A 144,179-nucleotide genomic window follows, 5' to 3' on the forward strand; every position below is an offset into this window, starting at 1 on the left:
ACATACAGTGCATGAAACACGAATCAATTTATGCTAGGTGGCCACTAAAAAGCACGAATGCTATCTAACCGAGTCAGGGCAGGAGCGCAGCAGGAAGATCTGAGCGGCGGCGAGGGGCTCCGTCCGTAGGGAACACACGCATAAACGAGGGTAGTAGAAAAGCACACTTACGCATACAATACTTTCACTATCACTCAAAATTCATTTCAATATGATGTGCAGTAATTACTTATATTCACACTCTCATTCCTTCACAAAAAATGTTTCACATCGTATTTTACCTATAAATGTTTTATTTGGTAGAACCGTCTGCTCGAGTGAACCTAAAATAATTTTGCGATTTAGTTATAGCTCTACTTTCGGTGAGTCCTATCCTACTTTAATACTCTAGTCTAGGGATGAAAATAACCACTCGCCTGGGACCAGTGGTTCATGTGTACGGGCGAGTATTTAACGCAGGGTGTCTACTGACCTGGAAAACTTGGAATTTGTTTTTGTACCTGGAATTTAACAACAAATCTGGATTTTTCTTAATTTTACATTTTTCACTGTATATAATAGAAAAGTCCTAATAAAAAAAAAATAGCAACCAGGGGGATATCTGGTCGGAGTTCTGTCACTGCTTCCCCTTGCTTGTGACACTTTTTTTTTTTTTTTTTTTTTTGTACGCTTCCCGTGGCAGAGTTTCCATATACATCTTGAAAGTATGTAGGTGGAATTTTTATCCATATTTTGGGGCAGTTCGAAAACTCTTTTTGCTACATTAACAAATCTAGAAATCAGGGAAATACTGGAAGCTTCTCCTTTAGGAAATTTTACGAAAAAGTAATGGACAAGTCAGGGAAAATGGAACTGGGAATCAAGGAAAATTTTCAGAAAGTGAAACATGCTTTTAGGTTTTGTCTATTTATTAAGAAAAGCCGATAACTGAAACACGAGAGGGATATTATTAAGAGCTATGAATCACACGTTAGTTAAAGGTGAGAACTCTGGTTGCTATTTTTCAGTTACTGCACGTTTTTCTCAACTGGCCTTGTGGAGGGGACATTAACAGTAACAACTTTTCTTTGCTTTAAAAAAAAAAAAAAAAAAAAAAAAAAACCTGGAAAATAATATAAATTGACCTGGAGAAAGTCTCGAATTTAAAAACAAACATCTAGTAGACACCCTCTAATATCATACCGAAGGTAAGTAAATGATTCCTATTGTGGGGTGTGTGCTAGTAGCTCTCTCCATGGACTATTAAAATGTTGTTGCTTATTTGCATCCCTGCTCTAGTCCCTTATATACAGCCAAGGAAATACCTACCTGCCTTGCTTATTACGTAACAGTCTCCTATTATAATTCAGCTGGAATTGCTCCTCAGAGGAAAATGCTAGCAGTTACGATTAAAATAAATTGTAGGTTTCGTGTCATAGTGAGAATGCCTATGTGTTGCGAGTTCGAATCCAGTTCAACCTTGACCATAATACATCTCTTGTCTGCTTTGGCCTAATAACTTCACCAATAATAATAATAATGTGCTTTCAACTAATGAATCCAAGTTGTATTACAAACTTCAACTTTGTAGAAAGGCTTCAAAACAATTTACCGATTTGATAAATATACATTTGATGTAGCTTGTATTTATTTATAGAATCTTCATATCGTACACGAATGGATCAGTCAAGTAATTTTGTTACTTCCGCTGTCAACAAAACTGCAAGAATTTGGCCTATGATATATTGTCTTTACTTTCATGCAGATAGATTTCTTTCCCTTCCTTACTTTTGACCCTGTTATCTTTCGAAGACCGCTCTTTTGGATTTTTTCTTTTAACTGATTTAGATATTCTCCCCTTTTGTCATATTGTATAAAGATCAGCGCAAAACTATGCCATTATATCGTTTGCAGTAAATTTCTCTTGAACGTACCGAAAACAAATTAATCTGAATGAAATGGCGGAAATACGTCATACTTGACTCATCCATTAGTCCTTTCTGAGTAATTGTCAAAACAGAACTTTAATTCTGATGCCACGGTTGTAGAGAACATCTCTAAGTTTTTTTTGGATATCGATGAATATATGAGTATATTTAGTTAAATCCTTCAACAATACCTGGAACATACACACTTGATCTAGAAATCAATTAGATAATACAGCGCGTTCAGTGCACAAGCGAATCAAATCCATTTTGAAAGTATCTCTTCTTCAGAGTCCCCATCGAAACTCCTTATAGAGCTTAAAAGATTCATAGCTTTGTCTCCTTTTGTGTTAACTTTGGTAATTGAACTTGTTTCCCTTGTGCTCTAATCGCCCCGCACTCATGCCTTTGGCGCACTAGGTTCCAGGTTCGATTCGCGGTGAAGAACTTTCGAAGGTTCTATCGCATTACTGTTGTTTATATTCCACCTTAAACTATAGGTTCACGTCTCATATAATCTTGGTAGTGAAAGGGATGCTAAACTCTAATGTAATCAGCAAATAAATAAAGACATTAATAATTGCCACTACTTTTTCCTATAATTACACACAGAGATCATAGTTGAAAAACACAAATACGTAATTTCACACTTATGGTAGCAAACGAAACAAATGATCAGCAACAGAAATAATTAGGCTTGAATTTTATTTAGACATTATTAATTAAGAGCTCTTTAGCACATTATCTCACGTTACCCGCGCGAGAAATGTTGCATTTAACCAACAATAGAAACATATGCTACCATAATTGTGCATAAGCTAAAGATTACCCTAAACCAAGACAAGGAAAGAAAATAAAACAATAAAATACAGTAATAATAATTTTATAAGGTCCATTAAGAAAGTACATGGAAATTGCGTACTGATTGCTACTGATAAAATGTGTGTTAATTCCTGTACCTCATTTCTCCTATTTAGAACTTAAACTATTCAAAATGCAGGCTCATGGACAGTGACGAAAGAAAGTTTTTTTTTTTTTTGTGTGTGTGTGTTTGGTCTTTTAAGTCATACGAGAGAGACTACATTTCCAATCCTGTTCACGTGAATTAACTCCATTGACAGACATGCTCCTTTCCCATGAAGTCTGCAAACAGACTGCTCTCCTCAGATATACGTCGGAGTTCTCGCCAAAAGATCGGTTCTTGAAATGGCTGTAAGCCACTGCTTGCATCTGTAATACAAATTAACATAATGAACCCAATAATAATAATAATAATAATAATAATAATAATAATAATAATAATAATAATAATAATAATAATAATAATAAATGAACATACAGTACATTTTACTATCACTACGTATTACGAAGTTTGAAATATTCTACTTACGAAAATAAGCTTTAAACTTATTATGTGTAGTAAAAATTAGCTTTCCTTCGGAATTAAAACACTACAATACCCTATATAGAAAAAAAAAAATATTTTGAGACCATTAACTCCAAATAAAGCAATGCAGTACATTTTCAAGAAAGTATCTTATACTTCTGAACGTCAAAAACTGAGAATTTATAGGCGAGATAGTACCGTAATATTTCTGCACAAATACAAGTGGCTGAAATTTAAATTGTTACTCAAAACTTACAGTAGTTCCCAGAAAGTACTTTGTGACAACTACTACCAAACAAAAGAAATTGAGGTGAATTTCTCTAGTAGTAGTTTGAAGAAATGCCCGTGACAGAAAATTTCCCTTTTTCCTGGAATCACCCATATATATATATATAGGGGTAAAAGTGCAGGGAAACGTTGTCCCCCACCTCGAAAAAATATGTACGGCTTCCCCCCAGTACCTGAAAAAAATTACAATGGACAAAAGAAAGGCAGAAAGCAGGGGGAACGGCGTGACGTCACGCCGCTACCTACCGTCCCCCCACCTTTTCAGATCCACTTTCACCCTATATCTATCTATCTATCTATATAGGTGGCCAGTAAAAGCCATAATGCTACTAACCTAGTTAGGGCTTAATCGTAGCAAGGAGCCTGCTCGAGGGCGTGTCTATAGGGAGCAGACGCGTAAGAGATGGTGAGTATTTGCGTACGCGATGGTAGTGAAATCGTGGGTTTTCGCAGTGATGTGATTACCTGTAGCACTTGTAATGATTTTTGAGAAGAGAACAATAGAAAGAAATGCAGAGGTCTTATTAAAAGCTAGCAGTGAATTGGGTTCGGAAGTAAACGCAGAGAGAGAGAAAAAAAACAAATAAATAAATACATGGAAGTGCTTCGGGACCATAACACGGCAAATCGTGGATGTGTTTATACTTTTGATAAAGTGGATAGTTTCAGATATCTGGGATCAATATTAACAGACGAAAAACATATTCATGAGCAAATTAAGTGTCGACTAAAAGCAGGAAATTCGTGTTATTATTCAGTTCAAAATTTCTTGTCGCGAATTATGTCGAGGAATTTGAAGCTTAAAATACATAAAACGATAATCATGCCTGCTGTTCTGTATGGCTGCGAAACACGGTCGCTAACTCTGAGGGAACAACATAGATTGAAAGTATTTGAGAACAAGATCACGAGGCGAATATTCGGACCCAAGAGGAACGGGAATGGGGAATGGCGGAATCTTCAAAACGAGGAACAAGGGTGGAAAAAAAAATATTTTTTTTTTAAAATCATTTTTGCTGATTTTTTTTTATTTAAATCGATTTCTTTGACTTAAATCAAATCTTTTTCCTCGTAAATTACAAGTCGCGAACTGAAGAAAAAGCATTAGGAAGTAGTATTCAATGCTAATTATGCCATTTAAATGAAAGTATTAAGGTTGAATTTTGAATTAATCCCCGATTGTTAACCTCTGTTAATTCCAAGCAATGTTTCTTAACCCTTTTAAATTATGTTTTTTTTTTTTTTTTTAAAAAAAGGGAAATTATGGACTTTCAGTCAAGCAGCTACATCATCATCCCTATTTATCCTAGGATCATGGTTCATACCTCATTCTCTTCAGAATAGAACGGCCTCAGAAACGGTAAAATTCACATTTCTCTATCATGTCTCTGAAGCGGGAAATTTTGAGAGAATGGGATTTTTCTGATTTTTTTTTTCAAATTTTTATCCCCTCTGGACTCCCTTGTGTTAACGCACATATCGCAAAATCAACTGGGAAATACTAAGGGGTGTACTAAATGTGTGTATAAAATTTCAAGCTATCTTGAATACTAAGGGCGGGGAAAATATTTAACAATGAGCTGAGAACATCCCCACAATGCCCCAGATAACCCGCATGTAATATAAAAATTCCCTCAGACATCTCTATTTATTCTAGGGTGATTTGTACATTATTCTATTCAGAATAAAAAAGATTTTCTATCATACCATTCAAATGTCTCCATCGTGTATCTGGGGCAGAAAAATCACGAAAAAAGGAATTTTATATTAAAAATATCCCTTTTTTACCCCTCTGGACCAACCCCCTGTTTTAAGGTAGAGATCTGAAACACTGAAAAATACTAAGGGGTGCATTGAATAAATGTGCAAATCTCCTACGTGCAAAAGTAAGCCCGCGAAAAATAATATCCCCCAAATCCCCCAATTCCCGTATAACACAGGATCTCAGGTAACAGTTTCCTGTAACATCCCTATTTATCCTAGGATCATGGTTCGTACGTCACTCTCTTCAGAAGAGAACAGCCTTTCAAATGATACCATTCATATATCTCCATCTGAATCGCGGAAAAAGCTATTTTGTTAAAAATATCTTTTTTTTTTTTTTTTTACATTTTCCCCTCTGGACCCCCCCCCCCCCCGGTTTTCACGCAGAGATCTGAAAAATAATAAGGGGTGCAGTGAACGAGTGTGCAAAATTTCAGTCTTTCGAATGCAAAATGTAAGCCTACCAAAAAATAATAATAATAGGCATAACAAAAAATATATTTTTAAATTTATGATGTCATCACACACTATGCTTTCAAAGTCTTAACTGGAAGACCAATCGGAAAACGACCATTAGGAAGACCTAGGCGCAGATGGGAGGACAATATTAAGATGGATCTCGCAGAAATAAGAATACAAAGTAGAAACTGGATCCAGTTGGCCAAGGACAGAAGTCAATGGAGAGCTTTTGTGAACGCGGCAATGAACCTCCGGGTTCCATAGGTAATGGTGTTAGTTAATCTAAGTAAACATGCAGACTAAGAAAAGTTCTATCAAATTATTGTTTTGACATTTCTTTCTTTAAGTGATTTCCCAAGACTTTCTACAGTCTTATTACCCTGACGCATGACCGACATTTGGGTATACATTGATCAAATGCGTGCAACCTAATGTGCCCTGGGAATGAACACGTGCTATTCTATTATATATGCAATTACAAAATTATTATTACATGAAGTTCGCTACTAGTGTCCTAGAAATTGTTTCTTAGACCAAGAGTTGCATTTATTGGTGCCGATTTATTTTATTAGGACTCCCCCAAATGATATAAATATGCTTTCGGACGTATGCTATAAAAACGACTGTGCGAAAACACAAACCAACCTGTGCTATGTGCCCATTTAAGGACGAAAATGCTGTCTATCTATTCAGAGTAGCAACAAGGAGGTTTGCGCGGAAGCGCGTAGGTAACGAGCAGGCGTATCTGCGAAGGAGGGTATACACATAAATGAAGATATCGAAAAACATTTCATATCGCAATCACTCACTTTAACACCACTGTGGCCCTTGTAATGATTTGACACTAGTAACATTATATTTGTAAACATCACCCTGGTTTCCAACATTGTGGATATATGCTTCGATAATAGGAACTAATATTCTACGCAGTTCTCTTTGATACGCACTAACTCACTTTCACCATAAAATTACGATATTCTTAGCCAATACCAAATAAGCACTAGAACGTATAACACGCTGGGTCTAGACGCAAAACTCAAATCAAAGTTTATCTAAAGCTTTTCATAGCCATTATTCTGTTAATCCCCGCAAGATTTTCAACATCCTAATGACGACTTATGAATAGGTTAAGTTTTAATTAGTTCACTAAGTACATAGCTTTGGCGCGGCGGAGCGTATCGAAACTTAAACAGCTTCTTCTTCCTTGGAGGAAGTTGGAATTCTGAAGAAACAAAAGAAAATACTCTCCAGTACACCTACAGAATAGTCTGTTCAAAAAAAAAAAAAATCTACATATTATTCACTAAGACGGTCTAGACTGGTACCAAGCTGGCACGCCTATTACAATTATTTCGGCATAAGCCAGCTTAGCACCAATCCACAAGTATGCAGATTGATAATACGCGTGCAAACTCATGTCTTTCCCTTACAAGTACGAACTTGCGTCCTTACGTACGAAAAAAAAAAACTGCGTAAAAACACTAACTTACATTAGATGGCTAGTAAATGCGAAAATGCTACCTTTCTGAATCAGAGCAGAAGTACAGTGCACGAGCGCAGGGGTTCGACATAGAAAGACGCGTCAGCGACGATGGGCATGCCCATAAACGGATAGTAAAAAACTCTTGGTTAGGTGGCGAAAAAAAGCTATAATGGTATCTAACCGAGTCAGAGCAAAACCACAGCAGGGGCCCTGTACGGCTGTGCGTTTGTAAGGAGCAGGACACACAGGGAATTCGCAATATCGAGAATAGTGAAAAAATTTATATACGATAAAGTAACAATTTTGAGCACGCAGTGATTTCACCTTAGTAACTCCTTACTTATAACCATAAAATGCATCATGCGGAAATAGTTCACTAGTGGAAAGTAGCATGTTACAGCCATAACATATTCTCGTATGTTTTATCCCTAGTAAGTAAGCACAAAATACTTGTTCCCTACATTGTACACAAATGCTCCAACAATGGAAATTGGTATCTTACACAATCCGTTTTCATATGCATTCAGTCATATGCCGTAAAATTATAAACTTCTATTACAGACTATTCTGCGGCATGCCCAATCTTTAACAAGTTACAAGTAGGCATTATTTACGTTATGGAAACCTAACTTTAGCCTCCAAAGTAAGAAGCTGTAATTTCACTCCTAATCTTATTTGGAAAATGAGTTTTGCCTCCAGACTTTTCATATATGAAGTGTGTAGTTAAAAGCTACTTACCTTTCGTTGTCTGTAGGAAATCTAAAATACGATACATCGGAGTCCCTTTCATATTTTGCACACACAACGCACTTGCATTATGCACACACACACAACGCTCGGCATTATGAAACTATAAAATGTTACACTTTATATACACAAGAATATATATACAATATATGTATATATATACACAAAGAACCACTTTTTATTTTCGAGAAGAACCACTTTTTATATAACCGACGCTACTCATCTTCGCGTAACGATCTGCACATTGAGTGATAACAATAGATTTGAAATTTACCGCTTTCACTGGCCGCTTCCGCTCTGAACGGTCAAATAACATAAACGATTAGCTTTTGTTTTCAGTAGTTCATACTTCCCGAACTCCTTTTAGTGGCGGCGCTAGTTATCTAACCAATTTCAGCGGGAAAGGGGAGTGAAATCTCTTACAATATTCACTCTACGCAGGTGAAGGTGGTACTCACAGTGCAGCAGAGGGTATTAGTTGTGCAAAGTTACCTAGCTGGCCATCCCGGTCACCTGATTTGTTCGTCTGCGATTACTTTTTGTGGGGAAACTTCAAATCTAAGGTGTATCGCAACAACCCTCAATGTCTTCAAGAACTGCAGCAGAACATTTCTGATGAGGTTGCAGCAATTCCAGCAGCTAAGCTTCGATCTGCCTTCTCAACTTGCTGACCAGTGCTCAAAAGTGACGATGATGAATTGTAGTCATTTTCAACATCTGCTATAAGCAGGTTAGCGAACTATTTCCTTTCCTTTGCTGTGTTTCTTTGTACACTGGAGCTCTGTTCTCCGGGCTACTTTTATTTGCCCCACCCTGTATAACATGAAGCACGATTTATATTATTAAATAAAATTGCAAGAATAGAGGCCTTAGAGGAGGTATGCAGTGAAGTAAGGAGTGTTCGCTCGAACACTACAGGCATGAGCAAATGTAATTACATCTTTTAAAATATTAAAAATAAGTGATTTAAGTATATTGTACAATTTGTTTATTTACTCAGAGTATATTATTTAACTTACAAATATTACAACTATTGAAAAAAAAGAGGTGTTAAATTACTTGTAAATACTGTACAAACACAATCAAACGAGTTTGATGGTAGGAGGGGTGCCAAGTATGCATGGATTCAAAGGAGGGGGCCAAGTAAACGAGGTTGTGAACCACTATCTCAAGGTAACATAAACTTTAGTCTTAGCGAAACTAACAGTAATGCAAGATATAACAATAATGTAATGTGACTATTAGAGTGCAATACAAGAGGATTTTTAGAAGACACTATACTTGCAAAATTTGCGGAGCGCAATGAAAAAAAAAATTGTAGCTGCTATACTGATTATAGCAAACAAAGTCGGAAAGTGTGAATATTTTGATTCAAATCGTTTGAGAATGAGGCCCCTCGTGAATTTAGTCGTTTCAATATTTGTGGTTTGATTTTTAGTAAATATTCGTTACTCAGCGTTGCCAGATCTAGCATAATGATCAAGGATGTTATAAATAGAGGATCTGCCCATATGAATCTTCATCCTATTAAATCGATGAAGCCAAAAAACAACCGAGCATCGGCACGTCTGATTGGCTACTCTCGTTTCTGCCATTGTCTGATTGGATACTTTCGTTTCCGCCATGATTGTTGGCTCAAAACATTGCAATCCCATTGGGCGGAGTGGGCAGAGTAGGGGTGGCGATACTGTGACGTATGGCTTCAAGATTTTGTTGTAAGGGCAGATCCTCTATTTTATAAGATCCTTGATAATGATCCTAGATGTAGCTTAATTTGCATGTCTTTAGCATCTAGCATCCTGCCCAAATCTAGCATAATTTCAGCAAGTTTATCAAAAAGCCGTAAAACCTGGAGATGAGAACGAAGTTGATCGTGAGAAGAAAAAGAACGGCAGAAATGTATCCTCTTCCATTGATTCATACAGTCGGTAAACCATACAGGAAGTCTTATTTTCCGAAGTAAGTTATAAACAGCTTTGGGATTTTTTTTTTTTTTTTTTTTTGTGTGTGTGGTTCCACACAAGGTTTTCTAATCCTTTAACTGCGAGGCATGGGCGGAGCTATGGGGGCCATTCTTCCCCCAACTTTTTGACACCTTCACCATCTTTATTTCTGACTTCATGACCATCTTTATTCCTGAAATGAAAGGTCGGAGACCGACCAAACCCCCCCCCCCCCCCCCCGCCAGCAGACAATTCCCAACTCCGCTTATGCTGCGAGGTAATTTTCTTTCAAAATATGTAAACAAACTCTTTGCATTCATTACACAATACAATACAATACAATACATTTATACGATATATACGCCATTGAGTCTGGCAACGACTGCTTTAGTTTAGTTGAGTTAAAGCTTTGGTGCGCAAAGTATTGAGTTCTATTCACGAATTCTTGCACTTTGCATATTTTAAGTTACGTTATCGTATCTCAACTTCGTTTCTCTTTTCTTTTAAAACTCCTAAATCAGTAATCATGCGGATCTAGTATAATTTGACAGAATCTAGCATAATTTCGATTAGGTTTTGGAATAATTCCGAGCCGTGAGCCTGGCAACGCTGGTAATACTGCAGTACCTGGTAATCTTGAAATGGAGCAAATGGCCGTCGCGGGAAAAGATGGAGATATTGAAAAGCTTAGTTCGATACTTGTAGTAGTAGAACATCATTAGGGGTGTCTATAAAAAAATATTGTAATCACAGTTCAAGGATGATTGTAAATATAGATTTTCAGTGAGAAAAGGAAGACGAAAAATGAGTGAGTTTCGAATTCATCGTGCATTACAGGAACTACTGGATGCTTTAGGGTGAGTTGAAAATCAATAATAAATGTTATGTGAGAAGATTAAATCTAACTTCTCCTGAAAAGGATAGTATTTAGAAAAGAATAAATACAAATGCGATGAAGATTAAAAAGAACCTAGCCTAAAAGTAGAAGTATTACTGATAATTTATGTTAAATCAGTAATAAAAGGCTCATTTGTACAAGCAAGAGAGCAGTTCATAATAGAGAAATAAAATAATATACTTAGGCTGTTTCAAATTATCCTTTATAACGCTCGACCGCCGAAATACAGCAATCTTTGGGACGCTATACACCAGAGAAAATGGAGTGTTGAGTTTTACAAGATGTGGTAGCTTTAGTTTTCAAAAATGCCAAAACTAAGATGAATTGAAACATGCGAAAGAGATTTGTCATTTCGACCTAGTTAGGATATTCGGGAATACCCCCTTCCTTTGGGGAATCCCTTGTGTCCCTAATGCTTTTTTTTTTTTTTTTTTTTTAAATATATTTCGGCACCTTATAACTCGAAATGGACCCACACTGCATCATTTTTGGACATAAACTTTCTGGGTTATCATGCATGGATTCATCTCTCAAGAGAGCTCCTTCGTGGGTAAGCGGTTAGCGTACGCGCCTTTGGCGTGGGAGACCCGGGTTCGATTCCTGGCGGGAGCTCAGGTGGTTCGGACTCCACGTTAATCAGTAGGTCCAAGTCTCATAAAGCCTCGCTGCTGAACGGGGCAAACTCAATTTAAGTGGAATTTTGGTTAATTAATAATTTCGAATAATTTATTTTGTCGTAGTTAACCCAATTTGCCCTAAAAAACAAAACTAATTAGGAACATCAATAAGATTAGATAATACAAAACAATATATCCATTGCGAACAAATGTATTTCAAAGAACACCACACTGTATGCCACAAAAAAACATTTTGTAAACCCATAAAACCCAAACACATATGAATCAAGAAATAGAGCACTAAAAGAAACTATAAAATATACACAGAACACACGAAAGGTTAACTGCTGTATCGCCGTACCAATTTTAGAAAATTTACCAGATGAATTGGAGAATTTATTGAGGAACAGTGATTGAAAGTGAGGTGAGGGGAACAGTTAAAATTAAGAAAATACTTATTAGTTGTTTTTGATGTTCTAAGCAGCACTGTATGTGGAGGCGGAAGGGATTATTTGACGGAGAGGTACACTTGTTATGATTTATGGGAAAGACAGTGTGGAAATAGTGCGCAAATGAAAGATTGTCGCATGTCGTGTTTATTTTATCGTGTTATAGAAAAATAATGAGTGTCAATTGAAATTGTGTGAAAGGGATAGTCTACTAAACAGGCGAACAGGATGGTCTATAGTTTGTCGTACGTGTAGAAACGAATTTGTAACTACAGGAAAGAAGAGAAACATCTAACCAAACCTAATGTAATCGAATCTAATTTAGTACATCTTTTGATGGCATTTAGTATCTTCTCCAAAGCAGCACATAAGCCATGCATTTTATTACATATATAGTGTTTTTACAATATTCTCGTTTATGCGTATACCCACCACCGTTGACGCGCCTGATCGCAACGACGCACCCCGTCGCTGCCACTTCGGCCCCCTACTCTGCGTCGGTTAGAGTGCATTCGTGCTTTTTTGGTGGCTGCCTAGCACAAGTTGTTTCGTGTTCTGTGCACAATTTTTTATGCCATGCGTCCACACTGTATTTCAAACAGTAATCTACCAAGTGTGCCAGGGTCGCAACTTAGCATTTTAGGGGAGTATTCCTTTTTTTTTAGGTTTACGTGTGGTTCGGCGATATAGCAGAGATGCCCACGCGAGGTGTAAAGCTATATATTGTCATCAGGGTATGAAAAAAACCAACCCACCTGGGCCTATATGGGTTTTTTCGGGTTTAATTGTTTTTTTTTTTTTTTTAAATATTTCAATGTCTTTGGGATTAAAGTGTTGAAATGTGATTTATATTTCAAGAGTGTCATTATCGCAACTTGCAAAAATTTTCCGTTCACTGCTGTTTTTTAAAAAAAAATGGCCGCCATTTTGAAATTTTACATTGGATCGCCGCCAAAATATATATACAGCTAATTTTGAGTGTCTCGTGCTTCTACTTTAAAATTTTACGTTGGTATGCCGCCAAAATCTGTACAGAAAATTTAGTGTGCTTGTACCCTGAAAATTCAAACTTAAGAGACCGAAAGTTGTACCCTGTAATGTGTGAGTGGTACAGGCAGACAAACGAACAAATGTAGATTGAGTTATCCCAGGAGCTTAGTAACGTTCGCCAAATATGAATACCAAATATATTAATTTAAAACAAAGATATAATTCTGTATTATAAAATAAATGACACTTTTTTCACGACGGTTTTTTTCCGAAAATAAAGCTTTATTTACTGTACATCGAAACTTCAACTAGTACGGAAGTTCGAAATCAGCACTTTCTTACGTAGTCTTCGAAACTCCGAGCGAAGCTTCTTAAATTTGACAAGAATTTTTACACTATTGCTGGTGTTGATTCTACAGAATGCTTATTTGAAGAGTAGCAACAAATGACTGAACTAAAGTGTTGTTGGAAAACCAATAGTTACTGAAGAATACTTGTGTTACCATCAAACGTAAGAAATAATACTAATAGTTTTACTAATGTATTTACATATTTACTGCTGGTACAGGCACCTATGGCCTTAAATTCGTACTTGTCAAATGTATGAGGGATAACGTTCCCCGGCGTCGCCAAGTCGGCGAGCACACTATTCACGGAAAGTATTTTCTAAAATATAAAATTGCATATTTCACTTCAAATAGGCTATATAAACACAATTCATACATTAATTTGTTTTATAATTATCTCAAACCAAGGTAAGCTTTTTTTTAAATCATTCGGAACTTTATAAAGGTCTAACGTTGAATGATGATGTACACATTAACATGAAAGTCTAATTCGTGCAAGAAAAGTCCAAAATCTGATATAAATCACTTTCAATGTGATCACCTTACTTGTAACAATAATATACTAACAAAAGGCTCAAAAATCCTTGTGGGTTTTAAAGTGTTTTTTTTTTCAGGTTGGTCCAATCCGAAAAAAATCCGGCGGGTTTTTTCGGGCTGGGCCCACTTGGCCAAACCCTGATTGTTATATAAATATTTCAACACATTCACACAATACAATCACATACCATGTCTACCGCCAACGAGCAGTTCAACGTCTTCTTTGAATACGAAAACGAAACTGAATGGAATTTCGAACTAAAATAAAATTTATGCAGGTAAAATCAAAGAACTAACGAAAAGCTTCATTTATATAAATTATAATTAATTAAAGAATTATTATTATTTTACGTATAAAACAATAGAGCTACATATGACTAGTGTAGTTAAGTAAACAAATATGGTAATGGACTGTTCAGACATTGAAGTTTAGTGTTCTTAGTTTCAGTAATAATATATTTCAACGATAAAAATAAAAAGTCCAAAAACTTGAAGAAAAGAATAAGGAACGAAAAGGAACCAAAACAAGAAACGTAAAATATATTTCATTAATTTAATAATGCGAACCTGTGTTCTAGAACCTTCCCGATAATTTTGAGAATCGCTTACTTGAAATAGCGCCCGACTTTGCCACCGTAACCCTCTCGTGTTACCTGCCTACCTTAGCTCGCTAAGCATGCTTAGTAAGATTGTAATCGTCTAACAAATCTGTAAGGTAATAAAAGAGTAGTGTAACCTTCAAACAAAATTAGCTGTGTGTATGTGCTGGGTTTTCCTCAATCAGCACTAAAAATGCACATTGATACAATGATAAACTCTCCGTTTAATCATTTGTTAATGCTCCGTTGCGTAAAAGGTATATGTTCAGAAATAGGCAAATCAACTTGTTTACCGTATATTCGTATCCAAACGAGCGGATCAGAAAATAAGGTCAAGTTTAAGCAAGTGTACTATGTTTAAGAGTGACACAGGAACTGTTTTCGAAAAATTAAGATGTGGGTTGTGAATCAGGGTGAGAGTATTCGGGAAATTTACGTATAAAATTATTAATTTACGAAAAAGAAGTAATATATTTCCGAAATAATAAATTGATCAATTTGCTATTTTAAAACACAACTCTTATTTGCACTATTACTACTACTACTACTAATAACAACAATAATAGACTGCAACTATACACTTCCATTAACATAAAAAATTGCTTAATTTTTCCATTAAGTTTTCTCATGATGTATTGCTGATATAGATGTGTTTTTCCAGCTCGTCAGCATCTCCAGAAAAGTATGCAGATGTCCTTCTGAAGAATACATCTTCTAGTGTTGCATGCCAGTCTCCACAAGCGGCTGTGATTAGGCAACTGGCACAACAAAGCCCTAATCCAGAAGCTTTTATGTCAAAATATGAGGATCTGAAACTTAAAAAGTAAGTTATATTTCTTCAACGGGTTTTCAAACGTGAACTGTCTATTGACAATTAAAAGCTTCAAAGTGCTATTTTGTGTTCTGTATTTTATACTGAGGCACAGGTAAACTTTGCTTTAAGCAGTCTAGCAAATATCTCCAATTTCTTGATTTTCTCTCTCTAACCGATTTACACCTCTGGAAGCCGAAAAATGTGGTTTAGTATAAACGAAATCTTAAAACATTGACTTTTTTTTTTTTTTTTTTTTAAAGCAAAGAAAATTCATCTATCAATAGGAGAGGTCATTATACTTGAAGGTAGGTTAGCTTCTTGATGATGGGCAACATACTTAGTTTACAACTTAAATATAAAAGGCTTATGAAAAGAATAAGAATGTGGACAGGACCGTTACTTTTGAGTTCCACTTGTGGTTCAGTTCGCGATGGGAGCTCATTTGGTTTGGGTCTCACGTTAAGCAATAGGTTCGGATCTACGTCTCATATAGCTTCCCTGCTGAAAGGGACGCTAAGCTCAAATCCAAGTAAGCCACCAATGACTGTTGCTTTAGTCTGTGCGTGTGGTGTCAGATGATTTGCTAACGAAAGGTCAGATATTCATTAATATTTATCCTTGTCTTCTGAAAAACAAAAGCGCCAACTATATATATATATATAGCAAGGAGATCATTTTTACGAATAGAAGCTTGTATTTTAGCCTGTTAGGTATAACGATGTGCTGTGTATGCAGTATTTGCTTTGCGTGGAAGAAAATTGACGTTAGAAAAATGGTTTTCCACAAATTCATGCACTGTTGCTCGTAATGTTATTTTCAGTAACATCTGATCAGGCGAGAACACTATCGAAACTTAGTGGAACGTACAAACAAAATGTTAAGAACTCATTGCTCGAGAGAAGGAAGTTATTCTGTGCAATTAGCCGGAGAGGGTAGAGGTCTGTTTACAGTTCTGCTAAGTCGCTAAAACATTTGACTGAACAAATTAAGTATAAAGAGAACTCAAAAGTAAATATTTGTTACATCACAGATATAACTTTTTCGAGACTCCAAGCTAATCCAGTACTCACGAAGTTTTCTGACGTTTAACTTTAGACTAATATTTTGAGGTATTAAGTGATTTCGTGCTAAAATAATGAATGTAATGATCTGAACTCACAAGCTGAAGTTTTGAAACGAAGGCGAAAGAATAGTTCTGAGAACTCGGGTCTAATTTGTAATTGAACAGTGTCATACTCTGGTATATTCATAACGTTTATTGAAAATGTTTATTCCTACTGTCCTCTTTCTGTTCGGAAATACGGATCGCGTTAAGCCTTTTGCATGAAATCAGTTTTTGGATAGAAACAAATTAACTGGTGAGAGTTGAATGATTCATATAATTTGAATTACATTCTAGCACATTATGTAATTAAATAGCATACTTATCAATAATGTGTCTGTAGAATTTATTTGCGATGTATTCAAGAGTCTGCAATACCCTTCGTCTTTCGTTATAATAATAATAATAATAATAATAATAATAAAAGGATGAATTCATATTGCTGAAAGTATGTTTTTCACTAACTGAAAGTTGCTTAGTTTAAGACAGTTCTTAGAGATGTTTTTATTGCAGTGAACACTTCAAAACACACGAATTCCTAAGGTATCTAGTAATCGCAAAACTTAATGTAAAAATTGAAAAACATACAATGTATACTTACAAGTGTTTACTCTGAAAATCGGTCTATAATATTAATTAATAAATTCGAAATTGTATGAGAAATTGTCATATCTAACCTATGTACAATTGTTGCTCTTGCAGAATTTCTCTGTGTGAACAGCTGAAGAAGTCTACATCTGAATAGGACTTAATTTTTGCAAACCTTGTATAAATATTTTTGAATAAAGCTATTAATGACAAAATCCCAGTCGTTGCCTTGATCTAGATTCCATTGACGATTCTTTGTTGTTAAATAAAATAACACGAAAACAATTTGTTTGAACATGAGAATAGTTTTGACTTTCTTTATGTTCTGAATGTTCATGGTGGTTTTGTAAGCCAGAGATCTCCGAGCTTAGTCCTTGGTTTTTTTGTCATATACTTATATTGTATTTATCTCTTTGTAGTGTGGATTGTCTTGGATCTTTAATCCAGCTGTTGTCTCGAATCTCAGAAGACAAGAAAGTTAAACGGTTTTTAGAGCACAATGCATTGAAGGCACAAGCAGCTGGAGAAAGCGCTTCCGTTTCAACCGTATCGTCTGGGGACAGCCGTGCTACAAAGATAACCACTGATGATATTCCCCAGGTATGATATAAGCATATTATTTTGTAGGTGGCCAAAAATATGTGTTCAGATTTGTTTATGTAAGCACATTTTAAGTTTAATCCATAGGAAGATTTATTGGGATTGTTATATATATATATATATATATATATGGTGATTTTACTTGTTATATTGATACCGAGAGGACGGCAGCTTCGTTCCAAATATCATGTTAATGATGAACCAACTTTTGCGTTGACACTTTTCTCGAGTTAATTATTTATTTTATTATTCTCCACATAATATATAGGGTGAGTTATTATTATTATTAGTATTATTAACTTGGGACTGTTGGGCATATGAACCTGGTACAAAGTGCTTTTGAAGGTAGCACACACTTTTACAACAATAGTTGGAGAGTAGTGGGTGTAGACAGACATAGATTGAAACGACAAGATTGTAAAGACTATATTTAAAATGTTTGTTAGTTTGTAGAACGGTATTGATTGAATAAATAGTGATTGTAATAAGGAACAGATCAAGAATAAATAGGCCAGGCATATACTCGTGTTTTCTGTTGTAGTTGGCGACTGTACAATAAGTAGCCACGTATCATTTAGATTTAATAGGGGCAACACTGTAATTTCTAAACAAATAGATATTTAAAAAAAAATGAAAAACGCTGAAATTTTGTACCAAGCGAATACTATGAAGGGGAAATCATTTGACATACTCTGCAATGCCAACAGATGAATAGTGTTGCCAACCCAGTTGCTATGTTTTTAAACAGCAATACACTAAATTATTACATATTTCAAATCTACATGTTAAGCGAAAACTTATAATATCACGTTTGTTTTTCAATTTTGCAAACTAAGGACGCTATAGTATCTCAAACATCCAAATTTGGAAGGTTTGTCACATTAACACCACAACTGAGATGGACGGGGGAACGTATGTAAGTACCTTAGTGTTGGATACTGTGGCCATGGTATGATTTGTTTATCGAATAAATGGGAACTAAGTTACAAGGATTTGAAAATTCGACTTTTTCAAAAGGATTTATTTCGTATCAAATATAAGTACTTGTATGCTTTTTAGCGGACGAACATGTTTTTTGTCATTTACATCTCTTTGATATCTCAAACTGTTCCAGAAATATGATAAACACTAGTAAAGTTGCACCACTGCATAAATTAGGAAATTGCGAGAACTTATAGTTGCAAATACCAGAAGCTATTACTATAATATTATAAAAGCAGAGGAAAACAACAATCATTTTAAATATTTTGTACAAATACGCCATTTCAAACAGAGTTGTAAACCTTACCAGTGTTTATCATATCTCCGGAACGGTTTGAGATATCAAAGTGTCGTAAACGGCAAAACGATTTGTTCGTCCATTGAAAACCATACACGTACTTAGATATGATACTTACCAAAGGATTTTTCGAAATAAAACCTTTCGAAAAAAAAGTTGAACTTTGTTCAAATCCTTGTAACATTGTTTCCATTTATCCGAAACACGTATATTACGACCATAATATTTAACACTTAAGTACTTTGAAATGTACGTTACCCTGTCCCATCTGAGTTGTGTTGTGAATGTGGTAGAGGCTTTCAAACTTCGGATGTTTGGGTTACTGTAGCATCTTTAGTTTACAATACTGAATAATAAATGTGGAATTGCAAATTTTCATTTAACATGTAAATTTGAATATATAATAATCTAATGTAATGTTATTTGAAAAAAATATAACTTCATATTGGATTGGCAGCAGTATTTACCTATTGGTATTGCAGGATCAAACAATTTGCTCTTTCTGATATTTGCTTCGTAAAATTTCAGTGTTTTTTTATCTGTTACTTAAGAAATTACGAAATTTGTCTCAAGTTATAAAAACTTGCACTGTATTTAGTAACGGATAATATGTTTTAGTATCTGACTACTATATTGAATATAGAACTGTTTCGTTGTGTATGTGTTTTTGGCACGGGAGACCTGGGTTTGATTCCGGCTGGAGCTCGTGTGGTTCGGATCTCACGTGAATCTGTTTGTCCACGTCTCATACAGGCTCGATGCCGAAAAAGATTCTCAATACATATCAATAACTAACTATGGAACCTGGAGGTTCAATGCCGCGTTCACAAAAGCTCTCCATTGACTTCTGTCCTTATCCAACTGAATCCAGCTTCTACCTTTTGTATTCCTACCTTTTGTAATCCTTTTGTATTCCTATTTCTGCGAGATCCATCTTCATATTGTCCTCCTATCTTCGCCTAGGTCTTTCAAATGGTCGTTTTCCGATTGGATTTTCAGTTACAAACTTTCCAAATTCGTTCCTACTTTCTCCCATTCTAGCTACATGACTTGCCTACCTGAGCCTTCTAGACTTGATGACCCTAACAATGGTATAAATTATGCAGTTCCCCGTTATGAAGCTTCTGCCATTCCCCATTCCCGTTCCTCTTGTGTACGGATATTTGCCTCGGGATTTTATTCTCAAATATCTTCAGTCTGCATTCTTCCCCCAGAGTAAGCGACCATGTTTCGCAACTATACAGTACAACAGGGATAACTATCGTTTTATTTATTTTAAGCTTTAAATTCTACGACAATTCGCGACGACAAAAGATTTTGAACTGAATAATAACACGAATTCCCTGATTTCAGCCAATAATGCATATATTTAATTGGCTCCCATTAGCATTAACTAAATGCAACGCATTAATTTGAAGTAATTCGAATTAGTAAATTTCCTCAACAAATAGTGTGTTGAAAAAAAAGAAGGAAGCGTCAGAAACACTATTTAAGTCATTATTCCGCCATTTAATCAATAATAATAATAATATAGTATTAAAGTAGGTTCAAAGAAGTGTAATGTTTGAAAGTAGAAGTTTGATCTAAAAGGATAGAGCAATTTAACTGGATGTACGTGATGTATTTGAAAATTTTTAATGCAGGAGTCGCTACTTCTTAGTGGTAGGAGGTAGGTTAGTCAGGGATTGTGGAGGAGGAAACCTGTTGTAACCTTGAGAGATCCTAAAAATAACATCCTTACTTGTATTTAGTGGAGCTTCGCATTCTGCTGAGATGGGTACTCACGAATTTGCGTGACATGTGCAAACGAGAAGATCGGCATCGGATATTTACAAACTGTTAAAAACAGCTTCACCGTGAATGGACACAAGTGCATAGTTCAAATGTGATCACGACGATGAGTATTGTTTTTGAATTCTAATGGTATTGTGCATCATAAATACGACCCAAGGGAGCAGGCAAATTACCAGTCATATTATAGGTGCTCCTGGTCATCGTGCATTCTCAGTCATCGAATATTTGGATAAAATTCCAAATTCTTGTTTGTCCCAAGTCTCCAGACTTGGTTCCTTCCCACTTCTATCTGTTTCCAAAATTCAAGACTCCGACAAAGGGAAGAGGTAAGCATTAATAGAAACCAAGATAAAATTAAGATGTTCGATCGCCCTTTTGTTTAGTAAATCTACTTCATCTATGAAAAACATTAACATTGGATTAGGATTGGAGATTAGATTTCTGGGGTTTCGGCAGCTATGACCGTGTTAGCTGGTCACGTATCAGGGGTGACGTCCCTCGGCGATCACACGGCCCGTGAAATTGGGGAGATAAAAAGAAAGAAAGGAAGCCACCTGGGACCATTATGTTAGATACCGTCCCGGCATTTGCCTGGTATGAGTGAGGAAACCCAGGAAAACCTGACTTAGGATGGTTGGCCTTAAAAAGTTGTTACACTTTTTCGACCAAGTGAGTCCACCGAGAATCAAACCCGGGACCGCTCGCACAAAAGGCGAGAGCGTTAGCGTTTATGCCATGCAGGGTCACACTCTTTGACCGTGGATTCGATTCCTGTAGGGACTCTCATGCTGAGTTGGTACTGGCCCAACATTTGATGAAGAGCTGCTTAAATAACGATGATCAATCTGAGACCAGAAACGATGGGCATTCGGAGTTACAGTGTTCAGGCACGTAGCCAAGGGGGGGGGGGGTCCGGACCCCCCCCTTCGAGACCAGAAATGAGAAAAATTAAGGAAGGATGAAACAAAATGAAATGAGAAAAAGAAGGATCGGCGTTAAAAATAAACAACAGAAAGCTTTTGGTTACTCTTTCTTATGAGGAAATTTGTATTACTTGCAATACATGGTTGCGAGGTGAGCGATATATCCTGGAAGAGTCAGGGAATTTGAAATTTCTAGAAAAAGTGCGGAATTTTCAGAATTTCTGCTACTAATCAGGGAGATTTCAAGCTTCCGAAAGCATAGTGCCGTTGTGGAACAGCGTGGACATTTTTTACCGTAATTTTTCATCACATCCTTGCAATATCAAACATGTTATTTCAAAAACAATTTTCTACTGCTCCTTTAACTTGTCATTTGAAACAGACAGCAGTTGACGGAATAATAAAAAACAAAAATATATGTGGAAAGAAAGTTCTGCTATCATTTGATTCAAGAGAAAAAGGAACGCAGATATTGAAAAATATTTCCCAAGACTTTATTCAGTATGTACTTTTTATAATAGTAAAGATGTACTTTTTATAATAGTTGAGGTAATAATGAAAGGAAAATTGTTATATTTGAATAAACAGAGGAAGGATGTAAATATTGTATAATCTTTTTTAATACTTTTTTTTTTTTTTTTTTTTTTTTTTTTTTTACTCGAGATTTCTTCATACTTTATTAAAATACTTACCAACACATCCTCACAAACCAATATATGTGGATAGTAAAGTAGTTTAGATTGATCGAGCTCTTGGGCCTTCAGAATTTCATATCACGCGCCTTCTCCTCTTCCCCCCCCCCCCCCCCGTTACGAAATCCTGGCTAAACGAACCAATATGTTCCAGTAAAACTGTTTAGAATGATCGAGCTCCTGGTGTGATGACCACAGTATTTCATGTTACGGACCCCCCCTTCCCTACACGCAATCCTGGCTACGTGCATGCAGTGTTGATCATGCATCATTGAATTTTAATGTAAACCTTTTTTCCTTTCACGGGCTGTAGCACCGTATTGCCTTTAAACACACATCTAGAATCAAGGACAGAACATTATTTTGTTAAAGCATGGACATTGAATTTAAGTATATGTATTTTTTTTTTTTTTTTCCTTAGCTGAAGAGTCGCCTAAGGGCCCATACGGGATTGAAAAAGACTGCACCGTTTAGTAAGAAGAAAGAAGGTCATGGCAGAGCGAGACATCCAAACTACCAAACTCCTTCGCTGCCTGATTGGAAGAGCGAAAGGCTTTATATGACGCTTGATTTTATGACAGATAGAATAAGTGCCATCCCAGTAGGATCTCTAGGTAATTTTTTATTTCTTTTTCTTCTATATTATATTTCGTAGACTATGGCATGTTAAGGTTTTACTTTTTTTGTTGTTTTTGATGAACCTACGTTAAAAAAAATGGCTCAATGTTATAACATCATTTAATTGAAATTGTGTCTGTAAGGTTTATTCAAAGTTGGGGAACATATTTTCTGTACAGTCGTGTCCTTAAAAGTATTTTCACTGTGTTTCCCACATGACACGGTGTGTATATATAGCAAGCCCATGTCTGTGTGTGTGTATGTCAGATAATTGTTTGGTGACAATTAATATAGAACTGGCATGTAAGGGAAATTCAATACTAAGATGTGCTGTAATTTGAAAAAGACATTGAATCGACGTTTTTACAGGAGGCCTTCAGAGACCGTGTTTTATTACGGAGTTTTTCAGTCGAATAACAGATTTTATTGCATCAGCGGATAAAGGTCAAATATCAGATATCCTTAAATCTCACGTATTTCTGAAAACTTTAATCATACAGGTGCGTTGGTGGGAGGCGAGAAGAGCGTATATGTAGATAATCGGATAAGCTCAAAGCCAATACGATATAAATATAATTTATTATACATACTTACATAGAACCTAAAAGTAAAAATAATAATTGCTTGGTTCAGTGAGTCGTGGAGAGGTTATGTACTTGAATAGTAAAATTTAACTGTGTGCAGGGATCACTAAATCGAATATCAGGATATTAACATCAGTACATTTGTTGATAGGTTTTACTAAATTTTAGGGAAGATTCAGTATTAATGAGATTATGCCAATAAAATATAATACATGAAGGTTTGTAGCGATTGTATAAAATAATATTGAGATTAGCATTAGTAACGATATATAGTAATATGTGAACATTTTTACCTATTACAAATATACATATTCGTTTTAGTGTAACAATAACTGTGATTTAATCTGAAGCTATGACGTTGGGCGAAAAAAAAAAATGTTCTAAATTTTCATAGTCTGTACACGTTTGTGTGAACGATGTGATTCCCATTGTTTGTGGCTTTCTAGTGTGGATTGGAGGGTGCTGTTTCTTAATTCAATCAGCTTCCCTATTTGCGTCATGAAGCTGAGTTAATAAAAATAAGGATGGAAACTTTCTTCCTGCGATAAATCAAAATGTGGTTTTCTAATTTTACTGAGAAAAGGTAGTGCAACTTAAATCCTGAAACGATAAGTTGCAAACTGGAGCGTGAGAATTTCATTGTTTAACCCTAATTTCTAAACCAGCGTGGTCCTGTGGGGTATCGGGTGTGTTCTAAGGTGGATGACAACTCTCGGGGTACATACTAATCACTTTTTCCCGGCGGGAGGCACATATGGTTCAAATTCCACGTTAAGCTGGAAGTCCACGTCTCGTATAGCCTCGGTGCTAAAAGGGACACTAAACTCTTAATTCAACCAACCAATGAACACTTTATTGAATACTATATCCTTGTATTAACCAAAAATTGAATATTTTGAGTATGGAATAACAGGAATATAGATGTTACTGTGTGTGGTTTGCAAATATTTGTTGGATTACTGTATGCTAACGCCCTAGTCGCACTGGAATACCGCTCTTCAGCGAAGTTAAGCAGTGCAAAGTTTGGTCTAAGGAAAGGTGAATAACAGTTGCCGTTGAAGCGTCCACCCAGCGTCGTGGGAACATTTGGGGAGCTACTTGAAGCCGGCGAGTCACAGGTTCTGTTCCCTAAGGGCTGTTGCACCAGGAGTTTAATTTAGCCTTGTTATCTAATTGTTTACGAGAGTTATCATACAAATGACGCTTGTTTACATTTATATTTTCAGGTGCAGTGCCGCCTGCGTCACAAGAAAATGTTTTAATCGAAGACCTTCTGTACTTATTGTCTGGTGTTGAAGGAAACTATATGGCGCCCAAAACACTACCCAACTCTCGAGAGATCAGGGAATTTGAAGTAAATGAAAGCGTGGGTAAGTCTACTTATATTTTTGTGTTTTTGAAATAAATAATTATAGGCCTATATGTATATGGGCTGGAGCTAAATGCACTTAAATTATTTTATTTACAGTCAATACTACTAGGTAGAAATGCAAAAAGTAGCCGTTTTTAATTGTAAAAAAACTGAAAGTTTCTTGTGTTTGGCTTTGTCTGTTTTTTTTATTCGAGTACTTCTTTCTCCTGTAGTATATAATTTTAAAAGTGTATTTAAAACATTCAATATTTGTGAGTGTTATGTAAGTCCGAAACTGGCTGTCTTGATTGGCTTTCAAACTAGGCATTTTATTGATTGCCTGCAAGTGAAGTTGTGCAACCCAGCATATCACTGGTGTACTAGTGTCATTTTGGTTGTCTAACCACCGATTAAATTTCTCGAAGTTATACTCTTGCCGTGTGTGTTGTACGTGTTACTTAAATTCTAACTGAAGAAAGACGTACCATAATCCAAGAAACAGACACAAAACTATTTTTGTTTTAGTATAAAATTTTGCCCACATCGCGTTCTTCGTTCGGGATTTTTTTTTTTTTTTATATCAATTACAAGAAACCTAATATGAGATCAGTCTACCAACTTAAATCCATAAACGGCCATTTTGGACATGATGTTAGTTTAGCACGGTAGTAAACTTTCATTATTCAGTTTTTTCTTCTTCGATAATGTATCATCAATGTGAATGCCGCACACCTAGCTTTAAAACTTCTTTACCTCAATTAAAAAATAAAATCTACCCAAAGCAACTTCTAGTAAATAATAGTGTTACAGTTTCGACAATGGGTAATTGCCTTCATCAGATATACTATAAAATAAAATTGCATGTTGCAGCTTATATATCTCAGAAAATGAGAGGAGATCATTTCTAAGAACCAATAAGATCCTCACTTTCAAAGTTGTGATCTGTATGCAATTATAGGTTATTAAAAATGAAAGCAAGGATCTCATTGTTTCCTAGAAATGACCTCATTTTCTGAATATATGCGTGTGGTTCTTTTTTCTTAATTTTACTGAGAAAAGCTAATGCAGCTTATACCCTGAAACGATAAATTCAATCTGGATCGTGGGAATTTCTTTGTTTAACGTTAATTTCTAAACCAGCTTGGCCCTATAGGGTCTCAGATGTGTTCTGCTAAGTTAGATGACAACTCTTTGGGTACATACTGAATACTTTTTTTTTTTTTTTTCGGCGGGAGCTCATGTGGTTCAAATCTCACGTTAAGCTGGAGGCCCATGTCTCATATAGCCTCCGTGCTGAAAGGGACGCTAAACTCTAATTTAACTAGCCAATGAACACTTTGTTGAAGACTATATTCTTGTATGTTTTAAAAAAATCCCAGTACTTTCCACACACAAGCTGTGGAAAACTAACTTTTTTTTTTCTTTCTTTCAAGAAGATGAGCTTTTATATATGCACTGGTGGGTATGGAACAATGTTGGAATAACAAAAAAATCGGATTACAGAATTAGCGAAACTCGAATGCACAATTTTCCACTTGCATGGCAGATATTTTTCCAGTTGATAAAGTGATACAGCTAGTGATAGCATTTAGATTTTATTTCACATTGTGCGTGATGAAGGTAATGATATATTGCCGAAAATGTAACACTGTTATTTATTAAAAATATTGTGCTTTGGTCAGATTTTATTTTTAATTAACATATCATTATGTTTGTATTAGAAAACTTGTAAGTAGCGCTTTGAACTTTCACGCCCTTGAACTTTAAGGACCTCAATAAATTACGCTTCAGCATGAAATGCTCTTGTATAAAATATTTATTTAGCTCTTAAAATATGTTAATAACTGAAATTTCAGTTCATGCATGAAATGTAAATGGTGATTGTGTTCTACAAAATGTAACAGTTACATCTTCAGAGCACAAAAGCTAACACTATTAAATGTTTTACTAAAACATTTTTGTTATTGAACGTTGTTCTAATAGCTCTACGAATTGTTTGAAATAAGAGGACCTTTTGGATCCATTCATTTGCTTATTTATTTTTCTATCGAATGGCCGATTGTCTTTGATTCTTAATTTTTTTCATAATTTTTTTTCTTCATAAAACAGCAGTTAAATGTTTTTTCTTTCTGCTATAATGGAGAAAGTAAGGCGGAATGTACTGTTGTTTCTTCATCGAAATTGAGATGTTTTAAAACAGCTCAATATTTCCTACATATAAAAGCCGTGTAAAACAAACTTATTTCTTTCTTTCAAAAAGTCTTTTTTTCCCCGAGCTTTTGTATATGTACTGGTAGGTACGGAACAATGTTGAAATAAAAGAAAAATCAGATTACAGAATTGGCGAAAACTTGAATAGCCGATTTTCCACTTGCATGGCGGATATTTTTCCAATTGTTCAAGTGATGCAACTAGTTTTCCTTTGTTTTTCGTGATTTATTCTTCAAGCATCAACTAACCAGGCATCTGATTGCAGTTGTTTGTAGAGGAATTTCACTACAGTGGACGTTTATTGACGATTCTTTGCTGTTGTGCAGCACATACTAATGTTTAAACTAATTTAGTAATACCAGATGTGGAATAACATACAACGAGCTGATTGCTGATCTACTGATATTAAGTGTAAATAAACGGGCCAACGGTGTCTCAGTGGTAGTGAGCTTACCTCTGGCGTAAGAGATTTCTGATTTGATCCCCGGCCATTGCAAGTTGGTGGTAGACAGCATCGCGTCCGGGGTTTTTCCTGTTTTCTCCCACATTCTTCTTCCACCAATTATTTGATAATCATTCATTTTATTTGTCAATTGTCTCCTTTAGCGTAAAAGGCATAACCGTGGAAAATAAAACGAGAAATTTCGTTTCAAAAGTAAATAAAATAATTCAAATGTTTGTGTTAAAAATAAAACGTCTTTAATAAAATGTGGCTTTACAGCAAAATACCAACAGATTGTTTGTTAATTCAGTCTTAGATGAGACCAATACGAAAAAATTTCTTTGAAAAGAGCCTGAAAACTAGTTGCTGATAAGACTCATAACTGAAATCAACTTTTTATTCAATATCAGGAAGAAAATGGTTACAATTGGAACTCCTTAAAATAAATTAATAAAAAAAATATATCAATTTAAAACATTGATCAAAACAGAAGATGATAAATGGAAATGAATACTTACTTGGTTTACTTGGTTTGCAACAATTGACAAAGATTTCAAGGAAGCAAAATTTAATACAATATTAGTGCCTCAGTTTCCCTAGTAGCCTACTTGATTCTGCAGATACATGTACTAAAACATTTTCATAATAATGACACATATATACACACATTAGACTAAAAGAACATATTCATGACACTAAGTACAATGATGCTGCGCCATTTGGTTTTTCAAAGCATATAAACATACAAAGCACGATATTATTAAAGTGCAGTCATCAAAAGTTCTTATCGTACATAGAAAGATTCGAAAGACCTTTTATTCGAATGAAGGAATCAAAATTAAATTCTGGCATGGACATTGTCGGCAGAAGTTTGAATAACTTCATTGATATGTTCACTGTCATCGCCCAATCATAAAGATAATACAACAGCTAAAGATGTTAACATTGTCGAAATCCATATGCAAAATCATAAGATATTTGTATCTTTGGATTTTACGCAATACTTATCAAAGTGCACGTAATTCTGTATGTTTTATTATTGTATTCCTGCCTTTTCAGATCCCTCATTAAGAGATTTGGTTCTTCAAATCACTCCGTTGGCCGGCTACTACTCCTGTATCATACGATTCATAGAGGAGAAAATTGATTTTGAATATGGACAAGTGAATCATGCTCTGGCGGCAGCGATGCGGACGTTAATTAAGGACTATTTGGTAAGAATAGGAGAAAAAGATAATAGCGGAATGCTATAGTTCACTGTCATTGAATGAACTTTAAAATAAGTAATATCATTTACGCAAAATGACATTATTATTTTTAATACAATTTCTTTTCGTTAATATTTCCAGAATGAATTATCTCATTTGAATTTAATATTCACTTTTGTGAATAAAATCCAATTGTTCTGTCAAGTTTCAGATTATTGAAGCTTGTACAGGGACAGGCTTCTGCGTGGCTCGGTCCGGCCACAGCTTTGCACGCCGGAAGCTTCTCAGTTCGGTTTCTTGACTCTCCCATCCAACTGTTAACTCTTTTTGTAGTACTTTATAAACGTCAGCACATTATAGTTATAATCCTTATTATAAAAAGAAAACATGTTCTGTGCGTCTCGCTGCTAATAGTTCACAGTCGCCCTGATAGGTGTCAATACCTGTCGCTAATAGATGGCAATAGTGTATAGACAATTTACAAACGAGCCGAAAGTCTGGGGGAACAACAAATGATAGCTAATAGACGAGTATATGTGAAATATTGTTTCTTTGAGTACATCACGGTAAAATATCGATTTTTTACACCGTTGCGTGAGAGGTCAAAGAAAGAGGATACGGAAGCTTCGATTAGATAGAATTTGCATTTTATGGAGGTTGTATAGTAGGCCTCAAAGGTGTGTTTTTCGTCAGTGAAGAGTTGATTGTTAGTAGAATTTTCATCCGTAAAAAATTGTATTTTTAAAAATATATATATTAAGTATTATTCTGCGTTATTTTAAAACATTGATCTCTTCCATATCCATCTAGTTATTAGGATCATGTTAATAGGCCTTACTACTGTAGATCGTAGTATTTGTACATCCATCCGTTACTCCACATGGTAACGTTAGAACGAAAGCAAATTCGTGAATTTTGTTTTTTTGCAATAAACTGCTAGAGCTATTATCTAGGCCGAATTGGTTAATGAAGTCAATCTGTTAACATATTCACTAGTGGCTATCTATATCTCATATATGGGATACTGGCTGCGTCAACTGCCAACATAGATACTTCATTCATAATCATAAATGTAAGTATTACATAATTCTCTCTACTGTCAAATACATCAGAGTTTACTCTCAAATACAAACGAATGAAGCAATAACCTTTAGCTCCAACCGTATATAATTTATTTTTGATATTTGTGGGTTATTTTATCGGAATGGTACTACATTGTCTTTATTTATACTTGCAGATATTTGTGGCCCAGTTGGAGACGTTGCATAAACGAGGTAACTTAAGTTTGCAGAAGTTGTGGTTTTACATACAACCTACGTTACATACAGTGCGTATACTTTCAGAAGTAGTAACTACTATCAATCAGGTAAATACTATTTGGGACTGTATAAGATACTATAAATAATAGGAATGTATGGAACATTGTGATTTTTACGACTTTTTGCACTTACGAGTTCTATTCAATAAGTAACGCACAACAATGTGTATGTACATAGAAGAAAGTGTAATAGGTAACACATCAAGAATAAAACTCTCACAATGTAAAGTTTCATATTAAAGCTTCTTTTCAACATAGCCGCCCAGTTTGTCAACATATTGGCACAAGTTTCAAAATATTCTGTTCCAAGAAGTCAGTCATGTAAGAGTATACCCATCTGCTCACAACCGATTTACATCGTAATCGGAATTAAAACGTTGGCCGGCCAAGAGTTTCTTCATCGGGTCAAAAATTATGATAGTCTAAAGATGCAGGATCAAGACTGTGTCACATCCTCGAACCATACCTACCAAAAATTTTCGAGCTTCTCACAATCGGAAGTAGAAATACATGCTCTCTTATCGAGTTGGAGATTTCTAGCATCTATTTAGGGTGTTTGTTTCGAAGCACATGACGTAACTTTGCCAATGTTGTTCCGTACGATGCAGCATTCACAGTTTCCCCACGTGTTAGAAAATTCACTAGTATAGGGGTTTTCAAACTGCGGCGCGCCACCCTATGAGACGCCAAAGGTTGTAAGGGGAGGCGCGATGAGTATAAAACAAGATCCTAGAAAGGAACATATTATAATGCAACAAACATACTCGAGTCTGCACCCTTCGTCTTTAGTAATACATAGTGGACTAAGCCTTTGTATCACCTCTGTTCCACATACGATCAGAGATGACCCTTTCACCTTTGGCTTAAACGTGTATAATGCTTGTTAGATGGTTACTAACGATTTTCAATTTATCTCTGTAGAATTGTATGTCTTCTTAACACAACTTTAAGTTCAATTTGTGAAGTACTTTCCAGAGGACACACAGTACAACTGGGTCGTGAACCCATTCAACGTATATAATCCACTAAATTTCACCACCCGAGAAGAAGATCTCTCTTCAGACAGCACACTGAAAACCAGGTTTTTCTCTACATCGTTGCCTGAATTTTGAAGCTCAGTGAGGAATAAGTATCGGTTTTTGTTATGTAAATTCCTTCTTTGCTCGTATTTTTCAATTTTGACATAAACAGTATCTGACTTACCACAATTTATAATTATTAACACCGGTTAATAATATTAAAAGGTGTAGTCAGTGTGTATCGTTGATCACCTGTGTTATTGAGATATTTCTATTAGTGATTAATAAATGAAAGATAGTTTATCATAGTGATAATCTTTGTTTTAGGGACACATGCCATTTTTGACAGGGGAGGCGCGTTCAGACTTTGGTGGTAGAGGGGAGCCTTAGCTGCAAAAAGTTTGAAAACCCCTGCACTAGTAGAAACCTTGAATTAAACCCAGAATTGAGTCACTGGCATTTTTTTCGTAGATAGATCACCTTGAATTTCTCTTCTTGGTGACGAATCAATATGTTTCCATTCCGTTAATTTCTGCTTTGTTTCAAACGTGCAGTCGTACGTCCAGAACTCGTCACCCTTAACGATACCTTCCAGAAAAGCGTGACCTTCAACGTATCGTGCTAGGTGGTCTAGGCATGTCATTTGCTTTCCGATGTTCTTTGGCACCACCGAGTACTCACTTCACGAAATTTCAGTTTGTCTTGCACCACATCGTACATTGTACCGTACAAAATGTTGAACTTGTTCGAAAATATTCGAAGATGTATTTGCTTGTGATTACGAATTGCCTTTTCAATGGCCGTGACATTCTGTTCGCTTGATACTGTTACTGGACATCTGTCGCCTGGCAGATCAGCATGGTTCATACGGCCCTCTTCAAAGAATTTGCACCACCTGAATGTATTGTTTTGGTCCGTACAATCTTCCCTATATACGCACATCATTTCCGTGTGAAATTCCCTCGGGTTTTGTCTTTTAGCCCACAGAAAAACGATTTATACGTCTCTACTGTTCAGAAGTAGACGACTGTAACATGCTCTATCTTACTCAATAGTTCACGCTTCTACCGCTAGAGATACACCTGATAGAACAACTGCCTATACAACGATAATGTATATTTTTATATGTATTTTCTAAGTATTGTTAATATTTACGGGCAAAAGTGCCATTTTAAAGGCACAAGCACTTAAGAAGAAGAAGAAAAATATAAAGAAATAATTTAAATATTTGTATCACATCGAGTTATTTTCTTAATTTCGTTGCTAAGACAACTTGTTTATCTGTCTGATGTCGTTGTTATGGTAACTGAAAAAGAGAAAATAGAACGAAGAGCTGTTTTGCATAGACTGAATGTATAATATTGTAAGGTGACAAACACGATATATGTTGGAAGAGAATATATATATATATTCAAAAGTGAATAACTGTGTTATGTGATCCATGATAATCTCGTGAACTGTATAAATATACATTTCAAATCAGGGAATGTAACGTAACGAAAGTAAATAACGTTACACCGACTCTCTTATGGAGAAAGTGGGGGATAAGAGGAAATACTTCTAAGAAATCTCAAGGAAATATACTTAACTAATAATCTAGAGTAAGGATGGCCAACCTCTTTAGGTTTGAGGGCTATTTTTCATTCTGAAAACCACTTAGGCATACTTATCTGTGCACTAGTGTGCTAGAGGAAATAATAATAATAACAATGATTATGACATAAGACTCTGCGGGCTACCTTTCACGATTTTCCGGTCGATGTGTTGGCTACCCCTGATGTAGAGTGACTAAATTACTTGGTCATCTTAGTCTTCTGACACTTATTGTCTAATGCATATAATTTCGTGCATTTAAGACTTAGGGTTTACAGTTAATGTAGGCTAAAAATTTAAACAAAAATTTGAATCTTTGTTCAAATAATTCACTATTCTAAAGATATGTAGAAGATTTTGATTTCTGTGGACTGATTTTGTTGTATTAGTATATTGGAAGATCATATGCTAGACTTTCGTTGTGATTGTTCTAAGGATATGAATTGACGTATGTTTATAATAAGTTGTATACGTTCTGCTTTATTTGCTATGTCTAATATTTAATGCACTATTAATTGTGCTCTTTCTGTTTTCCCTGAGACCTTTCTCAGCAGATTGGGAAACTTTGTTTTCCGTTATTATGTTGTTTCTTTTTTTCTAATTACTGATTATAGCGATATTTTATATTATTTCAGGCAGATGCCAAAGGTGGCAGAGTACTTAGTCTCCTTCACGAGAAAACTTCAAGCTATATCGGTGATAGTAAAGCACAGGAACTGTGCTTATATTTAACACAGGCAGCATGTGTTCCCTACATGGAAATTCTAGAAAAATGGATTTACAAAGGAATTATCAGTGATCCTTATGAAGAGGTATTATTTTTATATTTTTGAAATATGTATAGACAATATACACTGATGGAAATACATTTAAGAACACCCAGTAGGAATTCATGGATCTGGCTCAAAGTTCATAACACGAAGAAGGTGATAGTAATTGAAACATAACATTCATGGGAGTGTTCGAAAGTTTGTTTTCTTTCTTTAATAGTACCTGTAACCACCACGAGCGGCTATGCAAACAACTCTTCTGACAGGCAACCAGTCGTATAGATGCTGATTGTCCTGGGGTATAGTATCTCATGCTTGCAGTAGATCTTAGCGTAGCTGGGTGGTTCTCGTTGTTGGAGCTAGACTGCCGATCAGGAGCCATCACAATATGTTCTCGTAGTTGATCGGTCTTAGGTTCGGAAATCTGGCAAAAGGTAGAAAGCACATATGGAAGTTGTCTGGTGGTGTGGAGACACGTGTTATTTTGCTGGAAGATGCTGTCGCCCAACGTGTCCAGATGACGTTAAAGGACAGGATTAAATACATAATAAATGTACGATGTATTAGTAAAATTCCCTTGAATGTTTACCAGAGGCGAGCCTTTTTGTAGCTTAATGCGTCCGTACTAGAATGCAAGGTGTATGTCCTGCATATCATGTGCGAACTCACCAGATTTTCGGCTTAGCTTAACATTACGGACAAGCATGAGCCTGTCACTATGTCCTTGTCAGAAAGACACTCATCGCAGAATACTGTTGCGTCCAGTACAGTATCTCTCGATACCATCAAAGATCTTCGACGAAGCTGGTGTTAGGGCTAATCGTGCAAGAGGAATATAATGACGTTGACCTGACTCCAAAATCCGATAGTTCAGTGTTCGTGCACTCATGTGGGGAGCTAAAATGGCTCTGATTGCACTGGCGATCGCCGTTCTGTAAGGTGGAGCAGGCCAAATGATCTTCCAGTCCAGGTGCTTCTCAATGCTTGGGACACGGGCGGGGGAGGGCGTTTCCTGAGGAAACTTTCTACTCTTATTGTGTACACTATCGATGGACCAATGGTACATCACGACCTACACAAGCGGTAGTTCTACGGTGAATGACAACCCTGCTTTCTGCAGCAGTACAGTACGATTATGCTCGAAGTCAAGAGCGAAATAGGCTTTCGGTCACGTCATTGTGGCATTGCATACATCGACTGTGATCCGCACTTACACAGGTACATTCGTGTTGTCCGACGACGTTCAAACTGTAATCAGCATGTCTACAGTCATTATGTCCAGCTTGTCCTTTACAGACACACATTTTGTTGTGCGAATTTCATTTGAATTTAACAGTGTACAGGAGATTATTTAATGAGTTCTCAGCATTGTATTGTAGGTATAAACAAATTATCAGAAAGTAGTAAAAACCAAGGGCGGCTCTGTAATGTAATATCACAAAATCTCACGCCTTCTTAATTTAAAATTGCAAATATTTAAAAAGTATATGTGAACATTTATTCCTGTATATGAATGAGGAGCAATCGAATACAAATTTTAATTATTTTAAAATTGAGTCCAACCCTGTTTCCTTGAGAGATTTGGTGACAATAGCAGAAGTCACAATGGACGATGTTAGCCTCTGTTTACGTGTTCTGGCTAGGTTCTTTCAAGTGTCCGCTTGCATCACAGAACAACGCTTTAAACATTTGGCCTTACGTACAATGTAATCACACTTTTTGTGTGTGTGTGTGTGTGACTGAAAAACTTTTCGTACTTTCTTGTGGCAGGTGAAGAAGAAAAAAATTGGATGGAGCTGTGTGCTAATCACATGTTGCATGAAAGGAAAAGAGGGAGTGAAAGGGAATGATTTGTTTTGCTTCTTACGGATAAAAGACTTACATTTTTTCAAGGACGAATAGCTTTGCAGTAGATTTTCAAATCTGTTTGCTTAGCGATGCTCATATACAAATCACTGTGAAGAAAAAATATAAAATACTTTCTTAGCGCACTTTATGATTTCGGATTTTAATAACACCTGTTACGTGTTTACTAGGGGAGGCAAGAGGTCAGAAGAGGTCGTCAGCCTTCCAAATAGGTCAATGACACGGACCATTAAGCCCAGAAGTGCACGTGTACCCCATCACGGTTACTGTTGAACCAGGACTAATTCCCAACGTGAATAAAGATTGCCGGTCCTTGGTTTAAATCCCGTTACACTATTCTAGCCACACCTACCAGAGGAGAGCTATTGGTGCCTCCTAAATGGGAATATTTGTCTGGTGCAGGTGGACTACCTTACCCATTGGTACCGGATAGCGAGTAATTGCTTCTTGATATGGATTCAGCGTCCGAGGAACAAGATATCTCTCTGATCTTATTTCTCTGTTGCAACCAATAGTTAAAGATATACTACTAAAAGGTTGAATATTTAATTCGTAGACAGTGAACCTGTCTATGTTGGCCACTATCGGTTCCATTGAAAAGTGGCCAACTTACAGAAAATAAATGTGATTGGAGTATTTTTAGAGTAGGGTTTCTAGTATTACTTGATTGTAAAATTTTAATAAGCAATGGCACGTCTGCTACTTTTAAATAATGTATATTGAGTAATCATAACAATATACAATACTAGAAAAAAATACTACAGTATGTTTAATATGCACAATTCATTCAACTTTCTACGTTTCGAATCCATTATGAATTCATGAATTCAACACGTCCCTTTTCACTGAACAGAGATCACGGAACGAACACGCACTCAAAACGGAAATTGCTCTTTTGCTCTCTGTAGAGTAAGAAACTTTCATCTGAACTGATTAAACAGCGACAAATATTTTCTGTAGATATCTTTCAAAAAATAGGAAATCACTTATTAATAACAAATTTATTCATGGCGGTTCGTTCTAGAGGTGTTTCTTTTATCCTTTTTAGCACATATACACATTCTAAATTTGTAGTTAACTACCTCTTGTTAATGAGCTACAAGTGTTTCCTTCGGAGCAAAAGGTGTTTCGTGAAAATCTTAAGGGAATTCATGTCTCGAAACCTCCGCTACATTTCGACAAGCAGTCAGGTGCCAATAGTTGACAATTTAAATGGTTAGCTTTAACCTCGAGAATTTCCGAATTACTAAAGCTCCCCACTGATGAAAGAAGCCGGTATAGTTAATGGTTTTACCAAAATAGATACCGTAAACAAATACATATCTATTTCCTGAACCAATACAACCATTTCCTGAATACCTGTACGTGCTTTTTCTTATTCACATCTTCCTTCATCACCCCTTTATCAGGGTAGTGTTCTGGCCATTGACCTCCAAGAACAAATCGTAGAAATCCATACTACTTTATCTCCAGTCACAAATATAGAACATCTGCCTCTCATATGGGAATACGAAAGAGAAGAAAAATAATAAAACGGTATTGTGCGTGGCCAAGATAGACAGGTGGCCAACTAACAGAGTAATAAGTAACGAATGTCTTGTGGGAAAATGCAGGTTCAAGATGAGCAGGTGACCAACGTACAGAGGTAGCCAAGTTGACAGGTTTCACTGTAGTTTGGAAGTCTACTGTAGTTTCACACCGTAAAACGAAACTCACTTGTTTTAAATTTACTTTCAGTTTCTCGTTGAAGATAATGAAATAATCCAAAAGGAAGAACTGCCATTAGATTATAGCGATGACTACTGGGAGAAGAGATATACAGTGAGAAGAGAAAGAATACCAATATTTTTGGAGAAGATTGCGGATATGATTTTGCGAACTGGAAAATATCTTAATGTTATCAGACAATGTGGTAAGTAAGTGTGTTTCAAATTGAATGTAAATATTGTATGGCAAGATAATACGCTTGATTTCAAGGTGAAAAATTACGCTAGGTTGGCACACGGAGCTGGCTTGACACAATAATTTATTTAGTGTATTGAACTTTACTTTTACTTTTTGAGTTTGACTTGACCAGATTAGATTGTAATACTACTGAGTGCAAATATATTAATAATAATTTTATATACTGTACGTTGAAGCATTATCTACCAAAATAGGTCAGAGTTGTGGCTGGTTAGTTTGGGCTTGTGAAGTAATGCGTCAGAAACAGAAAACTTGTTGTGTCGGTGGTAATTCAATTGGAAGAGGGGCCGCGGTGGCTCAGTGGTAGAGCGTTCACCTCTGGTGCTAGGGGTCTCGGGTTCAAACCCTGCTCCCGCCAAGTGAACTTTGTGGTGGACAAACACCGTGTGCGTGGGTTTTCTCGGGGTTCTCCCGTTTCCTCCCACTTTCTTCATTCCACCATTTCATTCATTACTCTTTATCACCGTCTCCTTTAGCCTAACCGGCATAACCGTGGGACGTAAAACTCAAAATTTCATTTCATTTTTTTTCAATTGGAAGAATATACACTCGACCAGCGGAAGATCAGGTTTTACTTTCTCGCCAATACAGTTGTCAGATTTGTGTGTTTGTTAATCGTTGCTCCATTCCTTATTACATTTTAAAAGAAATTGAAAGTAAAAGCTCTCTTCAAATAAATAGATAACTTCCACAGACCTAATGTTTTCATTTGCCTCGGACATGATGGAATAAAGAGTAACAGTTTGGGTAAAATTAGTAAGGAAAATAAAGCAAGAATACTTACTGTTTAAAATAAAAAATGACAAAAAATTTGCAAATATTTAAAGTTTTGGTAGTAATAAAGAAGATATCTCAAACAAATTGCAATTCCTTTGCCTTCCACCTTCGTAAAAGCTTATCACTGGAGATGTAAATATTAGATTTTAAGAATTATTCTGTTTATTAGGAAAAATGGCCATCGTCCTATATGTTCGTCCATGATGTGTGCTCCAAATTTTCGTAATCATTTTAATAGTAAAGGTTTTAAGATTTGTGTTTTGATCATCCTTTGTCCCATCTACCCAATGTATCTTAACATTTAGTAATTTTCCTCTTGATAATCATAAATGTTTTTCAGCACAAACTTGGAACATGTTATATATCTACTTTGAAACCGAAGACTGATAGTTGTGGCAAGATAAAACGCCGAAAATAATTAATAAAGTGACAAAATAAATTTTAAGTTAGCAGTTCATATTGCAAAAATGAATTTATTCGTTGTATTTTGATGTCCATAATGTATCAAAACCTGACATTAAATGTATTGATCTTTCATTAAAGATTTTAAATAGTACTAATTAATAACTTTTGAATTATCAATAACCAGAACATATGGAAACGAAGAAAAATAAAATTACAGACTATAAAGACATAAAACTGCAGAAAAAATACATTAATGATAACCTAGACCTAATAATAATAATTCATATTAGGTAAATCCTACCTTGCTTATCTTGGCACTTGAATAAGAAGTCATACCATACAACACATAGTTCACTTCTGATTGCACGATGTCATAAGCATTTTCTTGAAATTGTCCACACTCAGCTACCAGTGTGACAGGATCATATTTAAAGTTCAACCTTTTGAATTCATAGTCACATCAACCGTGCTACGTTTTTCCGGGTTTGATTCTCGTTGGGAGAGCAATGAGAAATTTGAACACACTACGGTGGTTCGGATTTCACCTTAAATTAGGTTTACGTGTATAGCTTCGGAGGAAAGGAATTTTAACTGGAAAGATTGTTTAACAGTGATTTATCCTTTCGTGTGAGGAGTATTAAATTCCATGGCTGACAGTTAAGCTGCATTCCACTGAAACGGTAAGCAATGTTACTTTTATTTTCGGTAGAAACTTAAAACTTAAGAAGAACCATAAAATGGCGAATATGGCATACAGAAGGATCAAATATAAGCCAAAAAGTAAATGTGTCCCGCCGTTGGGACAGGCCAAGGTACGGTTCCACACTTCATTGACTTAGGCACGGTTGGAGTGATATATTAGCACTGCTTTCTAGCTATCTTTATCCCCGGGCCGTGCGTTTGGTAAATAGGCTTTTTACGGACTACGCCAGTGCACGTACACGTACATCATATTAGCGCACCTCAGAAAATATTGAAGTTTTTGTTGCAATTTTTGGAAATTTATTATTTTCATCTTTTATTTGTAATTAAAATTCCTTTACAAGCACTGAAGGGAATGTTTTTGTGGGCACGCTGTATTTAGTATGCTATCAAATCTGAATTCTTGAGGAATATTTAAATATATGTACATATTACAGGTAAAAATGTGAAGTCTCCTCAAGCAGCAGAAATTGTGTACACCATAAAGGAAAGGCAGTACGTTGAAGCTATAGAGAAAGCTTATACATTCGCTAGTAAGACTTTACTAGAGTTGCTAATGGATGAGAATGATTTGATGGGAAGATTAAGGTAAGTGTTTTTTTCTTTAAATGATTAAAATGTTGGCAAAAATTTAACGGTAATAAACGGTATGTCAGTTTATGTCAGTTTAGTTTCTCTAGTTATTTCGGTCGTTGAGCAAGCAACGAGTTACGAAATGACCTCGGTCCACTTTGAATAGATAAGATACTATTTTTAGTGTCACTATGTATGAGTCAGCTAATTCCGTTACTCCGTTGTCACCGTAAGTGCGTGGTTAAAAATAAAAAAAAAAAAGGCTCTAAATAATACATTTCCTAGGCAAGGACAGGATAGACGGCTGTGCATGTCACTTTCTTCTTCTTATTCATTCATGTGAATACGATTCCTCATCTTCATTATCTTTGATTCACTTACTCTGTAAAATTCCTTCTTTCGGAAATTTAAACAAAAATTGCAGTTCTGTCTTTCACTATATAATTTTTAAAAATCAATGCCCAACATAACCATTACAAACTCCATATTTACTCATATCTTTGGAACTCACTGGAAATATTTGGTCTAGGAATTAATTCGTGCGGGTGGACAAGAGATGGCGCAACGAACGGAGCGTCCCACAGTTCCGTGTATCCACACATGTGTTGCAAACCCCTGTCATCGCGTATCGTTCGTAGTATAGGGCAGTGGATTAAAGCGTCAACAACACCAGTTTGTAGTTAAGTGAACATGGCGCAATTTGTGCCTGATAAAGTGTTTTTGCGGGGTGTCCTGCTGCATTACTTTAACATGCAGAAAAGTGCGACTGAAAGTCATCGTATTTTGGTGGAAGTGTATGGTGACCATGCTCTAGCTGAGCGAACGTGTCAGAAGTGGTTTGCACGGTTTAGAAGTGGTGATTTCGGCTTGGCAGACCAAGAGCGAGCTGGACAGCCAAAAAAATTTCAAGACGAAGAATTGACAGCATTGCTCGAGCAGGATTCGTGTCAAACGCAGGAACAACTTGCAGCAGCATTAGGCGTTGATCAAACAACAGTCTCCAAACGCTTGAAAGCCATGGGAATGATTCAAAAGATGTCACATTGGGTTCCACATGAATTGAAAGACAGAGACGTTGAAAGACGAAAAACCATTTGCGAATTGCTGCTTCAACGACAGAGCAGAAAGGGGTTTCTGCATCGAATTATTACGGGTGATGAGAAGTGGATCCATTACGAGAACCCTAAACGAAAAAAGGCCTGGGTGAAACCAGGTGAACCAGGTCCATCACAACCAAAACGAGATATTCACTGTGCAAAGGTTATGCTGTGCATATGGTGGGATATGAAAGGTGTGGTGTACTATGAGCTGTTGCAACCGGGTGAAACTATGAATGGAGAACGTTATCGACGACAACAATGCGTTTGAAGCAAGCTCTGGCCAGAACACGACCAGAATGGGAGAACAGACATGATAAACTTATTGTTCAACATGATAACGCTCGCCCACATGTCGCAAAACCGGTCAAAACCTATTTAGAAAATGTCGGATGGGAAGTTTTACCCCACCCGCCGTATTCACCAGACGTTGCTCCTTCGGACTACTACTCGTTCGATTGCATGAACAACGATTTGATTGGACAGCGGTTTACTTCTTCAGAAGATATCGAAACATGGGTCTCTTACTGGATCGCTTCCAAGGATGAGGACTTCTTTCGCCACGGAATCCGTACATTGCCTGACAGATGGGCGAAAGTGGTGGCTAGCGATGGACAATATTTTTCTTAAGGTATTTATGTATTTTGTGTTTGTACTACAGCTTCAATGTGTGCGTACCAACCGCACGAATTAATTCCTAGACCAAATAAATGATGGCAGAAGTACTATCGGAAAGACATCATGCCTGACCTATCAGTTGAAACCGAAATAATTGATGATGAGACCCGTACAGTGAGTATTGAATGATGATGAATAGTCGCTATCAATAACAGTTACAGATGTTTAATAAAAAGCGTACATTTAACTTTAAAAGTGGTAGGTGATAGTAAACATAAGATATTCTACCAACTATAAATATTTTGTTTCTTTCCAACGTAGGTCGAAAAGAATCCGATAATTACTGACTGATGTGATGGGATGCATGTCTGTTAATGGTAAATAAAAATTTTCATACGTCAAAACATACAAAATCATTTTCAATCTTGAAACATCTTCACTTGTTCATCTCTTTGAAATGAATTCTGAAACGAGAAAAGTGAATTCTGCAGAGCAGTAACAAATTGGGTCATACTCCAGACGATGTGAACCACGCTCAGGAATTGTAACTATCATTCTATTTACAGATTTCTGTAATTCTTGAATATTACTTGTACCAGGTTATCATAAAATAAGTATCGCTGTTCAGAGAACTCTGGAGACGTAACCACTTGACAGAATGCAACCAAACCTGATAGGAGTATACTTGGAAACATGCAGGAGCGATTGGTGTAGAAAAGAAAATTAGTTCCGATTTTCGCCACCAGAGGTAATTGTGGCGCTGTACAACGCCAATTAAGTGCAGCGTAGAAGAAAAACGACACTAGTGACGCTCCAGGTGCTTCCTCACGCCTGCATGTATTACGGATTTGAGCGCCACTATGTACCAGAAGTGAGCTGATGGTAATCCGATGTTGGCTTTTCTTCTTCTCACGCTCTTTGCCTTGTGATCAGGGGGTCCCGGGTTTGATTTCCGGTGAAAACACGTAAGTCGGATACCATCTTATCCTGTAGGTCCCGTCCTTAGAAGATCATCATCATCTTATACGGTACCAGTCATCATGGATTTTCTTGCCCAGGGACCTTCACGTCAAAGACCTGCCAGAACCCAACATCACCATCATCGCCTATAACACATCACTACACCACGGGGTTACTAATAGCAGTACAAATCAAAGCCACGCATCGCACGGGGAGCGTAATTATGGCCTTTCTTTCATTGAATATCAATAATAATATTTGTCTTCCATACCACACTTACCGTATATAGACTAACACTGAAGAGAAACAATAGCCTCTGGAAACGATATTTGACAGTAACCTTTTCCTGTAACTTTGGAGGGAGGCTGCAGTTTATGATCACAGGAAAGTCTAATATTTAACTTAGTTTTCGTAAGATATCCCAGAATTATAAAAGGACGCTTCAACTCAAAAGCTCGCTCTTCCCGTAAATCCGCCACTGACCTCGGGGTATAAATAGCGTTGGTAGTCAATCCACGAGACCCACAGGGGAGGCAATTACAGTCTTTCTTATCATTTAGCATCACTAGTGTCGTTTTTCTTACACGCTGTACTTATTTGGTGTTATACAGCGCCACAATTACCTCTGGTGGCGAAAATCGGAACTAATTTTATTTTCTACACCAATCGCTTCTGCATGTTTCCAAATATACTCCTACCAGGTTTGGTTGCATTCTGTCAAGTGGTTACGTCTCCAGAGTTCTCTGAACAGCGATACTTATTTTATGATAACCTGGTACTTCCGAGCTTTCGTCTCTACCCTGGAGTCTTGGTCACGGAAGATAAAAACAGGAAGAAAAATAAAAGTATCAAGGAATAATACTGCTCTTCCCTTGGTAAGTCCGTTCCATTTTATTCCTTGATGATTTTAATTTTCTTCCTGTTTTTATCCTCTGTGACCAAGACTTCAAAGGAGAGTCGAAAGATCGGAAATGCAAATAATATTCAGGAATTACAGAAATCTATAAGTAGAATGATGGATCATACTTTTTATTCACCAAAAATCTTATTACACAAAAGGTATTTCTTGAGTGTGTGGAATTGAGCTTGAATTCCAATTTTCATTAAGAAATTTCTGTCTATCTATATTATTACATCAATTTGCTGATTGATTCGCATTCCAAGATCTTAGCGTTTCCCGCCCGTCTATCTTTTGGTGTGTGGTTCTGGGTTCAATTCCCGGTGGGATTGCACGAAAACGTAATCATAGTCATTCACTTTCATTAATCATCCGTCTCTTTTAGCCTAAAGGGCATAACAGTGAGACAAACTTTAAAAAAATCATTTCAAGACCGTTGAATCAATGTTAATTCAATCGCCAATTGAGTATTCGGTTTAAGTACATATCAAGGGCTTTATATTACCCATAAATCAGAAAGAAAAAAGGAAAAAAAGTATTTGGATGTTTTAACGTGTGGCAATTTTTATTTAGTGTTAGGATCCCATAACATCTGGTTTGGTTGCGTACAAGAACTAGGATGAGGAAAACACCGTAAAACTATAGAATTATCGGATAACTATAGGAAATAATCAACGTGATGAATTCAGTAATAATTCAAAGAGTGGTAGAGAGCAACCGGACCGAAAATCACGTCTGTTTTCACTTATTTCTAATAAGGAGTTTATATACCAAGTTTCATCTTCCAAATGCGGAGGTTTCGTAAATTACTCTATTTTTGGTATAAATTTTGAACATCCTCCTCCTCCTTAGGATACACTTTTTAACGAAAGTAATGTGACAAAAATCCAGCTCGATCCAAGTGCTAACTGTATTCAAAAAATCATTTCAAAATGGTTCAGCTGCCGTGATGCGATCACAAGCAAGATACTTTCGTTTTTATTTATAGAGATATGGGAACTGTGGATCAACCACCTTTGCTTCACACCAACTACTGATCAACCAAGTTTACTATAGATACGAGCTCAATAAAATTGGAATTCAAGCTGCAAATGGTCTAGGAGCGAACTTTGAAATTTGATGATCAGAACACTGATGTAATAAGCCGGAGACCCGGCTTCGATTCTCGGTCCATCTTAGCTTTTCACTCTTTGTGAATTGTAGTTGAATGATCTAGATGGTATAAGGGATCAAGTGTCTCTAACGCTAGATATTTTAGATCATTAATGTAAGCCATTTGAAGAGCTATTTTGTAAATAAACCATGAAAATAAATACAAAAAATATACTGTCTTGACAATGCTGCTATCGAAGGCAGTGAAAATTCGGATTGTTGATTATGTAATGAATCCGTAACAAGATAGAAAAAGGGAATATGTTTGGGTTTATTTAATATTATCTAGCTGTTACTTTTTATCCTATTACAGTATTATTTAACCTCAGTTCTTACCATTGTTTTGAAAATGCTATCAGATTTAGCGAAAATTTTACGACTTTTGTTCAAGTAGCCATTTTAATAAACAAAATAAAAGAGCTCGTTTGTTGTTTCTGGTCTATTCGTAATTTGAAACAATATGTAAACTTCTTTTTCACATCACACAGCTATTCTTAAATATTGAAACTATACGAATGGGAACAATGTTTTTAGTTTTCTCTCCTTATTACACTACAGTCTGATATAAGTAACTTTTTTCTTTTCGTTGTAGATCAGTGAAGCATTATTTTCTTCTGGATCAGGGAGATTTTATTGTACAATTTATGGATTTATGTGAAACAGAGCTACAGAAGAATATTGATGATATAGTACCTACAAGATTAGAGAATCTTCTTGAATTGGCGCTGAGGACTTCCGTAGCTAATGTTGATCCATATAAAGATGATATGCGAACTGAATTACTGCCATACGACTTGATGTTTCAAATGTGTAAAATTCTCAGCATAGAGACTCATGAAGAAAAAGGTACGGGCTATTTTAATTATATGAGTGATAATCTTTAAATTACTTGACTCAGGCTTCAAACCAGTCGATTCAACCGGTATTTGTGTGTCGATCTATATGTCTTCCACAATTTAATTGTCGTATAATTTATCTGATTTTAATGTGGTGTGTGCCAGATTGCGAAATTATAAGTCAAGAAGAAAAAAAAGGGAGGGGGGAGATGTGAAGAAAATAATCGCACTGGCACGTTTCACCATATAGAGTTCACATATTTCAACATCCATAATCATTAAACTCTGTAAGATATGGAGTACCGCTAACAGTTAGGTCACCCATTAATTGCATATGAATTAATGTAATTAATTTGCAGACTTTTGACATTAGTGTCTGCATTCACTACCACTAAGTTATCAGTGAGGTAAAATTATCTTTAAAAATATTAAATAGAGAGACCCTCCCCCCCCCCTCCAGGATTTCGCACTCTGATGGTTATTGTGTACTTTCCTCCTACCGTAGGAAATAAACCTGTTTTGGAGGCTAAAACCAGTCAAGAACAAAAGAGTAAAATTAAGCCATTTTGAAACTTGCAAGTACAATAATGTAATAATAGAACCTACGTAAAAATGAATCAGTTGTGTTACAGTATCTAGTATATTTATGTGACTTCGCGATCATTCCCATTGTCTGCGCCTGGAATCAATGAACGATAAGTGGGTAAAAATGATTAGTTCCTCCGAACTTTGAAGTTTCTGTATTTAAATATGGTAAAATAATTTTCCCTTTTCAACGTACGATAAAGTTATTAGATTGTGTTCTACTATGGATTACATAGTGATTTCCTAATTATCCTCATCTTTGGGATTGAAATTAAGCAGGAATGAAAAGATAAATTCAACCTCCGATAATTTCCATTACGTTATATTCGATTTTAGTGCAATATAGTATTAGGCATTCCTTGAGGCTTCCCAATCCGTACTGCATGAAGTTAAAATTGGTTACGAATTATTTACTTTCCTCCGATTTTTTAAAGACGAAATTCTACGATAACTTTCGAAGAAAAGTATTCGATGTAGAAATAATATATAGTATGTATTTTCTTAGATGCTTTCCCACAATCCCTATTATTTGTGGTTAAAATCAATCAAGAATGAGAGGCGAATCATTCTCCACCCTCAATTTAAAAGTATATAGGACGTTAAGTTGCGTTGAAAAGACTGATGGATATTTTGTAATACTTTTTATTATTATTATTATTATTATTTAAGAAATATCGGTATCTGCTACTCAGATGTCATTCTTTTCACTAGTATTAAACCCTTTGGATTTCTTTTTTCGTAAATTACGAATGTTTGGAAAAAAAGAAGAATCTGTATTCTGTGCTGGCAAAGATTCGAACCTCGATCACTTACTGACTTGTTCACGAGTTGCTCTACTGCCCGTTGTGCTATCAGCAATATGACCAATTTTCTGTATTTTCGGTGCTTTATTTCACTAGTTTCACTAAGTTGCTTTACTTCACTAAGTTCCAGCTAGCAACCATTTCATTTGCTGTCAATTTGTAGACACAATGGTGGATAGTTTGGTTAAATTGTCTAAACAAAACAAATAATATGTATATATATATATTGGCTGTGTCTTAATTAGTAGATAAGAACACCCAGTAATGGATATTGAGTTTCGAGTCTCCGTCAGTCTGAATCAGATTTTTTCTGTTTATTTCATTATTGTTCAGTACCTGCTGGTACGAAGGGCGTGCATAGTAATTGTAGGATTGATATATTTCCCATAAATGTCTTTCCTTAGGTAGGCAAGTGTTCATTTATCGAAACTATTGTTCTGATTTTAGAATACCGAAATCCGCAAGAAAATTTCCAGCTATCTGGGTTGGAGTCATTTTCCTTTGGCTATGAAGTCAAGTGGCCAGTATCTCTTGTATTGAATAGGAAGGTTCTCGCCTGCTATCAGATGATATTCAGACATTTGTTCTACTGCAAGCACGTGGAAAGAATGTTGTGCAAGTGAGTAATTCATCAGTAATCGAAACTACTAATTATACACGCAAGAACTATAAGGAATTGCTGAAACCGGTACTTATTTCAGTAGTTTCTGTATTCTTTTCAAGCTTTTCGCTTTGAATCCTTTCTTTTTTTTTCAAGACCGAAGTACAAAAAGAATATTTAATGTAGTTGTTTGATATAGGGTTAATCATTCAGGCTCAGAAGCTTGAAAAGAAAAAAACTTGTCAGAAAACAACACTGCTAGTACTATTAACTTGAACTCATCGTAGCAGAGCGTGTATTAAGATGCTTACTTCAACTTCCTTCTAGCTCAGAAAGTGGGTAAGAAAGGGAATTAAAAATAGGTAAGTTCAGGTTGTTTTGTGTCAAAATTGTAAAATCTATAAAGGTAACCAAGAAAATTTTTGTCGCTTTTTGTGGTCTGTGTTCCATTGGCGTGAGTTGAATGCTAATGGAGATAAGGCGAAGGTCAGTTGTTAGGTGTGGGTATATCCAACATACTACCTGATTGTGGCAGTTCAGTTACACCGTAAACTTGCGTAAGGACAAAGTGAACATGGGACCTCCACAGAGCGTCATAAGGGTGTGCATGCTGTACGAGTTTAAGCTGGGATCAAACGCCGCTGCAGTGGGCGGAAGGTATGGCAGGCTTTTGGTGAGTGGTGTCGTGACTACGCGGACAGTGCAGCGGTGATTTAACAAGTTTAAGGACAGTGACGAAACCCTCGAAGATGCACCACGTGCCGGAAGACCAATATATGTCCAAAATTAAGATCTTCAGGCAGCAGTTGAGGAGAGCAATGGCCAGACATGTGAGGAACTGAGACTAAAGTTGAGTGTGAGTGGAGAAATCATTCGGCAGCACCTTCAACCTAGGAAGCACTAGAAGTTGAGTTTCACGTTATTTGTCTCCGGGCCAGAAGGCAACGCGAGCAGATACCTGTGTTTCTTTGCTGCCTTGTCTGAGGAAGGAGTCATTTCTGGACAGAGTGTTGAGATGTGATGAGAAGTGGGTCCTGTACGAAGCTCCACAGCGCCGTCATCATTGGTTAGCATCCCATGAACCGGTTCCAAAACAGCCGAAACCAGCCTGCACCAGAAGAAGGTCCTCCTGTATGTTTGGTGGACAGCTAGCGGCATCGTGCATCGGGAACTGCTACCAGCTGCTCAGAGCATTAATGCAACTGTGTACTGTCAGCATTTGAGCCGTGTTTAAGAAAAACTCAAAACTCTGGAGCCAGCTCAAATCGCAAAAGGGCCTCCTGTTACAGGACAACGCTAAGCCCCGTGTGGCTAGGAAGACCCGGGACACCATTATATACCTTGGATGGGAAACACATCCACCATACTCCCCGGACATTGCACCATCCGATTATCACCTGTTTATTCCTTGGACAATCAACTTGAAGAACGCCAGTTCAAATCCCTAGTAGAGATGCAAAATGCACTTGATACTTTCTTCGTTTCACGGCCCACCAAGTTCTACCGCGATGGAATCCATGGCCTTTCAAAACGTTGGAAGAAGGTCGTCGATGCTGATGGGGACTATTTTTGATCTTACAGATACGGTATAGAAATATATCGATGTTTGAAGGTGGTGGGTGAAAAAGCTACAGAACTTTGTTGGTCACATCTTTAAAATCGTTGCCAAATTTGAATAACACACTGCAGTGGCTAAATCACAGCATCATATGTAGTTACGCATATGTGCAAAAAAAAATAACAATTTTGGATTAATATACTGATGTAAAGGTAACTTATTCTTTTCCTACCCTGCTTTGTTTTTGAGTTAAAAAAATTTTAGTATGCTACTGAATGTTTGCTTTGTTATGGTTTTATTTTGTGCTATGTATTCCATGCGCTATAACAAGTTAAGTGAAATGGAATTTGAATTAAGAGTCCGTTTCCTTTTAGAAAGTGTATGGATATGATATAGTTTTATGCAAATTAATATGAACAAAAGGATTTCTTTTACATAATTGCAACACACTTTCCAGTATCTGTAGGAACTCGTATGTAAGCTCGCAAATTGTTGACTTTTTTCTCTGCAATTTTTCGGTGTTCTTGTTGACTTCTTGCAATTTTTGAGTGGTAGTTGTCGTGTACATTCATTCATCCGGCGTATTGCCGTGAGGGTGCTGTGGTGTGTGTCGCGAGGGATCCAATATGAACTTAACGCGAAGGAAAATGAGTAAGATAATAACTCCCCATGAACACACTTCAATAACTCAAAGGAAAATAGCAAATGAACACCAAGTGAGTCAACAACAAAATAATCAAACAAAAAGTAGAGACAGGTTCAGTTTTCAACTAAACGAGAAGGTCGCTGTGGGAGGAAAAGAAAACTCACGCCAAGAAATGACGCAGTTTTGCTGAGAAACAGTAAAATTAACGATCTGTGAATTGCTGCTTCAAAGACAAAAAATGGAAGTCGTTTTTGCATCGAATTGTGACTGACGATGAAAAGTGGATTCGTTAGACAACCCCAAGCGCAAGAATCCATGAGTGCGATACGGTGAAGCATCATCATCGACGGCACAGCAGGATATTCATAGAAAGATCATACTGTGCATATAGTGAGATCAAGTTAGTGTAGTCTATTATGAGGTTCTGGAACCCGGTAGAAGGGTTAATGCTGAATGCTACGGAACATAATTATTTAATTCAAATTGAGCACTCAAAAAAAAAAGCGCTCGTAGTGTAGGAAAAGACTACAAAATTATTGCTTTCCATGACTGCCAGACCTCATATTGCAACCCTAGTGAAGTAACCTTAGAGGGACTTTGATTTAATGTCTTACTCCACTTGCCCTATTCACTACATGTTGCTCCTTCAGGTTACCATTTGTTTCAGTCGATATGTCATAATATTTCTGAACAACACTTCAGATCTTTTAATGAAAGAACCTAATTTTTTTCTTCTATCGCGGAATCCATGTGTTATCCGAAAAGTGAAAAAAAAAAATAACATCTTCAAATTCCGAAGGATAACACTTTCAATAAAATGTAATGTTCTTTTTTAAAAATAAACATGAGTGTTGTTGCAAAAAACCGCGATAAGTAATTCAGGCACCTAATAATTCCAGATAACTTTTAATCACTTTTCACAACATTTAAATTGGCTTCAGCATTTAAATTGTGCGTCTTTCTTTTCCAGAAAAGGAGGAACCTTAACATATCCATCCAGTTTATCAACTCGTTTATATGTCATCGATAAAAGTATCAGGAAGCATTGATACCGTCTGAATGAATATAGAAATTCGTGATACAGAGTAAGACAGTTCATATTTGAGTTACGTATCCTATAGCAATTGTACCATTTATCAGTGTTTTAACTTGAACTTGTATTGGTTGGAACATATTTCAAGTTGAATGTTGTTTAAAATATTCTCTTCTAAAGAGACTGGTCTTAATACATTTTCTTAATTGCAGTGTATGGATTTCCAATAAAGTTGCCAAGTCTTTCCCCTTGACTGCCGCACAGACCTATGGATCTGCATTTGCTTTAAGGCAGAGAATGTTGAATTACGTGCAGAATCTAGAATACTACATGATGGTCGAAGTGATCGAGCCGAATTGGCATGGATTTTTAAACAAAATACAGAAGGTAAGTAATAACATGCTGCGTAATTTGTTGTTGAAATTCTTGGCACTGACTTTTTAAGTTTTGTTCAGGTTCTTACGCATTCAGTTTTATGAACAGACAAATAAACACAAAAACAAAATCTGACAAGAAAATTATTTTTATTTAATAGAATAGCATTTAATATTACAAAAACTTCTTTAATTCACATTTACACATGATCTGTTGAATAACAAAGCAATGATTGGAGAGGTGGAATTATTCTCAAGATAATAATTAATAATTTCGGAACTGAATAATGCGTAAGCAACACAGTTTATCAATATTATAGCATTTTTGTATAAATAAATTATTGTGTACCTAGCTATGATGTACAATATGTATACTAAATTAGCCCTCGTACACGTGCATAGTATTTGTATGACTAACATTTTTGGTTTCCAGGTTTCCAATGTGGATGAAGTGTTGGTATGCCACAGTGACTTCCTTGATAGTTGCCTTAAAGATTGCATGTTAACTAGCCAAGACCTTATGCAGACGGTGAAGAAACTAATGACAACTTGTGTTCAATTTGCTAATTTTATTCAGGTTAGTTAAGCCTTTAGTCTATTATTTTCATTTTTCTTTGTCAGTCACGAAATTTATCTTTTGGGTTACGATTTTTTTTTTTTTTTTTTATTTATACAAATAAAAGTACAGAATATAAAATTTTGTTCCATAAAACGTCAAAATTCACCACAAAAAATGAATTTGGTCGGCTTGAAACGCTACCAAATCGCAAGCAAAGCATTCTTCTATCGCATGAATGAAAATTCGGCCTAATTCACACCCAAATTCGCTCTTGAGAATGTTACAACATTTTATGGTTTGGTAAAGAAAAGGTCACGAAAAAGCCACGAAATTTCAGTAGACACCCTGTATATGGATTACCGTAAATTTTTGGACAGCGTTTAGAGAATCCGTTCACCAAGAGTGGCAGAAATCAACCATTTCTAGTTTTAACGTTGTTCGCTATAGGGGAAAATGGTAGTAGATAGCAAGAAGCAGTTTCCTGTAATCAATTATGCGTCCCAGGAATTCATTTGTCTCCATCCTTAATTCTCTATTAAAACTGAAAGTGATAAAAATCCACAACTTCCGGTTTGAATATTAATCTTCATAGAGCAAAACGTTAGAGAGAGAACGAGAAGTTTTTTTTTTTTTTTTTTTTTTTTTTAAATCCATTTAGTGTTTTAAGAATAAATATAATCTCTCTATCTTCTGTTCAAACCAGATGACAGAAATCAACCATTTCCGATTTTAACATTGATCTCTATAGAGTTAAATCATACAAGCCATACAAACTCAAATTCTCCATGTGGTAAAACTTCGTCTGGCATATCTTCTATCATATACATCAGATCACTATTTTTCAGTGCCTAAACATTTTCAGTACTTACTCATATACAAGGTGCAGCAGCGTTCATAGTAGGATATTAAAAACACATCATGAGGCAGTAACTGTAATTTATTTATTATCTCTTATGTCAATTAATAGTTAAAGGTATGCCATTTACTAATGTGTAAGTCATTGTCCATTGCGTGGATTACTTTTTGAATATGACTCCTGTGAAATGATGCCCCCTCTGCACAACATATTCGTCTAGGCGGCGTTGGAAGCTTTCCATAACTCGGCGTAACGTATTCCCTGGGACGTAGCCGACGACAGTTCTGATGCGATCCTTCAACTCAGGAATGGTGGCACAACGTGTTCGGAACACTTCTTGCTTCAGGTATCCCCAAAGGAAAAAGTCTACACATGAAAGATCAGGTGAGCGAAGCGGCCAGGAAATGTCACCAAAACGGGAAATTACTCTACCTGAAAATGTATGTCGCAAGAAATCCATGTAAATTCTGGCTGTATGCGAGGTCGCTCCGTCTTGTTGAAACCATAATTGTTCCACATCCACATCGACCATACCTAATTGGGGAAGAACGAAGTCTTGCAGCATCTTTAGGTAGCGTTCACTAGTGACAGTTACAGCCACACCGTTGTCATCTTCAAAGAAGTAAGGGCCAATAATCCCAAAGGAAGCAACTCCACACCACACTGTGACACGAGAACTGTGCAAGGGCTTGATGTGCAGTTCATGCGGGTTTACATCACTCCAATAACGTATATTCTGTTTGAACCACATAACTCGAAATTAGCTTCATCTGACATCAGGATGGTGTGAAACATTTGTAGATTTTGGCGAAGGAGATCACGCATAGTTAAGCAGAATGTTTCTCGTGAAACCCAATCGCGAGGCCTAATTTCCTGAACAATCTGCAGCGTATATGGGTGAAAATGGAGATCTTCATGCAATATTCTCCTGAATGAGCGATCGGACATATGCACAGTTTGCGAATGACGACGAGCAGATCTTTTTGGGCTACGCAATATTCCAGCACGAACATTTTCCACGGCTTCTGGTGTCCGCGCAGTTCTTTCACTTCTTCCCGGTTTGCCATTGCAAACAGAACCTGTTCAAAATGCACGTATCCACCTCACAATGGTCCGTCCATTTGGAACTTTCCCATGACGTCCCAAGTTGAAATGTTGCCGAAATAGACGCTGGACAGCAATAACAGAGTCGTTATTCTTGAAATAACTTTCAACAGCAAACGCACGATGCTGTGCACTCCACCGCTCCATATCACTGTCACACTCGAAATGGCAGCTCATTAGTACACGAATGCGGCACGAGCTGGCGCGCATTCATGTAGTACGTCATTGTACTACGCAAGTCAAATTACGCTATGAACGCTGTCGCACCCTGTATTTCCTCTTGATAGATTTATTATATTGTCAGCTGTGATATATTTTAAGGAAAATTCATTCCTCATCTTTTGCGAATTTACGTGATCTTATTTCTTATTCTCATGTCGTTTCATTGCTAAAACATAAAAGTTTATTTTGTTACATTTGAGGAAAACCAATCCACTAAAGAAACTAAACTGTAAAGAAAACTAAACTTAACTAGTTTCATTGTAACTGATAAGTAGCTTACTTGTCACAAATTAGTATTTTTACTTGCACTTAACTAAATAAACCATTTTAAAAAAAATGTGTATGTACAAAACCCATTGATTAATTCCAATTTCAAGTTCCATTATGTTATATCAAGGAAATTTAAAATTAAACAAAAACGATACAAGCAGTGACTGTATGAACTGTCATTTGCGTTTTGTGAATAGTTTTGTTATTTCTATTTTTAAGGTGAATACAAAGAAAAGCGAATTGCAAATAGTATATTTTCTTTATCTTTATGCAAATTTTGTTGATTTTTGCTCACTTTGAAGCACCCAAGCAGTAAATTGGTGTTTAGTTGTGGGTTTATATTAGTAGGTCCAAGTTTCATCTTCTGTAACAATATACTACACCAAATTTAACTCACTTCAGTTGAATTGTTTGAACATCTTCTTACACCAATTGACACGAATCTGTTTCTTAGCTTCGGTCAAGTTGTGTGGGATCCAGCGGCTTGAAAGTTTCCATACGTTCAGATGACCACACAAAATCGTATATAATGCTTTCGTGTCAATGTGCAAGGATGCCTGAATCTAATGGCATGTCACACGTCGATCTCTGTCATTTCACGCATAGTATTAACATTACTGGCAACAACAGACATGGATGGATGACCTTCACTAATTCATCATTAAGAAATGTCCGGAAAATCAATTGTACACAGTCCTATAGAATGATGCTTCATTCTCAAAAGCCAAATAAAGTCGCTTGATGCAATGTTTCGGTGTTAAACTACATTTCAAATTTCACCGAATCATTGACCGAAAGTGTTCACAAGAAATTGCCAATTTTCATACAAAATAACTACTTCAAACTGCTGTGAAAAATAAACGAATAGGTCTAAACAAACAATCAAAGATAATTTAAACATAGAAAGGTCTATTCTTCCGAATTTTATAATAATGAAACACTAGCGCGCCTGTAGGTAGTAGTTTGCAGAAACTTTTTCAGCATCCTTTGCAAATATCTTTTCAAAATTGAACAGGGTAACCATTCTTCAATTCTCAGAATCATATTCTTTGTGTTCATACGAAATACATAAGGCTCTTTGTTACATTTCCCACATTGTTTCTAGATTTAATAATAGTATAATTGTGGAAAATAAGCTGTTGAATAATGAATAATTATAAAAGCTATTTTTTAAAAAAATAAATGAAATTAAACCAATAGTTCTTTTGAAAATCTTTCATATGATGGAGACATTTCGGAAAAGATTGTTATTATATTTTATGGCACTACGTAGATTCTAGGTTGTTTGTTTATTGATAGACGTTATGGGACATACATAACATAAATAAATAATACACCTACTTCTGTATCTTATATATATATGTGTATAAGTATACAGAGGTTGACGTATGGATATGTTATTTATAGTAATGATGGAATGGAATAACAGCATTTTTGTCACCGAAATTTGTGTAATCGAAAGTATGGAACTGGCTGAAAACACAGGTACAAATTCGTGCCAAGTTCGCAACAACTTTTAACAGTGATTACTTAAAATGATAAAGTATTACAATCATAATTGGTGCAGGGAAAGTTCACAGAGCTAACCGGTGTTATTCACGAATAAAAAGACATTCGTTACAGGCTACAGAGGTAGGCTGCTTTAATTCAGTCTAGGTTGATTGCTTTCTAAATTTCTGACTAGACAGTAGATATATATACGCGTATTTTAGGGTAAATAAAAAAAGATATAGGATGCGTATTGAAGAAGTTAAAATTTTATCCTCAGATAGTGTCTGCTGGATCCAGATGTGAATCCAATAGAGAATACAAAAACACAGAGTCCTGTAGTCAAATATTGTTCAAAATACTAACAGTGTGGTTTGTAAGATACTCACATGAGTAGATATGGGCTAATTTCCTTGGCTTTACTGCATTTTTCCCGTAGTAGGCGATGTGTGCAAAAATGCAGGCATACTATTTATTAATCTAGTAAATCTGATATAAATGCTAAGATGTTAATGAAATTTTTGTATGTGTCTGTCCTTTTGTTTTTATAACAAGGTGTCTGCTGATACTTGAAATACTAGAAATTTGTATCGATACTGGAAGTACTGAAAATTTACTGAAAATTATTGTGTAATACTGGAAGAATGTAAAAATTTCCTTTGAAACCTTCAAGATGGCGTCCCCATTATCTCGGTTAGGTAGTGATAGGGCAGCTGGCCAACCGCTGAGAAACTAGTTCGAGAAAGAAAATGGATAATGTTTATAAAACGTTAACTTTTATCTTATTTTATATCCAGTTTGTATTCATTTAATATTTGTAATATGTCAAGACAGTAGCACATTTAAATGTGTAAGCATGTACGTTAAACATGTTACTCTTTGATATTTGTAATTAATTGGTCTTCGACTTAACAGTGTTTCTGTACCAACTGTAACACGAATGTGAAAGACAAAAGTAAGTATATGTAATACGATGCACTAGATAAGGAAAGGATTGACTGTAAGGGATGAGTGGGAAAAAAAAAAGTGTGGATTATGATTCTAGGAAAAATAACGTCCAGAAAACATTTACTCTTCTGGTTATTTTTTTTTCTTTCTTTCATTCTTCGACTTTAACTCATTAGTTTCTGTGCATTTTTTCTATTAGAATATTGAAGAATAATTTGCTTTTCCAATATATTTTACAGGCTGTTAAATACACAGGATACAGTAGTATGTGGCACTCACTCATAACAATAATAATAATAATAAATTATTTCAGTTCTTTGTAGTATACTGGAAATTTTTCTAGCAAAATACTGCAAATATAAAAGTGAACTCCAGTAGACACCCTGTATATCAACTTTTTTTTTTTTTTCTACAATTTTCAGAGGAATATACGATGCAGAGCTTGTGTGTGTGTGTGTTTTAAGTGAATGTTATACTAAATAATTTATTTTGTAATTGAAATTGAGTAATAAATTAATATAAATGATTGTTTTTAGTTTTGAATGAAATGAAATTCAGAGGCTTATTATATAATCAAAGGCAAAGTGATGTCATTGATTTATTTTTATCTTATTACACATGCTTTTTAATCTATTTTTAAGGCTGTTTTTAATTGTATTTGATTGCCAAAGAAGATCTGTAATACATTAAACTGGCTTTCGATGGTGTAATGAATAACAAGCCTGAATTTCAGCTTAATTGCACAGGACTGTAAAGTGTGAGAAATAACGGTATATTGTATTTTAAAGTTCTGTGTTTGTAATTGTAGATTCAATCTGTAACTCCAAGGAGTATAGACTTGTAATATATGCGCTGTCAAAAAAATAATACGGTCGTGTCCGTGGTCTTCGGATTTCACACGAAGAAAATAGATGTACTGAAACAAATACATTTCGTGCTTTATGCACACAAAATGTAGTTTGTAAGAAATTAACATTTTTACTTTTTTTTTTTTTTTTTTTTAAAAAAAAAGCGTTCAAATGCCGAGGAAAAAAATCAGTATAATGTTTAACCCTTTAGATACTATTTTATATAGAGAAGAGGTCTCCGTTTGGATAATAATGTTCCATATGGAAGTTCGATATATATATATATATATATATATATATATATATATAAATTGTTATGGACGAAAATAGTATAAATTCTATACAAAAATCTAGAGCATAACTATGTCGAAACTGTATGCTACAAGTGTACTAAGAACCATTGTTCATGTTAACGCAAGAAATTCATGCTTGTATTGCTTCATATAATTATTTATTGCATTATTCTTTTAATATTTTGTTTGTATCTGGTTTAATGTTACTTGCAGCAGGATAAAGTAAATGTTAATGTCTCTTCCAAAGCAGGATTTCACCAATTTATATTGTGCAGAAGATAGGGAAAAAAAAAAAAAATTGGCCAGGAATACATACATGGCCAATGTGAAGAAGAAAAAATAATGTAGCTAATATGAGACTCAATGTATTTACAACAGTCAACAACATAGCAACACTTTCTGTACTTTCTTCATTTTGCTATATACATTTCTTTTTTATCACTTCTTCGCTAGATTGTTACATCATATGTATAGTCATGTTCAAAGGAAAAAATACGTATCGCTTTTAAAAGCCACGACTGTAGGTTGGATTACTTAGTATAAAGCCGATTACAAAAGTGTTATAATCATGAAATAATACAGGGGAAATGATTAATCGATTGTAGCAGCGTCCATTGTCAGCCGTAAGACTATAGAGGACGAGGTCTTCAGTTTAATGACATGAGATCTGAAACACTGTAGTACATTCTGTGCTCTCTCACATGGAATCAAACTCAGGACCTTCTTAACCAAAGGTACGAGTGCTATTCACTAGACCAGCGAGGAGGGCTAATATTGAAAAAATGTCGTAGCTAGATTGTGGGTTGGGGGGGGGGGGGATCCGAACAATGCTTTTCCACTTTCCGGATGAATGCTGTATCATTTCAGCCATCTCAATAAGGATTTTTTCTTCTTTCTTTATTCCGTAAGTCCAACAAGGTAGATTTTTGTTGAGAATGCTGTAACTGGCTTTTCAAGTCTCAGTCATTTCAGAGATCACATGTTTTAAATAATTGTATATAAACAGTGCGCATTAAAGCATTCTGAAATGAAATATACACTGTTGTTGGATGTTCAGTTAGTTGGTTAAGATTTTTTTAAAAGTAAATTAAAAAAAAAAAAAAAAAAAAAGTTGCTCCCCTTTCAGGATAGACCGTAGGCCCGTGTATGGAGATAAAGACCTCACGTTTTCTTGACTTACACTAGGTACAGTGTAGCCACACAAAGCGAACATCCAGAAATATTTGTTGGGAGAGAGACCAATATTACAAGACACTATATAGACGTCTATGTAGTATTGAGCTGGTGTTATTCTACATCCAAAAAGACAATAAGTAATAACACGGTCACTTATATTCTCAGAAGAAAACGATAGAACTATCAACAGGTTGTTTTTATTAGAAAAGAAAGAGTGGAAATGTAAGATCAAACGCTTATGCTATTTATTAAGAAAGTATAAAAATGTATGTTAAATTTTGAACTTCGGGGATGAAGAACCCGGACCCGGTGAAACCCCCACATGATGCGCCTTGCTGAACATTATGCTTTGAATTACTGTTCTTCTTCAGCTTCTTCCGTTACCTGTTTTAAAGAGGCTATGTTAACCTCAGAGTTTCTGTATTGGAACAAGGTAAAACGGGACGCTTGAGGAATAAGGCACCAAAATAAAAGTAATGATGATACTGTTAGCGCAATTGATAGTGTCCGCTTGGCAGTTAAGTGATCGAGATTCAAGTTCCCCCTACCCTGGTGAGCAGACATTTCCGGGGTATTCCAGTGTTTCAAATACCAATATACAGATGTGAAGACCATGGATTTGAATGAACTTTAAATAATATACTAGTACAGTCTTTTCTTTCTGTCCTTTAAAACTAGAGAAATAATGAAAACTACAGTCATTGTGAATACTGTCTGGAATAATAAAGTAGATGGTAACAAAGAACTGACAAAACTTCTTGTTTTGGGTGAGTACCTCATCCAACTTGATGTTCTAAGCTCAGGTTGTGATTGCTTTGTTGCAGCTCAGCCACCACTTTCTCTTCAGAATTTGACTCGAGACTCCGATTTGGATCTATATAAAAAACATAAACCAGTTTGGGGTCTAATACCTCTTCTTAACACTGACTTTTCTGAGATGGTTTACTGGAATCACATGCGCCTTCACTAAACGCATAGGTGACACTTACTAACTACTTAACTATTCATGATTCCTTCAAATAAATATATTACATTATTCAAATTTAATTTTATTATCACCTCCAGATCTTGTTCTAAGAAAGCATGATTGTGCCTTTCAAATCTTTTTCTAAGAAAATTCCCTAATCCCATTACATTTTTGTCCTAAGAAACTACATTATCCTATTCAAGTCTTGTTTGTTGTAAGGAAATTTCTTTTTTCTTTTCTTTTCTTTTTTTTTTTCATTCAGATTCTTTTTCTGAGAAAAGCTGCTTATTCCATTCCGTTCTTATTCAAAGAAACTCCATTGTCCTGTTCGGTTCTCGTTGTAAGAAAAGCTCCGTGTATCACTCCATTCTTCTTGTTTAAAAGAACTTCATTATCCTATTCAAATCTTGAAAATCTTTCAGGATGGGTGTGGCACATAAACACAGCTGATCGTTCTGTTGAGGAGGAACGACGGAGACGACAGAGAGAACGTTAAAGAAGTCATTCAGTACCCAATCATAGGCTTCAATGGCTTTTAGAGTTTTTCCTTCGGTTTTTTAATCTGGAGAAAGATTGAATCCATTCTTAACGAATTACGAGACCTTGGTTATCCTGTTATAGTTGTGATTTTAAGGAACTTCTATATCTTATTCAAATATTGGTTTAAAGGAAACTTTTATTATCTCATTCAAGCCTTTTTCTAAGGTAACTCATTATTCTATTATTCTATTCAATATTAAAAGTTTGATTCTAACAAAAGTTGTTTATTACACTCAAGCCTTGTTCTAAGAAACTATGGTTCTATTTAAATTTTGTTCTAAGTATACTTCAGATTCAGTTAAAGTTTTTTAAAAAAAATATCTCGTACAATTTATTTTTGATAAATTTTAACGTTCCATGATTACGCACCGAGGTTAAGGAAGATGGTGGTAATGAGATGCATGGTAATGGTAGAATGTAAAAGTGGAAGAAAACGAGAGAATTCCGAGTAAACCCATGCAAATTGTGTTTGTTCATAAGAAAGGAGCGAGGAATCTAATCAGGAATCTCACACACCACAGGAATCTACTACTAAGCCACCAAGCCCCTTCTCCCCCCCCCCCCATTGTTCAAGTTTTGTTGTAAGAAAACGTCATCATTTCATTAAACTATTATTCTGAGCAGACAGTATACAATTATCCACATTCGCAATGTAAAATATGATTCATAGCATACAGTAAAAAACTTACAAGAAATAAGGGAAGCATTTCGTAAAGTGTGATGATCAGAATTGGTCACCGAGATTTTTCTTTTCTTATTTTCAAAGAATTCACCAGTTTTTTCTATGAGGCTTTATGAAGTTTCATGTCTAGCGAAAGACTTAAAAAAAAAAAAAAAAAAAAAAAAAAAAAACTAGCTTAGAAGGATAATCGGTGCCTCACTAACACGAATTTGAGTCTCAGTAATGGGAAAACTCAATCTAAACATTTTCTCAGAACAGGAAGTATATACGAACAGAGTTGTGAGTCTATTAAATATTGTGTTCTACATTTAGCCACAATATTCGTCGTGTTCTTTCCGCTGGTCTAGTGGTTTGCGCGCGCTCCTTTGGTGCATAGGATCTCGGGTTCGATAATCAGTGGAAAAGTCTTGAACTTTGAACCATTGCGGTTGTTCGGATTCCAGCTTAAACTGTAGATACACGTCTCATGGCTTCAGTGCTGAACTCGAATCTCCCAACGCAGTGTACATATTTTATATACTAAATCATAATCACTTTTTGAATAAATTATACGTTTTATTGAATAACACATTGACGCTCTTGGGACATCCATTTCTTCTGTAACTTATAAAAAACGTAGGTTTATCCAAGTTATCCAGACAGCATTCAAATAGGCTCATTCATTCCGAAGTTTTGAGAGAAGAATCGTAAAGGAAAATGTTCAACCTTCCCGACCGATAACTGTACAACGCTTAGTATTCAAACTTGAATAGTGGTTCAAATTTTAAGAATCAGGCTCGTGATGAAAATGAAGTTGAAGCATACTCTTATCTTTATTTCAAAAACTCTGTAGTCATTTTCGAAGTTTTTAAATATGCTTGAAAGAGCCATTTATTTCGTACAATCCTGTTTACTAATTATAGTGGTGAGCTTTTGAAAGACAGATGGATAGGTGGAGCCTTCTTATACGTGGCTATCCATATGTAAAAGAACAATAATTCATTAATAAGAAATCATATCATACAAAACTGAGACAACGAACTGAGATATTTTTTTTTTAATCAATCATGATAAAAATCTTTCTTCTTGTATTTCCTTCTGTAGCATATGAGAAAGTATTATGTGGATGCTGAATTGACATCAATGCTAGGAATAGATTACCACAGCACAGAAGAGACTGAGGTATATTATTAACAGGATGACTTCTAGCACTTTCATTTCTGAAATTAGCTGCATGTAGAAGATATGATTGTGCTTTGCATGGGCATGCAGTTAGAATGTTTTTAGGAAAGTTTATTTTTTCTGTTTTATAATTTTGCTTTTTTTGTAGAATAATTTTGAATGTAGTAATTGCTAATACTCTTTTTCTGTACTGACTTGTACAATTGGCTAGTAAAAGTATATATCCATCCCATCCCAGAAAGTTTTATTGATAGTAATCCGGAAACGAATGGGACATTAATGGAATACAGATTTCTTTGATGAGGAGATAATGCAATTCTCTGTCAGTTAAAGAAAGCTGTACCAAAACTGATCCAATCTTTTCTAAGTTATTAATAAAATAACATGGACGAGCATTACTGTTTCCTTTGATTGTACAGGCATCTGTAGAAGCCCACATTCGAATTATTTTGTCTGTAACTCCGTATTGGGTGTAATTCAGTGTTCTTACATAAAATCAGTCTGTATGTATTGTTCTACCCAACTTCGATCGTGTTTGTAAAAGTAGTGGATATTTTGTTTGCAGCTGTACATTATAGCAATGAAGTGATTTTATTACACTTTAAAATAGTTTAAAATAAATACTTCCAATATTGTATAGTTATTCGTAAAAGTGTCTGTTCTTGACAGAGAAGATATCAGAGTAGTAGGCAATATTTGAAAGATGCATTCTGACACGAGGACCTCTGATACTTGTGGTCATAAGATCGAATTTATTGGAGTTCCATCATCTCTCACACACTCGCCCCTAAGTATTTTTTGATCGACATCGGACTTAATTAGGTTTCTTTCTCGTACCCCAAAAAGATGGATTCATCTCATATCATGCAAATTTTTAGGCTAAGTCTTTAGTCCTCCGAAATGAATTTCTTAAAACTTGACAAATTATTTTTGTCTGAGTTGAGCTTGAGATCTACGTAAATTTTTCTTGCACCATAAAACGCCGATTCCTCCGTTCAGTAGCATTCGTTGGATAAAATCGTTCATTAGCCTTCACACAATTAGGCTACATCACAAAATTAATTTTTTTTCTGAATATGGTTTTAATTTTTTAAAATTTTTTTTTCGAAGTCGAGACAATATTTTTCTCGTACTCAAAGATGGAAGATTCACCCTATGTGACAAAACCTGTAAGCAAAATCATTGACCCCCAGAAAACAATTTTCCTTAAGTCTCTCCTAAATGATTTTCACAAAATCAAATGTACTAAATATTTTTGTTACACCCAAAAATAGTAGATTCGTCGCTCTTCCCCCCTGAAGTAAATTTTCCCAAACTCGCTTTCACCAAATTCAAGGCTACTTGAATTATTTTCTAGCACCAGAAGGTTGCTCGGTTTAGATTGGACTGAATTAGGAACGCTACTGCCATTTGGGGAATGCTGTTGTGTGTCTGAAGTTGTAGGTTGATGCATGAGCATCAAGTACCCCTTAAATTAAACCGTTATTGAGAAGGATAGGTCATGGCTCCGTTTCATGCTTGTTTTTCCTACATATACTTAGGTACTTAATAAAACAGTGTCGGAGAGTGGGTTCACACTCGGAGTGACTACAGCTAAAGCTGTTGTAGTCCATTCCGCAAACTAGGATCCAGTGGCGAAACAGTTAACCAACGATAAGCACCAACACCAAAGAGAGGGTTACAAGGAAAGTGACATTTACAATGTTCCAGGAGTTTCACCAATTGACGTGCCAGGATCTGAACATGTTTCAGGAATCTGTTCGCATCATGTTAGTTTTTGGGCATGAAACACATCGGGGGATTGCTTGTTCCGGAGTTGAATTTTGTTCCTAAAGAGGACCACAGAAAGGCTACTGAAGACATGTTTGAGCGACCTATATTCATGAAACACATCATAACAGGTGACAAGACGTGAATTTTTGAGTTCGACGTGAAAACCAGCCTACAAATTTCGTAATGGTGATTCGATAACAAGAGAGGAAAAAAAAAAAAAAAAATCAAAGTTGCTCGAAAACCGAAGTCATGTTGACTTTTCTGTGCCAGACAGTGGTGCCTACTTAGAATTCACTCCAGAGGAGCAAATAGTCAACAAGGCATTTGAGAGCGAATGTTCGCTTGAAATGGCCACATTTGTGGAAGAACAATTCTGGATTTTGCACAATGTAATTCTTGTTCACGAATTTCTGACCAAAAGCTCAGGGAATGTGATCGACCAAACATCGTATTCACCAGGCCTGCCTTTTTTCATCAAACTCGAGGACCACTTGTGTGGAAGACGTTTCGAGTTCATTGAAACCATAAAACTATATTCGCAAGAGGAGCTGAAGGCCATACCGGATAGTGTCTATAAGAAATGTTTCGACGAATGTATTACTCGTTGGCGTAAGTGTGTCACGTCAAATGAAGCCTATTTTGAAGACAAGATAAATTTGGTTGATTAAACCAATATTTTGTGTTTTATTAAACTGTGCTTGGTATATATTTGACATAATGTATGTCAGTAATTTCAGAGCGATTCCTCATATATAGGGTATAATTTTTGGTAATTGATATTAGATATTTTTCAAGTAAATACCGTTTTGAAATAAAAGAAAAACAAGCTTACTTTTCATAACAATTTTATTGTCATATAAAATGCCTGTATCTTAAGTTACCCTTCTGCATAGCTTCCACCAACATTAAGGCACCTATCCTATCGTGCAATATGCTTTTGAATATCATATCCATAGAGATGCACCGCCTGACTTGACAATCACCACAACACAGCCATGTTGATCTCATCATCGTCGTCGTGACTCCGACCACTTAGATTCTTCTTCAAATGCAGGAACATGTGATAGTCACTGGACCCTGAATCGGGACTATACGGAGGGTAATCGAGTTGTTCCCAGACAAATGATGCAGTTAGATTTTGAGTTTGAGTTGCCACGTGTGGACGGACTTTGTCATGGAGGAAAACAATCCCCTTACTCAGCATGCGACACCTTTTGTTTTGGATTGCACGGCACAGTTTTTGTAAGGTCTCAATACATCGTAGAATTTATTTTCACCACGAGGCAAAAAGTCCACAAACAACACCCTTCTCGTGTACAAAAAAAATAGTACACAAGATTTTCCACGCGTAAATCGTTCTCTTCACTTTCTTGGGCGATGTTCAATGCCTCATTGCATGGATTGTTGCTTCGATTCCAGTATATCGTATGTTTCTTCGCTGTGACAATTTTGCTTTTAAAAAAAAATCATCACCTTCCTCACTGTACTGCTCAAGAACAGTCAATGCACTTGCTGAACGTTTGGTTTTGTGCATCTTAGACATTTTCGGTACCCAGCGTTTTAACTAATCATAAACAAACGTAAACATGGTCGAATATTTCCGTAATGGCGTCTGTGTCTTGCCAACACCAACAGATTCAGGTCGCATGCGTGAAATGCTGATCACTGCCTTCAGCGCCCAAATTTCTAAACAGTACTTACTTACTTACTTACTTACTTACTTACTTAAAAAAAAAACCGTCTCGTATAATTATTTACACACACACACACACACACACACATATATATATAGATAGATAGATAGATAGATAGATAGATAGATAGATAGAGATATAAAAGCAGATAACTTGTTCACATACTTGTTAGATTGAAATAGTGTAATCATGTTGCTTTGTATTAAGCACTAGAGTAGTACAGTGTATGCAGATTGTCATAAAATGATGTTAAATTCCTTATTTGTATTATTATAATGTGTTGCTAATATCTTTAGGGAGATTGTTCTTTTCATTTTGATATTTGCAAAACATAAAGTTGTTTCAAAAGTATGTGATTTTCTACTCCTAAACACCGGTTTCAATGGCCTTCTACTGCTCGAAACAGTCCTGGAAGCTCTGCTCGAGAAATGCTATTAGGGCAGACATCACGTTGTCCTCTAGTGTCAAAGTGTGTTTCTTTCAGGTCTTTTTTGAAACAGCCAACAGTTGCATGTGGTTATGTGCAGAGAGTAAGGACCTTGACGAAGCATCGGAATTTTGTGCTGTGCTGAAAGGAAGAAGAAAAACTGCATGAACGGGGAATTAACGTCCAAAGAGTAGTCGTTTTAACTACCTAAGTATATGTCCTTCCTCGATGCGCCCATGTTGTAGTGCCATGGCAAACGAAGAACGTAATCAACATTACTTTGATTTTGCTATGCACTTGAATTGGTGATGTCGGATGCTTTCACTGAGTTCATTGGGCTTTTTTCTTCGGCCGTGCCCGTACACTCACATTTTCATCCTCGTAGATCCGTACCGAGACCTCACAACAGTACTCAACATAGTCACTCCTCCACAATAACAGTGAAAGTAATGCCAACCCCAGGTTAAACGCCATGTAGCTTTTCCGGAAACAAAGATCGGATACTTTTTCAGATAGCCTTGTAATTCTCGATATTTTTTATTATGTCTCTTTAGCAGTTATATTTTCATTAAGTTAAAAGAATAAATATTTTCATATCTTTATTATAAAACTGTAAACTTACAATAACCATTCTTTATCAATTTCCGCGTGAAAATTACTGATTGTAGGTAGAAAAATGATCTTTGAGTTTATTTTTCTCGAAAGTTGGATAAATAATAATGTAGATAAATTTATATTCCATAATGCTGAGAATTCACTAGAATAGAAGTCCTAGTTGGAAGCTTCTTGACTAAGGCGGTTTTCTAGGTGAAAGTGGAAAAAAACATATGTATGTAGTAGAATGCTGTCAACAAATTGCCATTACTCAGTCCCCATCCTTTAACCGAATTATGATTGTTGTAGAGTGAATTCTAGGAATATTATTTCCTGCGTTTGTTGTTCAATCTGTTTTAATTGTGCAAACTATATGAAAATAATGTAAACACCTCGAGTTGCAAACGTGTCAGGTGTCTGAGTTGACAATGGTCAGGCAGCAACCGCACACCATGCTGTTGATGATGATACAGCGAACTCCATACTACGTGAGAATCAATAGAACGGCACTATGTAGTGAATTGAGCAAACAGTAATAGTGTAAAATGGAGTTCGACTATGGGTGCGAGCGCGATGGAAGTGGCAGGTGTGTTCCGTGTGTCGCGAAGAACAGTATCCAAGGTGACGACGATCTATGAAACTTACGACGAAACCATATTGACGAAGAGGAACAGTGTTCGTAAGAAAACCCTCAGTGGTCCCATCGAATAATAAAGCATATTGTTACTCAGAACCGTCGTGCGACTACGGTGTAAGTGACGGAGGAACTCAAGCAGCACATTTCTTAGCCTATGTCGATAATCACAGTTACGCAACTTAAACGTACGGACTCGGGTTGCATGAGCAAAATTGCTGATATGGGACTGTAACTCTTTAGCACGACGGCAATGGTGCCACGAACATGCAACATGACCGCTGAAGATTGAAATATGTGATTTGGTCGAATGAGGCACTGTTCACCTTATTTCAAATTCGGAGTGACTCCACCCAACCGTGAAACATGGCTTCGACTCGGTGATGATGTGGCGATATCCTGGCTTTCAGTGAGTCCTGTGCTGACGTTTACCGGTTGCTTCACTGTTTGTGATCATGTCACCATTTTAGGTATCCATGTGCATCCTACGGTCCAAATTTTCTTTCCATTCAGTGACTCTATATTCCAGTATGATAATACGCCCAATCACACACCTGGAGCTGGTGCGGCGTGGTTTGAAAAATATCGCGATGTAGTTGGCCTGCTCAATCCCCGAACCTGAATGTAATTGAACATCTGTGGTCCGTTTTGGAGACACGAATCCAGTGAATTAATTTCTGCCGCCATCTTCTCTCACCGAACTGCACGCGGAATGGTGTAATATTACACTTGTTATCATTCACAATCTCTGTGACTGTTCCACGTCGCGGGGCCGCGGTGGCTAAGTGGTAGAGCGTTTACCTCTGGTGCATAGGGTCCTTGGTTCAATCCCAGCTCGCACCAAGTGAGCTTTATGGTGGACAAACACTGTGTGCGTAGGATTCTCCTGTTTCCTCTCACTTTATTCATTCTACAATTTCCGTCATTTCTCGTCTTCTCGCCTAGCCGACATAACCGTGGGACGAAAAACTTAAAGATTTAATTTCATTTTCATTTACGTCTATCAGTTCCGTTAGCGTTAACAACCCCTAATTCTTCTGAATAACAGTTTTACACACCGTTTTTGGCTTTTATGAGGCACTTATCTAGTTTCTGAGGTTTTGTAATGCAAGTGCATGTCTTAACTACTGTTGTAATAAAAACACCGGGTTTTGCATGTAGGAGTTTCTTTAGAAATAGATACTTGGCGTTGTTACCCTATTTTATATTGTAAAATATCCAAAGTATTATAGCTAAGCATAGTAGTTTATTTACTTATGTTTTATTTGGTAAACTAATAATAGTACTAACTTATCATGTAGTCATATCAGAAAAGAGTACTTACCTCTGCTCAGAAGAATTATAACGCAATATTATGTAGAATAGTTGCAAATACACTTTTTTTTTCTTTACTTCTTGAATCCTTATAAGCTTATGTAGAAAAACGTGCTGTCTATTATTTTTCAAAGAAAGGTGGTGGTCAAGTTGTTATGATTGTACAGGGGTGCCACCCCTCCAAGGGCTTGGGCGCAATCCCCCAGCTTTCCCGTTTTTCCGTTCAAATTTACCATTCTGCCTCCCAAATGTACCTTTCTTCTCCCCATTTACTATTCTCCAGGTTGATTATACCATTTTCAATAAAATATGTACCCCCTAATATCCTCATGTGCCCTACAACCCGGTTATGGACACCTCTGACGCAATTTGAAGATAACAGTAACATCTAAGCAGCCCGAAGCATATCATATGAACACGTGTACTGTTTTTATAATGTGCTTTTAGTAATATCTCTTACAAAACTTACTAACATAGGAAATAGATTACTTCCTTGTATCTCAGTTTTGTGCTGTGTGTATTCACCTGAAAAAAGACTTAATGACTTAATGATTTAATGATTTATGGACATTTATTAACTGCTTCAAATTATTTCATATTCGTAGTGTTCCTTGTCCTGTGTGATTCCCAACTTAATGTTTTACAGCTGCTTTGCCTTTTAAATTTTCTTCTCTGGGTACTTTTTTTTTCTTCCCCTGATGAAGCGTTTAGAGAAAGAGATTTTAATTTACTTTCTTAAAGCTCCATTTGTATTGCGACTGGGGTACATTTTTTACCTTATCGTCATTTCTAAAAGTGTATTTGAGATCAAACATGAACCCCATTCGTAATATCTGTTGGTTATTTTATATAATTGGGGTTCATTTTGTGCAACATAGTAATTTGTAGAAAACTATAGTTGAGGTGACGAGTGGACTACAGTCGCAATTTCTGTTGCTTATTTTATACAGTAAAGCGAGTGTTAAAATTGTGTAGTCATATTTTTACTTTTTTCTGGTAAGTAATTTGTTTTAGATAAATGATAAATCAAAAAGGTTCACTTTGATGGTGCAACTTAGGAGAGGGGGATATATATATATATATATATATATATATATATATATATATATATATAATCGAAAATGACCTATATTAGTGTCGAATTCATAGTGTTTGGGGTCTCTAAGTTGATTGGTGACAGTTTTGGTTTCCTTTATGTCCATATGTCCAAAATGAAACTTATTTTCTCCATGCGAAGAACGGGCATTCTGTAAGTTGACCTCTGTTTACTTCTTTTGTCAGCAGCGATGTTATATAGGATGAGACCTAAGATTTAAAGTGGAATCTGAACCACTGTGTAAATATATCCAACTTGCGAGCCTGACTTTCGGGCTCAATCAGCCTCGAGCTCAATAATCGAATTGAGCCCGTGTGAGCAGGAGCCCTAATAAGGGAATAGCGAGTCAAGAGTCCGGGTCCGAGCGAGTGCGAGCCCATAGAGGATAATGAGTCCTAACCCTTAGTACAGTGAGGTTAATGGACGCGATATCGAACTAAATCAGGTCTTATTGATTGAGTTTTAATGTTATTTACAACACCGAGGCTATATGAAACCTGAACCTACAGTTACAAACCACATGAGCTCCCACTGGGAATCGGAACTCTGGTCGTCCACACCGAAGCTCGTACCGTGAGGCTTATTAAAATTAGTGAACGCGAGCCCCATTGAGAGTAATGAGCTTTGAGCGCCAGTAATCCCTGATTGCAAAATTACTATCTCTGCAATGCGTTTAACGCGGTAACATCGGGAACCGAACCCACCCATTGGAAAGGCATGCGCTCTGGCAACCAGACTAGGGAGGAGGCCTTACAATACTTAATGTTACACTTGATATTCCAACTCGTAGGTGGACATCAGTTATTCTCGCTCTTTCTTTCACGATTAAAGTTTGCAAATAATGTAACAGACCGAATAACAGACCTTGCTAGGCTGATATACAGTGTACTGCTAATTTTTTCAACAATAGTCATTACACTAGAAAGAAGCTTTTGTATTATGTAGTAGTTTAAATTGACTTATCTGATTCTGTGGATTTAACAGTGGCTTTTTTTTCTTCTTAAATGTGTGATATCAATATAGTGAATTTTTTCTTCTTTTCATCTTTAATTTTAGTCTCCTGAGCCTGCAGAAGAAGCGTCCGAGAGCGATAGTTTTGAGCAGCGAATCGCACGATTTGATGTTCAGTTTACTGGAATGTTGGTTACTTTATTGGATAAAATCTCGCGAGGAAGAGAAGATAATAATGAGAAGCTGGTCAACATTTTGTACCGGTATGTTTCTTTTCTTTTTTGTTTGTTTGTTTAATGTAGTCTTTTGCCGCCTTAATTATATTTTGCAACAAGGAAACAACCTCGTGGTTTTTACTTACGTACGGCCATAGAAATGAAAAATCTTGTAATCGTAAATAATAAAAATAAAGTACACAGCGTGGCAATTCAGAAACGAGATTGGGTCTGTAAAAATAAATAAATAAATGAATAACAAGTAAAACCAACCTACTCGATTTATTCAAAGTAGGAATAAGTCATGAAATTATTTCTGGAACTTCCGAGATGTAATGGTGTTTGAGGTTTTTGTCATTACTTTCTAGATGGTAGTAACATTGTAACATTATGAAGAAAGCAATCACAGGGGAACAGATCTGGAGAGTATACGGGGCGTGGTAATCCATTAACATTTCTTTGGTTACGAACAATCTTCCCATTTCTACTCCTCCGTTACGGAAGGGGGCACGAAACGTACACGTAACCTCTATTTCTTTAAATCTTCCCTTATTATTTGTCGAACAGTTTTCTTATTCACCTTCCGCGAAGCCTGTTATTACTATGAGACTTCCATTTCAGTCACTCAAAATGACATCCAAAACTTTGTCAATTATGTAAGTTAGTTTGACAGACCTGGTTGGACCTGGTCACTTATCATCTTATACGGGTTCCCTTCCAGCTCTGAACCTCTTAACGCCAATAAAAAGCACAGCAAACGAGAAAGGCAGTTTCCTTCATAGACCTTTTTCTACATCTAAACGTTTCATGGAATTTTCTCTAAACACACACGTAACTTGATATTCACACTCTTTGTTCCATTGTTGAAACGGTGACAGAGTACCAGAACACCAGTCTATACTTAGCCGCGTCACACGCCATGCTGACAACCGGCCGAACTGGAAATTTCTGGACGTATTCCCAAGGTCGCATTCAAGATGCACCATTATGAATAACTTTCTCGCCAAACTAACTTTGCAGCAGAAAAAAGCAGTCTCACTTCTTAATTGCTGCGCTCGGCCATGAAATCTAAGTTTTCTCACCTCACGTCTAACTGTCATAGTATTTGGAGTGGATCCTGATGCAGTTTGGAATTCGTATGTGATGGTCTAGATCAGCGTTTCCCAACCGGTGTGCCGGGGCACACTGGTGTGTCGTGAATGGACCGCGGGGAAATCGAAACAAAATTATTAATTCTGTAAAAATCAAATTGCAACACATAAGGGCAAATGTATATTTGTATTTCACATTACTATGAATCTCTACTATGAATCTACAGTTTTTAAGTTTCATACCGTGTTACTCTTGTGTACAATTTTAATGTTGAAAAAAGTATTTGTTATCATTGTTGTTACTATTGTTGCTCCTTTATTGTTGCAGACTATTTCGTAACTTGAATTTTTAAAATATCATTCAATACTTTCGACAAAGCAAATATGCATACAAATTATGTACATTTGTGTTTTAAAAGTAAAAGAGATTTGTTTTTCCGTTCGTTATTTAGTGATCTATCTTCTTAGTGAAAGGTTGGATACAGTTTTCGAAAAAGAAAGCGTAGTTTTTAAAACCAGAGTCCAATATTTCATTAATTTTTTTTTTATTTTTAAATTAGAATGAAAAGTAAGCATAATGATTAACCACGGGGGAAAACCAGTGATCGAGCTTTCTTCTCTGTGAGAAGGTCATTAATCAGAAAAAAAATACCACGGTATTTTATATTTACAAATAATATCTATGAGTGTGCCGCGAGAATTCAAGTTACACCCATAATGTGCCGCAAGTTGAAAAAGGTTGGGAAACGCTGGTCTGGATAGATGTCTGCCTATTATACTTTACGACCCTCTTCAACTGTCGGCGGTCTCTGTTAGTCAACAGACGAGGTGGGCCTGTACGCTTTTGTGCTGTACGTGTCTCTTCACGTTTCCACTTTACTATCACATCAGACACAGTGGATCTAGGGATGTTGAGGAGTGTGGAAATCTCGCGTACAGACTTCTGACACAAGTGACATCCAATCACCTGACCACGTTCGAAGTCCGTGAGTTCCGCGGAGCGTTCATTCTGCTTTCTCACGATTCCTAATGACTACTGAGGTCGCTGATAATGAGTACCCGGCAGTAGGTGTCAGCACAATGCACCTAATATGAAAAACGTATGTTTTTGGGGGTGTCCGGATACTTTTGATCACATAGTATATATATATATATATATATATATATATATATATATATATATATATATATATATAGTTTGTATATTTATTTATTTTTTTTTAATTCGTATGTGTGCTAAGGTCTAAAACCAATGAAACCAAAACTTAAGGCTTTTATAGTATATAGGATCTTTCAGGACCGAAATGAGAGAGTTAACTGATTGCCAATAATCGAAAATAGCTATCTTCTTGAATGAAATATATATATATATATATATATATATATATATATATATATATATTTCTATCACTCACCTCCATGTTCCCGCATAATATGAATAATCATCTGCAGTATTTCAAGGCCTAATCAGACTTCATCTTTGGAAGCAACAGTATTTAAATTTTTACATATTTTTACTTTCGAGCGAGAAAGAGGGTGAAGACAGTATGATGATGGTGCAAATAGATCAAATTCAAGATTTCAGCAGATTTAAACATTTCATGACTTATTGACACCGAAAAAGTGATCTTTCGATATTTGTCCGTTTATTCATCCTAATGTTCACTCACCTAGGGGTCATACCGTTCAACATACCTGATCCGAATTTTATACTTAAGGTTTTTATATGATTCTCGAATTTTCTTCCTACTCCTATAAATAAGAGTAGTTTACCGAAGGATGTAAGTAAAAAATTGCCATTTTCTCAAAAACTACTGCAACGATTTTGTTTATATTCCATAAATCAGTATTTCATTAGGAATTCCATATCGTAGTGTGTATATATAATTTCTCTGGAAAGTCAAGGAGTAGTAGTTTACTCTTGGGTGAGATTTTTTTTTCCGACGATGTTCTCAAAAAAGATTTTGTTCATATTTCGTAAATAAATGTTCCATTAATTAATCTGACAATATAGCATAACTCATTTGCCCTGAAAAGATCTACGAGAGTTAGGTTACTCTTGGGAGTGAGTTTCTTTCGGACGATTTTCTAAAAAACTACTCAGGCGATTTTGTTCACATTTCATTAATGAATATTTTATTAATAACCTGACAATATGCCGTAACTCATTTGCCATAAAAAGCATCTACGAGCGGCAGTTTATTCTTGGGGATAGACTTTTTTCGAACTATTTTTTCAAAAAAAAAAACGTCTCAGGCAAATTTTGTTCATATTTTATAAATATTCCATTAATAACTTGACAATGTAGTATAACTTGTTTGGTCTGAAAAAATTACGAAAGGCAATTTGTTCGTGGGGGTGAGTTTCTTTTTTTAGGATAATTTTCTTTTTAAAAAATACAGTTGTTTTTGTTCATATTTTATAAATAAATATTTCATTAATAACCTGACAGTATGACATAATCCACCCATGCATTTTTCAAGCGCACATTTTGATTGCTTTCCATTCTATCAGATTTTATGATATCTAGTGTTCGAAAGATGGCGTCCACGAACTACGGAATACTTTCTACAAGTCAAAATAAATTTAAAATTTATATATAATTGTATACTCTCCGAGTTCTCGTCTGGAGACGCAAATTACATTAAGTGGCAGCGTCGCAGATAAAGAACCATAGATTAGATCTACCAATCCATCAAATAGTAACATTCATTCTTTCCAGTTAAAGTCGATAGACGTTGACACTAATATCATTTCTTAGCATAACAATCGATGTAACTGCTTGATGGATTCGTAGGCCAATAACAATTATTGCAAGTTAATCTACGACGTTGCCACATAGTGACATTTTTGATTCCATAGCGGCTGAAGGAGGCCCCGGAGGGTATACCGAAGCATTTTCTCTTTATTTTCACCTGTAAAATAGCGTTCTGCTGCCCGTGCAGAACATCCGACATATATATATAAAGTTGGAGGAGGAAAATACACAATAATCGTGTACAATATTTCAACGAATGAAAATAACTATACATTGTTCAAGTTAGAAGAATTCGAAAGAAGCGGAAATACAAATGTTTGATTATCTACTTTCTTTCAGTACAAAATAAATTCTCGGTGGAAGAACTGAAATGAAACGAAGTATTTCGTTTTAACGGTTGTGTCTTTTATTATCGAGTTACTGAAAGGTGGCCTCTGACAGATAGCTACACATGTTGTAAACAAAATGAGAGGGAGGATTGTTCACTAATCACAGCAGTATTCTTTCACGCTGTTGCTAGGCAACGAAGGTAATTGATCGGGTTGTTGCTGGTAGTTGAAACGACTTGTTAAACGTATTAAGTTTGTCGCCAGAGCTGCTGTCCCTGTTGCGGAGTCTGGCAACAGTGCCTTCAATACTCCATGTGCTCTACCCAACTGTCAGAAGCCACCTTTCCTTGCGCACACAGTAGGGTAATGGAGACGGACAGAAATGAAGGCTAATTATTGCAAAAGAATTCGTAGAATGAGAGTGTAGGTGAAAACAGGAAATTCTCAAGTAAACTAGTAGACATGATGTTGTGCACCATAAACTTTCATGGTCGGAGATCGAACGAGGGATCCTTGAGATTGGAAATGATCGATTTATTACTGAGGTGCCGTGCTGTTTTCTTTCGAGAAAGAACTATAATTTCGATAGCAGGACTCATAGCGAGTCATCTTTTTAACTAAAAGTTACTTTTTTTCAAGTTGGTCACTAAAAGTTACTTTTTTACAAATTTGTCACTAAAAGTTACTTTTTTGGGAGGTAAAGTGACTTTTTCGTGTTATTTATGTTTTGCATTGGCAGTTTTCTAAGAAAAATATAAAAATAAGTGGAAAAGGGCAGAAAGATGTTACTCATTACTCTTCTGAAAGCTTCAGTACTTGCTGCCACATGTGAAACAGTAAGCTTTATTCTCACTTCAGCTTTTATTCTTTCTAAAGCACAGTGGATGCTTAAGCTCTCAAGGTGCGGTTGTGTCTATTCTTTCTTCTGTCATAATAATCTTTTAGTTTTCTCTCGTAATAGTTAACGCTCCGCTCAACGTTGTGTGTGTGATAAGGTATCGGTGAAGTAAATACTACGTGTGATAAACCAATGTACAAAAAAATACTGACCATGTACCAATGTACTGACACTCAAAGTGTGGAATTCGTAGTTTTCTTCGTCCCTAAATATTGAGTAGTCAGTTACTCTCAACTGGTGGGTCGCGTCCGTCCAGGGATCTCGGACAGATTGTACGTAAATCGCCATTAAGGTGGTTTTTAATACATTTCGTTCTTGTTATTACTTGTAAGGAAGAAGGGATCGTGTTGAGCTGGTAAAAAGATGTTAGTGTTCAAAAATCTGAGAATTACTATTCTAGGTTTATTTTAAGAAAATGGAAATTGAGTGAATAATGTATAAAGACATCTAGTAGATTGGATTTACGAGTGTTATGTATTATTAGTCGTAACATGGATAACGATGGCTAACGAATTGATGTAAATCGTTTTCTAATGGTGGAGGGATGAGGAAATGGAATTCTACGATGCCGAAGTAAAGAAACTGGTAGCCAGAAGGCAAAAATATGTTGTAGTGACAAGGGACTGTTTCGAGGAACGGTACAGGTAATTTTAATTTATATCGATAAGGTCTAGCCTATGTGAGGATATTCACGTGGCCTTCATATTAGCGTATTTCATATTACAATCTACAGGATTTGGTAGGTGTTTCAGTTCTACAAAACTTAGGTTGTCGTCACTCAGGCAATGTTACTAGGAGGTGACCATGGGAGGTTCAGGGTTCACATGAATTGTTTGAATATAACATGAATTCAAGTCAGCCCACTTAAAATGATCTCCCCCCGTCTTAATGTTCTGACTACGGGCCTGTCAACAATAGTGAACCAAATTGCATAGACTGTTTTCTTAAGTCACAATAACTATTTCTTAACCTGTAAAATATTCAGTGAAACGAAATTGATACAGAAATTCACTGAACCGTTCATAACGATGACTACGTCAGCTTTAATTTCTTGGTGGGAGAATCGGAGAGGTGCAAAAATTTTGGTGGCAGCAAATGTTTGTATACCGAAAAGGTTAATTTTGTATTAAGTGACCTACATTACAGTACATGTCTAGGAGGGCAGAGTCACCAGGCCCAGGCACTCGTCCTCCTGTCCCTCCTCTTGCAGTGTTACAGATTCTTAATTTTTTTCATAATTCAGAGCATTGCAAACGCCGCGCCACGAAGGAAACGCGACTATGAAACTTCAATTAGAGAACTTCAAGAATAAGAAGGAAAGAGACAGTTACATAATAGTGATTTGATTTTGGCTTTAGCGTCCCTTTCAGCAGCGAAGCTATATGAGACGTGGACCTACAGCTACCTATAGCTTAACGTGGGATCTGAACCAGATGAGCTCCCGCTGGGAATCGAAGCCGAGTCTCCCAAATGAAAGGTGTGTATGCCAACCGTTTAGCCACTAGGGAGCTATTAGGTAATAGTAAAGGTAAAAATATCGTATACAGCGTTCCCACTCGTCCTGGAAATCCTGGAAATGTCCTTGAATTGATTTTGTCCTGGAAATGTCCTTGAAAATGCATTTCTGTCCTTGAAATTTGCAGAAATACTGAATGGCTGATTTTTCTTAATTATAATGATGATTTTAATTGATTGCTATGTTTGTTTGGTGTTTCTGTTTTAGTGCTGAATCATAATTTGTCATGTGGGTAGTTGGTTTACTTTCTTTCTCCCAACAAGATGGTTGGCTGAGAGAACTTCTCTTCTTCTTTCATCCATTAGTCTGTCAACCCATTCTTGGATGCTCTTTTCACTAGCACTATCCTCCAGAAACTGTGCTTTGTACTAGCATCAATCCTCCATAATCAGTCTATTTTCGTAACAGTACTTACTCGTCAGTAAAATTTCATATGAATGCTATTTGTAACAAGGTCTCCTTATTATACCAAAGAAACTAAGTTTCTCTGAGTTGTTTAAGTTGTTTAAATTAGATTTGTATGAAGTTGGAATGAAAGTGGCACGCATAATTATCCAGAAATCTGTTCTTGTGACATTATCTTCTGCTACTAAATTATCACATTTCACTCCATCAAAGACAAGCATGGTGAGTGCATCAAATGTGGACTTGGGATTTGCACCTTCTCAAAGTCGCCATAGTGCATGCAAAGAGAGGAACGTTACTGAAAGAGAAAGATTCCAGTTTAGAGTTGAATACCAGACATTCCTGTACAAATTGCTGTTGTCATATAAAAGAATCCACTGAAACACGGGGTTGTGAGATAGAAGGATTTATATCCGCCACCAGGTTATAGAAGGATTTTTTGTGGACACTCTGTATATTTCGTCAAGACAGTGATCATTATTTTCAATTTATACTTTATTCTGCAACGCACATAAGTTCTTTCTTTGGTGGGAATTGCTTCTTTCCCACACAGTTGGACAAAGAAGTCTTTCATCATTTTTTCATATATATATTTAAAACATTGCTTTTGCTGAGAACATTTCAGTTAGTGACTAACCATTTCAGTGTTTCTCCCTGACTTATTATATGCACAGTATATATTCTGCAGTTATTTGGAACTGAATTAAGTGCTTTCTTTAATCGCTTATGGAAACATTACAATAGATTAGAGAAATACGGGCTGACCAGATGTCCCAGTAGCCAAAGTGGCACCAACTGCGTTGTTTCGTAGCCCGTTATCTGTACTTTCTCACGCCAGTGTTATCGCCGTGTCTAGTGCATTATAGGCAGTTGGCTAAAATTAACATAAATTCTTTTCCATATCCTGTTTGTATGTGCATACAGGTGAGTTCACTGAGTGATTTTTGAAATGAACTGCCAACACTTTTAGTTAACCATTGCAACCCGTTCCTTGAGCTTGGATGCTCAGGGAGTTTGACTCCAGGTCTGGAAGCCGTAACTACGCGCATCGCGTCGAGCTTCAGATACGACTTATTGTGAAGGGGCACAAGCTATTTAGCCGGTGAAGGACGATTTCTTACGGCTAGCCCCAACTAGTGAAGTCCCAGGTCCGCAGACCTTGTGCGTTTAAAATGTTATATACGCGCCCGCCAACAGCAGTATTCTACTTTGGAGAATTTCCTGTTTAATTTGCTGAAGAATCACCTCTACGTTTTAGGACGGTTCAGCGTAACAACTGGATTCATCGTGGGACGATCCAGACAACTTTTCCCCAGTGCTAACCCCCCAAGTGTGTCAATGGTGTGTGAGAAGCATTTGTGGTGATATCTGAATTATAATCATATATATATAAAGGGCTATATTGCCTGAAAAGGGCAAAGCGTGGTTTCAGCGACTAAAATTGTTATGCATCCTCAGTGTTCAGTGTTGTGTCCATTCCTCTTCGCTATTTTTTTTTTTATAGTGTTCTAATAAATAAGTATAGTGTTATTTAATCCAGTGTGTTTTCGTTGTTTGTATGAGTGATGTTTGTGTGCGTTATGGTCTGGATGACCGTCTGATCGTCCGTGAGGTTTTCGAGACGAGACACCCGAACCTCTCGGCGCCTAATGCTCATCTCATTATTGAGACCGACGAGCTTTTTGGAAACAGTTTGTAACCTTTCTTGGAGAGGTCCTTCATCGTCCTGTCCAGGTAAGTTAAAGTATCAGGAGTATACTTATTGGTAGTACCACGAGCCGCCCGAACAGTGATCCCGAACTCCAATCGGTTACAAATAAATGGCCGCCCGAACAGAGACCACGAACTACAGTCGATTACAAATAAATGGCGCCCGAACAGGGACCATTACACGGAGTGGTTTTACAAATATATGTCCGCCCGAACAGCGATTTGACACCCTGTCGGTTACAAAGCAGAGCAGAAGTCTTGCTTTGCTTTATTTACAAAGTCAAATGCTATCCGTAGAGCAGCTTCGCTAAAGAAGAAAGAGATCATTTCGATAGATGAGGAAATCACACAACTCCATACTCAGTTGAAAAACTTGTAATATAATTCCTTTTTTCCTCGTAATTATATCTGTCACGTTGTCACGCAATGAAGGTGCAATGTACGAAAAATAGATTTTTGTTGTTTGTAAATTTGTTCGGTGCACAATTAAAATGTCATGTAGAAAGAATGAAAATACATATGCTGGATGTGGGTGAATAGGGTAAGCTATAAGGGGAGGTGGGAGGTCAAAAAAAAAAAAAAAGCACATTGCGCTCCGCGTTGTGTATTTAATTATTGCGTATTAATACTGTACTTGCATTAATATTCACTGCGTAAGCTGCTGTACTTTTCATTTCACTGTTGTGAGTTTTGAACCTACAGTTGAAATCCTGTTTTACCTTTCCTTTGTCGAAGTCCAGGAAAATTGATGATTTGTCCTGGAAATTTTGGGAAAGAGAGTGGAACCCTGCGTATAATAGGAAGTTCAATAGTGCATTATTTTACAGGGTGTCTATCGGTCACGAAAGTCATGAAAAAGTCACGAAATCAGAAAACGGTCATAAAAGTCAAGAAAAAGTCACGAAATTTAGATTTTGGGTCACGATTTTTTCATCTGTACAAATATAAGTATAGACTGGAAAATTTTGTTTTGTAAAACGTCAAAATTCACCACCAAAAATGTCAATGGTCGGCTTTAGACGCTACCAAATCGCAAGCAAAGCACGCTTCTATCGCATGCACGAAAATTCGACTCAATTCACACCCAAATTTGCTCTTGAAAATGTTACTAAATTTTATGGTTTGGGAAAGAAAAGGTCACGAAAAAGTCACGAAATTTCATTTTGGAATTTTAGTAGACACCCTGTTTTAGGAACGTAAGAACAGCAACAGAGCAAAGAGAAATTAAAATGGTAGATTGCTTTAAAGTACAGTATATTTTTAATATTTACACTTACAAAAGCAGCGAACTCCGACACATGACACACATTTCAGTATTTATTGTAAATGACAAGTCGTGCACTCAAAAGAGTATCCAACGGAGGGACAGCTCTTCCTCTAAGAGTTTATTCTATATTAAGAGAGAGTACGATCAAACATCTGCATCTCTGCTTCTTTCGAATTCTAACAGTATTCTTCTAACTTGAACGATGTATAGTGATTTTTGATCATTAAAACATTGTACTTGATTGTTGCTTACTTTCCTCATTTAACTTTCGATAAAATACCCAACGAATTCTCCAGTATATTTGAGGATCACCCTTCCGCCGCCTATGCACCACATCCTATTATGCATTAATGGAATCTACGACTAGAAATAATAGACATTCGACCCGACTTTTGTTCTCGGGTTATGGCTGTTTCTGCATTTTTCGACATATTTTCGGCTGATTACAGCGCCGAAAGAAAGCATTTCTACACCTAAGTTGGTCTGTGCTTTTTGTCTTATCTTGGTGTCAGGAATCACCTCCCAAACGTTGTCTGTGCTGTTTTGAAACACTATATATATATATGCATGTATATGTGTGTGCCTGCGTGTGCGTGCGCGCGCGTGGTTGGGTAGGAACCCGCACCTCCTAAGTCTGGCCCTGCCATGACTCATTATTTATTAGTAGTAGTAGTAATAGTATTTATATGGGCTACATTTTAATCAACGTTTAACGACACTAGAATGCCCATTGCATTTTCCGTATTTTAAGGTTTTAGAGTTCTCTGTTCTTAGTGTGTTGGTTATATTCATTATTATTTCTTATTAATTATATGTTAGTTTTGTACATAGGCTATTGCTATTTTATGATAATTTAGATGTGTTATTTCTAGCCATAACATCTCTTTGAAATGTTACGGCTATGAATGAATTGTTGGGGTAAAGAAGAGATGTTTGAATTGCTTGAAAACAAATTACTTGATGAAAAAAAAAGCTTGAATTGAATATTTTAATAGTTCTATTCTGGAAGTATTGTCAATTTTGATATAATAATTTATTAATGTATTTGCGTCGAAACTATTTAGATTACGAAACCAAACTTTAACGTTATATTTGTTTTCTGTGTATTATTGTCTTCACATTAGTCCTTTCCAGTATTTGTAAATTTCAGTTTGTAATGGGTATGAATGTTGTGTAATGTATTGTCCTTTTCTTGTTTAAATTTGCCGTATAATAATCATCGTTCATGAACCCAGTTTTATTATTACCTAAAAATATCCTTATTCACCACGGAATACTTAAATTATTTATTGATACTAATATACAGAGCGTTTCAAAGCAACATAGACAACGTTTGGGAGATGATTCCTGACATCAAGATAAGTATAGACTTACCTGAGTGTAGGATACTTCCTTTCGGCGCTGTGACCAGCCGAAAATTTGTCGGAAAAAATGCAAAAACAGCCATAACACAAGAACAAAATGTCGGGTTGAACGTCAAATAAAAGGAAATATTCAATATCTTTAGTCGTAGATTCCATTAATGTGAAATTGGATGTGATGAATGGGCGGCGCAAGGATGATCCCCAAAGAAACTGCAGAATTTCTGGTGTATTTTATCAAAAGTTGAATGAGGAAAATAAACAGCAATCAAGTACAATATTTCAAAGAATTAAAATTATAGTACATTTTTCAAGTTAGAAGTACATTGTTAGAATTCGAAAGAAGAGATACACTTGTTAGGTTGATCTACTTGGTCACAGTAGAGAATAAACACTCGGAGGGAGAACTGTCGCTCCGATTGACATCCTTTTGATTGTGTGACGTATAATTTACAAAGGATATTGAAATTACGTATGTTGTGTGGGAGTTTGCAGGTTTTGTATGTGTAATTATTAAGAATATCTTATACTTTACGAACAGTCCACCACTTTAATATCTCTTTTCATGTTTTTGTTTATTTATTTATTTATTTATTTACTAAAGTGTAGATTGTATCTTTAGTGTATTTACATTCCTGAACGAATGCACTATTGAACTTCCTATTATACGATATTTTTACTATCTCTATTCGTTGAAATATTGAAGTTCACTTAGTTGAAATTTCATAGTCACGTTTCCTTCTGCTTTTCCGATTACTTTATACTGTTTATGCCCTAATACAGTTGCGATGCCCTGAATTATGCAAAAGTTTAGAACGGTATCAGCGTCAAAGGAGGAGCAGGAGGGCAATCACCTGCCCATGATGATAATGATTCTGTTTACAAATTAATTCCATTTGCCACATGTTTTACCAATAAATTATATGCTTTTGGGATAGAATGCAATCAAAGCACTTCAGTACTTTGTTAATTCTATTCAATAATTTTTATAAACGATAAAAGAGAAATTAGCATATTAGCAGATTGTGAAAGTAACACTTTGCAATTTAATTCTTTCAAGCACTGAGGAGGAAAAACCCATTGGATAGCTATGGCGGGGGGGGGGGGTATTCATGAGACTTAAAAAAAAATAATTTTACTACACCAAGAAAATAATTTATGGTATTTGCTTGTTACATATAGGATCCCTGTAACATTTACCGAGAAATAGAAATACTATATCATAGTATGGAAATATAGTTTCCAATGTACTAATTTTTCAGTTTCAGATAGAAATGGTTGGTTAACACAGCTAACCATCTTGCTTGAAAGAGTTAAAAATATTCTAACACAATTTCTTCAGACAGGAAGGGAAAGAAATTTTAAAGATAAATTATCCAGTGATATTAAGTCTGGAGTCATATTGCTAAATTTACCATTTTGTATACTTTGTAGTCGTGAAGCTAAAAAAATTTGTTTTTCTTTGTAGGTTGGATTTTAATGGTTTCTACACTGAACAGTTAGAGAAGATTTACAGAACTCCCCTAGCGCCATGTGAGGGCGAAACTTCTGGTTGACATAAAAGTGTGTATTATAGTGGTCTGCCGTGAGGACTGAGCTGAATAAACTTCAAACGGTAATAGACTGGAGTGACTTTCACTTTGTTGCTATTCTAATGCCCTGTTTGTATATGAAGGACGTGCGTAGCAATTCTTCCAGATTTCCTTATTGTGGTCAGTGATTTTCTGTTCTACAAATTACGTCATTGTTATTATGCGTGAGAGGAAGTGCATGAATTGCGAAGCAGCGTGTTTTAACCTGTTTCAGAAATTATATGTACAATATGTATTTATTTTTAGCTTTAGCTAAAATAATAATAATAATAATAAAGCTTTAACTTCAAAATTTACCTTCTTTTAATTTTATTAACGTACAAGTAAATGTTCCACATGTCATATGGACAAGATTTAGCGTCCTATCTTTTTTTTTCTCTTCAGTTCGCACAAGTGAATGACATTATTCGTGTCGCAGATAATTCGAATATACGACAGGTATTTGGATAGTGGTATATAGGCTGCAACTGTTGGTAAAATTGTGCAGAAGATTGTTCGGTTTATATCGAACCGATTTTAAAGAGTTCTCACCTTACAAGAAACCTACCGATGGAATTCTGTTGGACCCCCAGCACTGTAGATTGTCACCCGACATGGAAGTTTCCATTGGAGCAAACTCCGGCGAAGTACGAGTACTGAAATTCGGTCCCACGCCTCCTCGCTAACTTTCCAGAGACCAGCTACGATGCGCGGACACCGATGTTGGAGACGTCTTTCCAATGTCACAAAAGCCACAGAAATCCATTAGACTGGCAGCAGGGACCTTCACAGGAACAAGTTGAAATGGATTGACGTGAATTCCTAATTCCCGTTCCATTTCCTGATAAAAGTGCAGAGATATTCTAGCAGTATGACTTGAAGCCTTGTCCATCGTGGCACGCCAACCAGTGGCGTCCCTGCAGAACTGCGAGTGCCACTTTTCTTGATCTTCTTTCTGGTGCTTTTGTTTGTCGTTACGATCTTCTGGTTTGTGTAACGAGCCACAGCAGTTTTTGAAATAGTCACCCAGAGTGTGAACCCATTCTCTTGAACATTGTATGTAGAATAAATGAGCATGGAAAAGGGTAATGACACACACTTCCTGGTAACGATTTCATTTAGTCAGCGTTTGACGGCACTCTACCATCTACAATTTCAGACACAGTACTGCTCAGGATAACAGACGAGTTGTTCTAGCGTTTTATATCGATTTGTGTGTTCAACAGGAAACTAAGCGCATTTCGTAAAAGAAACTGCGTCTGCCCATCGGCAGAATTATATTTCTGTTGATAACTTATAGAAAATAAAAGTATCATATCTCAACTATAGGGATATCTTACTTATCTCTTTAAATGTTGGAAAGGAAAATATACAGGATGTTTAAAAAAAAAAAAACGATTGTGAGGTGATTCCTGACATCAAGATTAGAAAAAAAAAGTTCATATGAACCAATGGGGAAAACTACTTAGTTTCAGAACTAGAGGCTGTTCAAACGTGCGGAAAAACTATGATGCAACACGCGTTCTTTCAAACACGAGAAACAGTGGAGCGGCATTCCATATCAGCATAAGGAAGTCACAAATACCCTATCCAAAATACTTATTTAAGCAATGTGCAATATGTGTGCAATGAATTCCCTACAGGAGAGAATTCTCAGATATGTTCTGACTTTAAAGGTGAGTCCAAAATAGGCAAAAGAACCCTTGACAGAAGTGATAACGGAATACGGATAGAGTATTTACGAATATATATATATATATATATATATATTCGTAAATACTCTATCTACAGGTGGAGAGAATTTTCACCGGTGGACGAAACGTCTGAATATTTCACTGGGTTCTGGATGTAACAACTCGTAGGCTTCTAACACTAGAGGACATGTTAAAATCATTGTTACATCACTGGACGGGTTGCGCCTGTTAGGCATTAAACAATTTAATTAAATTTAAAATATGCAAAATAAAATACTTATTTGCACTGGCGCAAATCCCGGTTGGGTGAGGGGGACATGTCCCCTCCAATCTTGGAACTGGGCGGACTGTCCCCTCCTAATAATCCGATTTGAATTTTTTTTTTGGGGGGGGGGAGAGAAATGTGATCATTTGTGTCTGATTACCACAAAGGAAAGTGAGATGAAATTGCTGTCCCTCCCGAATAAGCCTCAAAGCTGCTCGCTTCCCAATGTTGAAGACAACTCTGCTCCCCTGATCTTCCACAGCATTGTTTTTCAACTTCATAACTTACACTAAAATAATAAATATGTGACAGTTTCGCCAACTAACTGAACATATTGGCTTTATCAGACACTATGAAACCAATCGCCAATTGGCTGAATATATTGGCTTCATCAGACACTGTCACACATTTATTATTTTATAATAAACGTTGCTTTGCTCAGCAATTTGTATTTTAGTGTAAGTTATTCAATACAGCAAAGCCAGTATGAATCAGTTATCAACTTCATTAATGTTTTTAACATCGCTTAAATATATATATATATAGTATGGAAACGGTCTTACTCTCCCCCCCCAAATGTTAAAGACAGATTTGTGCCGCTGATTATTTGTTTGAACAAAGATTTTTTTTTTTTTTCAAATTGATTAATAATTATGGAAACATGAAACTTAATTTTGTAGTTCCTTTTTGGTGTACAGTATATAAAATATGCTTGTTTTATCTCATCAATAATGCATACAATCATAGTTTGTAAATAAAAATATGACTTTTAAGAAATAATACATGATTATAAACAACAAAATTAAGAATAATGTAATTTTATGTAAAAAAAAAAAAAAAAGATCAGGATGTATTGCGTATATTACTTGGAAACAGATGAAATACGTGCTATTTCCATCCATGTCAATTGTACTCACAACATTCCTTGCTCATCATATCATAGTATCTGAGGCACAACCAGTTCTTGCACAACTTACAAAAATACCTTGTTCCGTTGTTTTTAAATTTTGTAACATCTTTCTCTTTTTCTTGGTAACGAGTCTTCCGTGTGTTCTGTTATAGAACCTGACTGTTTCGCAGCTGATAACGCAGTTCAGCTTTTCTTGCGTCATTTGTTCGGTAACTATGATCAGTCCTAAGTTCTTGAGAAACTACTGTTATGTTATTAGTTTTACATACTAATAACATACTAATGTTATTATGTTATTAGTATACTAATAACTACTAATGTTATTAGTATTTGATTGAAATATAACTGTTTATCTCAGTAATGTTCATTAGTGCGTTCAACATGTCCTTCTACGTACATTTTCTACCAATGCCATATTTTGCACACATCCTGTCTACCGCGAGACATTCACTTTGCCATTTGGTAACATTTGTTCTCGTCTCATAGTACGTGCCAATGCAAGAGGTTATGTTAGTTCTGTTCCATGGACACAACGGGAATGCCTGCTAGATCCAACTTTTATACTGCTGGAGAACTAGTAACTTGAAAGTGGGATCAGCACCCGAATTATCCTCTAAAATATTGAATTCCAATCGATCACTGTCTTCAATCAAATTTCTCGTCATCTAGAGTGTCATTTTATGCGGAAAGCAAAGTAACGAATCCCTCAACGCAATTTTCAAGCAGAACTTTGAATGTTACGCAAGCAGACAGGTTGTGTCTGGCAGGCACATAACAGAACCAAGACATTCCTTGTCACTTAACAACTGATGGAGTAACCATCCGTTTATGTAAAATGGACTCCAGACAACTTCAATGAATGGTACACTGAGTAACACAGTTGCATTTATTTGCCATTCGTTAAAAAAGTTCGAAAAATCATTTCTTTGTCTTGTTGCGTGCCAGTCAGGCATACTTCGTCTACTGTAGAGCTAATATAGACGTGATGATGAGAAACAATATACCGTATAGTAGCTTCATCATTCACAGAACTATTGTTTCCAGGTATATGTATGAAAATGGATCACGTTTCATTCAAATTTCTAAACTTCACTATTTCATCCTTTAAAAAAAAATCCACTTTATAGTAGTTTTCAAAATTCAACTAGGGCCGCTCACGAGACAAAACTTGAGACTGTCTCGTCTCGGAAAGAAGTCGTGAAGACGATATCTCGTCTCGGAAAACTTACCTGTTTCTATTGGAAGAGTTCTGTCTCGTGTGTACCCAATACAATGTTAAATATGAAATTACACTTGCTTAGCAAAGGATTACAAAAGGAACAAGAGGAAATGTGTAAATTTTCGTTTATGTTACTTCATGTTTTGTTTAGAAAATATTAGCGGAGTTTTCCTTTGTTTCACGAGAAAAAAAGAATGAATTCCATTATTTCTATTTATTTATTTATTTATACATATATATATATATATATATATATATATATAATCAAAAGATCTAATACATTTCAATCAAAGATTTTCTTGTAGGCCTTATATCTGGAGAACTACATGTAGTATAACCAAACCTAAACTATTAGTTAACTCAGTATGATGTACTTATTCCGTAGAAAATACGAAAACTCGATTTAGGGGCCGTTCAAAAATTTTGTAGCCCCTAATCAAAAAACTAATTATTGGGCAAGATCACAATCTTTTGATACATTTTTGGTTTTCCTAATTTTCTTGTTTCTTTTTCTGTTAAATGACTAAATTCAAAGGAATGCGTGCCTTTTGAATTCTGTGTTTAACGAGTCGTTAACAGAACTAACATCTTTACCGCAAAGTACTGCTTTCGAACTCTCTCCTTATGGCGACATCCTATTAGTAAAAACTACAGTTTTGCACGACACCCATTCATTGACATCAATTATAGAATATAGATTCCCCAAGGCGTCGCGGCATCCAAGTTGGAACTCTGCCCATAGAGAACTGGCTTAACGATAACTGATTTAGCTTAACGAGCGTTAAAAATTTACAAAAAATGTTAAGAAAAGAACCGTTAAGCATATTTAAGAAATACTAGTGAAACTGGAATTTATTTAACAATATTTTATTACTACATTTGAACAAAATTAAGTATCAAGAATTTAATGTAGATGTTGCAGTAGAACATGATGGCCAAACCACCACCGAGCCGAACCAAGAAGTGAACCGAGCCAACAGCTCACCCCAGCCGAGCCGGCTTGAGACGATGGCTCAGTTGAACCGAGGCAGTGGCTCATTCCAAACGAGTCGGCTCGAGCTGTTGGCTCAATTGAACCGAACCGGAGCTCGAACTGAGACGAGCTGGTTGGCATTACTAGCTACGGGAATTTATCCCAACAGTACTCTTTTCCAGACTGTAAGTAATATGTGTAGGACATTTGGTTAAAATTGCTCCAAGTGTTCCACACTCATGCTGAAACACACACACACACACAATTTTAGATATATATAAATACAGATAAGAAACGGCTCGGCTCAGTCATCACCGAGCCAAACTGAGAAATGAGCCGAGCCAACAGCTCACCCAACGGAGCCCTCGGTTCAGTTGTGCCGAACTGAGCCAATGGCTCATTCCAATCGAGCCGGAGCTCAGTTGAACCGAATCGGTTGACATCATTACTTCTGTCAGACTACGTTAACTTCTAATAGAACAAATGTAAGACGTTTCTTGATTTTCCTTATCATTGGGTTATTTAAGGATTCTAATTAATTTAGGAACAACATATTACATTGGAATTTGATCGCTGTATGTTTCCGTATTCACAACGCCAAAATGAACTTGGACGCTTCCATGTAATGTAACAGAGAAACTTAAAACTATTAAAACGCTTCTTACGTAAGAAGTTCCGTGTTAAACTGTTCTTTTAAGTGAGAGCCAACGTCCTTTCGCGGCGTATACTACAGCCACTGAAAAAACACTAAATGCTAGAAATACTCTTGAAATACTCTTGGAGCTCTTTTTTCTGTTTTCCGAATCACTAAGAAATCTCTTGTGATTCGTAGTCCATTTGTGTGTGTCTCTTTCAACTCATGTTCACACTCAATTGTGTAATCTTCTAGTTCTTCTCATCCGGACTTGAAATGTACGTACATGCTGCTGAGGCTGCGATACTGCATGCTTCGAAAAATAACACTTCTCGTATTGTTGAGATAAGTTAGAGATGCTGCTGCTAAAGCAATCGATGACCAATGAAAACGGTCACCAGCACATATAACGTGGAACACTTTCCCTCTTGGTGCTGCTGGCAAAATGCCTATTTTTTCCTTCTTCATTCGGTCTGCTTGTACGATTGGATCCCTGAATCCTTCCAGTTCTTCCGACGGAACAAGATGTACCTCCACGTTCTGTCTAAAATAAACTACAATAGATGGATTCGTGCGATCATCTCGAAGGACAGGCTGTTCTCTGTGACGGTCTGTGATCACATTCATAACACCAGAGAAGACCATCGCTCCTACTATTGAAGCTACATAAGTATTAACACCACTGGCTGCGTTCTGCAACGCTTCAACCGCCTCTGCAGCTTCCCTTCCAGTTAGCGATGCAATAGTGCCAAGTACATTGACCATATCTGTGTTATTCTAAGGCCATCGTAACCTGAGCTCTGACAGATCTAACATCGTGTAAGTTGACGACAGTGTTGCGAACTGTCATAGCAAGAAGAATCAAAGCGACCACTTGACAGAACGATGAAGGAATAGAATTACTTTATCACTGATTGAATCAGATTATAAGTTGAAATATTTACAAACTATATATTTAAAAAATAATCGTACTTCACTTTACTCCTCAACATTCCAGCACAATGCAGTTCCACTAGGCCTAACGTTATTGCCACAATAATGATTTTTTTTTCTTTTTCCACTTATTGTCACAACTCTGTCCTTTGACAAGTTTGCTACGTAAATAGAAGTGGGGTTACATGGAACAACAACCGGTCCACCTCCCTGTCGCCGCAGGGAGTAGGTTTTCGTGGAATTGAAAGCGAAGAGGGTAGCGAGTGTGTACGGCTCTTCTAAAGTTCAAGGCCAATGAACCGTGATTTGGAAATTCAGGCTGAAATTAGTAGAATTTCTAATGGTCTTTGTAGGAAATTTGTTGACATCGAAAAAATGTACATAGTTTATATTACAGAGACCGTTATAATGAGCTTTGCATAAGGACTGATTTAGAAATTGAGTAGTTGGAAAGTAAGGAACATGATCCAGCTATGTTTGTCTTTTCGTAGAAGACATTTTTTCACCAATATGTGAAGGGCAGGATAGGTTTAGACCCACAAAAATACATTTGGAAACACTAGGTTGTTTCCATGGTAACAGAACAGTGTTATCGCATTTATACTTACTCATTACTGTGACAGTTTTTGTGTTGTCAGGTTGTTTTGATTTTTTGTGCTATCATCTCAGTACATTGGTGTGAATATTGTGGTGTACTCGTTATTATTTTCATTCATCAGTGGAACATAGTTTGTATTCGTATTATTCACATAGACCTAAAATATGAATTTAGAATGTGTATGTGTGTGTGTTTGTATTTATGAACACAATGCCTGCAGTGCGGAAAGGGGGTGCCCTTGACAAGTCAGGCACGGGAATTTATGTTTAATCTTAGGGAATATTTGGAAAAAGAACGTACCGACGGTCCTTTATTGCCATTGAATAAAGTGATTGAAGGAGTAGATTCAGCTTTATACATTAGCCCTAAAACTGTGAAAAGAATCACAAAAGAGAAGTGCCCGAAAGACCTCACTGAACCGACGGAAACTATCCAACCTAGGAAAAAAACGTAAGATTTCTACAGTAAATGGAATTAAATTGTCTACAATTAAAAGCCATTCTCTAACGTAAGTAGTTTACATTTAAAAAAAAAAAGATATAACATTATGGGTCTTACGCAGAGTCGTTCTGACGCGTGTTTAGTGTCATACTAAAGAGTTGAGTTGATTTTAACGTCTCTTTCAGCAGCGAGGTTATATGAGACATGACCTACTGATTAACGTGGAATCCGTACTACATGAGCTCCCGCCGGGAATCGAACCGGGGGTTCCCATGCCAAAGGCGTACGCTAACCGCTTAGCCACGAAGAAGCTCGATTCATACTAAAGAGTTCGACTAACATATGTTTCCATGCAGTAGTCAGACATTTAGTATGACGCTAATCATACGTCAAAACGATGCTGCATAAGGCATGTGTTTAGAAGTAACGGTTGTTTCCTTTACGATTTTGTAAACTATCTTAATGCAATACTAATTTGTTTGTTTCTTTGGCTAATACTTTCGTCAGGCATAATGTTAAATAATATTTTTGTTGTAATACATAGGTGATTCTTTTCCCTCAAAATGTGCCCCTTGTTATATTGTATTGTTACAGAAGATAAACGTGGCAACCGCGCTTGATCGCACGTGAGAGTTGTCAGAGCTCTTCTTAGCGCGGCCTTACTCTAGTGATGGGTATGTCTTCTGTGTTGTGGCAAGCTAAATTAAGAGGGGATATTCCAGTATAGTCATGCAAAGCGAATAACTCCTCACTGTCAGCAGGTTCTATAACTGATGGCACTGCGTTTGGTTGAGCTTTTTCCTCTTCTATCACTTCGAAAAATTCACTTATTTTGCTTAGTTTCACTGAAACACTTCATTCTTCTACCAATCGTCGCTCATAGGGCAAAGTTAACAACGAACATGCATCTATGGTTACTCAAACGCGGACCGCGTTGTAACCAATGTTATTAACCACAACAATGGAAATCAAAACCAATTAATAATAAGAATGGCGAAAGAAGCCTTTCGGAATAAGAATGTTGTGTGTGTCATTAAATAAAATTAGTTGATTGGTCGTTGAAGTTTAGCGTCTGTTTTCAGCACCGAGGCAATATGATACTTGGATCTACAATTTAAGGTGGAATACTGGCTACCATAATGAGTTCAAATTTCACATTGCTGTCCCACCGGAAATTGAATGCAGGACCCCCGTAGATCAAAGGTATATGCGCTCGTTAGCCTCTAGAATAATGGGAAGGCCCGTTAAATAAAATTACGGAAAAGCCTCATCATATGTTTTACACGAAGTATTGTCCTGTACGGGGCAGAAAAGTGGCCAGTGAGGAAGATCGATGAAAATGACTGAAAACGTTCACAATATTAGTGTGATGAAGAATAGAAAAAAGTAGCAAAAACGGATGAAAATTCAATGGGGAAGTTTTAGTGAAAGTTAGGGATAGAAGAGAGGAATATTGGAAACAGTTTAAAAGAAGGAAAATTGTTAGGGTATTACTTAAGAAAGTTAGGGATGTAATATGAAAAGTAAGGAAGGAGAGAAAGATGTTATAGAAAGTAAGCAAGGACGGGAAGATGTGATAGAAAGTAAAAGAGGAGAAGAAATGTGATAGTAAAAGAGAAGGAGAAAGCTGTTACCGAAAGTAAAAGAGTAGGGGAAGGTGATATAGAAAGTAGAGAATGAATTGAAGATATGATAGAAAGTAAGAGAGAAGAGGAAAATGTGGTAGAAAGTAACACAAGAGGGGAAGATGTTATAGAAAGCAATAAAGGAGGGCAGGGCCATGCTTAGAAGGTGTAGGGTCCAAGTGGGCCGTATTGTGATTGAACCTTTTTCACTCCAACCTCCAATTATGAAAGCATACTAACCAACAATAATGAACATAAAAGAGCATTACTAAAGGAAGAAACAATTTTCAACTATATTTTGTACTTTCCTAGTGAAAAAAAAAAAAAAAAAAAAAACTTGAAGATTAATAGGCGTTAAAGCATTTTTAAAAATGCAACTTTCTTTACATCCCGTTTTTAGCTGTAATCACACAAAACAATAATTCTAAATAAAGGCAATGTTGTGCTGTATGGTTCCCATATTCGGTCACTTATTTGAAGGAAGAACGCGGATTAAAAGTATTTAAGGATGAAATCCTGAGACGAATATTCGGATCCAAGAGGAACGGGAATGGGAAATGGCGGAAGCTTCTAATAACCACATAATTTATACCGATTACCAAACATTGTTAGGGTCATGAAGTTTAGGAGGACCAGGTAGGCAGATCATGTAGCCAGAATGGAAGAAAGTAGGAACGGTTTCAAAATGTTTAACTGAAATCCCAATCGGAAAAGAGTCATTAGGAAGACCTAGAATCAGATGGGAGAACAACGATTATAAGATGGGTCTTGCAGAAATAGGAATTCTAATTAAAAACTGGATCCAGTTGGCCAACCACACAAGTCAGTTGAGAGCTTTTGTGAATACGGCATTGAACCTACGATTTTCGTAGGTCATACAGTTAATTAGTTGGTTAGTTAGAGGCATGTTTTAAACTTACTTGTAAACTTGATTTTACCTGAAGTGAAGGTGAAAATTATACTTGTACTGTCTGTTAATATGACTGAAAAAAAAGAAACAAACAGAAAATATATAAACCTACAACATCTATAATCTATTATGAAAAACCATCCGTAACTGAAGAATCGCGTGAGAAAACAAATTCATCTTAATTATTGCAGTCATGCAATCATACATGTTGATATACGATCATCTTTCACCTGATGATTAACATTTGGTACTGTTCTTTCAGTGTTCTTTCGAAAAATCAATAATTTCATATTTCAGATACTAGTTACTAAAACTTACTTTACTTTGTAACGATAACTTGTAGAAATATGTATATGTTATTAAAGATAATGGTCTGTATCTTATATCATTTCCTATGGTCTGTATCGTATGGTATCATTTCCTTTTTTTTTTTTTTTTTGGCCAAACATGTAAAAACTTGTTCTTTCTAGATACTTCTTTATATAGTATGAGGGGAAGCCATAGTGGATGCATGTAAGTTCGTTCATAAAGAAGATTAATTATAAAAAATAATAGGTTAAATGCAGAAAATCCACGAAAAATACAGTAGTTCAAATAAACTCGATTTCTTGTGATATGATTTGAACAGTTGGTACCGTATATGAATTATTTTTGAATTATTTCCATAATTTTCATATAACGAACTCAGGGCTATTATACCTATAACTTAAAACGTTATAATTTATGGGTCCGTGACAAAATTAATTAGATAGAAGTAAAACCATAGTAACTATAAATGTAAACCCAGTCAACTGTGTTTACATTGCACGGAAGGGAAACACAAACAACTTCTCACATCTCATCTAACATCATGAGATGGGAACAAACAAATGTGACGACGGATGCAGTTTAGTATTATCTCGCACATTATATTGTATACTAGCGATTATTTTTGTTGGTTACTGTGGTCAGTGAGGTTGATATAAGCCAAGATGTGAATGAAATCGATTGCACCTTAATTTAAAACTATCGATGTTATAAGTAGTATTCGTGACAAAGTAAATCTAAATTTATATTTACCTAAAGTTTCAGTAATGAATTTTATAGTGTTAACAATTCTTATTAGCCTAAGAAACGATTGAGGACCATTTTTGCGAAACTTGCTTTCTGCAGTAAAAATAATAATAATAATAATAATAATAATAATAATAATAATAATAATAATAATAATAATAAACTTGTTTTCCTATTAACTCTTTACATATGAATGTTGTCTACACGGTGATGTGAATATTTTTGGTGAGAGGCTTACGAATCAGTCGTGCTTCAGCGTACAATATGCTGAAATTTGGGATTTACCTTCTAATGTTCCCTTGATTTTTTCTCCTTTTTTTTTTTTTTTTCTTAAAGTAAGTCTTGCAATAACAGTCCTAAATCTCCTATAGGGAATAATTTGAAAGCTAGTTGCGACTAGTGTCTTAAAACTACAATTTGCATTATTTTATTATTACTATTGTTCATTACAATTGTTCGGTGAATTCTATGTTTTCAGTAAAGCTGCTAACATATGATGATGTAACTTACATAAAATCGTAGCTTTTAAGATGTTCTTTCTAGTGAAGGCGGGTGGCAATAATGCTACTGCATGGGAATGGAAAATTGTGTAGGGCCTGGCCGTGATTATTCCTATACTGTTAATGTAAAATTCACCTCCGCATGTTGGATACCAGCTGAACATTCGACTGTGTACCTGATCTTTTCATTTCTTAAAAGTTCAAGGAGAAAGTGCGCAAGTTTGTCGGTTGAAATTAATTTCACCAAATGTACAGGTGGAGACGGTACTGTTTATTGCTTCTTATATCTGCTGTCGGCGAATCTATGGACAGATCAGCGCCATTTAGTCTATTCATATTCTACACTGCAAGACATTTGGTAGTGCAGTACAGACGAATTTATTGAACTATGCGTTCCATTCATTTTCAAGTTTTTCGAAGATATTCTTTCTGGAGACTACCTGTAGGAGATTTATAACTATTGTAATTATTAATGTTGCAATATGCAAAACAAAGAAAAATCAAACACAACTCTTTCATACAAGTTTGTAGTCAAAACCCATTAGCAAGGTGAATGTAGTTGTAAATCCAGAACTACGGCCGGTTTTGGTGTATTTCCTGAAACTTACGATCTCGTTTGCATCTATTGTCATAGATGAAAGAGAGAAAAATTTAAAGAATGAGCCTTGGTGTTTTGTAGGTAATTAGCATGTTGAAATTACAACACTTAAACCATCCATGCGTAACAACTGGCTCCCGGGACAATCTCGGCCCACTGAACCCTTTCATCCGGCCCGCCTGACCCCTCATTGGAAATATTTCTACATAAACTGAATAGAAAATATTTCCTGGATAACTGATATCCATCTTGGAAGATATCATCCGCGTTTGAACATCCGGTGTACTACGGATTATTGAGAGACTAGTTGAGAACACGAAAAATCAAATTCCTCACTAAAATAATAAATAACAGATGTTTCTGCTTTTCTTTAGAATATAAATATTTTGGTTACCGTTATAAAAGTATTTGTATTCTTGTGATGTTAGTGTACTATGATCGAGTTTCTCCATTACATATGGTCATTCGATTATTAAGACAATGTTATATATTGTCTCATACGGCCCTCGACGGCAGTAAGCTCTCTGTGATTGCACACCTCCCGTTCCAACTTGCACATACCTGATTTAAACCATAGTATGACACACTAGTACAAATATTTATTACATGCAATGATTTTGTCTTGAAGAAATATTTTTTGCTTTGTATTATGTGTGTGAAATGTAAACTTATACGTAGTTTTTGGACATTTTACTTCAAAATATAGTTATTTTCCGTAAAATTGGCCACTTTGTAATACAACTGATGATGGCCAAATAGATAGGTTTCTTTATGTCATATATATCATCATCTGAGATTCAACAACGCGTATCTCCAATTTTGGAGAATTTGAGTTTTTGACATCATTAGAATCAGTATAGGATGGCGCACTTTCTGGTTAAGTAGTACACCCATAAAGTAATAATATAGTATAAGAGGTTACAGCTGCTCTTCCCGCTGAAACTGTGGAGACTATGGTGCCGCCACACAAGGAAGTTGGGTACTACGAACTACTAAAAGTAAGAACGAATCAAATCATTCAGAGCGCGTGAGTCTGATAGAATTAGCCAATGATACATTTAGCTACTGCCAGTAGCAGACGATGCAATTAGTTACAACTCTAGCCAGTAGTGTCGCCGAGTCACTTTTGTTGCATTGTGGGAACGATTTGAATTTCCATTAGGAGTATAGGGAGCAGTGATGCCAACCGTGGGAAAAATCCTATATTGTGGAATTTTTTGACGATCATTTCTCGAAATGGGATAAAGAGAATTTTCGTAAAAAATGGCAGGATTTTTGGGATTTTTCACGCATCTATTCTATTGACGCTAACAAAATTGTCTACCAGCGAGGACAATAAACTTGAAATTAATGCTAATTGTCAAATTTTGTTACTACAAAATTCATCTTAGTGTTAAAGTGATTTATAAAGTCATTTGTGAATTTCAAAAAAAAAAAAAAATAAAATAAAAATAAAAATAAAAAAGCCAAAGAACGTTAATTGTACACTTAGAACGAATTAGAAAATGCAGGTGTGAAAAAAAAAAAAAAAATTAACGGAAGAAAATAAAACGAGAAAAGTCCAACTTCCAGATCGTTCGATACGAAATGACTGAAGAATGAAGTTTATCTAGTTTTATTACGTTTAGTAGAAGCTTATGACACAAAAGGATGATGCAAATACTAAACTCACTAAAAAAACGTACTTATTTTCACCAGCATGTTGAACTCTCTCTTTCAATTAAAGAAAATACTTGTTCATAAACTGTTTGATAAACTGACGATCGGAATTTTTGAATAATTCACTTATACATTGAAGAAAATGACTGATATACGCTAATTGTTCATGTTTTTTAAGTTTGAAAAATTTTGTTATTAGTATAGCGTGGGAAAATCATGAGCAGGATGGGAATTTCTGCGTCTCGAGATGGGATTTTATATCGTTGCAGGTTGGCATCATTGATAGTGAGTGCTTCATCAGGGTAATCAGTGAGTACACCTATATCACGATACATGGCTCTGTTATTTCCTCAAAGTAATACCGCGTATACTGAGGCTGAAGTCATTTTTTAAACAGTTATTTTTTTTTTTGTCTCTTTTGTAAAATTGGTGAAATGTTACTTATACAGTGTTGAATCTCAGATATCGATATATACAGTATATATAAACAGGGGGTTGATCTTAGGCCTTCCTCTTCAAACATTAATTTATACCATTCTCATGTATGGAAAGAACAGCTATTTTAATACATTTAGGGTAAGTAACTTAATGAAACACAAACTTTCGATTTGATAATATGGAAAAGCTGTTTTATTAGCATGATCCATTCAAGGAACTTTTTCTCTTAACGTAGTATCATCAGTAAACCATCATAGACATACATAAACCAGGATGATGGGTAGAAAAAAGGAACTTTAGTAGTTAAATTCCATACCCAACACGAATGAACAAAAATATAAAAGTTTATCATGGTTTCACTAAATGATTTCGAAGAAAAAAAATAAACAAAATACATAAATAGTGACATTATATTTAGTAAGTTAAAACAATTTCTAAATAACAAACTTCCTTTGCAGCCCTTAGTGAGCTATAAAGTCCCAAAATAATTATATTCTAACACTGTTATTGCATATGATTACAAATTAAGATTGAACTTCATTTATGAGGTTTAAATATATCTCTACACGGTACTATTATAGCATCAGTAAAAGTCTTATTACATATACTAGAAGAAAATAATAATAAGTGTGCAAATGTGATATCGTTATTATTATTATTATTATGTGTTATTTATTTCTTAATGATGTAGAACAAACTTTATACAACGAAACCCTAATTCATCACAGTTTCTTAAACAGAAGCAATGGCTTTATGAATTCTTTTCGTGTTAACCTGGCACTTATTTTAAATACATTTTCTGTCATTCTCCACAAACATACATGCTACTAGCGAGAGTACGGAATGAGCAATATTAAATTTTGTTATATTCTTTTAAATATACGGATGTAAACATTCATTATTGTCGTTCACATTATTTAATTAGAAAAGAAAATCTAATTCTATACATTTTTTATTTCCTTTTTTCATAAATCATTTACGCTTTGTTTTTACTTTTTTTAAATAAACTTTATTATTACGTTACGCTTAAGTATATTTTTTTTTCAAGCGTAATTAATGATATTTTTATTTTATCCTTTTTTTTTGACATTTTTGTTATAAAATGATAATTAGTTTGTGTCAAGGTAAAAGTTAACTGTAATACTCTTGAATAAAAACTTATATATATAAATTCCACAGACCGATTTTTATCACACAGTTGCTAGCGAAAGCCCACGCTTTCGGTGTAGGAGACCCTTTTCCATTTACGGTAAAAGTACATATGATTTGGATCCTACGTTAAATTAACTGAAATTATATTTCTTGCTTAACATCTCACGACTATGCACTGAGGCCAAGAAGTGGTGATGAAAATGAATGAAAAGGTGGAATGAAGAAAGTGGGGGGAAACGGGGGAACCTCGAAAAAACCCACGCACACATTTGTCCATCACAAAGTCCATGGCGTGAGCTGGGATCGAAGCAGGGACCTCACGCACCAAATGTGAGCACTTTACCGCTGAGCCACTGCCTGCATTAAATTGTCTGTTCATGTCTCATATAAACTTAGTGCTGCAAATGGTTGAACTACGCGCAAACAAATGAAAGAATTATATTGTTTTTTCAGCATAAATTAAATGTTGAAAAATAATGGGAAACTTACATTAATATAAATACCGGTTGATGTGCATAAGAAATGTCTGGCGTATTTTGACTATTCTTCCTGACATTGTGAGGGTGGAAAGTAAAAATTGGTAATTGAATGATAATATTTTTTGCTTAATACAATAAACAATAGGAAATAGACTGTTTTATATATAATAGATAGTGATAGATTTGTACAGGTATAAGCAGTATGATTAGTAAAGATTAAGATACCAGAAATCACACCAGCGGTAAAAATTCAGAAATAAGCTCTACTAAATTGAAGAAAGGTTTATATATACGAGTATACTGGTAGTAACTAATTTCCAATTCTACCACTGATAATATATACCTTGACACAAACTCACTATCATTCATCGTCATCAATATTAACAAGTAGAAATAATTAGAAGTAAGAGATGATAGTTTCATATACAATATATATTCCTTATTTTTTGATGAGATGCTCTAAGCTCCATTTGTGTAAGAGTACGAATACTTCTGGCCACTGACATCTTTGCTTGATACATGCTCTGTTGTGACGTATCTAGTTGTAGTGACGCCATTACTGGTGGAGACTTGAGTAGATGACGTCACCTGCCTATTAGAAGAACTAGAATTATTTGCCAGGTTGTTGTTGTTATTATTTATCGCTCTGTTGTTGTAATTGTTATTAACGACAGGTTTAAAAGACATTGGCTTGGATATTATTAGTGGTGGTGGAGGAGCCTGTACAGCATCTTTCAAATATCCAATATAAGGAGAGTGCCGAATTCCAAAAGTGTGAGCAGGAGGCACGTCAATCATCACCTATACAAGAAAATAAACAAATAGATTTCATTAGTTACTTCAAAGCATACATGAAATAATGTTATGATTAGTGCTGTTAAAATTATTCGAATAACTTTCCTGTTGTTGTTCAAACATTCGAATATTAACAGCACTAGTTATAGTCACATACAGGGATGGATATTTTCTCTATAACATACTGAACCACAACTCTAACCACTTCAGAGCACTCGTGGCACTCAAATGCTATCTTGGCTTCTCAGTCTCATACCTTCGCCTTAAGGTTAGTTTAAAGGGACAAGTTTCGCCACTAGATGCCACTACAGTCTTCGTATATCTCTCATGTATTTTTCACCTTTCACGAAAATTTAGAATTTTCTTCATTGTTGAAACAGTTACATTGTTATAGGTTTGGATATCCATTTCAAGAATCAAGCCATTTCAACAACAAAGAAAATTCTAAATAAAAAATCGGCACGGATTGTTCCCTTGGATAGGTTATGAAGTTCCTACTCTAAAACTTTGAAGTCTCTAGGTTGAAATTTGTAAGAGAAATCGTGAATTTTCGTGAAAGGTAAAAAATACATGAGAGAGATACGAAGACTGTAGTGACATCTAGCGCCAATACTTGTCGCTTTACACCAACCTTAAGAACCTGCCATATTAAAAATAATACAAAATTTACCATTTTTCTTTTGCTTGTTTTTCACAAGTGAAAAGAGAAAATTAAATGTAACTTACTACAATCATAGATAATGTTACTCTACAACAGGAAATATGAACCTAAAGAATTTTCAGTGCTGCCATCCATAGAGATTATAGTGTTGCCAGAATAACATTTCCCCGAAATCTAAGTTAAGGCAGCGAATAGAGAAACGAACTCAACTGCATTTGATTACGTATCATTTTGTCTTGGAATCCTGTGAACTACTTTTTAAATAATAGTTGTATTTAGTTTGTAATAAACATAGTAGTTTTAACATACAGTTATTAAAATTAAATAATAATGTTATTTAAAAAGTAGTTCACAGAATTCCAAAACAACATGATACGCAATCAAATGCAGTTGAGTGCGTTCCTCTAGTCGCTGTCTTAACTTAGATTTTGGGGGAAATGTTATTCTGGCAACACTGTAATCTCTATGGATGGCAATACTGAAAATTCTTCAGGTTCATATTTTCTGTTGTAGAATAACATTATCTATGATTGTGGTAAGTTGCATTTCATTATGTCCTTTCACTTATGAAAAACAAGCAAAAGAAAAATGGTAAATTTTGTTTTATTTTTAATATGTCAGGCTCTTAAATTGCGCACACATTTCTGGTCGATAAGAAAATGTTTGAAACAGTTTTTAGTTTATTTGATAGGACTTTGTAGATACCACGTGGCTCTTTCTACACGTTTGATATTCTTCATTATCTCGGAAGTTACTCATTAAAATTAAAAAAAAAAAAATGAAATTAAGCTTTAAAATCATTACAAGAAACAATGATATTCTTGATCACAAATGGTTAAAAGGAAGAAAAAGGAAATTCAAAGCAATACATTCGTGAATAAAGACTAAAATTAGCGACTAGTGGACATATAACAATGTGTGTTTGCATGCACATATTTCAAAGAATGAATATAAAATATTTATTAGTATAAAAAACAGCGAAACATATACTAATCTTGCAAGAACATTAGTATTCGGAAAGTTTGTCTGAAACTCGTTCCTGAAAACGAACAAATTCGTTCTATTATCCTACTTTCAATGTTTAACTTTTTTCTTGAGACTTAACGCTTAACAATATAAAGCTGTATACTGAAATGAGCGCTAAATATATACTGCTTGACAATTGTTAGGGAACAAACACATATTGAACTATAATAACTTCTAGGAACATTTTCCGGGTATATGAACCTAGGTAAAGTGACTAATATGTAAGTATAGGTGTTAGTCCAAGTTTTTTTTTTTTTTTTTTTTTTTTGTATGCTATTCTTATTGTTACAATAAATGTGACAATAATATACAAGAAAGCTGGACTAGTATCTGTACTTGTATATTAGTTACTTGATATACCCAGAACATGTTCCTGAAAGTTGTTGGTTAACATGCGTTTGTTCCCTAGTAATACTTAAAAATCATCAGCATTGCGAAGTATTCTATATCACAGTTAAGGATTATACAATCGTGCGATGCGTTGCAATGAAAATTATATACTTGGTTTCATTATGTGCACATATATGATTTCCGTAATAAATAGCTATATAATATAAGTAAAATAACTCCTTCTTTTGAATACATTAACAGTCAAAAATTAATAATCGCAAAAACGTATTATGATAAAGCTGAGTCAGTTCTTATATGTTCCTAAGTTTCATTCTTTGTTCATCTTCCCTTTGTCCGTATTTTCTGAATGAATTGACTATTTTTGCCGCCACATAACGTAGCGGATGGACAAAAGTAGGAATAGGGTCACGTTTCCCTCTAATGAATCAGCTCATTCCTTCAAGCACGTATCGCTCAAATAAAACAAGATCTCCTGCATGCTTTATAAGTGGATTATTATTATTATTATTATTATTATTATTATTATTATTATTATTATTATTATTATTATTATTATTATTATTATTATTGTTATTATTATTATTATTATTATTATTATTATTAGTTTGTTGTTGAATTAGTACTCGTATTATGTTCTAAGCTATTGATTAATTCATTGGATAGTTTTTAAATTTGTGTGAAGAAATTAAATAAAAAACAAGAAAACATACACTTCAGTCAACTTATACTACTGATATTCATGTTAGAGTTTGTGGCTACTCTTATCTCGACAAACCTAAAGTTCACCAAATTCTGATCCATTTCTTTGTATAAACTCGGAAGAAGGTAGCAATGAAGTCATCGAGAATTCAGTAAATTTTATTCGCACCAGGACACATGAAAATAAAATTAATTAAATCTTTTTAGATAAAATATGTCTATTGCGGAATATTACAAAATACACAAGCCTGTACTTAAATACTACACTCAAGTATTTTATTTTTATTTACTTATTAATTTTAATCGGTTCATATCGTCGGTGTTCAGGCTGAAGTCACTAACTCCAAAAACATACGAATGGAGTTTGGTATTTCTTCCAGTACGATAACGATACACAAGGTGAAATACACGCCGTTCTAACATTATCAGGCTAGACGTAGCAGGTGAAATTGTGATGCTAAGCGTGCTTATCCTTAGCATAACAATGCCATCAGCTACATCTAGCCTCATAATACGTATCAGAACGTCGTATATTTCCCCTTGTGTATCGTTATCGTACTGGAAGAAATACCTAACGCCATTCGTATGTTTTTGGAGTTAGTGACTTCTGTCTGAACGCCGACGATATGTGAATATTTCATATAAAATCCTTGAATATTGAACCGTTTAAAATTCTTACCGAATGTTCAATCGCGTGATTCTTGGCACTGAGTCAGCAATGAAAGAAGAATGTTTTATTCCGAAAGAATAACTTGGAGACCAAGGCTTGTTAACTGTCACCTGTTAAAAACACATGTTACATAAAAATAACACCAAGGTTAGTAAATAAGAAACTAAATGCATTTGACATTTTTTTTAGTTAACTAGCTACATTTGTTACTTGTTCTGTTTGTTAAAGTAAGTTAAATAGAGCAGAAAATAGTATTATACAAAAGCAGAAGAAAATAGTGGAACTAGAATTCCCTTATATGAGTAAAGATTTTAGTGCCTGAATTGTGACTTTCAAAATTGTTTATCGTATTATTATTATAAACCTTAGGATTCCTGGTTACAAATCAGTTTATTTAGAAATTCCGTGTATCTCTATCCATCACGACTCTGGAACTTACTATAAGAATAACTAAAACTTTTCTCACCAGAGTATATACACTTATTTATTAAAACTAAAACACAATATTACGGTTTCGACAACATAACGGTATCTTCATCAGCTAGTTAGCGTCTGATGAAGATAACCTTGAGTTGTCGAAACCGTAACACTGTATTTTAGTTTTAATAAATAAGTGTGCATACTGTGATCAGAAAAGTTTTATTTATTCTTATGGAAATTCCGGTTTTATCTTCAATAATGACTAAATGTTTCTAGTAGGATGGTTTCATAGGAAGAAAGATCCTAACAATGAGTCTAGTTTAGCAAAATAAGAACATTTGAACAAAGTGTAAGTCGAGTAAACATTCATTTAAGACAACTCAAATGTTTTAATGTAGGTCCTAGAAGCCTCTATAAACGACATAGGTGTAGCAGCGTTTGCTTATAGAACACACACACACACACTTCGAAAACAAGTAAATCTACTTATTGTTCTAAATACCGATTTGTAGCCAATGATTCAAAGATTTATAATACAGTACTGTCTGTTAATACTAATAATATAAACAATTCTGAGAAATTAATAGAAAAAAGAGAAATGAAGGAAAAAAGTTAACTCGTAAATAAGACTTCAATTAATGAATGTTACTATTACTAATTACTGATACTTTGTCATTATTGCTTATATACAATTAGTAAAGAAAATGTCGGGAAAACTTCATGCACTATACGAAATAAGAAAATGAAATCTTTGAATTTTACGTCCCACGGTTATGCCGGTTAGGCTAAAGGAGACGGTGATGATGAGAAATGAATGAAATGGTGGAATGAAGAAAGTGGGAGGAAACGGGAGAACCCCGATAAAACCCACGCACACGGTGTTTATCCACCACAAGGTTCAGTTGTCGGGAGCAGGGTTTGAACCCGAGACTCCATGCACCAGAGGTGCACCACTGAGCCACCGCGGCCCCTATACGAAATAAGAATATTCGAATAAATGTAAGTTGAGAAACTATTCGTTTACGACAGTTTTTGATGGTTTATATAATTTCAACAGCGGTTCTCAAATTTCTAATGCTACGAGCTCAGATCAAGGTCACAGAGTCTCACTAATTTGAGTATATAATCTACAATAGCTGCCCATTTAATGATTAGGGTATTATACAAATGCTATTATCGAATCTGGTTCTAAAAATTAAATGAAATCTTTCAGTTTTAAATCCCACGGTTATGCTGGGTAAGCTAAAGGAGACGATGAGGATGAGAATGATTGAAAATGATGGAATGAAGAAAATGTAAGGAAACGGGAGAATCCGAGAAAACCCATGTACACGGTGTTTGTCAATCACAAAGTCCACATGACGCGAGCTGGTAGGGAACCAGGGACGCCATGCACCAGAGATGAACGCTCTATCATTGAGTCACCGCGACCCGGGATGATTCCAAGAAAGACACCATATTTCCATTTAAAATATATACATATATTGATGAAGAATACTAGGTCGAGTGCTACTGAAATTTTGACCATCGCTTTAATTGGTTGAGTTCTGAAGTTATGGTATCGCGAAGATCCCTTTCAGTAACATAAGATTATTAAAATTTTAAGAAGAAAAAAAGTTGCAAGCGCCAAAATTGGCAGAAGATAGCTTCGGCGAAACTTCTGAAACATTTTACCTCGGCGTGGACAAATTCAGAGAACATAGGGAGTTTCCAATCTTTTTTTTTCTTTCTTTCTTTCTTTCTTTTTCGTTGAAACATGCTATGATTCATAAGCGCTGGATGAACATTTCGGCACAAATAATTCTCTTGTTTGTTGTTAATGTAATGTAAACGATTTAATACTTTCTTCGTTTTGAAGTTTTTGACGACAATTTCCTCTACTTTGCTTCTTAACAAAGCATTTTTCAAACAATACTTAAAAATGAGTTTTTATTTATTTATTTATTTTATTTGGCGTAAGCAATCATGTTTTGCACTTTTCTCGCATTTTCTTTACACGTATGAAGAGCTTTCTCTGTATTGTATTAAATGTTAAGTAATACCGTATATTAGTTCATAGACTAACGTATTGAATATGTATTTTGTTATCCTCAAGCAATTAAATATCTTAGTAGAAAATTACTTTCTCTTTACTAGCTTCTTATAATCTAAGTGTTATTTTTTGCAAAAGACAATTGTAAAAACAAGACAACAAAATTATCATCATAATTTACTACAATCCAAATCTTAAAAAAAAAAAAAAAAAAAAAAAAAAAAAAAAAAAAAAAAAAAAAAAACGAAGCAAGCAATTAGGTATTATTATTAATCAGTGTTACAGCTTCGGCAGCATATTATTACCTTCATCAGTCACATTATCATTCTCATTGCTTTCATCAGACACATTGTTTGAGATATTATCATTTTCACTGTTTTCATTAGACACGTTATCTCAGGCATTATCATTCTCACTATCTTCATCAGGCACGTTATCTTCTGCGACTATTTTCATTGTTTTCATTAGACACATTATCAGACATTCTCATTCTCATTACCTTCATCAGACACATTATCTGAGTCTATTTTCATTGCTTTCATTAGACATATTGTCAGACATTCTCATTATCTTCATCAGGCATGTTATCTGAGACATTCTCATTGTTTTTATCAGACACATTGCCTGAGATATCATTCCCATTATCTTCATCAGACACTTTATTTGAGATATTATCATTCTCTTTGCCTTCATCAGACATGTTATCTAACACATTAACATTATCATCGGACACGTTATCTAACGCATTATCATTCTCGTTACTTTCATCAGACACGTTATCTGAGATATCATTCTCATTGCTTTCATCAAATACATTGTTTCTATCATTCTCATTGCCTTCATTAGATACATTATCTGAAGTATCATTTTCATTGCTTTCATTAGTCACACTATCTAAGACATTATCATTCTCGTCACATTATCGAAAACATTACCATTCTAATTGCTTTCATTAGACATATTATCTGAGACATGGTCACTATCATTTTCATTACCGAAACTGTAACAGTGATTAAAACGGTAAGTGTTTACTTTAATCAAATTTTGTTTTTATTTAAGTTACACGTAGTTCCAAACCTAGAATAAGCAAAATCCAAATTTGTTTTTACTTAAATAAATTTTCCTCATATTTTAGCCATATGATTTCTGATAACTGAATGTTACGTCTTTTAAAGACAGTTTTTTTAGAAATGTATTATGGACAATTAGAAAAGTCTTAAAGATAAATTTCATGTGTAATTTTCCGCATATTTCTTTTTATTTATTTATTTATTTTTAATTTAGAGTTTACAGTACATTGTCTTTTGCAATTTTGTTGTTTAAAGAAAATTTGCAACTTTTAAAAGAACACAATAAAAACCTTCAGCATTAACCCTGTAATACTCATCTTAAAATACTAATAAAAAAGAAACATTTATAGCAACGTTATTGCAGTTTAATTTTTAGTATATTAAAAATATTACATACAAGCGTTAAGTATTTGAGTCTATAATATTGCGTATATGTTGCCAAGTCAGATTTTTACAATGTTTTTGTAATCTAGTGTAAAGGGGGAGAAATGAAATTTTTAATGTGTATGTTGTGTAGGCGAAGCACGCAATATTTAAAATCTAATGTTGCATTACTCACCACTGGCGCCATTGGTGAGTAGCACAAAGTGTCAGCTTATAAAGCAACCCTTCCATAAACTTCATCTTCAGTTGTTCCATGGTGGAGCTTGGGGTCTTTTCTTCTTTTTAAGCTGCCTATCTTAATGGATCACATACGACGACTGCTCAAAGAAAGCAATTAGTCGACACGAAAATCACATGGAAACCCATAGTTCCACCATTGGTGAGAAAAAAGACTGGCAGAAAATCTTCATAAAGTAGAGCAAAGTCTCTCTGGAGATAAGTAAGAATTGTGCGATCCATATAGAGCATTGCATATCTGATTTGAGATAAGAATCGAATTTGCGTATTTTCTTTAAAAAGGGGAGCTAGAGATTTGTTCGTGAAAAATATTGAACAATTTAAAAATAACGACAATAATCATCCAGCTCTTTCGTATTTCTGGCACAAGAACAGATGACAAGTTCGTTCCGTACGATCAACACTTAAAGGACAAAGGTAATTGTTAAGAATTTACGAACTTGGATTACTTTATGATATAATATTTTTTGAATAGTTGCATTTTCATACAATGATAATGCATATGAAACAATTGTAGATCAGTTTTTATAAAATTTGATTGGACAGGCGGAGCACTCGAACTCAAACTCTAGCTTGTCTCTGAGCTACCCACGGCATGATGAATTTCATATGTATTGGTTTTCGAACTTTTTAATAAGATATTTATCAAGAATTTATAGATGGAACTGTTATTTTTATACCTAAATTTATTCCAGCAATCGTATTGTTTAAGAAATCTGTGGATGTAAGCCTACATTTTGGCAACATTCTTATTTGCAAGTGATATGGATTGCAAACCTTGCTTTCTGGTCATTATGTGTGTTTGTTACAAGTTATTAAATTCTTAAAATATGCTGGAATCCTTTTTCCAAATATCAATGTAGATACACCATTCCTATGTTAAATGTGATTAGGTTGAATTTGTTATATATATTTTAGTAGACTGTTAGTCTAAATGTGTCGACATCGTAGTTACTTTGAAATTAAAGTAATGTTTGAATTTGCACGATATCTTAGTAAGCTACCTTGTCTGGAGAGTATGCGCCAGGCCCTGGCTTTTTAGTGTCGTCTGAAGGTAGCTGGTATCTTGCGCTGATTGTATAGCTTGGAGATCGCTTTGCTTTGTAGTTTTCGGGGTTTGCATCGTTGTATGACCCAGGTCCTGGCGTGAGTACTCTGTCATCTAGTTGCTCCTTCTGTCTTCCAGAGATAGAGTACGCAGGAGCTGCTCTCATACTACCTTCTTTAGTTTGGCCAAGAGCTGGGGGGATGTTGTAAACATTGGGAGCTGCAATACAAATAAAATTCATATTTAGTCATAGTAATATATATATGTGTTTCCAGTAATCTCGCAGAACGTGCAGTGAAGCTCCATGTGCACGCGTACAAAATCCCATATTTGAACTAGTTTTTTTAGTATGAAATATTAAGCTTTTAAACAAAATTCTGTTTCTATGGAATTCCTTTAGATCAAACATATAACAAGCGATATATATGTCAATTTCGGTAAAAAATAAATTTGGCGGCTTTTGATACGAGATATTTTATTACAGATCACAGATCCAGGTTACATACCTACTCTATAAGACCCCTAGGAAGCTTTTTTAAATGACTCCAAGTGACTATTAGTGACCACCATAAGTCTCTAACTATGGACATGTGATACACATCGCGTAAAACATGGGATTCACTGATTATATTGGGTTATAACAAATCATTTTCCTGATATTTAAAAAAAAGAAAGAAAACAAAAACTTGTGACCTAATCTTAGGAAGAGCACCCAGTACTGCCAGTCTTTGCCCTACTTCTACATTTCACCCCAACATTTTATTTCTTCATTTTACTCCTTTTCAGTGCATTTTATGAAAGCACTATTTTGATCAAGTGCTCTTTATGATTAATTAGAATAATGCAGCATGCATAGGGATGCTTCACTTAGATTACTCTACCTAAATTTTGACTTCACGTAACATCACATATCTTTAATCTCTTACTTTTTTTCTAAAATCTTAAATGTTCATTCAAAATAATTCAACCAATCACACTATATATATACTTCTCTGAAGACATTTCATCAGGAAACACTATGGTTGACACCATACTGTAGGGATATAGCAAACTCATTTTGAAACTTGTGGTCATTACTGTTAAGTTTTAAATTGTTATATCTAAGGTTGAATCAGGATTGCAAATTCATATTTTGTAATCTTTTTGTAGTTATTGGTCTCATTTATTTTACTGTTTGAAACGCATTATGGCCATTTTGTAGATTTACATAGATACACCTTTTTCCTTACTATGATGCACAAAATCTACTTTCGAAGATTGATACGAAACATACACATTGCATTTATGTTATATATTTTTTTTTATCGTTTTGACAATTCCTATTAAAACACTTACCTGGGGTAGTACTAGGTTTTTCCACTTGGGTTTTCAGCCCAAATGTATATTTGGGAGAATTGTCATGGATGACTTTTTCGGATTTCTCTGGGTTGTAGTCGCCTGGAGCAGGTGTGATGTCAGACTTTGGTTCCTTTGATCTGCCATGAAGAGTTGAAGCAGGTGGCGTATCCTTGCCTAAAACATTAACAGGAAGTCTGTGTTGAGTAATTTTGTTACTTGGTACTCACAAAATGAATATGAATTTGAATTTGAATTTATTTCTTCTGTATGAACTTACAGATATGAGGAATGTCCTCAGGTAAGTGTAACGTGCGTCATTTAAATAATAATAATAATAATAATAATAATAATAATAATAATAATAATAATAATAATAATAATAATAATAATAATAATAATAATAATAATAATAATAAATACATGAGTAAAATGAAATAAAATTACCTTATCATGAGATTCATATACTGCTCAATCGTAAAACAAGAATTTTCTAATTGATTTTAACTTTTGCCTAAACCTTTTCATATATTTTTTTCATGTTTTGTATCAACGGGTAACATATACCATTTGACACCATCATAACTTATAGTTTTTTATATATATATATATAGCTGGTCAGTGATTATACAAATGAAAATTATTTTTATTTCGCGTATTATGATTATGTAGTCCTTATTTGTTATGAAAGTTGATGAGTGTTCTCTTAAATACGAAAAGAGACGATGCAATTATAAACTATCCAGTGGTAGTATATTAGCTTCCTTAAACAAATGTCTACAAGGAAAATTCGGTTTCTTACCACAAAGTATTCTTATGACCTTCTGAATTTTGAAGACATTAAGTCCTTGCCTTGAATTTCCCAGAACATGATACCATATTGTAATATTCAATTAAAACAAGAATGGTAAAGGTTTTGTCTAATTTTAAATTTCCCTTTATTCTAATAATTCTTAGTGCGTAACATATTTTATTAAGTTTATTAATAACTGATTCTACATGGACAGGGTTCCTACTGGTCAGGGAAATCAGGGAAAATTGTGCAGGAAGTTCAGGAAAAAAGACTGGAAATCATTGAATCTCAGGGAAATTTTATAAAATATATGCTTTCTAACATTATATACCAATTCCAGCTTAGCCAACCATTATAATGGACGTTGTTCAGATTTTTATGGAAGGTAAGATGAATGTACGTATGAGCGATTGATTACTATTTGTCTCTGTAGAATAAATGTTCGCATATATATATATATTCACCGTTATTTATTCCTTATTTATATGTTAGCGTCATCCGACATCTGTTACGAAAGTCAGGGAATTTTCTGCCAAAGGTCAGGGAAAGTCAGGGAAAAGTCAGGGAAATAGATTTTTCCAGATTAGTAGGAACAGTGATAGAACTCCCATGTTAAGTTATGGTTTATAGTAAGACCCAAAAATGAACAGTGTATTGCATAATTAATTGTATTTTGGTTCAGATATAATTTAGGATATATAAGTATACTGCACTTGCTATGAAAGTTTATAGCAAAGAGTTTTTCAGTATTAACAAATAGATTACTATTTTTCATCCAAAAGGATACTTCATATATTGTTTGCCTAGCATTCTGTTCCAATAATTTTTCATTTTTTCCACTCACTAGCAGAGTGGTATCGTCAGAGAAGTCAAACTTTATATTTGTTGTTTATTTATAGAGAAACTGGAAACATATTTTGTTGTTTTAGAAAAATATTTGTTCTATATTGGTTTCCAGAACGATAGTTAATCAGCATTGTCATAATTTACTTCTGTATCATATTAATGTTTAATGACAGGTTTTGTTCCACGTATTTTTGTTCTCAATAGCGAAAATTTTTCTTTGTAAGTTCAACCAAACCCGTACTATGAGGGCCTATAATTCGGGAACCAAAGACTACACAGCATAATATTGTATATGTGTTGTAAGGTCTATCACTATGCCAAGAATGGTCAGGATTGGATGGATTTAACTCCCTTGTGAATTATTAAAAAAAAAAAGAATAAAAGATAAAGAGAATCAGTTATTTATACTTCATAGAAGCAGAAAATTTAAATTTTTTGAATACAATCTCTCTATATATAAAAGAAGAAATCCTTATTCACTGATTAACGCCCAAACCCAACCGCTTAAGCTAAAAAAATTGAAATTTTGATAGTGTATAGAATTTATGACGTATGTAGCACTAAAGGACATATGACGTATTTATGACGTATGACAGGATTTCTTAAAACTTCGACGAGGGAAGGGTAAATAGCAGTGGCGATTATTACGTTAAAAGTTCATATCTCTGAATCTCTGAGGGTTAGATATGAAATTTGGTATATGGACTTCTCATTCAAAATAATAAGATAAACGTTTCAGTGTTATGTACAGGGTGTCTCAAAAGTCCTCTGACATAGGGTAACTTCGTTATTATCAGAGTTACAACAAAATGTAAGAGGAAAAATCATCTCCAAATATGATGTTTTCAATCTAAAGTGAAGGAACTTTTTAAATCGGACTAGCCGTTTGGGCTGTACACTCTTTATGCGCCCAATATTAAATGAAAATGCAATGTTGCCATTTACCTGGACCCACAAGATAAGTGAATGAACTTACTGTCTTTTACGCTAACGTGTCGATAGCCAGCCCCCATTCACCATACCCTTAAAAAATTTATCCACCTCCTGGTAAATGGCAACGTTGCATTTTCATTTAACATTGGGCGCATAAAGAGTGTATAGCCCAAACAGCTCGTCCGATTAAAAAAAAAAAAAAATCTTTCACTTTAGGTTGAAAACATATTTGGAGACGGTTTCCCCTCTTACATTTTGTTGCAACTCTGATAATAACAGAGTTACCCTATGTTAGGGGACTTCTGAGACACTCTGTATATTGATCTAGAAAGAATGAACAAAAAAGGGGTGGGATTCAATTATTATAATAAGTCCATAACTCGAAATCTGTCAAGGTTAGAGACAACATTTGATATTTAGTCTTCTCACTTAAAATATGACATGTGATTCAGGTTTTTTTGATGTTTGGCCTATAAAGGAAGAAAATGAGGTGAGGAGTAAAACAGGGGCGAAATTATAATTATTGTAATAAGACAGACATATTTCGGAATCCTTTAATGTTAGAGATATGAAATTCATCTATACATGTCATTGGATCTCTCATTTAAAATAATTCAATTTGCATGTCAGCATTTTTAACGTGTGTCCTAGGAGGGAAGGTAATATATATAGGAAGAACCAGAGATGAGATTAATAATATTACAATAAGATATCCATATCTCTAAATCCGTTAAGGTTAGAACATTAAATTTAGTGTTTGAACTATTCATTTAAAATAATTAAATACTTTTTATCGTTTTTTAAAATATTTTTCCTAGAAAAAAAAAACCGGAGGAAAATGAGGGGAAGAATTGCAATTATTATGTGATGTCCACATCTCGGAATCTTTCAAGTTAAAAACATGAAATTTGGTGTTCGGACTTTTAATTTAAAATAATTGACGTGTTTCACCATTTCTAGAACAGAAGAAAGAAAGGTGAGGATGCTTTCCTAAGATGTCCATACGAGGCGTTCAGGGACGGACCAAGGGCGGGCACCCGGGGAACCAAAACGAGCCTCAAAAAGTAAATTTTATAATGTGTTTTCTATTGACTATTTTGGTTTATATTCTTGTAAAGTAGCGTCAATTACATCATCTTTTCTTTGGCAAAAATTTTCTTGTAGGCCTTATATCTGGAGAATTACATATAGTGTAGCCAAACCGAAACTAACAATTTACTCACTCAATTTAGGGACCGTTCAAAACTTTTGTGGAGCAGGGTCCACAAAATTCAATATATTTCGTACAATCGAACATTTTCTTGTATGCCCCATATTTTGAGAACTACATATAGTGTAGCCCAGGGGCGGATCCACTTTGGGGGGCGGTGGGTTGTAATACTGCTACTTTAAGTTGCTTTTAAGAGCTCCAAACTCTGGGATGGGTTATATATATATATATATATATATATATATATATATATATATATATATATATATATATATATATATATATATATATATATATATATATATATATAGTTTCCTCTTCTGGGGGGGGGGCGATTGCCCCGATCGTCCCCCTGGATCCGCCATTGGTGTAGCCAAACCAAAACTAACAATTTACTCAGTATGGTGTGCTTATTCCGTAAAAAGTACAAAAGCTCGATTTAGAGGCAGTTCTAAACTTTTGTGGACCCTGATCCAAAATCTAGTAATTGGCCAAGATCGCAATCTTCTGATGCATTTTTTTAATCATTCCTAAAATTCTTGGCCAAGATCGGAATTTTTTAATCCATTTTTTGGATCATTCCTAAAATTCGTGTTATTTAATTTTTCTTAAGTGTTGTTATGTTATTATCATGTCTGGTACCAAAAGTTGCAAAATTAGGAAAACAATTTGTATAAATTATTCTAGATTTTAAGATACTATTTTTATGGAAGAAAGAGATATAGACGCTTTCACATAAAGTTCCCTAAATTGACTTTGATATGGTTTACTTACCACACTTACGAAAGTTAGAGGATTTTTAATACTTGATAAAACCCGTTATTAAGGTTTAGTCTTGTAAGAGTGTTCAGCTTTTGTACAAATTCATGAGATACATTTTATGAATGCTATGGACTTCAACTACTAGGACCTACATAAAAAGGGTTGTGTGTATTACTGTGCATAAAGTACGTTCAACATATGTGAAATGCATTTATTGGTATTTTACGTTATTAGAATAGATTGTTACATAATCGGATATGGTAGAAGGATTCTTAATATTATTAATGTAACAAAACAATTTAGAATAAAGCAGTAATCATGCCACTATTAGTAGTAGTATTCAATGAATGCTGTTCGATATTGTTTTTGTTTATATACATCGGTACATACAATAATAATAATAATAATAATAATAATAATAATAATAATAATAATAATAATAATAATAATAATAATAATAATAATAATAATAATAATAATAATAATAATAAAAACAGAATATAATTGATACCATATGTATAGTTTTAAGTACTAAATATCCCTATATCATGTATTTAAGTATTAATGTTTCTGTTTGAAGAATGGGTTTAAATTTTGAAATCACTGTAATAAAATGTAAAATATAAGCTAGGACTATGGGGGCGCCAAAAAGTCACTTTGCCCGGGTGAGAATTTAGCCTTGGTTCGCTACTGGAGGCATTCGAATTTTGTGTGAGACATTGAGTTTAGATGAATTCTGTATGAAAGACGTGGAAGAAAGAACTCAAAATATTTGTCTACAAATAATTGGGGGCATTTGCTAGTTTTGTAATATGTAAGATATTTCTCAGTCACGCATATAACACTGTGTTACAATCACACACATATCAGAGATATACGAAGGGGGTTCAATAATTATTGTCCCCGGCATATTTAAAATACTTGAGCTGGGGTGGATGATAAGGAATATTGTAGCCTAATGTCTTAGACGTCTATATGCTAAATTTCAGAACAATAGTTGCTATATTAATAGTCTTTTTTGTCATTTCAGGTGTGAGAGATGGCACCTAGCTTGAAAAATGGATAAAACCGAACAACGAGCTGTCATCAAGTACCTCCAGAAAAAGGGTTAAGCCCAAAGGAGATTCATGAAGACATGATCAGTGTGTTGGGTGATGGGGCTCCTTTCTGCCAGGTGGTAAAGAACTGGTGCCGCGACTTCCGTTGCAGCAGGGAAAGCTGTCAACAGGCCCCTGGTGCTGGTCCTCCAACAGCAGCATGCATCCCAGAAAATATTGATGCTGTGTATGATACGATTATAGCAGACAGACGAATCACGGTGCAACAGTTAGCAGACATCATGCACATCTCTGTAGGCTCAGTGGAAACCATTGTGCATGAACACTTGTGATTCAGAAAGGTGCCAGCGCGCCCAAAATGTTATCTCGTGAACATCAGAAAGACAGAGTTCGATATTCAAGGGCAGGCTTGGAGGTTATGGGGACAGACGTGAAACAGTTTTGTAATAGATTTGTGACAGTGGATGAGACGTGGCTCCACGACTATGATCCCGAGTCCAAACGACAGAGCGTGGAGTGGCGGCACAGCAGTTCGCCTTCCCCACGCAAGTTCAAGGTGCAAGCATCAGCACACAAGGTTATGGCCACAATTTTTGGGGATGCGAAGGGTGTGTTCCTTATTGACTACCTGGAGGTTGGACACACTATCACGGGGGCCTATTATGCAGCCCTAATCCCTAAGTTACGTGAAGCAATCAAGGAAAAACGGCGCGGGATGTTGCAGCGAACAGTGCTGTTCCACCAAGATCATGCTCCGACCCACAAAAGCCATCTTACTGGTACCGCAATCCATGCTGCTGATTTTGATGTGTTAGAACATCCTCCCTACCCACCGGACTTCGTCCCTAGTGACTCATTTCTTCCCAAAATTGAAGGAGCGCCTCAAGGGGAAGAAGTTTCACTCAAATGCAGCTGTTATTGGAGCTGTGGAGGAATGGCTCACGGCTCAGCCAGAGACTATCTTTGAAGCTGGCATTGTGGCTTTACAGCATAGGGGGAAGAAGTGCATTACTATGAAAGGAGACTTTTTGGAAAAATAATACTGCTTATAGGTCAGGGACAATAATTATTGAAACACCCTCGTATGTACAAACTTCAATGCCACAGTTTAGACCATTCCATGAAATCAATTTTTAAACTAATTACCATATTATTGGAGATATACGTATCAGAATTTAATTTTTAAAAATCTTTTAGTGTGAAGAAACTATACTCACCTTTGGCACTAAGTCCAGTAACATTATACTGTCCTGGTCCTGGTCCCGGACTGTCATTCTTATTGTCGTGTCTGAAGAAAGGAACAAAGAAAGATTATTAGGCTCCATTTTTTCTCGAAGATTTCTAAGTACCATTTTTGCAATTTTGATTTCAGTAAGAAAAAAAAACTCCTTAAGTTATGCGTACTAAAATTTAGATGTGTCCACGTGCAAGTTATCGACGAAACGAACTGCATAAGCTGGTAAAAAATATCATTACATTTGTACAGAACGTGCTGGGCTGTAGATTAAGAATAGTCTACCAAAGTTTTTAAAATAAAGCACTTTTTCTTTTACTTTTCTTGCTTTAAGTGATTCCTTAAGACGTTCTGAACCAGTAGCGTAGCCAGGATGTGTGTTGGGGGGGGGGACAAATGCTGTTATAGGTACCCATAGAAAAATTACAAACAAAAAATATATAAACATAAAAAGATATAAAAAATTACATACATCAAAGAACCAAATTAAATTGTCGGACCTCTTTGGGGGGGGGCCGGCCCCTCTGCCCCCCCTTCCCTACGCCACTGTTCTAAACTGTTATTACCCTGGCGCATGCTCAAATAATTGCGTACGGATGGATAATATGCGTGCAAATTGATGTGCCCTGGAAATGACTACGTGCGATCCTAGTACCTGCTGGCCTATTATATGCAATTACTTCATCACGGAAGTCTCTCGTAGTGTAATTAGAAGTTGGGTGATATCAATAAAAATAAGTAACTACTCCTGAGAAGTCCTGCTCGAGAATCGGAGTAACTACACCTGGAGTAATCTCCTCCCTCAATTTCGTATCAATAAAACAAGCCACTACTCAGGTCTAGTCTGCTCCAGATTTATGAACGTTTACTCGCGCTTCCTCTGCACGTAGCACTGATTTGTATCAATAAAAGAAGTAGTTACTCATTTCTCCCATCCGTCGCGCGGTCATTTCGGCAAGTACCACGGGCAAGTAGCAACGACAGTTTCAATCAAAGTGCATTTGTGGATATTATAAAAGAGTTTCCAGTAGTACTTTCAAAGTCACAATTACCAGAAAGTAAACAAAGGAAAGCCGAAGCTTTGAAGGCAATTACAGTGAAATGCAAGGAAATATCAAATACATCTACGACTGAGACACAAATCCAAAAGAGAATCTTTAATATCCGAGCAGCGAGCATTAAATAATAATAATAATAATAATAATAATAATAATAATAATAATAATAATAATAATAATAATAATAATAATAATAATAATAATAATAATAATAATAATTTGAAAAAGAAAACGGGAAACAAGAAAGTAATACTGAAACCACGGGAACGAACCTCTTGGAACTGATGGATGTTGATTGGAATCCAGCAATATCAAGATTAGCACGACAAGTGCATATCACGTGTTGTCCAAGGTCTTGTCCAAGATTGTTTGGCTTTAAGAACGAAATCAGACACTTGGTCCCTTTGTTTCCTTTTTTAAATAGTACAGCCAGTCACGTCGTAAAGCACGTCCATCTGATTGCGTTTTCCACACCACACCACCGCTTTCACCTTGGCATAAAAAATATACATTCTCATGTATACACCCTTCCTATCAGCGTTGAGTTGAGTTGATTTTGAGTTTAATGCCCTTTTCAGTAACGAGGCTATATGAGACGGGACCCATTGATTAACTTGGAATCCGAACCATAAGAGCTCCCACCGGGAATCGAACGCGGGTCTCTCAAGCCAAAGGCATGTACGCTATCCGCTTAGCCACGAAGGAGCTCTCCCTATTAGCGTATTCGTCTCCAAAATACTAGGTTTCTTTACTACCACGTGTTTATAGTCAAGTGCTCCGATAACACCCGGAAATGTATATTGTTCTTGCCACTCTGCCTTTGCTGTTTGAATATTACACACACCTCCGGAAACAATCAATTTTCAGATTTCGCAATAATCGCATACATTACACTTGTAGTAGTCATAGACACAGTACTTTGAGCCACAACAGAATCCCCTGACATTCAGACCTGGAATCCCGGATCACTCACGTAAAGCAAGAAAACCCGCATCTTTTCATCATTACGAGTGCATCACCCCAAATTTCCGTTGATTCTCCTAAAAAAATCTTGTGCTAACTATTCTACATTTTCTTTCATGAACCTATGTTTTTCGCAATCTCCATTTGCAACATTTCTGTGCAATTTATAAATTTTGCTACATAGCAAAACAATCATATACTCTGCCATATTTCGCACGGAGTCACCTATTTAGCTTGCTCCACAAATTTGGAGAAGTTACTAGCATCACAGAAGAGTCTTTGATTTTTATTGATATCAAACGCGGAGTAGTTACTCGGCACGAGAATGGAGGTGTGGTTACTTCGAAAGGGCGGGGATTCTTCGAGGTCAGCCGAGACGACTAGTTCTCAGTTCTCTTTTTATTGATACCAATGCGAGTAACTACTTCAAAATTGGGCGTAATGAGTAACTTCTCCGTTTTATTGATATCACCCGTTGTTTCTTAGAGTAAGAGTTGCATTCATGGGTGCAGATTCACTTTACGACGAATTCCTCTTATGAATACACGTTCACACATATGTCATAAAAACTACTGTGCAAAAAGCGAGAAGTTCTAGGATGCTGGTCTGCACGTATAAGTGAAGACGGGTTAGTAGCAGTTTTTTTTTCTTTCTTTATTAAAGCTCAATACTCAATTCACATAGTAAGTCGAGCGAGTGAGGGCTGGTTAATAGCCAGGTTGATTACTTTCTTTATTATGACTCAATGTGGATACGGACTAGTATTCTAGAACTCTTGTCTAGAAAGCGCAAACCAACTTATGCTAGCGGACACTAAAAGCGAGAATGCTCTCTGAGTCAGAGTAGAAGTGCAGCAGGGGGGTCAATACTATTATTGCATTACTATACCCAATTATCCATATCCTATACTATACCCATTACTATAACTAATACTATTATTGTATTACCAGTGGCGTATTTACGATTTTGTTTCGGGGAGTGGTTGCTAACTTTCGGGAAGCTTTGCCTGGAAATGTGAAAATTCTGCAAGATATTTCAGTTTCAGTTACTTTACGATAGTAAGTATGATTTCGGGGGGGGGGGGCTTAAATCCGGAGCCCTTAAATACGCCACTGTGCATTCCATTATCAATACCTACTACCAACAATGTTCATAGGTTTCCTTAAGAAAATTTCCCTCGACTGACACAAAGCTTTCCCTTTTCTTATCAAATTTTCCGTCGTTTGTTGAGTTCTAATTCCTATGACACAAGTTACATGGTAAGATTAATTTATGAATATTAAATGAAGTGCCAACAACTTTTATTTAATTCGTTTGCTTTTTCTTTCTTTTTTCTTTTCTTTTTTTTTTACTTTTTTAAAACAAAAAATACACACAAATAGAATAATTATTGCAAATTCTGCCACTTTCAACAGACAGACGACACACTTTTGGTATTGTATTTTTTATTTCTAAAGAATAAATAAAAAATTAAGCATTCATATTGGTCCATCAGTCAGCGCGAGAATTTCCCTGGATTTTTCATGTTTTGTCGAAAAAATCCCTTTTTGCTACTTTTACACCTATGAAATTTACCTAGATTAGGGAAACTTCCCTGAAAATACGAACACTGGCTACAAATAACCTAAAAACACTGCTTTCAACAAAAAAGAAGAAGAAGAAAGAGTATAACTAAAGTAGTATTACGTTCTAGTAGCAAAAATGGGCTAATCGAAGAAGATGAGACTCTCCGAAAAGCATTATGTTAACACTTATTTAACCCAGGGCGCAAAATTTCCTTTTGCCAAGTCGCAATTGGCGACTGGAAATTTAGAGCTGGCGACCAGCGTTCAGTAGGAATGGTTTCTAACTCACAGGGCTGCGCAGTTTCTGTTTCGCACGAAAATAATTGTCATTGAGTGAGAGAAAACACGAAATATGAAGTCTTCACAACGGACATGAAAAGTGAAGTCTTCACAATATTGTAATTTGACCCTCTGTACTGGATGATTTGCTAACAATTTCCATCAATGGCCCTTCACTTAAGGACTTTGATGCGGAAACTGCAATCGACAACTGGTGTTTCAGTGTACAGAGAGAGCGTTTCACAAATGTGAAGTATTAAAGTAAGATATTTTTAACATGTATATGAATTGTTCAATTCAAAATTGATTATCCTGAATCTAATTGTCTATGCCCTGATGTAATCTCTTTCTTTGTCAAATCTAAGGCAGTTGGGTAGGGGGAAGAGTGAGCTCAGCCCATAATTTGTACGTGAGAGGTACTGGTGACCTTCATTTTTGGATCGGCGACTGCGTCTGACTTTGAAATTTTGTACCCTGATTTAACGTACAACCTCCCAAATTCTAGTCTCTACAGGTTATGCGAAAATACGATTTTCCAACTTTTTATTATTTATTTTTAGTTAAGAAAATTTTGTCAACCGATAGTTGATAGACCTTCGTATTTGGCTTTCTAATCTAGTAATTCCGATGATTACCCTACATCCAACCAACATTTTTCTTATAGGAATAATAAGCTAAAAATGTCGTTTCTATATGAACAAACGATGTAACTGGATAAACGTTAATTGATGTTAATACTATTTAGATACTAGTTACTTTGGACGCCAAGGTTTAAAAGAAAACCAGCTATACCAGCAATTCAAATTTCGCATCAGAATTACACTTTTTAAAAAGGGAATGTTATTTTAGTAAGTGCTGGTTCAACATTCTAATATTTAACTTCAAAAATATTTAGCGAAGTTCACAGAATATATATACACAAAGTGTTAATGAACTATTCCGACAAACTGTAAAAGTGATTCCTCACATCAAAATAAGAAAAAAAAAAGTTTATATGGACACGTGGGCAAAAAAAAAAAAAAAACGCATAGTATTAGAATCAGAACCGTCCAAAAACGTGGGAAAACAATGTACACTCATGTCCAAAATGATTGCCGCATATCTATAACTGTCTTCTTGTAAGAATATAATTTGATAATGAATTTGCAGGGTATTTTTAATACTGATACTATATGTATAATCGAGAAATGTATATTTGTGGTGAATTTCATAGGAAAAGAACTATAAATACGAAAATTAGAATGAGTAAACCAAAATGTTGCTAAATGGACAAAAAAGTTTTATTTTTGTTTTATTGTTCTTATTTACTGCCCTTTTGACATGAAATTTGCCACATACATGCCTTTGCCGATTATACACACACTAACATTATAAGAAATACCGGGCGAATTCGTTATCAAATTATATTCCTAGAACAACATATTTATAGACTTGCGACAATAATTTTGGACATGAGTGTACATTGCAAAACGCATTATGTCGAACATTATCTTTGGTGCTGGAGATCCGAATTCGATTCCCGGTGGGAGCTCACGTGGTTCGAATTTCATGTTAGTCATTAGATCCACGTCTTTTATAACCTCGCTACTGAAAGGGACGCTAAACTCAAAATTAAATCTAGAGCTCCTTCGTGGCTAAGCGGTTAGCGTACGCGCCTTTGGTGTGGAAGACCTGGGCTCGATTACTAGCGGGAGCTCACGTGGTTCGGATTCCACGGTAATCAGTAGGTCCCGTCTCATATAGCCTCGCTGCTGAAAGAGATGTTAAGTAAAAAAGCCAAGTCAACTCTATGAATCCATTATTTGAGGACAGTATCCTCCTTTCAAAGGTGAGTACATATATTTATAACGAACACATCATAGTTAGAAGCTTGAAATTTTGTACAGTTGAAGTTTAGGGGTCTAGAGTCTAAAGTTTATTTACGTGTAGTTATATTAATCTACCCTTACTAGTTTTACTTCTTTTAACTATGGCAATGAGAACGTACCTAATGGTTACGGAAAGTCAATTCTTGCTGTTGGATTTTGTCTTGACGTCCTTTAAAGCAATATTTGAAGTAAATATCGTATGTAAAAGTAGAGGAACGCCTGACTGCTTAACGACTATTATTCTATGTTTACATCCCGAAGTAAAATGAATGAACGATTATGGAAAATGTTCAAAGCACAGACGAACATTTCATCGTGCGTCAAACCAACATGGAACACTGTTCTATGACCTTGATACTGGTTTTGATATGTTATTGTTTGGCGGAAATGGGACTTACCTGCCTCCAAAACTAAATGCGGGAGCCCTTCCTCGTTTGGAGTCATTTATCTGACTACCTGAAATAAAAAAAGAAAGTGCGTGATGTAATTCAGAATTTTCAAATTATCAATTTAAAAAAAGAAACATTGCACTAAATTAATAACATCTCTTACACAGATACTAGGTTGTTAAATAATGTTTCAAAATAAATAAATAAAATATAAGAGGTCTAATCACTGCGAAATTAAAATACCGCTAATTTTACAGTAATTATGTGATATCTTCAAATAGATAAAATATAATCGAAATGTGGAACAAGAGCGCGCTAGCTTTCAGTTTGTAGCCATTTATAAAAGCGAAAATAAATGCCGATTTTCTAAATGGCTGAAAATCGAAAGCAGATAAGTGAGTCTTGATAACGGTATCTCATGTAAAATAATATTACCTAGTGAGGTCTTGTTCCACTTTTCGGTTATATTTTATCTATTTGAAGATACTATCACATAATTACTGTAAAATTAGCGGTATTTCAATTTTGCGGTGATGTGGCCTCTAAAGAATTATTCTTATTGTTTGGAGTCGATGAACGGCGAGATGGTGACATACTCCCAACACATACACACACACACACACACACATATTATGTATATATATATATATATATATATATATATATATATATATATATATATATATATATATATATATATATATATATATATATATATCTTTTACTGTGCAAGGCGCCAAAAGTGTTCAAAAACTTAATGATAATAGAAATGTTCACTGTAAGAGTTTCAACAAGCTGGTTTGAAAACTGATGGTATTGATACACTCCCATTGACCATTGATTAACAGCCTTTGCAATATACAAGAAATAAATATTACAGTTGCAATTACAAAAGGCAATAGGTGAGTGCGAAATCCAAATAAACTCTTTTCACTTTTCAAAGAAAATCCTTGAAGACTGCGACAATCACTTGATTTATTTTGATCCTGTCTGCTTAAAGGTGTGAAAGAGGTTCCTCTTAAAAAGGAAAGATGAATCATACTCAAAGGGCAACGAAACCTTCTGGGTCTGATGTAAGACTTTGAATATTGTTTATTGGCCTACTTTGCTCTTAACAAAAGAATTATATTTATGAAGGAAAAGTTGTAGAAAACTATATAATACTTACTCTTTTACAGCATTCGGATTATTTTAATTCAATCTCTGATACCCCACAACCGTATCCTGATACCGTATTTTAATGCACTGAGTACGCAAGTTGCTACTGAACTTATAAAGTTTTCTGTGTTGTCAGTGCGCTGATTTTTGTATAACTTTGAAGGAGCCGATTCAGGTTTGCCAGATATAATCTAACAAGACATCAATGAGGAATTTAATACAAATACGTCGGCCTAAGCGAACTTTGGGAGGGGGCGGGCCTCCTGGGCTTTCTAGGATCGGCGCCCATACATAGTGTCATCCAAACAAACAAACAAAAAATCTACATGATAAACAGGCCAGGGGCGCCGGTGCTCGAGTACCCTATAGAGTTTATTTGGGGGTGCTCAGCACGCAATGAAAAAGATAGAGGAAAAAGAAGAAAAAGAACAAAGAATACAAACAAAAAAAGAGAAAGAAAGAAAGAAAAAAATCTGATTTTTCGCTGTATTTCTTAAATGATGGTAGTGCCCAATATTTTCATAGAACGGAGAAGGGATATATAAAGTCTGGGCACCCCAGACCAGGATAAAAACACGTTAAATTCCGGAATTTTAACGGTGAGGATTAAAATACTTTTCACCAGGAGCATAGCCAGGAAAGCTCACCCGGATCAAACCCCTCTCTTACTGCAGTGGTATTGACAATGAATTCTGCTTACATGCAGTATATTCTTGTGTTATCCCGAGGTTACGACTTTATATATATATAAATCTATCACAAGAAAATAAGTATTGTACAGTCACGTTAAAAGAAACTTACTCGCTAGAACCTTTATATTTAACCAGTGTTCGAAGTGGAAAAAAAGCAGAGGCGATATGTTTTATTACGATTTTAACTGGACATACAGTGAGGGTATGTTGCCAAAAAGATTGTATTTCTATTTACATAATGACTGAAAACGACTGGAGAGCTTCTCTTTAGTTACGGGGGGGGGGGGGGGGCATGGAGAGACTTTGATCCCTCGCCAACAACTTTTTATCCCCTTATGTTGTATTATAGACAATTATATATAAAATGCTCAAAAATCGAGTTTTTGTATTAACAATTTTCTGTGTGGAAGCTCCCGGACCTCTCTCGACTAAGGGGTATTCCAAACCCCCCGGAAGAATCGCTCCCACAGCAGACAACCTCTAAATCCACTTATGCTCAAAACACGACATTTATATGAAAAGACAAAAAGACACACACATATACATACGAAAGAAACAATTCAATATGGGGCATCGAAATATAAGTTAGATGAACTACTTTCAAGACATCTCATTTTAAAAACGAAAGGTAGGAAAAAGATGTCGTGTTGTCAGATTAGAAATTATTTCTACATAAGGAAAAAAAAAAAAACTTTTTACGTGCAAAGCTATTCGTCAATTACTGTGTATTAAAATGGAGTTATTAAAGTTATTTAGCATCTACTCTCCCGTGGCGGTATGTCTTGATCACTGAAAAAACAGAGATGGTATGGTATACCACCGCATACCATCTCACTTCGATCACTGTATTTAACCCTTTATAAGAATTCATCAGACTAATTATACAATGTATTCTTACGATTTTTCAGGTCATTCTCTGTAGGACATGCCTCAAAATTTATCATCTACGGGTGCAAATGGAAAGTATTGAACAAGTGAAACATAGTCGGTGAGTCGAACTCAAAAGTTCCCAGCGCGCAAAGCTGTGGTGGAACACAGACTGTTGCCAAGCCGAGCCTGTCCCTGGTTAAGCACGGCCACCACAGGTGCCCCACAAAAAAGCAGGAGATTTATTGTAGATTCTGTAATATGAGGTGGATACACTTATTTTCATTTATATTTTACTGACACTGTCACTTGAATGTTCATAATCAATGCAAATGCTCAAAATGATTCCCTTTGGCTTCCACACAGCGGCGTAGACGTTGTAACCAATTTCCGGTGGCATTCTGGATAGTTTGAGATGTAACGTTGTTCCAGGCGTCTGTCAGTACAGCTTTCAAGCTATCAATGTTTGTGATGTCTCTATCGTGTTCTTGAACCTTCTGTAGCAGTATACCTCAAATGCAATAATCCATCACGTTGAGATCTGGACTTTCAGACGGCCAGACGTTAGATTCGATGAAGTTAGGAGTATTAATTCTTATCCATGTCACAGTATCGATTGCTGTATGGGCCTTCGCACCGTCTTGTTGCCATGTCCATTCGTGATCACGCATAACTGTGTTAATGTCTTGGAACGTCTGGGTGCACATACGTAATGGAACAGCACAAAACTATACAACTGCACATAACACATTATTGTACATATAATCACTCTTATTGTAGAAAATCCAAATTTCCTGCCTTTTTGTGGGACACGTTATATATATATATATATATATATATATATATATATATATATATATATATATATATATATATATATATGTGTGTGTGTGTGTGTGTGTGTGTGTGTGTGTGTGAGAGAGAGAGAGAGAGCTCTCCTTCATGAGTTTCTGGCTTCGTCTCTGCTTTTCACTGCGTTTTTTCACGATGACGAATTAAATGAGAGTTTCCCTGTACTATCTCGCTTCTTGTAACACAAATGATTGGCGTTCAGAATAGCGTGACGAGAACTAAGATCGGGAATTAGAAGTCCAGGAATTTCATGGTTACGCTACCATACTCTTATTCAAGAATATTTATTTTTCACTGTGAAACAAAAAGGAGAAAAGAAAGCCACGATAAAACTTCCATTTTCATTGAAAAATAGCTAAATTTGTATTTTCAGGAGGACCAATTTTCAAACTTTTCCTGGAAAGAAACTTAGGACCTCCCACTAAGCCTGGATAGTATTGTATACCCTGAGATCTTCCGATCGTGAACTGTGATTTAGAGCACCTCTACTAATCTTAAAAACTCGGGGTTCCTCGACGAGGCACAATTTTCTGGATTCATGGTTCATTGAGAATTTTACAGTATGTACACTCATGTCCAAAATTATTGTCGCATATCTATAACTATGTTGTTCTAGGAATATAATTTGATAACTATTTCGCCCGGTATTTCTTATAATGTTTGTACGTGTATAATCGGCAAAGACATGTATGTGGCAAATGTCATGTCAAAAGAGCAGTAAATAAGAACGATAAAACTTTCTTGTCCATTTAACAACATTTGGTTTACTCATTCTAATTTTCTTATTTATAATTCTTTTCCTATGAAATTTACTACAAATATACATTTCCCGATTATACACATAGTATCAGTATTAAAAGTACCCTGCAAAATCATTATCAAAATATATTCTTACAAGAAGACAGTTATAGATATGCGACAATGTACATTTCAAAATAGAACTTCATCCTGGTTCTTTTAACTTTTGGCGAGAAAGTCTCAGCTTAGATTCTCAGGAATAAATATTTAGGCTGAAAATTAAACTGTAAACTTACACTTCAAATAGCCTCGTCACTCCATGTAAAAATGTTCACCTCTCACACAAAGAGTCGTAGATTCAATTGCACGTTTGTAGCGGTGAACATCATGTTTGGAAGTTTTCTCAGCGTTCTCTCAGAGTCAGTGACGTATGCAAGATGAGTTTCAGGGCTTAAATTCCCCTTGAGCCAGATATCATGGAAAAATAACCATTTACTATGTTAAGATAGGTCTATAGTTTCATTTCCGTTTATGTCACGGTTGTTATAAACGGGAATGAAACTGAATGTTTGAACTGCACCTTGATTAAATTTTGCGTACGCCACTGTTCAGAGTTCATTCTCATTCTACAAATTCTTACAAGCTCGCTCTTTTCTTGTCGTGGTCCCGGATTCGATTCCCAGTAGGAGACTATTGAGTTCATTAAGGTGGTTAGGATTTCATCTTAAATTGTTAGTCCATGTCGCATATGACCTCAGTACCGAAAAGGGACGCTAACCTTAACAAAGAAACCCTAAATGCATATAGATAAATATGTGTTTGGCAATGATTAAAAGTTATCCTACATCTGAACCAACGGCGCTGACTTTCCAAAATTTATGTGGGTGCATATCAATGGCGGGACGTGTTATTTTTTGATCGATTTCCGTTTAGTTAAAATCTTTTATGAACACTGTCGTAAAGGGCTGTGCTGTGATAAAGTAAAATGCCCTGCTATAGCTCACTTAGTAACGCGGCTGACTTAAGCGCAAGAGAAACGGGTTCAAACCTGGGTCTAAGTTTAAGTTACTGTAATGAATATTCTCAACATATGTAATCGTAACATTAAGTGTCCGCTTTCAACAATTTACATGATGTACAATAATTGCAAGAGGCAATCATATCAACACGTTACTAAAAGAAAATGCCACATTCATACAAATTAAAATGAAAGAAAAAATCTTCATAAAAAGCAAATAATGTTAATGGTATTGCAGAAGGAACTGTGCAAGGATTTTGTTGAGAACATAAACTACATACTGACTAACTTAAGAGTCTTCATCCCGGCGAAATTAAAATACCGCTAATTTTACAGTAATTATGTGATATCTTAAAATAGATAAAAGATAATCGAAATGTGGAACAAGAGCGCCCTAGACAATATTATTTTACAGGAGAAACCGTTATCACGACTCACTTATCTGCTTTCGATTTCGAGCCATTTTGAAAATCGGCATTTATTTTCGCGTTTCTAAACAGCAGAAAAGGGAAAGCCACTAGGTGACTTGTGATAACGGTACCTCACGCAAAATAATATTGTCTAGGGCGCGCTTGTTCCACATTTCAATTATCTTTTATCTATTTGAAGATATCACATAATTACTGTAAAATTAGCGGTATTTTAATTTCGCCGGGATGAAGACTTTTAAGTGTGTTGTTTGGTTGCCTTTGCGTAAACATATTGGGAACAAACAATTAGGATTTAGAAATTTTAACTTCCATTTCAATGTTTTAATTGCTTATTATTTTTTTGATAATGGCAAGTGAGAAATATTTATTTTATTTTGTTTCTATCAAAATAATAATCTTGTGGGTGCAGCGCGCCTACAAGATTATTTGTGTGGGTGCTGGAGTCCCGGAGCACCCACGTAGTCGGTGCGCATGATCTGAACCACGGAATTTTAACTGAAACAAAATTATCTCTGACCAGTTTGATTTACAGTCCGACCGAAAAGAATAGTAATCTGTGAGTAGTGTCATTTCTATTTCTTAAGAAATAGTGTAAGAATTATTATTTTAAAAAATGGAGAAGGGTAAAGAAATTATCGTAAACTCAAATCGAATCGAATATTCATCTGTGCAAGTGTAATCTGTAAACATGTATTCTACTCAACAAACTAGGGGTCTTGACCTACTGAACATCTATGGATTCGCCACTGTTTTGTATTGTTAATACGAGTCAGTTTTATGTAATCATTTATCACGTTTTCCTCAAAACCACGCCAGACAACACAAAAAATATGCAACTTGATTGCGTACGTACTAATGATCAGAAGTGCCTATTTCTGTATAGACCCTATATATTAGGGAGAGCTTTCAGATATATGTGATTCATTGTCATATATCCAAGAAAATATATCCAGATTCTTGGGAGCAAACTTTGGAAGGTATGGCACCCTCGACCTCCCCAGAACCGACAAACATACCATTAATGTAAAGCACTATCAAAAGCATGATCATTGTTATTTTTCCACATATAAAACATGTATCGTAAGTTTAGATTGCTTTTTCCACTTCTACGTAAGAGGTACGTTTATCTAAATAGCAACATATTTTAACATTCAATAAATGGGTATTCAAAAGGTTGATTTTTCAAGGATATTAGTCTGAGAGATTATGAGAATATCCGGTTTTTGCTTTGTTTTGGTGTATCATGTATCGCATTTAATTGGAATGTGCCAGGAGACGGAAGTTGTCGTGACGTATCTCAGCAACTAATCAACTGATTGCACGGAACGATGGAAAAACCTGGAAAACATTTCCCACCCGCCCATCCTGAAACATAAACAGTGTTGTCTAAATACTTGTATTTGCTCAGAAGATGTGCAGCATTCGAGGTCACTTTTTTATTTTTTTTGATTCAGTCCTTGTACGCACCAACACCATTACCGTTTCACATTTATTTAAGAATAAATCTTTAACATTAAAACCAAAACAATCCTTAAACAAATAAAATAGAATAAAAATGAAACGAAATCTTTTAGTTTAACGTCTCACAATTATGCCCTTTAGGCTAAAGGAGATCGATGATTATGGCAAGTGAATGATGATGGATGAATTAGTGGAATGCGAATCTAGAAGGAAACGCGAGTACCCCCGAGAAAACCCACGGACAAGAAAATAAAATAAAATAACATGAGTCACAAAGATATTTCATTATACATGGTATACCCAGGGTCTACGATTTTTCCAATGGCACAGTACTTCAGTGTAAACGATAGACATCTTAGTGTAGCTGAAAATCTTTGTTTTACGTCCCAGTGTTATGTCGGCTAGGCTAAAGGGGACGCTGATGATGAGAAATGAATGCGATTGTGGAATGAATAAAGTGGGAGGAAACGGGAGAACCCCGAGAAAACCCACAAACATTGTGTTTGTTCACCAAAAAGTCCACTTGACGCGAGCTGGGATCGAACCAGGGACCCCACGCACCAGATTACTGTAGCTCAGCGCTATAACTTGGAATTTTCCCTAGAAAAATATTAAGTTGGGTTTCCATTTTAAAAAATGAAATTTTGACCCCCATAGAATTTAAAGTTTCAAGAAAATTTCCATTTCTTCTACGGGCCCTAGTTGGCGATTTACTCAAGTAAGACCCAGATTACTTGTATATTTATGCTTTATCTTAGGAAAATATATATTGTTCAGATAATACGATAGTAGCAACCAGTGGCGGAACCAAGGGGAAGCTATAGGCTCCCCTGACGCTCAGGTATACACTGGATAAGGTGGGCTTCAATCCTGCTTTACACTGGATAAAGCGGTAAACTATGGTTTAGCCCCTCCCTATATCATATCCTGGATCCGCCACTGGTAGCAGCGTTTTAAATTATTTTCAGTTCTTTTGAAATGGTATGGTGAGCCCATTCCATGCTTCATGTTGGGTACACTATTACCAGCCAGAAACAAAACAACAATCCAAACAATGGAAGCACCCCTCCTCCTCTACCCAAAAGAAGGCAAAGGTAATTCCCTCCACTGGCAAAGTGATGGCGTCTGGCTTTTTTTTTTATTCCTAAGGTGTGATATTCATTGATTACCTGCAAAGGTGTCATACCATCACAGGACAATACTATAGTGACCTTTCGAAAAAAAATCGAGTGCAAATTCAAGAAAAAGGGCTACAAATGATGTCCAGAAACGTTCTCTACCATCATGACAATGCTCCTGGCCACACATCAGTAGCTGCCATGGCTACTGTTCACGAATGTGGGTTTGAAATCGTTCATCACCCACCCTATTCTCCAGATCTGGCCCCCTCAGACTGCCACTTGTTCCCTAATCTTAAAAAGGGTCTAGCAGGACGACGTTTTGCAAGCGATATTGACGTCATGACAGCCGTGGAGGAGTTTCTGTGGTCACAACCTAAGGAATTTTTTTCTACTAGGTTAAGAGCACTGCAGCACCGTTGGAACAAGTGTGTTACCGTCCAAGGGGATTATTTTGAAAAATAAAGTTATTACCAAATCTGTACTTCTTATAGTTTCCTCAAGGCTCAAAATTTTTCAGTCACCCCTCGTATTTGTTGCTAATCAAGTTATATATATATATATATATATATATATATATATATATATATATATATATATATATATATATATATATATATATATATATATATATATATAGAGAGAGAGAGAGAGAGAGAGAGAGAGAGAGAGAAATCAGAAAAAATTGATACTTACCAACGAGAGGGGGCAGGTTTACACAAGCAGGACCTGGGCTGGAATATTCGGCTGCTATCGGTCCTCGCCTTTTGGTGGGTGTCCAAGGTCTCTGTTGAAAGCCTCCCATTGTATTTGAGCACTTGTGAAGTTTTAAGTCTGTAATACAAGAAAATAAAATTTATAAATAAAAAATCAAGTGTTACCTACAATTTTAGATTTCTACAGTAATATTTATACAAGAACCTTTTATAGAGAAACTTCTTACACATATTATAAAGTCGAGTTACTTTCACGATGGTTGAAAGCGTGTTATTTAAAAAGTTCCAAGTCTGTTTGTAGTCTTTCTATATACGAAATGAAATTAAATCTTCCAGTTTAACATCCCACGTTTATGTCCATTAGGCTAAGGGAGACGGATGATTCAGAAAAGTGAATGATAATGGAATAATTGGTGGAATGAGAATGAGGGAGGAAAAGGAATACCCGAGAAAATCCACGGACATGATGTTATCCACCACAAACTTATTTGTCCGGGGATCGAACCAGGGGCTCCACTCCCCAGAGGAAAGCGCTCTACCACTGTGCCACCGTATTTCCTTTTTGTATACAAATAATATATAGAAAGAGAAATAGAAACTCTCTGCTATATGCTCTATGTTACTGGATGTAGTTGCAGCGCTCATGCAACTACCCAATGTAGACTGCTCCTTTTCGTTCACTTTTTATTTTAATTTTTAAGGAATTTATGTTACCAAAACTCTTTTTATATCTATTTATTCTGTCCGGGAGGGACAAAGATTTCATGAATTACTTGATGAATCGCTATGTAACTTGTGTGTGTGTGGAGGGCGGACTGCCTTTCCAGGGAAGCTCACCGCCGTTCGAGAAGGAAGGGCACTTTAACACAAAATTTTCTTACTCCATATACAATACGAACATGAAATTATAAATTAAGTATCAAATAGGTTCACTACATTACATAAACAAAACAGCACACACACAAATAATAATAATAATAATAATAAAACAAAAATGAGTCGTGGGTCCATTTCAGTACTATTAGGGACCCCAGAAATAATATTTATTCATATGGCTTTGAGATTTATCAATATTGTCCTCTTAATTAATTTGTCAAGTATGGAACGGGCCCAGCGGCGTGAGGGAGGGCCCACAAAAAGTAGCAGAAAGATGGAAAGAAGGGGCCCATTTTCGAATTTTGCGGGAGAGCCGAAAACAACTTTTTCTAGGGGCCTAAATATTAATGCTTCCCCCCTTCCCCGAGAGAAATTAAGTTACGGCCCTGATTCAAAGCCTAAGTAGAAGAAATCAAACGATACAGTAATGATATGGTAGAATTTACATACCACAAATAAGATATTTGGATTTTCTTTCACTGATGTGATACGTCTTTGACTTTCTATCAAATTATCAACGCATATCAACAATTTTTAAATGTTAAAAAAAAAAAGATGAAGATCAAAGTATTGGGACTTAAATATAGTTATATTATAATCTTGAAGAAGCTGAAACCGGAAATTTATGCATCCAATCATATGCTATTAGAGCAACAACTCTTTTTATTGATTTGTTTTGGGTAGACATACGTCTTCTTTCTTTTTTATTTTTATTTTTTTCCCCTTTCTTTTCGCGTTCATCACATGTGTCGTGCATGTTGTTTGGAATTCCCACAACATGGGGTTCCAGTTGATCAATGAATAACTGGTAAGGGGGAATCCTTGTACCTGGTATACCCTGGTTTGAATCGATGAGGTGGGGGAGGGTAGGGGTTAAGTTCCTATTCTTGGGTTCCGCTCAACAGATGTAGGTAGAAAAATACCATTAGTTTCTATTTCCACCTCAAATTCTTATGCACTAAAGCGGAGATTTAAAAAAAAAAAAGATGAAAAAAATAAGTAATTTAAAAAGCTCATTGATTTTAGGAGTTTTTTCCAAAAATTGTTTCAGTGGCGTACCCACGACGATATGAGAGATTTAACGTCCTCTCCGCACACTTCATAGGGTCTACATAAGCCAATGGATGACATTGTTAATAATTGGTAATTTTAAAAATTAAGTTGTAAATAGTGATGACTTATGAGGGAAGTCAGGTCGGTTAAAACCAATTTTTTATCCCTTCAAACTAAGTGTCTAATATACTTGGGGTTATCACTTTCCAGAACAAAATGTAGGGAGACACTTCATGCAGCTAATGTAGGAGAAATATAGCAGTAGCCCATTTTCAATAATAATAATAATAATAATAATAATAATAATAATAATAATAATAATAATAATAATAATAATAATAATAATAATAATAATAATAATAATAATAATAATAATAATAATTATTATTATTATTATTATTATTATTATTATTATTATTATTTCTGTACCATGAATAGTCTAACGGCAAAAATAAACCACGTTATCAAACAAAAATAAACATATATTGCATACAATGTAGCGTACCTATTGAAACAATAAAACAATAATAAAATAAAATAGTTTTGGATTAAACAAAATGTATCAGATTAATTATTCCTTGTCAAATTAATACCAAATATTTTTCGTCTCAAAATAAATACATTGTCAAAAATACTACAAATAATGTTTGTCAAACTCTAAAATTCATGCTTCTGTACTGATAAAAAATAAATGAAACTAAATTAAAAGAATTGGTCATTTTTCTTAAAATTTCCGATTTTGGATTCAAAGCAGCTAATGTTAATCCATTTCTCGTATTATACGTTGGTACTCTTATACCTATATTATGCAAGCAATATTCACTATGATATCTGTTGTCTAGTATTTTCTTAATAAAATCTCCTTCAATATGTTTTCTCCTGTCACTCAGTACCTGTAATCCGCAAAATTGATTCCAGTATTCATAATTACGTGAGTAGTAATCGCTATTCATTTTATAGCATAGTAACCTGATAAAACATTTTTGGACTGACTCAAGTTTGTTTGCCAATATTACACCTATACTATTCCAAATAACCACACCAAACTCTGGCATTCTTAAACTCAGGCCATTGTCTGAAAATAAACTCTATTATTCTTCTTGTTCCTTGGATTATAACATTTATATGATAGGTAAATTTCATATTTCTGTCAAACACTATACCCAAACTTTTAATCTCTTCAGCTTTATTCAATGTTACTCTATTAACTACAGTGGTGGAAAACACCGTGCTCGTGGGTTTTCTCGGGGTTCTCCCGTTTTCTCCCAGTTTCTTCATTTCACCATTTCAATCATCTCTCATCATCACCATCTCCTTTTGCCTAACCGGCATAACCGTTGGACGTAAACCTTAAAGATTTCATTTTCCATTAACTACATATTTACTCACGTAGTATTGAGTTTTGTTAGTACATGATATGTATTTAGTTTTCTCACAATTTATTTTCAATAAGTTATTTTTACACCATATACTAACAGTATCTAGATCTTCCTGTAGTAAGTAGTTATCAAACTCACTATTTACTATTCTAAATAGTTTTAAATAATCGGCATATAATAAAATATTTGAGTTTTTAATTTTATCTGGCAAATCATTAATAAATGTGGAAAAAAGAAGGGTTTCAAAGGAGATCCCTGAAGTATGCCAATAATAATAATAATAATAATAATAATAATAATAATAATAATAATAATAATAATAATAATAATAACAATAATAATAATAATAATAATAATAATAATAATAATAATAATAATAATAATAATGTAATAGAAATTTTTCTGGTGAAGAGTGAATCATATTTATACAATTAACAAAAGATACGATTTAAATAATACAGACCATACATCATACAATATAGGCCTACAATAAAAATTATGGCAAATTTAAATAGTATGTAGCTTATGTAAACACCCATATGTTACGCACCTAAATACATGCCTGCCTCCCTATTTACTGCTGTTGTGAGATTTCTTCTTATTTTAAAAGCTATGTATGATGATGTGAAAATTAAATTATAACGATAATAATACGATCTCCACCAACTTCATCAACAAACATGAAAGTTGGGACATTTTAATGTCTCAACACAGTCACGTCGAGGCGTGGAACATTTTCTCCGAAATCAGGACGGGTGTTACCAATTGCTGCACACAAGAACTATTGCATCATTGAAGCTCTCTTCTCTTAGTGTGCAGTGAATATTCTAATTCTTACCGATACGTCAAAATACTAAATAATACTTTCGACAGAGTGGATACCTTCAAATATCTAAGGAAAAAAAGAAAAATAAGTGTGGATAAAACATATTTTCCATTAATTTTTTTTCCAGAGCCCTGGATCTCTACTCCGCACACCTTCGAGAAACTAAAAGATCGCATAACAGAACAATTTATTTTCGCAGCCCCCCCCCCCCCTGGTTTAGTGGTTAATGCGGTCTCGGGTGTATGTGGTCTCGGGTTCTATTCCCAATGGGAAAGCATTGAGCGTGTTACGTTGGTTTGGATTCCAGCTTAAACTCGTCGGATCCCACGTCGCATACACCCGTGCTGCTGAAAAAGACGCTTAACTTCAATAAACGAACAATATATTATCGCATCCACCCTTTGCCCATCACATCAGAAACTCCTAGTTGTTGCCAATTCATTGTTTTCAGTGATCCAGACGAGACAAATGATACCACAAATTATAACATTTCGTATTCTCCTAACCTATTTATTCTAATAATATTCGATATGGAACATTCCTTATTATTATTATTATTATTATTATTATTATTATTATTATTATTATTATTATTATTATTATTAAAGACTTCTTACTCCAGTCGTTATACCATTGTTTGCCTTTCGCCACGAAAAGAAGTACTAACGCCGCTAAATACAAACAATAAAACATATTGATCAACATCTAGAAGCTTATATTGTCTCCCTGGCTATTCATTTACAGGCATATTTATTGCGTGATCGTATGCATTACTTTACGTCTTCGATCTGCTTAGACTTACTTTAACAGCCATATTGATATACGTAAAAAGACCCCTACAATAGTGTAAATCTATACGCAGTCTACTATTCAAATTCCATTATAAAATACTAATTTAATAATAATAATAATAATAATAATAATAATAATAATAATAATAATAATAATAATAATAATAATAATAATAATAATAATAATAATAATAATAATGCAAACACGTTGATAGGGTTGCGCACAAGGCGAATCGATCCAGAATTTTTGTCACGAGATATGAAACGAGACCTAACCCTTTCAAATACAATTTTCGAGACGAGACATCCTCAGCTCCTGTCTAGTAGACAACACCTGGATAGTCTCATGCTTACATTCATTGCTCATAACGAAGATTTTTGAAATGATATCTTCAGTTATGTGTGGTGCACGAGTTTCCAGATTCGATTGCTGGTTAGGAGTAGAGATGGTTTGGGTCAATGAAAACTCGAGCCATGTCCTATTGACACACTACCCACCGTGAACCACTCTGACCCATGACTCACCATGATCCACCACCTACCGTGACCCACTCTGACTCACCACCCACTAAAACCCATCGTCATCAACTCTAACCCATGATCCACGCCCTTCACTCTACAGGGAGTCCATAAAGTCTTGTAGGAAAGTAAAACTCTACAACTTGGAAACTACGTAATGTATTAACAAATAATTTTTGGTGTACTTACAGAAATGTTCAAAGTTTTGTTTCAGCTAGTTAAGGTTCATCGCCAAACCTCCAATTGTGCACCATTCACGTCCAAACACTAGCAGTCTTTTTGGGAAACCAAGAATTGCGTGTTGGCGGTGCTCGTCTGGAATGTTCAAAATCACATCAGTTATTTTGTTCTTGAGATCGTGCACATTAGCTGGCTTCTGCGAATACACCTTGGTCTTCACGTGTTCCCACAGCCAGTAATCATAAGGTGATCTTGCAGGCCAAGGTGTGGGTCCTCTTCGGCCAATCCATTTCTCCTTAAATTCTTTGTTAAGAAACTGTCGAACTTGAAGGACATAGTGCGGTGGTGCCCCATCCTGTTGCATGTAGACCTCATTAAGGATGCCTAACCTAGTAAGTTCTGGCAAAAGGAATGTCTGTAGCATGTTCAGATAATTGTTGCAATTTACCGTCTCTTCCTCGAAGAAAAAAGGGCCGAGAATGTGGTAAATTGAAACAGCACACCACACATTGACTTTGGGACTACCCCGCTGTGCTCCTTGAATTCACGTGAATTTTCCACCCCCCAAATTCGGCAGTTGTACCTGTTCACTTTTCCCGACACCTGAAATGTGGCTTCATCTGAAAACAAAAATCGAGACAGAAGGTCACCATCTTCTTGTAAGCGGGTAAGCATTGACTTACAGAATTCCATTCACATGTCACAGTCTTCCTCTATCATCTCGTGCACAAATTTTAATTTATAGGACCGGACCTTCAAATTCTTGCGTACGATCTTGTGTAACGTTGACTTCGGTATTCCCAGTTCCAATGACCTACGTTTAAGCGACTTCATTGGACTCCTGGCTACGCTGTCCTGCAAAGTGTGAATCACATCGTCACTCGTTCCAGGCCTTCCACTGCGTGGTAAATCAGACACACTTTCCGTTTCTTTGAACTTCTCGTACCACCTCTTGATATTTGTTTCTGCTCGGGGTGTTTTCCCATACGTTGTTTGGAACTTTCTCCTCACTGAAACGCAAGATTTTAATTCCGCAAACCACAAAACGCATTGTGTCTTTTCTTTAATAGACGCCATCTTAAGTCACGTGATTACCAACGCAAACGTCATCGAGCATTGTGGCCAGAACAAAACTTTAAACTTCCCTTCTTCCAACCCCCCAAAAATTATACACTTAAACGTAACGGTTTTCAAGTTATAGAGTTTTACTTTCCTGCAGGACTTTATGGACTCCCTGTACTGACTAAAGAGTATCGCTCAAGCACCGCTCTGTGAATCTGACCTTTACAATATAAAATGGTAAAGTGTTTGTCATGGGCCAAATTACAATGAATTTTAGTTTATCACATATAAGTATTTCCTTGTTGAATTACAGATACTTTTCAGTGAAAAATAGGATGAAATTTGAAAGTCTCAAATCAAGTAGAGTAGGCCAACGTAAAAATAAATAAATAAAATAAAAATAAAAATTAACTGTAACATTCGACTGTCTCGACAACCAAGTAATAAGTCCTATTGGTATTGTTAGAATTACAAATATCAATATTCATAAGTTCTTTTTCACTTACACCGTGTTAGATATACTCATCTCAGGTAAGTATTTCAATAAATAGAAACAAATGAAAAAGAAAGAAAGATGGAGGTCTTGAACGTAAATCGTAGACAAATTCACCATTATTCAGAAGATGCTGTCTACAATGCACTGAGCAGAGTGGGTCGGTGCGTTGCAGTGAGTCAGTAGCTCAGGGTGGGTCACGATGGATGGTGAGTTGCAGTGAGTCACGTCCTGTTGCTCCACGACCCACTGACCCATCCACAAACCTTCAACCACTTGACCCACGACCCACAGACTCACTCCATCTCTGGTTGGGAGATCATTGAAATTTGAACGGATTACGGTGGTTCGGATTTCACTTTAATCTGTAGTTCAACGTCTCATATAGCCTTGACAGTGAACAGGGACGCTAAAGTTCAACATGACAATTTAAGTTACATGTAGTCTTGTGTTAGTACCATTTAGACAGAAGAATACGAACAGTAAATGGAAATGCATGGTGAAGAAAAATTTGTTTCAGCAATGAGAAACTGGAAGAAAACCGAAAAGAAAAAAGCACTGGTATTAACAAAATGTTGTCTATCTTGAACTGGAGCTAAACCTGAAACTTTTCATACCAGAGGTAGCGATTCAGGGCTAAACACCGACATGGTCATTCGTTTGTCAAAGAAACAAATACATTTTATTATTATTATTATTTCTATCTTGCTCAAATCTATTTATAAAGCTAGTCGTTTCCTTTTTTAAAAGTAAGAAATCAAGCTCTAATCAATCTTGCTGTTACGAAGATACATGAAACAGTCACCCTTCCACTTCACATTTCTTAAACCAATAATGTTCCTTTGAAGAGTAGACTTGCATAGCTTGCGGAAAGAATTTTCTTTCTTTCGGAATTTCTTCCGTACCACGTAGGTAAAAGCACTTAATCGATCTTAACAAGATCAGGAGCTTGTACTGTACAAAGGTGTGTGGTTAAGCTCAAGGAGAAGGGATAACTTGGTGGAAACTAAGAGAAAGAAATTCCCGTGTGATATGCTAAGTAGAACTGGACTTGTTGGGGAGCATTATTAATAACCAATTCTTATAGTTTAAAGAATCCGCAAGTTCAATGCCGCAGAAACGAAAGCCAACCACAAGGTCTTCTTTATGATTATAAATTCCCTATTCCTCTCAGATCTGGGTGGGTACAATGCCATCCTAACGACCACTTTTATTTACCATTGCTTCACCTTGACCTCTTCCCTTAAAGTTAATTCTCACATAGTGTGTCCTGCCTCGCCCGTGCCGTGTTCCATAAAGTTTCTTTTCAGATTGACATTGAAAATACATTGGATCCTTTTTTAATTCTCACATAATGTGTTGTTTCCCTGCCATGCCCCGACAGTGTCACCACTTCGGTCGTGACTCGACGGCTGTGATACTTTGACTTTCCTCGGAGTAATCAGTAGGTCCACGTCTCATATAGTCTCGATGCTGAAAGGGGCACTCCAAATCAAATCAAAACAATAGAGGCACGGCATAGTATGTATGAATGGTCGCGGCCGTGGCACGAACGGAGTATGGCAAGCACGGCACCCTATATGTTAATCAGCCTTTATGCCCCTTCTGTCCACATACTTTTGTTTTTGTACTTCATCATAAGGTCTTCCATGTGGTGTTTTTCGTGACTTTTTCATCTATGAACTAAAAGCTTCTATTTAGCATGGCCAATACGTAAACACTTTTCATCATATCTCGGGTCTATGGAGTATTTGGGGAGAAAGGCGCAATAGTTATATATATATATATATATATATATATATATATATATATATATATATATATATATATATATATATATATATATAATATGTTAGTACAGTTGTACAGATGGATCCTTCATGAAGATATTCAAGTTGTAATTTATTATTTTAATAATTGAGAACTGCATAAGGAAATATATTATTAATATAATAAATTAAAACTTTAATATACTCATGAAGCTTGCTAGTAAAACTCCAACTGACCAAAGAAGTATATACTGTATATTTTAAGAGTATATATATATATATATATATATATATATATATATATATATATATATATATATATATATATATATACAGGGTGTTTCAGAGGGTATATACAGGGTGAAACAAAAACTGAGATAGAAACGATGATAAAGCATATCAAGTGGTGTTGTTGTGGTGACCCTCAGGAAACTCCTTGAAGGGGGCCCAGGTGCCAACTTCAAACTGATACAGGACTTTTTGCGGCCATTTTGAAAACGGTGCCCCAAATCGAAAATTGTTTCATACAAAAGTTGTTTCGTATTTCAAGGACTATTGAATGAGGTATGATTCAATACATGTTCCCATTTGAAAATTTGAAGTTGGCCCCTGGGCCCCCTTGAAGGAGGGCCCTGGAGGTCACCACAAGAACACCATGTGATGCGCCCTATGACATTTTCCTATCTCAGTTTTTGTTTCATCTTTTTATCCTCAGCCGTTTCGGATTTATAAGCACTGGACGTTTTATCTGAAACACCCTGTATGTTTGTATTACAGTTTCGACTATGTAACACAGATATATATACTCTTAAAATATATATATTGATTTGGTCAGTTGGAGTTTATTAGCGATATTCAATTTTCCAAAGCTACAATCAATAATTTACTCATGAAGCTCTAGTCCACCAAAGTGCGTATATATTTACAATATAGGCGTAAACATGAATGACAATAAATGCCATAAACATGATTCCTATATTTACTGTTCACTTCCATTTAGTAGGTATCGTTATCAGAAGGCAATTTGCTTCGTGACTTACTGCGAATTGGGGAGCCAGAGACAGTGATAACGAGTGGAGTGTAGGAAGATCAACAGCACTGAGGGGTAGGCCCTATTCGCACCCACTGTATAGGTAATAATTTGTGCACTATACAAATAGGAACCTATACACTACACAGATCACTACAGAAATCAAAAGCTACTACGTGTTTGCTTGCACTTTCTTCCTTTCACTTTAATTTTGATGAACTGATTAAAGAGGAGAAAAATGTGTATTATAAACCGACAAATATGGCATTTTTCTTTAAAACACCCGTACCAAGGCATTTTTTCTCATGTGTTCATAAGATGTATCTTAAATTTACAAAAACTTCTTATAATGGGATTTCGTTTTAATTGAAAATCGTAGTTCTAGAGATGCGCACGAGACAAGATTTGAGGGTGTCTCGTCCCGAAAATGTGCTGCAAAAGTGATGTCAACTCGAAAAATGTATATTTCTCTATTGGAAGAGCTGTGTCTCGACTTGAATTTTGTCAGAAAAATTCTGTCTCGTCTCTTCTCGTGTGCATCCCTACGTAGTTCTCTTACATCTCTTTTAGTTTCACTTTGTAAATGAAAATAACTAGACGTCATACAAAATTTTAAAAAAAATGACATTCTAAAATATAGCCAAATACACGTAGTATTGCAGAAAATATATGACAGAGTGTAAACGTGAATCAAAGAAGTGTGGCAGGTTGATCGCTACTTAAGGTGTTGTCGACTCCATTTGCATCGCCTGAGCCATTTTAGGGAAAGACCACTTCCCACGGGCTCCGTCCCCTTCACAGAAAGACTAAGGATCTAGGTCGAAGCTGCATATAAACACATACACTCTAATTCCTCTCTCTCGAGAAAGGACACAGCGTTTGACCTTCCGTAGAGGACTTAAGTCACAAAGAATACTATAGATGAAAAAGATTTATGTACATGTGTGTATTAAGTCCCCGAAGTTTCATGTCCACCGTCTGGCTTTGGCATGCTTCCATATTATTATTGTCTCAATTCTTCCACACAAAATTATTAGTAACATTAATATCTCAATATTAAATTCAAATTTATGTAACTTTTAACACTTCTTTTATTTCTTATAGAATACATCTGGTATGGATTGAAACTTTGATTTGACATGGGCCGAAAACACTTTTCACTATACAAAGTGCTTCAAAAAGGACTTCACAACTTCCTAAATTCATATAAATTTATTCAGATTACTTACAGACATGGTTTCGGTGTTATTTTGTAGCAAATTAGATTTTTTTTTTTTTTTTTTTTTTTTTACCGTACAGGTAGTTAGTTTCAATGTGACTTCCATTGGTAATTTTGCAGACATTCCACCTGATGTTAATTTCCTATCAAACCCGCAGCATATCATGAGTAACTTCCCCCCACTCCGACATAGATGTTTGTTCTGTACGATTTGAGAAGCAAATGTCGTATGTAGAACGTCTAACTCGCTAGAAGCACGTCAGGTTGATTTTGTAACAGGACTGTTAACAAAGCTTTGCCTAACATGTTCTACGACATCGTCAGACACACGGAGACGCCACTTCTGTTACAACTGTTGCTACCACTTGGGATGGTGTTATTCACTACTGTGCACTACTTGAGCCAAAACTTGATCTATTTGTCTACAAAACGACATCAAAATCAGCTCTATAAGTAGTCTGAATAAATCTTCTATATATATAAAAGAGAACGTACAAATTCCTTTGTCCGCTCATCACGCTAATACGGCTGAACCAATTTCTTTTATTTTTGGGGGGTTATTAGGATTTGGACCCTAGATGGTTTTTATCATATCACTTTAATTTTCAATTACCAGTGTCTTGAGATAATTGACCATTCAGGTGTCCACAAATCCTTTGTTAGTTCATCATAGGTAAAA

General features: G+C 35.5%; 2 protein-coding genes and 1 long non-coding RNA gene across 5 annotated transcripts in view; 1 reads left to right on the forward strand and 2 right to left on the reverse strand.

Moving 5' to 3' along the window:
- Nucleotides 1-2,771: 2,771 nt before the first annotated feature.
- Nucleotides 2,772-8,389, reverse strand: LOC145669728 (uncharacterized). The gene is made up of 2 exons (XR_014128229.1): nucleotides 8,024-8,389; nucleotides 2,772-3,134 (listed from the first exon to the last, which is right to left on the reverse strand). It is a non-coding gene; the product is annotated as an uncharacterized LOC145669728 (long non-coding RNA).
- A 2,209-nt stretch (nucleotides 8,390-10,598) lies between these two features.
- LOC145669730 (gamma-tubulin complex component 2-like) lies at nucleotides 10,599-83,806 on the forward strand. 2 transcript variants are annotated; one of them, XM_081738051.1, is made up of 17 exons: nucleotides 10,599-10,832; nucleotides 15,074-15,235; nucleotides 17,336-17,516; nucleotides 22,626-22,818; nucleotides 24,633-24,776; nucleotides 28,470-28,624; nucleotides 29,856-29,984; nucleotides 33,184-33,360; nucleotides 36,922-37,096; nucleotides 39,471-39,621; nucleotides 44,924-45,177; nucleotides 47,003-47,174; nucleotides 50,606-50,780; nucleotides 51,201-51,344; nucleotides 61,804-61,881; nucleotides 70,470-70,627; nucleotides 83,383-83,806. In XM_081738051.1, exons 1-17 carry the CDS (start codon nucleotides 10,780-10,782, stop codon nucleotides 83,468-83,470), a joined length of 2,589 nt encoding a protein of 862 aa, XP_081594177.1. In that variant the 5' UTR covers nucleotides 10,599-10,779; the 3' UTR covers nucleotides 83,471-83,806. The 2 variants fall into 2 exon arrangements, with proteins under 2 accessions (XP_081594177.1, XP_081594178.1); XM_081738052.1 differs by lacking the exon at nucleotides 61,804-61,881 and having other exon boundaries at nucleotides 10,600-10,832; nucleotides 83,383-83,805.
- Nucleotides 83,807-98,098: 14,292 nt separating this feature from the next.
- Nucleotides 98,099-144,179, reverse strand: part of LOC145669731 (ciliary microtubule associated protein 1A-like) — a 60,353-nt gene continuing 14,272 nt past the window's right edge. The window contains exons 2-8 of one of the 2 annotated variants that reach the window (XM_081738054.1): nucleotides 132,284-132,421; nucleotides 123,262-123,319; nucleotides 117,114-117,184; nucleotides 110,295-110,471; nucleotides 108,916-109,178; nucleotides 103,778-103,878; nucleotides 100,231-100,367 (exon numbers count right to left, since the gene is read on the reverse strand). In XM_081738054.1, the coding sequence (XP_081594180.1) occupies nucleotides 100,364-100,367; nucleotides 103,778-103,878; nucleotides 108,916-109,178; nucleotides 110,295-110,471; nucleotides 117,114-117,184; nucleotides 123,262-123,319; nucleotides 132,284-132,392 (783 nt within the window). In that variant the 5' untranslated portion in view covers nucleotides 132,393-132,421 and the 3' untranslated portion in view covers nucleotides 100,231-100,363. Of the gene's footprint in view, nucleotides 100,368-103,777; nucleotides 103,879-108,915; nucleotides 109,179-110,294; nucleotides 110,472-117,113; nucleotides 117,185-123,261; nucleotides 123,320-132,283; nucleotides 132,422-144,179 lie in introns of both variants that reach the window. The other variant, XM_081738053.1, reaches the window with a different exon arrangement.

The sequence above is a fragment of the Thermobia domestica genome, chromosome 14, assembly GCF_964235325.1.
Source record: "Thermobia domestica chromosome 14, izTheDome1.hap1.1, whole genome shotgun sequence".
Taxonomy (NCBI): Eukaryota; Metazoa; Arthropoda; class Insecta; order Zygentoma; family Lepismatidae; genus Thermobia; species Thermobia domestica.

Coding starts and splice junctions, on each gene's coding strand:
- LOC145669730 (XM_081738051.1), top strand. CDS start 10,780: ATGAGTGAGTTTCGAATTCATCGTGCATTACAGGAACTACTGGATGCT. Junction 24,777..28,469: donor TGAAGTAAATGAAAGCGTGG/GTAAGTCTACTT, acceptor CTGCCTTTTCAG/ATCCCTCATTAAGAGATTTG. Junction 61,882..70,469: donor ACAGCACAGAAGAGACTGAG/GTATATTATTAA, acceptor CTTTAATTTTAG/TCTCCTGAGCCTGCAGAAGA.